At 39.4% G+C, this 130,995-nt stretch overlaps 1 protein-coding gene and 1 long non-coding RNA gene across 2 annotated transcripts; one reads left to right on the top strand and one right to left on the bottom strand.

Annotated features, from left to right (window-relative positions):
* Positions 1 to 37,438: 37,438 nt before the first annotated feature.
* On the bottom strand, positions 37,439 to 95,224 carry LOC106828354 (uncharacterized). The gene is made up of 3 exons (XR_011504264.1): positions 94,549 to 95,224; positions 74,408 to 74,475; positions 37,439 to 40,111 (listed from the first exon to the last, which is right to left on the bottom strand). It is a non-coding gene; the product is annotated as an uncharacterized lncRNA (long non-coding RNA).
* A 104-nt stretch (positions 95,225 to 95,328) lies between these two features.
* On the top strand, positions 95,329 to 128,176 carry ACTR2 (actin related protein 2). Its single transcript, XM_014836772.3, has 9 exons — positions 95,329 to 95,546; positions 102,345 to 102,455; positions 108,002 to 108,217; positions 111,712 to 111,784; positions 113,683 to 113,819; positions 115,413 to 115,562; positions 118,178 to 118,323; positions 121,831 to 121,963; positions 125,468 to 128,176. The coding sequence occupies exons 1-9, from the start codon at positions 95,499 to 95,501 to the stop codon at positions 125,636 to 125,638; spliced, it is 1,185 nt and encodes a 394-aa protein (XP_014692258.1). The 5' UTR covers positions 95,329 to 95,498; the 3' UTR covers positions 125,639 to 128,176.
* Positions 128,177 to 130,995: the final 2,819 nt, after the last annotated feature.

Here is a 130,995-nt window from a genome sequence, read left to right as displayed (position 1 = left end):
CAAGCCATGCTGAGGTGGCATCCCACATGCCACAACTAGAAGGACCCATAACTAAAAATACACAACTATGTACCTGGGGGCTTTGGGGAGAAAAAGGAAAAATAAAATCTTGAAAAAAAAGTAACTGCTTTTATAGTTCAGATTAATTAATAACTCAGAATAATTCATTAAACCAACATGAGCCCTGTTGGCTGCCCTGTTGTTGAATCAAAACTCTCCTGGGGCTGTTTGTCCGTTTGCTTTTCGGCTTATTCTTTTCTTTCTTCCTTTCTTTTTCCCTTCCTTCCTTCTTTCCTTTTGCTTTTATTCCCTTTTTTAAAATCAAATATTTGTGACCTGGCACTTAATAAATGTGTTGGAACTTGTTCTTGGAACATGAGGAAGACAAAGGCGAGTAATTACAACTTTCTGTCTGCAAGGAGGGTACAACCCAGTGAGAGAAAGACGCGTACACAAACAAGGCCTACAGAGGAAAATGCAAGATAAGTTAAAATGGCATGAGGTGTAGAGGGACAGTAATGAGATCAGTGATTGCCAAGAACTAGGCATGGGAGGAGGAAGCTGTCTACAAAGAGACACAAGGGAACTTTTTTGGTTTGATGGAGATACTCTATATCTTCATTGTGGTGGTGGTCAGTTACTCAACTGTATATGCTTGTCAAAACTCAGGACTGTTCTCCTAAAATGAGTGAATTTAACCGTATATAAATTATACCTCAATTATGAACCTGACATTAAAAAATGATGTGAGATGGAAGTACAGAGGAGGGAAACAATTCCAACTCAAATTGTTGAGAATGCTTTCATGAAGGAGTTGCTATTTGAATTAGGCCTTGAAAAAGAATAAACGTTTGATCTTTGGCAGAAATGGGGGAGAGGGAGCCATTTATCCTACAATGACCTACAAAGGAACGTGAGCATAACCCTAGAAGTGTGAAGATACACGTGTGTTTGAGGAACAGTGAACACAGGTTCCATAGGGCATGAGCTGGGAGATGTTTAGGTTCAGGTGAGATCTTGGGGAGCCCCCGGTGCCTACGAAGGAGTTCCAACTTTATTCAGTAGCAGGAGAGAGTCAAGAAAAGTTCTGAGAATGAAAGCAAGGTGTTCTGCTCAGTGTTTTAAAAGGAGCACTTTGGGGTTCTATGGAGACTGGAGGAAGGGAGATGAGCTAAAAGGTAGTTACATTCATTTAGGCAAGACACGATGTGCCCTGACCTCGGGCAGCTGCATCATGAATGGAAAAGAGGGGAGAGTCCAGAGAGGAGGAGATAGAATGTGAAGGTACGAGGGAAGGAGGACCTAAAAGTGACCCAAAGATATCCAGTTTACCTGCCAGCATGGGAACCAAGGCCCCAACCAAGTCAGAGAACAGAGGACCAGGGGCTTGGAGTCGGGTAGAGAAGGAGCAAGATGGACAATGCCATGCAGTTCGAGATCAGGGTTAAAGCCGCCTTGGCATGGAAGTACTAGGACTACCAGAAATTGTCCTTCTGTCCTTCTGAATCAGCACAAAAAACAGAAGCCTGTCAAAGACAAAGCTATACACTAGTTGAATCTCTAAGCATAGACTTCATTCAGTAACAACTGTTGCAATAGGGAAGAGGGCCCAGTGGGAACTGAACTCAATGTCGCTGAAACAAAAGATAGACCTTTTTAAAAGCTGGGATGAGCTAAGGGAAAGGCATTGAGGGATGTTGAGGAGGTTGGTCCACGTGACTAGGTCATCTGGGTTTGTTAACTGGCACTATCTGGAAGACCAACTTTCTGCATCTTTATGACAAGAGGCAGTGGTGCAAGTTAGCGCAAGGGGCCCACTGGGCTGGGAGTGAGAGTTCTCTCCTTGAATGTTTGCATTTCAAAGAGACTGGAAGCAGGAAAGGATTTCTAACTGCAAGCTTTCTAGAGTCACTGCTCTGAGAAGGGGTCCTGGAGCCTGTCTGCCTATCACCAGGTTTTGGCTGGAACAAACAGTAAACTCTCCAGGCAGAGTTGAGCTTTCTCATGGAAGCATCTTAAGGGGGGCTGGGGTCATCCTAAGGATGTGGCCTTGAGCTGTTAGAAACTGTCCCCATGGTAGTTCAAATCTCTTAGTGTATGGGGTTGGGGGTAGACCAAATCCTTTGTGCTGAGAGTCTGTAGTTTTAGAGGCCACAGTTGAGACCTCGTTGAGAATAGGGCTCCAAGGAGCCTGACCAGAGTTTGGCCAAGGAGAGGGTCTTGTGAGGACAGAACTCTGGATTTAAGATGTCCAGCGATTGTGTGAGAAACACCCCTTTATTTCAATGTCTCCAGAGTGCCACATTCAATCTACAGATAGGAGGCAGCAGTGGTGAAAAATCTTAGGGGAAATTGTAAAGTTCAAAAATGTTTCCAGAACTCAAACTTCCCGGTCAGCACTACCTGCTCCATACCCAACCTGACCCCAAGCATATGCTCTCAACACACACTCACCTCATCCCCACTTCACTGTAAGGTGTTTTCCGCTCCTGCTCTAGCTCTCCCCGCCTCTTCCAACAGACAGAAGATCCCCTATTGCCTTAGGGGTGAGAGGTCCTTTCGAGGTGAGCTCACCACTCCTTCACCTCTGCTTTCTCCCTCCGAAACAGGAAGGTGGAGAAGATGTAGACTCTTGCCTCCCTACACCCCCCATCCAGTCCCCTTCTGCAAGACTTTCAGCTCAGCGGCATTGGGCTGCACCTCCTGTTGCACCGAAATGGGATGGGAATCAGAGAACACTGGTGCAGTAAACCTGGAGAACATTTACTAAAGAACCCTTGATTCTTTTTAAACAAGAAAGCTAAGCCCTGTGGGTGAGTTAATGACACAGCAGGAGTAGAACCCATGTTTCCTGACTCCCATTCTAGTGCTCTTCCCATTGCCCTTAAGATTATTCGGTCAGGCCCCTGGGAAAGAAGTGTCAGAGAGTATTAAAGAGAGATAATTGCCTTACCAAGCTGACCATGTTTTTAACACAATAGAAGAAATGAAAACCAGAAGAGCACTGTACTCTGTTCAATATTTGCTCTCTGGTACCCCCAACAGTGCTCCAAAAATTCCCAGAAGCTAGTACCATCTTCTATGTATTCTCCTCTCAGAATCCTACATATTCCTAAGGACCCAATGCTAACCACAGCCTTCCTTGTCCACATCAACCTGAAGTGAATGATCTTTGTCCTCTTACTTACCTCATCTGTTTTTTTAGTGCTCATTTAATGCCTCATACAAAGCTGTCCAATTCAGAAGCCACGATCCACATATGACTATTTAAATTAATTTAAATTAAGTTAAAAATTCAGTTCCGTTCCTCAGTTGCACTATCCACATTTCAAGTGCTCAACAGCCACATATGGCTAGTGGCTACTATTAGATAACGCACATTATGGAACATTTCCCTCATCACAAAAAGGTCTATTGGACAGCACTACATACAATTAGTTATAATTTTTTATGTACATGTTTTATTTTCCAGTGAGACTGTGAGCCCTTTAGGGACCACACCTTATCAAACTCTATATCCCTTTCCTACCAGCAATCTTAGCACAGCGCTTTACACTTAATAAATATCCAACATATTCATTGATTGGGTCTTCAGGAAAGAATTCCCTTATTAGTCAGCTCTCATATTACTTAAAACTTTTTGCTTTTCCTCAGCCACAAATAAAGCTCAGTCCATCTTCCCAGAAAGAGGAACGGTGCATTGAAGCCTAACAGATAAGAAATGCCTGTCCATCCAGGCGTGGTCTGCAGGAAAAAGGGCAAAGGAAGGGATTGGCTGCCATGTACTACGCCTGCCATACATTCCAGACTCCAGGCCTTTGATCCTCTGAAAAGAACTTCTGTCTGAATGCCTAGTTCCCTGACTTCTACCTCCCAGGGAGTTGTTCCCAATTTGAAATATTCCTATGAGGTCAGGGTGCTGCCAAGGCCACGTGATGTTTAGCAATTGGCAAGGGGTAGGGGGTCGGAGGTATGTTGAATAAAATCAGCCTGAAAATTCCCTAAGTAGGTCTCAGAACCATTCTAGATAGCCTGGGCTCTGGGTGACAAAGGACTCAGCTAGCCAATCTGGACCTGTTTCACGGTGTACCCCCAACAGCCTGGCCTTCCTCAGCTCTCACCTGCCGACCTCATCTCCATCTGGAGGGCTTTTGGATTTAGTTACTGAAGCCTAATCTCTCCTGGAAATCCACCAAGAACTGAACCACCCTTGGATATGTTCAGTCCAGTATTTTCTTCCCTAACATCTTCTATTGTTTTCTAGTTGTTTTAAGTATAATACTTATACCCTTGGGAGCAGAGACCTCATGCCATCATTGTACTCCACCTTTTTTGAGATGATTAAAGGAAGACGATGTTTGTGAAAGTGCCTGCCTGGAGGAGGCCTCAAAAATGTCAACTCCCGGGGCTGGCCCAGTGGCGCAGCAGTTAAGTTCGCATGTTCTGCTTCTTGGCGGCCCGGGGTTCACCACTTCAGATCCCGGGTGTAGACCTGGTACCGCGTGGCAAGCCATGCTGTGGTAGGCATCCCACATATAAATTAGAGGAAGATGGGCATGGAGGTTAGCTCAGGGCCAGTCTTCCTCAGAAAAACGAGGAGGATTGGCAGATGTTAGCTCAGGGCTAATCTTCCTGGGGGAGGGGCAATGTCAACTCCCTCTGCCCCTGTCTCCCTCCCCGGCATCTAGCCTGGAGCCATGCCTCCTTTTTTGTTCCTCCAAGTCTTGCCCATTCTAAAGATGCAGTTTAAAGTCCCTTTACTCTCCATGAAGTCTCTTCTGACCACCTGGTGGGAAGTGATTCCTCTCTCGTTTGAAATTCCACCACCACACTAGGAGACCCTCACCACTCAATTGGCATAAGTATTGTTAGTTACCCTTCCGTGTATGCTTCTTGAGGATTTTATACTTCTTTGTGTCTCTAGGGCATAGCCCATAGCAGATCTTCTATAAATATGTAGGGTTTGATTTGTTTGTAATATTGACAAGTATATATATATATATATATATTTTTTTTAAGATTAGCACCTGAGTTAACATCTGTTGCCAATCTCCTTCCATTTTTTTTTTTCCTTCGTCTTCTTCTCCCCAAAGCCCCCCAGTACATAGTTGTATATTCTAGTTGCAGGTCCCTCTGGTTGTGCTGTGTGGGATGCCACCTCAGCATGGCCTGATGAAGCAGTGCCTTGTCTGCACCCAGGATCCAGATCCAGTGAAACCCTGGGCCTCCAAAGCGGAGCACACGAACTTAACCCCTTGGCCACAGGGCCAGCCCCAGGACAAAGGCTTTTAAAGTGGCTTTTAGAAAATATTCACATATCTTAAAGCACTTTACACAGTACCTAACATGTTTTAAGTGCTGAGTAAATGTTGAGTGAGTGAAGTTTCCAGATAAGCCCTTTAGAAAAGCAAATCACAGTCATCTGGTCACTTATATTCTAGTATGTATATAACAGTGATGAGCCTATATCAACCACACCATTGATTGATAAATCTCAGTGATGACTCTTCTTATGGAACATGTCCTAGTGCTGCTGCCATGGCACCACTTGTGGGCGTAGCACCATAACCTTCTTCACAACATCACTCAAGTTTCAGCTGATGCTCTTGTACGGGAGGAAAAAAATCTTTTCCTCTACCAGTCATACGTTCATTTGCTAGTGCCCTATAAATTAAACTGATAAAAGACAGATTAACAAGAGAAAAACAAGTTTATGAACACATGCATCACGCATACCCATGGGAGCACTCAGAGATGAGTAACTCAAAGAGGTGGTTAGAACTTCGGCTTATATAGCATTTTAAAAGAAGACTAGTAAGTCTTTAGAGATGTGACAAGACAAAGGCAAAGGACTTTGAGTTTCTAGCGGTGGCAAATTGTGGGAAGGTATATATATATGAGGGAACTAACAGAAGATCAGGGCTACTTAGTAAAGTTTGTTATACAGATTCCTCTGCTGCCATCTCTGGGCTGATAAAGGGCTAGAGTTGTCTCTGACGATTAATATTTGTCCTTCCAGGTAGAGAGGAGAGAGGGGTCCATCTTTACAAATTTATGTCCTGCTTTCAGGCAAATAAGGGGAGAGCGGAGAGTTTTTCTTACATCTGATCAGCTCTAAATAATCCTTGTGTCAAAGTGGCATATTTTGGGGTGGCATACTCTGTGACCCTTCATACCTCAACCAGCCAAGCCACACTGACACATTATGTGCTGCAAGGAACTCATTTTCACTCACTTCTCAAACAATGGCAACCCTTGTGGACTCCTATTTCACCTAATGGCGATATTACACAACTAGGCCAGGCAAATCAAAATCATGAACTAGCAGATAAGCAGCTATATGACAATCTGAGGTCATCATCAGAGCTCCATGTAAAATCCTGTATGGTTGCATGATAGTCTCTGGAATTGGGTTAAAGCGGAAGGGTGAGGAGCTGTTTCCGTGGCCAAGTGGCTAAGTTCATGTGCTCTGTTTCAGTGGCCTGGGGTTCACCTGTTGGGATCCTGGGTACAGACCTAGCACCAGTAGTCAAGCCATGCTGTGGGGGCATCCCACATAGAAGAACTAGAATGACCTACAACTAGGATTCACAACTTTGTAATGGGGCTTTGGGGAGAGAAAAAAAAAAAAAGAGGAAGTTTGGCAACAGATGTTAGCTCAGAGCCAATCAAAAAAAAAAAAAAAGTGGAAGGGCGAGAAAGTGGAATTCACTTTACCACAAGTCTCAGCTAGGAAGTCTCATCAGTAAGAGTTGCCCTTGTACTCCATGAAATCCATCTTGGTCTGTCATCTACTCATTGATCCACTCATTCATTTAATAATTATGTATTAAGTACCTAATCTGCCCGGACATGGAGATAAACCAATGAACAAAACTGACCATGTCTAGGCTCTTATGGAGAATGTAAATTCTCACAAGAGATTTATCAATCAACTACTCTATTTCCTCAAATCTAAGTCATCACTGATTTACATCATGGATTTAATAACAGCTTTTCAGGAAAAAAAAAAAAGAAGAAGAAAAAGAGCTACCACATTAAATATACACATTGATTAGATATTAGCATCAAAATTTACTCCCCTAAAATATCACAAAACAATGTGTGGATATGACAAAACTCAGTTTATTACTTACAAGTTATCTTGACAATCTTTGTAGCATCTCAAAGGAGGGTAAGAGCAAAACTGGGCTATTTATTAAACTTTGAAAGTCTGGTTGAAGGTGGGTCTTTCAATAGGGGGAGAGGGAAGTCTTAGCATCAGATAATGATCATGATAGTTTAGAACCAGTAGCACAGCAATTGAGACGAGGGGCTCAGAGAGTCTTGGGGTATAAATTGTGATTTGGTGCTTTATTTTGAAGAGTTGGTAGGTCTTTCAAGAAGGTCCTGGAATCAGCAATAAAGTCATTCGTTTGCAACTTTTATCTTCCTTGTCAAGAGCTTGCTGGAACAGTAAAGTTATGCTGATGACAGCTGTAGAACAGTAAAGTCATGCTCATGTGTAGAGTAAGCTATGGAGATGGTCTCATAAACATGTGAAAACATGCATCTTAGGAGAAAGAAAGTAATTACACAATTAAGGATATGTGATTAGAATTGCAAAATACACTGTGATGGATGAATATAGGGTGCTGTGGGAGCATATAACTGGGGCACCTCACCTAGTCTGCAGAGGTCAGAAAAAGCATCTTTGAGGAACTTGTATTTGAACTGACGCAAAAGGATGAGTTTGGCTAGATTAAGAAATGGAGAGGTGGGGATGGGAGGATGAGATAGCTTGTGCAAAGGTCCCACGGCAGGAAGTAACATGGTATATCTCAGGACTTGTTGCAAGATCAGCAAGGCTAGAGCACAAGGAGTGAGAGGAAAGAGGCACACAGTGGGGCTGGGGAGGAGATTGCTGTCCACTGCTATGCTTCAGAGAGATCTCTTTTTCTGAGATGAAAAACATTTTATGCTCTGAGATCGGAAGACTGCATCCCCAGAATCATGATCTAACATTCTCAAAGCTTTAAAAAGGGTGACAAGTGAGCCTCCATGTTAGACTACCATAACAACATCAGATTCAAATTGTTGCCCAACAGTAGCAAAACCAGTTCTAGACTCTCCTCCTACCTGAGCTCAAACTTGTCATCAAACAGGTTGTCCTGATTCTCATCTAGAGATCTGGCCATGACCAAGAGGCCAGGTCAATTTAAATTAAGAAAGAAGAGTTATTTCCAAGTGTTTGATTTGTAAGTGAGCAAATCAACTTTTTTTTTAATCTGGGATTAAGACTTCTGCTTTATAGTGATTTTTGTTTTATATACAATCATTCATTAATTTATTAAAATACTTCAATAATGTCTACTAGGTACCAGCTGCCATGCTTGTTCTTGAGTAAAACTTGCTCTGAAGGATTCCAAGCAGTTGAGGATGGGTTTAGAACTATGTGGTCAAGTGAAATTCTTTATGCAGGGGCTTCTTTGTTCTGGTTCTCTATCCCCCAAACGACAACGTATTATTATTTCCTGTGGTTTTGTGGGTTCACTGGGTCCAGCTCAGCAGCTCTTGCTTGGTGTCTCTCATGTAATTGCAGTTGTAAGTCAACAGGGACTGTAGTCAGTGGAAGACTCCCCTAGGTGAGACATCCCACATGGCTCACATACCTGGCTGGCAGTTGATGCTGAATGTTAGTCAGGAGCACAGCTGAGGCTGTCACCCAGAGCACCTACATGTGGCTTCTCTATGTGGCCTGGGCTTCTCACAGCATAAAGCCTGAGTTATGAGAGAAAGCAGCCCAAGAGCAAATGTTCCAAGAGGCAGGAGCAGAAGCTGCTGGGCCAGTAAAGGATTATGCCTGGAACTTCCCCAGTGTTACTTCTGCCATATTCTGTTGACGAGAGCAGTCACAGGTCCTTCCCAGATTCAGGGGAATGAAGAAATAAACTCCACCTCTTGATGAGGGAGTGACAAGGTCACATTGCACAGGAGCAATGGCACGGGGTGGGAGACATGACTGCAGTAATCTTTGGAAAGTACAATCTACCATATTGGAATAGTGGTAATGTTTGGACAGAAACTTGGTCCAAAGTTTGGTAAGGCTTGTTACCAAGCCTTATAAAAAGAAGGAGAGGGATGCAAAAGAATACCGTGCATGGCTCTTGCCTTTGAGGTAGTTGTTGCTTATGCTATGTTTACAACTGAGAGAATGAGCTAAGGTACTTCCAAAACCACATACCAGTAAGTACGGACAAATGCACAGGCCTCTTCCACTCAGTGTCAGAAAAGATCTGAAAAGTAGAAACTCTGTGTGAAAACTCAAAGTGGGAGCCTCTTTTGTATTATTTAAAGGGAAAAAAAGTATAATCAGTTACACATCAACCCCAAACTCCCAATCAATTTTCTAAGTCACAACTAAAACATTAAAACATTGTAAAGCACCTACATATATGTGAAAATCAATTATATTGGGATGCAAAATGCTTAAAACATTTGCTTCCTCATCACCAAATGATTAATATGAATGTTTATAAATAGCTGCTTTGTGTCAAGTACTGTGAAGAATTTGAGATTTTTATCCTACTTGCAAGCTAAGTTAGTCTGCTACAGTTTTGTGGTTGCTGACCAAAGACAAACCCCCTGCGTTAGGGACAAAGGACGATGTATTACTCACGGCAATAGCAATAGCCAGAGAACCATCATTGTCTTGCAGTTCCCTGACTCCAGTTCCTACAGATGACACAAGAGCCAGGTGATGCCTGCACATGTGATGGGTTGCATTCCAGGAGAGGAACACTAAACTTAGGAATCTCCAATTTTGTATGATGGGCTGCAAGCAAGCCCGTTGCCCAACCTTTGCCCCAGAGGGAGACATTATCTTTATTATACTGCACAGCAAACAGACCTACCTTCTGCTCTGGAGGGAGACACTATCTCCATCTTCCCAGGCTATACTCTCCTTGAAAAAAAAGCACAAAACTTTCTTGTTGGTGCCTCTGCTCACAAGACATGAAGAACATGAGAGTGCCATGGAGAACTGTCTCTCAACACTTTTTGGGCAGTGAAATGCTATTTCCTAGATCAAGCAATAGCTGAATTGTGTGCCCCTTTTCTTGACATTTGGCATTTTCAAAATATTTACACCGAATTTTGATGTTTTAGTACTTGTGTTTGTAAAATAGCAAAAGAATTTCCCTGACTATCATTTTATTATTAGTTTCAAAAGAGAAAGAGAACTGACAATATACATTTTTCCAGTCACCAATACATTGATGAAAACTGAGGCCATGGAAGGAAATGATGAGGTCACCATCTAACCATCTGTTATTTCTCCATTCGTGCACTCACTCATTCATTTATTCAACAAATAATTATTTAGGCTCTTAGGATTATGGAAGTGAAAAAGACAGCTATGTTCCCTGCTGTCATGGAGTTTATGGTCTAGTGGAAGAGACAGACATTAAACAACTAACTACACAATGAATTGTTTATTAGAATTGGGATAAGTCCTCTGAAAGAGGGGAAGCTGATCTTGCCCGGGGAGTCAGGGAAGGCTTATCTGAACGAGGCAGATTAAAGGACAAGTACTAGTTAACTAGGCAGTGAAGGGGCAAGACTGAGAGGAGTGAAGAGAGCGAGCATAAGACAGACCCTGAAGATAAAACCTTGAAGATCACCAGTATTTAAGGGAGGGGAGAGGAAAAGAAGCCCACAAAGAAGACTGAAAAGGAAGAGCTAGAGAGGTTGAAGGAAAATTAAGAAAAATTATCCAAAACTTGGAAATGAGGTGAAGAGGGTGACTACGTCCTTTCAATGTCATGGTGAAGCCCATGTTTAACAGGCCCACTCAAGGATGATTTCATTTTCAAGGAGAATGTACCATTGTTTGTCTTTGTCTTTTATTATTAAGAATTGAGACTCTGTAAAACTACTTAATAACATGTTAATATCAGTGGTGTGCTGGTAAACTGGCTGAAGGGAGAGGGGCTAGCTTACAAAGTTCCTGAATATTTAATAATCAGCTGGTATGAGCTGGCTCTAGCACACCACCTGGTAACCTCAAAGGTTATGGTTTGTTAGGACATTAACCAATTTTGTCTCCAACCCAGCAATCTTATTCTAAGATTCTTCTTTTTTTAAGGATTACATAAACTCTGGTTTCTCAAAATAGTCTTTGAGCCAGCGTTACCATCTTACTGGTTTCCTCATTAATTAATGAATTAATTAAATTTTGACACATTTTCATTTTAGTTTGGGAAAGAGTCATGTTTTTAAACTTTTTTGAAAATTATATTTCGATCCTAAGAGTATAGCTTCATGGAAAGCAAGGGAATCTTTCATATTCAAGAAGAATGGTGTGTCACAATGAGAAACCACTTGACACCCACTAGGATGGCTGCATCAAAAAGTCAGATACTAACAAGTGTTGACAAGGATATGGAGAAACCAGAACCCTCATACAGTGCTGGTGAGAATGTAAAATGGTGCAGCTGCTTTGGAAAACAGTGTGGCAATTCTTCAAATGATTAAACATAGAGTTACTATATGACCCAGCTATTCCACTAGGTATATACCCAAAAGAAATGAAAACATATGTCTACACAAAAACTAGCACACAAATGTTTATAGCAGCATTATTCATAATAGCTAAAAGGTGGACACAACCCAAATGCCTATCAACTAATGAGAGGATAAACAAAATGTGGTATATCTATACAATGGGATATTATTTATCCATAAAAAGGAATGAAGTACTGATACATGCTGTAACTTGGATGACCCTTGAAAACAATACGTTAAGTGAAGGAAGCTAGTCATCGAAGTCCACATAGTATATGATTCCATTCATATGAAAGTCCAGCATAGGCAAACCTACACAGACAGAAAGTAGATTAATAGCTGCTGAGGGGTGGGTGTGCGGGAGAACAGGGAGAGAGGGGAGTGACAGCTAAAAGATATTGGGTTTCTTTGTGAGGTGATGAAAATGTTCTAAAATTGACTATGGTGATTGCTGCACATATCTGTGAATATACAGAAAACCACTGAACTGTACACTTTAAATGGGTGAATTATATATCAATTAACAAAAAAGGAATGGTGTGGTTCATAGTGTTAAATACTCAGGGAAATCTAATAGGAATAGAATAGTAAAGTGGGAGGTGAGGGAAGAGATGAGTTGGAGGAGTTTTTCAGGAAGTTCGGCTGTGAAGGGCAAGGTAAATGTCTAAAGTGGATGTAGTATTAAGGAAATTTTGTTTTAAAGATTGAAGATGAGGAAATATGTCTAAAGATGTCAGTAGAGAAGGAAAAGTTGGAGAGACAGGAGAGAGGTTCATTGATGGGGTCCCCGAGGCGGCAGCAGTAGGAAAACCCAGGCCAGGTGAAGCGCACCATCTGAGACTGCATGAGGAACACCACTTCGGGTGAAACGGTGGGGGATGGAGAAAGGCAGCTGGGTGTGGAAGCAGGTAGGTTTGTAGGTTGGGTTATAGGAAGTTGAGGAAGTTCTCTGATGCCCTTTCTTCTTGCTGTGAATAAATTTGGCCATCTGAGGGAGTGAAGAGGAAGGTGACAGGGTTGGAAAACTGAAGAGTGGAGAAAGTTTGAAATGGTTGCTTCTGAGAATGGGAGAGTCAGTTTGCAGTGTTGCAGCAAAGACTACAGTAGGAATAATCTTATTTAGTTCCTACCCAGCAAGTCCAGACAAAGTTTAATTCATAAATATGTCTACCAAGATGAACAGGAGAATGATGGATCCCAGGGTCAGGGTGGCCTGCTGGAGACTCCTTTTAGGAGACATAACTTTGGGTTTGGGTCTAGAGACCTGGGTTCTAATTTCAGATAAAACACTTACCTGTTGTGTGGTCCTGAGCAATCAATTAACCTCTCTACGCTTCATTCCTTTTTCCATTGACATTGTATTTTTCAACTTTTATCTTGAAATAATTTTAAGTATATAGAAAAGTTCCAACGGTAGTACAGAGAGTTCCCATGTACCTTTCACTGAGCTTCCTCTCCTGTTAACATTGCACATAATTATGGCATATTTATCAAAACTAAAATTAACATTGGTGCAATACTAAACTACAGATTTTATTTGGATTTTACCAGTTCTTTCACTAAGATCTATTTTCTATTCCAGGATCTAATTCAGGATACCACATTACACTTACCCGTCACGTTGCTTCCAATCTATGACAGCTTCTTAGTCTCTTCCTGTTTTTTATGAACTTGACAATTTTGAAGAGTACTGGTGAAGTATTTTGTAGAGTTTCTCTCCATTTGGGGTTTATCTGATGTTTTCTCATGATTAGGCTGGGGTTATGAACTTTTGGGAAAAGACTCACAGAGGTGATGTGCCCTTTTCATCAACATGACCTATTACTGATGATGTTATTCTTGATCATTGGTTAAGATCGTGTCTCCCAGATTTCTCCATTATAAAACTGTTACTTTCTTTTTTCCATACCCTGTTTATTAGAAGTCAGTTCCTAATTTGAGCGTATACTCATGGGGAGGGAAATTCTGTGTTTCCATTTTTAATCTTTTTAATGAAGAAGTTTAGCCCCCACATTCTATGATTCTAGGGTCTTTTCCATAGTGGTACAATTTAAGGGGAACCAAGAAGTTCCCTAACATTAGTCATCTACCTATCCTAGCCTGTGCTTGAAATTCCAGGAGTAATGAGGTGTTCCTTGGGGTTTTGTATCACGTACTTTCTGCAGGTCTTCTTTCAAAATGCAATTATTTCTGGGTGAATCAGCACCATCTTGTTGGTATCTTGTTGGGGTTTTGGATTTAAAAGGATCCTTGGAGGCCAAATAGTGCAACCTCCCATACCAAGTGAAAACTTTCTTCCTTTGTTTACGCATGTGTAACCTGAAATACCTATTGGGTAGTCCTTGCTCTGGCCCTTTGCCCCACTGAGACCAGGGAAATGATTTATTTCCTTACACATATACCCAAAAAATTACTCCCAAAGCATTGTTGAGTAGTCTAGATTTCATGGATATTTTCATGGGGAGACTAAGCCAAACAAGACAAAGTTCCCATTAGACATCTCTGTTCTCTCTCTCAAACCACCCTCCTCAACTGATCAGTTCCTTATCTCCTTCCACAACCTGTCCCCTACCCCACTTCCCAACCCCTGTATTATCCCCATCAATAAGCACTCAGCATCTCTCACGAGTAAAACAAAAACCCAAAGCTGATTAGATGGCCCCTAGGGAGGGTCTAGCCCAGCCTGTCATATCTGGGTCATACCTTTTTGAGACAAAAAACTAAGAATTCTCTTCCCAAAGAAATGCACATATGCACTTTCACCAACAGCTTGCCAACATCTCTGGGGGCATCACTGGACTCTCAAAGCCCATCCTTGAACCCCCCAGGTTCCCACTGCTCCACTGCATTCCTGAAAGCTGGCCATCCACCTCCTGTCTGGGAAATGGAGTCACTAAGTAAGTCTGTTCTCTGGAGTGACAAATAATAAATCAAATCCCCTTCCATATGACAGATTTTCCTATATTTGAGGACTGTCATCATAACTCTTTTTGGTCCTCCTATTTTTCTAACCAAGTAGCCTCATTTTCTTTAGTTATTTCTTCATGTGATATGTTTGCATAACTGTCACCAGCCTGGGCACTCCTCACTGGATATAAGACCAGTTCTCAGAAGCTTTTTAAAATGAAATATCCCAATGAGATGCTACTTCACACCCATCAGATTGGCAAATCTGACAGTACTGATTGTGGCAAATAGCTATTGGGTAAATAAATTGAAGGGTATGTCCATCCAATGGAATACCATACACCAGTGAAAACGAATGGACTAGGGTTACATGTGTCAATACAGATAAATCTCACAGAAATAATGTTGAGCAAAGTTGTAGAAGGATACACATAGTATGATTTCATTTATATAAATACACGGAAACCATCTATGTATACGTAGTTTGACTTTTTAATATAAATATAAAAATACATGGGAATAATAAATACCAAATTTGGGATAGTGGGGCCCTCTGGAAAGTGGGAGGGAGATGAAATGGGAAAGGCAAACAGGGGGCTTGAACTACTGGCATTGTTTTGCTTCTTAAGTTGGGTCGGGATACCCAGGTATTTCTGGTATTGATCAAAATGTAAAACTAAATAAAAGTGGATCCAAGATTGGCAATATATATTAAAAGCTTTAAAATTGTTTATATTCTTTCATTTGCTCGTTCCTTTTGTAAGAAATTTTCCTAAGGAAATAATAAAAAACATATACACATACTTATATATACAGACAGTTGTGATGGTTTTCTTTATAAAAGCAAAAAAAAAACAACCAAAAACCTAAAGGCTCATCTCTAAGGGTTTAGTCAAAGATTATGTTCCATTCAGAGGCTGAATGAATACAACGTAGCCACCAAACATTTTGTGTTGGGAGAATATTTGGTGGCATGGGAAAGTGCTGACTACTTACTATAGTTTTTTAAAGGATGTCACAGAGTAATATTTACTGCATGATTTCAGTTAAAAAATGAAAATATATGGACATGGAAAATGGACAAATTGTGACATATTCCTGAAATGCAATATGAAGTGGCAATTAAAAGAAATTAATTAACCTTCATGTATCAGCTACTGTCAAAATTATAAAGCTGAGTGAAAAGTGTTAGAAAATGATACATACCATAAGCTACCATTTATAAAAAGATTTAAAACACACAAAATTGATTATGGACATGTACTATTTATAAAATACTTAGAATAGTACCTGGCACCTAATAAGAATTTGTGACAGGTTATATTTTCCGAGATGGCCACAATAAGATTTCCCATGCTACATGATCTTCCTACAATGTGACATTTATATTCCTCCCATCAAGAGGTGGGGGGAGGGTGTCTATGTCCTCTCTTCTTGAAGCCGGGTGGGACCATTACAGCAGAAATAACACCATGTGACTTCCAAAGGTAGGTCATAAAAGACGATCCAGCTTCTACCTGGTCCTCTTGGAACATTCTCTCCTGGAATCCAGCCACCATGTTAAGAAGCCCAGGCCATGTGAAGAGGCCACATGTAGATGTCCCAGCTGATGGCCCTAGATGAGATCTTAGCCAACAGCCAGCATCAGCCACCAGATCTGTGAGTGAGGAAGCCTTCAAGACGACTCCAGCTCCAGTCTCCATCTGACTGAAGCCTTGTGAGAGAACCGCCCATCAGCCTCATCAACCCACAGGACCGTGAGAGATAATAATACAATTATTGTTGTCACTTTGAGCCAGTAAGTTTTGGGGTGATTTGTAATGCAGCAATAACTGACTGATATAGTGTTACATGAGTATTTGTTAAGATAAATAACTAAAATAGTGAGAGTATAAAAACAGAGCCAGGACGTGTACCTGCCAACTTCGTGATAGTAAATGCATCTGGGAAGGGAGGAAAGAGGATTGAGACTGGAGAAGATATGTTAGTTCTTTAAATACAAACAAAAAAATCTGGAAAAAAGATAAAATTAGGATTTGTTAGTTCTGGGGTTGAAAGCTTTTAATAAAAAAATTATTTGTCTAGCCACCACTCCCCTCCCCCAATACACACATACTCCTCCAAAAAGCAGATATGGGTGTATAAAAGGGACTCTAAACCTATTGGGTTTAATCAGATGCTGTGCTGCCTGCCAGAGGAGCCTGGAGCCTTGAGAGGCTCCCGGCTGTGCTTGTCGGGGTGGGGGAAGGGCACTGGAGCCAGGAAAATAAACAAAGGCCCGGAGGGTGCCTAGTCAGCGCTGCTTCCTTCACAGTCTAGGGCCACCTAGGAAGAAAGAAGGTCACCTCATGGCCTGTTGCGGGTTACCTCACATCTCAGCTAACCTAACTCGTGTCTGACACAAGAATGTTAGTAACACACCAACTCCTCCTGCACTGGGAGAGAGGAACGTGAAGGCACCAGAGAGAGGAGATAATCCTTAGCACTCCTCTAAACATAGTGGACTGGCCACAGTGTCACAGGCACCTTACAAACGGCGCCCTTTCAATATTGACTAAGATCTGGAAGGAAACTGAGCCCTATTTGGAAGGGATTAAGGAGACTAGAAGGGCAGGAGGAACAGAAACTGATTCTCTGTCATGGTGCTGAAATCTGCAGCTGAAAACATCAGATGTCATGTGTCTTCACACTTGGAAGCAGAGCAGCTAAGAAGGACAGAACAGTATTATTCTGTTGCCTAAGAAAATTTATGAGGTCAGTCATCCTTGGAGAAGATCGTATACTGCTGAGAGAATTCCCTACAATAGGACTTTTCAAACTGTCCGTGTTGAAGGACCAGAGTTTTTCATTTTCAATCCAACATAAACTGACACTTTTGCCAAATGAAATGAAAATAAAGTACCACAAAAATAATCACACGCGTAGATTGCTATAAAACTTCTTAGATGCTTACTCTCTATTTCTGAGCTTATGTCGTCATGGACGAGTAACAAACAGTTTGCCAGCTGGCACCAGTGAGTGGATGCCACCTTAAGTAGCACTGCCGTACAAGGCTGTCTCAGGAAGGCAAACCTCACACTGTCCAATTTCATGATAAATAAGTGACCCGCTAGAGAAAGGTGGGAATTCCTCATTACATCCTTTATCATTAAAAGAAAATTCGTTCAACTTCTATGGTTTATTTTTCATTGCTGCATCAAAGGAAGTTGGTTCATTGTAAGTAAACTTATTTTAAATGGTTTTGGTGGAAGAAATTAGGACAGGCTGGCATTTTGTAAAACTCCATCTGAAGCCGTAGCTATAGAATAAGACAGATTGTCCAGAGTCTCAGGAAGGCAAGCTACTTTCCCTATCTGGCAATTTTTATTAATTGATCCACCAGTTAAGAAAAAATAAATAAGAAAGAAGAAAGAGGAGAGAAGCCCTGATAGTCAATCTGGAGCATAGGCTGTCAAAATCGATGAGCATAAAACTCCACTGCTCTTGAGACATCTCACACCTGCATGACTCTGAGCCAGGTCACCTATTTCCCAGGACAACTCCAGAGATAATGCATCTAGTCAGGCTGGCAAGAAAGGAGTGAGCTGCACGCAAGGACATGCATCTGGGGTTTAATGAGGCACACAGGATTATTATTTATAACACAATCAACATACACAATGTATGAAGTGATTAAATCTTGTCCCAGAAGAGCTCACATGCATTTATGCTATGATGACCCAATTATTTAGAAGATTTTTCTCTTTTCTGTCCTAATTTGCTCTCTGTGACAAAAAAAGGATTTGAACGACTGTGAGATGAAATTCAAAGCCATAATGGCCTTTGTTTGCTCCAAATTAAATGGTAGCAGAAACAAAGACTTAGGTTAAAAAGCAAAACAAATTAAAAATAAGCTCACCCTGAAACCCCAGAAGGGGCCATGTACATTTCGATCTTTGGGTTGTCATCCCTGGTATTTTTATATCCTTTCACTCCTCAGGATCTGACATTTATATGGTTGTTATTCTTTGAAAGTGTTTTCAGTTACCGTACAAGATCCTTTCAAACACTTTGGGGTAGGCAGTTTAGTTATTATATCCACTTTCTGTGGTGATATTAAAAATATTTGGCTTGGACGCCAACCAGTCCAAATGAGGCATGAGCCTATCAGAAGTGACACCAGCAGTGAACTCCCAGGACAGCTGGAGCAGAGCCCACGAGGAAAAATGGCCCTGCCCATTTGTGAGAGAAGGAAATGGATGGTCAGGAAAACTATGCCTGCGGCCACATAGTATTTTCTACTTCTGGATAGTAGGACTGGTTCCAGGCTGCGTGACTTCCAATCTGAGTCCCCTCCCCCAGAACATAGTTCTCACCATTTTACAATAACACTAAAACTCCAAAATGAGTAGAGAAGATGTTGGATAAATTTCTTTCATGTCACTACAAAAAAGTAGGAAGGAAGAAAGGAAGAAAGGAAAAGACAAAGGAAGGGTAAAAGGGGAGACAGAGAAAAAGAAAAGGAAATATGGGAGCCCCATAATCAGCACTGTTTATGAGAACTGGGAATATAACTTCATTGTGATCAACTGTTTTGTTTTCGCTTTTTTTTTTTTTTTTGAGGAAGATTAGCCCTGAGCTAACATCTGCTGCCAATTCTCCTCTTTTTGCTGAGGAAGACTGGCCCTGAGCTAACATCCATGCCCATCTCCCTCTACTTTATATATGGGACGCCTGCCACAGCATGGCGTGCCCAGCAGTGCCATGTACGCACCCAGGATCCGAACTGGTGAACCCTGGGCCACCGAAGTGGAATGTGCAAACTTAACTGCTGCGCCACCAGGCCAGCCCCTGATGAACTGTTTTCAAATATCAAGTCTGTTCTGGTTGATTGTAATTGTTCAATATACTTTGTTTAGTGCTGGGTTTTTCAACATTAGACATTTGACATTTTGGGCCACATCATTCTTCCTTGTGGGGCTGTCCTGTGCATTGTAGGATGCTTAGCAGCATCCTGGCCTCTACCTAGTTCATGCCAGTACCATGTTGTGACAATCAAAACTGTCTTCAGACCTTGCCAATGTCTCAGATAGTTCTCCACTTGAGAACCACTGGTTTAGTGTGTTTGTTCTAAATATATTTTCAAAGTCAATTCAGTTTATATCTGAAGGTCAAACATTGCAGCTGAGAATTGCAATTCATATAGAAAAGAAAATACAAGATTCTTTCACTATAATTTGATCAAAATGTCCCCCCATGCCCATACTCTGGCTGAATTTTGAAAGCAAATGGAATTTTAAATCAGACAGGCAGCCATGAGCAGATACCTACCTTTGAACTGTACAGGTCATAGGTCAAACAACAGGTTTGCATTCTTCTACCTGTTATGATATATAGACTGCTATTTCTTTTTTTTTTTTTTGAGGAAGATTAGCCCTGAACTAACATCTGCTGCCAATCCTCCTCTTTTTGCTGAGGAAGACTGGCCCTGAGCTAACATCCGTGCCCATCTTCCTCTACTTTATATGTGGGACGCCTACCACAGCATGGCGTGCCAAGCGGTACCATGTCCGCACCGGGATCCGAACTGGCGAAACCTGCGCCACCAAAGTGGAACGTGTGAACTTAACCGCTGTGCCACCACACTGGCCCCTAGATTGCCATTTCTTGATATTTTTCTAACATTTCCAATAATTTCTCATGTTTGTTTTAGATTTATAACACATTTTCTTTCATCCTTTTCTTTCTTATTTTATTTTATTTTTAAAGATTTTATTTTTTTTCCTTTTTCTCCTCAAAGCCCCCCGGTACATAGTTGTATATTCTTCGTTGTGGGTCCTTCTAGTTGTGGCATGTGGGATGCTGCCTCAGCGTGGTTTGATGAGCAGTGCCATGTCCGCGCCCAGGATTCGAACCAACGAAACACTGGGCCGCCTGCAGCGGAGTGCGCGAACTTAACCACTCGGCCACGGGGCCAGTCCCTCATTCTTTTCTTAAGTATAATAACTCTATATTATCTTGGGAATTTACTTAAATTTTTAAGTAATTTTTACTTAAAAATTCTCTCAGGCAAAAGTTAGTTTCAAAGTACTTTCAGATAACTGAAAAGTGCTCCGTGAGTAAGAAATGTACCTTTCAGCTCAGTCTACATCAATGTTCCTGGCTGCATTAGGCACAATAGCTAAAAGGTGGGGTCAACTTGAATGCCCATCAACAGATGGACAAAATGCATAAACAAAATGTGGTACAAACATACAATGGAAGATTGTTCAACCTTAAAAAGGAAGGAAATTTTGACACATGCTACAACATGGAGGAACTTGAGGAAGTTATGCTGAGTGAAATAAGCCAGTCACAAAATGACAAATATTGTACAATTCCACTTCAGGTATATGAGGCACCTGGAATCACCACAATCATAGACACATCAAGTAGAATGGTGATCACCAGGGGGCTGGAGAGAGAGGGAGATTGGGAGTTTTTGTTTAATGGGTACAGAGTTACTGTTTGGGACAATAAAAAGATCTGGAGATGGATAGTGGTGACGGTTTGCACAACAATGCGAGTACACGTGAGTGTACTTAATGCCACTCAACTGTACACTTAAAATGATAAAAATGGTAACTTTTATGCTATGTGCATTTTACCATAATAAAAAAATCAAATTGGAACATTCAGCAATATAAAAATACCGCATGTACGTAAAGTAGGCAACCATAATACCTTCTTCACAGAAAGGCCTCCTCTCTGGAGGAAAGGGCGTGACATCACTGTGATGTCCACGGATACGTCTATCGTTCCTTGGAATTTGGTCGAATGCGTCTCCAGATGTTCTGCTGGACTGCACTTTGGCCAAGCCAACCATTTAAGTCATCCCTGAAATCCAGCCGCTGAGGTCAGCCAATCCCATAGGAACTCACTGAGTTCATTTGGATGATTCAAAAGAAGAAAACGGCCCTCTCTAATCTTTTTTCTCAGAGTCCCAACCTTGGATTCAGTTCATTAGCCTCAAAAATCACTCAGATCATTAAGAGTTGAGAATTAATATTGTTTCTCTCATCCACTAGGAAAGCAAGGTGGAAGGAGCACCCCATTTCTTTTCACGGCACAAAACCCTATTAAATATTTGACGCTATGTCTGTGGAATTGATTTGCTCTGTTGGTCACAGAAAATATTGAGTGTCTCTAGTAGAGGATATGGTGTACGGAATTATACTCTATACTACTTGATTAAATTAAAAGTTGGAGAAGAGAGTGGCCATATGTGGGATGAAGTGCAATCAACATCCAAAGACTGGGGCCAGCCTGGTGGCACAGCAGTTAAGATCGCACGTTCCGCTTTGGCGGCCCGGGTTTCGCAGGTTCGGATCCTGGGTGCGGACATGGCACCGCTTGGCAAGCCATGCTGTGGTAGGCGTCCCACGTATAAAGTAGAGGAAGATGGGCACGGATGTTAGCTCAGGGCCAGCCTTCCTCAGCAAAAAAGAGGATTGGCAGCAGATGTTAGTTCAGGGCTAATCTTCCTCAAAAAAAAAAAAAAATCCAAGAGGAGGCCCCTTTCTCCCACTTCTGTTTGCCCAGCATTGTTCTCGGGCTCTGAGAACTGGAAATGTTGGGAGCACCCAGAGACCACAGCTTGTGGGAACCAGGAGATGCCACCAGGAGGCTAAAGACAACAGCAGTGGACAAAGCGGTCCATCTCTGGAGAAGAAGATGAAGGGGGTGTCATGATGGGCACTATTGACGCACCCCTTTGTTGTTCCCAATAATGATGTGGGGTCGCTACGGGGGGAAGGGATGAGTCTCTTTTTATGAGTACAGCGATTCATAAAAGTCAGTAGATATTGAATTATACATAGATTGTTTTATTTAGCCCCTATAATAATCCCGTGAGAGTGGTATTATTATTATTCTCATTTTACAGATGCGGAAACTGAGGCTCAGAGACGTTAAGTAACTTTCCCGAGGCAACACAGCTCCCAAGAGGGAGAGCTGAGTCAGAACCCAAGTATGTTTGACTCTAAAACCTATCTTCTTAACTGCTGTAAATGGGGACATCACAATTCCAAATGTTGCTAGTTGCTCCATTTTATGCATTAATTATTACTTTATAAAACACAGGTAAGAACGCAGTACGTTTTATATACGCATGGTTTTGTCATTTTGCCAGTAAATGCTATAAAAAAAGACTCATAGTCTTTCTTACAAGTTCACACATTCAACGTAAGTGATTGTTTTCTTTTGTATCCCACTATAGTCCTTAAAAAATGCTCAGCATAAAAGTGGAGGCACGGCCCGCCCCATGGCCGAGAGGTTGGGCTCCTGCACTCTGCTTTGGTGGCCCCAGGTTTCACCGGTTGGGATCCTGGGTGCGGACACAGTGCTGCTCATGGGGCCATGCTGAGGCAGTGTCCCACACGCCACAACTAGAAGGACCCACAACTAAAATACACAGCTGTGTGCTGGGGGGCTTTGGCGAGAAGAAGGAAAAAAACAAAATTAAATTAAAAAATTTTAAAAAAAAGTGGAGGCCAATAGCCTATCCCAAACTATTTTCAGATAAGGTTGTTTAAAGACAAATGCCCTCTAAAGCACAATTCTGAAAAACTAAAGAGTACCTCCATACACCTCCCACTTTCTTCGTAACCTGAACGCATATGTAATCCATACATGCGTGACACTTGTGAGTCCATCGCACATTATTTTGTCTGACCCCTTCTGAAATGTGTTTATACTTCTGGCTTACTCAGTCTCTTCCATAACAAGCTCCCTTAACTTAGTTACATATTCCAAGTGTTTAACAGAATAACCCCGGAGGCCCTCCAGTGGGATCCCTTTTGCATTTAGCTCCTCTATTTGGTTGCAAGAAGTCTTCCACTAGAGTGCAAACTCCCTGAGAAGAGGGGCCTTCTTTTGCTCTCTGCTGTATCTCTGGAGCCCAGAACCATGCTTGGGGTAGGGGAGGAGCTCAGGACATATTTGTTGAATGAATGAATGAGGGAGGGAATGTATCCAGCCTCTGTGAAGGACAGGGGAAGGGATGTTTCAGATCCACGTGGGATGGAACTGTAGAGTCTATCTGGCCCTTGGGAGCCACAGGTACTGCCTTTGGGGCCTGGCCTGTGTTTTGCGGCAAATTCCTAGTCTGAGTGGCCCAGCTAAGGACCATGGCCCCCTTAAGCTCCGCCATGTTGTATTTTGAAGCCCAGTCTGTGGATGAGCTCTCCTTGGGTCAGAGGCCTGGCATGGGTCCAATCAGTACCCTTCTCTCTCCACTTCTCAGAAAATCCTGAATGGAAGACTATGGAGGAGGACGGTCAGTTTTAGCAGACACCATGGCAGACATGTTTTCTACTTTGGTCTTCAAAGTGTGGTCCCTGGACCAGCAGCATTGGCATCACCTGGAGCTTGTTAGAAATGCACCCTTTCAGGCCCACTCCAGACCTACTGAATTCAAATCTGCATCCTCATACAATCCCCAGGTGATTCAGAGGAACATTAAAGCTTGCAAAGCACTGTTATGCAACACCATTCTTGCAACTTTCCTGCCATACACGTTATGCCCAGCACAGCTTTTCAGTATCACCTTTTACCTCAGTAGTACCATTTTTAAGAGCTTATTTTGCCTCTTATTTTAATTTTATTATTTAAACAATAGAAGAGCTACTGTTTATTGAGCACTATGAGATTTTTATCCTTTTCTTTATTCATGAGGAAACTGAGGCTAAGAGATATTACACCACCTGCTCAAGAGTGTAAGCATGAAGCCAGTACTGCTGTATAAGCATTCCTTGCCATACCCAAGGGATGAGTTCTTAAAAAAGCATGCATATGTCAAACAATTTCCTCAGAAGGAAAAATATCAAAAGATTTTATTGCTTCATTCCTAGGCTCTCAGAGTTGCAGTGAGGCAGCCTGGTTTCTTAGCTATGACACCAAAAACATAAGCCACAAAAGAAAAAATAGATAAATTGGACTTTGTTAGAATTTAAAACTTTTGTGTGTTAAAGAACACTATCAGGAAAGTGAAAAGGCAACCTATGGAACAGGAAAAAATATTTGCAAATCATATATCTCATAAGAGTCTAGTATCCAGAATGATTTTGAAAGGCTTTCAACTCAACAACGGAAAGACAACAGCCCAATCAAATAAGAGCAGACACCTGAGGATTAACAGATATCAGAAAGCAGCTTCTAATATCAAAGATGTGGACCAGGACAAGCAAATAGAAGAAAGGAACTTGTAGGAAACAGGGATAATGCAAGGAGAAGGCAATCAGTAGCTATGAAACAAGAAGAGGATGCTGCTGAGAAATAAAGAAAACAGCATTCAAGGGCCAGCCTGGTGGCGCAGGGGTTAAATTCGCACATTCTGCTTCAGCAGCCTGGGGTTTGCCAGTTGGGATCCCGGGTGTGCACCTTCACACTGCTTGTCAAGCCATGCTGGGGCAGTGTCCCACATATAAAGTAGAGGAAGATGGGCACGGATGTTAGCTCAAGGCCAGTCTTCCCCAGGAAAAAAAAAAAGAGGAGGATTGGCAGCAGATGTTCAGCTCAGGGCTGATCTTCCTCAAAAAAAAAAGGAAATTTCGGGCTGGCCTGGTGGTACAGTGGTTAAGTGCCCACATTCCACTTCCACAGCCTGGGGTTTGCTGGTTCAGATCCCGGGTGCTGACATGGCACCGCTTGGCAAGCCACGCTGTGGTAGGCGTCCCACGTATAAAGTAGAGGAAGATGGGCATGGATGTTAGCTCAGGGCCAGGCTTCCTCAGCAAAAAGAGGAGGATTGGCAGATGTTAGCTCAGGGCTAATCTTCCTTGGGAAAAAAAAAAAGAAATTTAAAAAAAATCTTTAAGAAAAAAAAAGAAAACAGCATTCAGAGAATGGTCCCGGACATTAAAAATAAAAAAGTAAGGGGCCGGCCCCACGGCCGAGTGGTTGAGTTTGCACGCTCCACTTCAGCGGCCCAGGGTTTCACCAGTTCGGATCCTGGGCGCAGACATGACACTGCTCATCAAGCCATGCTGAGGTGGTGTCCCACAAGCCACAACTAGAAGGACCCACAACTAAAAATATACAACTATGTCCCGGGGGACTTTGGGGAGAAAAAGGAAAAACAAAATCTAATAAAAACAATAAAAAAGTAAAAATGAAAAACTCAATAGAATTTTTGGAAAATGAAGCAGAAAGTGTCCAAACTGTCATTTGAACCCAAGTTAGTCTGACTCCAAAGCCCACGAAAATAAAACAAAGATATCTTACATCTGTTAACACTATCTAACCCAAATTACGAAACTGTACTTCTTTATGATGGATAACAGGGCATCTTATATTGCCAACTTAATCAGAGTCAGCTTGAGCCTGTAGTTGTTTTGGAATCTACTAGATCATCAGTAGAACTAGAGGCAACCTCTTGCTTTTATTTGTTCTGGAAATATAAAAAATAGCAATAATTTCTGGTTTCAACCTCTTTATGAATCATGTGCAAATTATGGGATGCCACTCATACAAAGTGCTCCTGGCTAAAGGCTTACAATAAATATATATGGGTTTTTGTTGTTTGTTTTGACTTGGAGAGCTGCATTTTGGAAAAAATATTAAAAAAGCAATATTTTAGGATTATGGAATTTTGGACCTAGGAGGAACCCTAGATGTCATCTACTCCTCATTTTCATCTCAAATATGTGAAAAACTAAGCTAGTTAACTGAACCGGGAGTGGAATTCAAGTGTGCTAGCTCCAAGTTCACTGCTGTTTCTGCCCCACAGAGCCATGAGAAGTAGAAATAGCTATAGCACCAATGTCCGTATATAATTACTTTAAAATCAGGAAACAGTAACTGGGTCATCTGCTTCAACCACAGAATAAAATGAAAAGGAGGACAGAAACACAAGACTTTGTCTCCAAACTGTAGTGCTGATGGAAAAGAAAGATAAAATCTTCTAACTTAACTTTTCCTGCATAGAATCATCAATTAGCATTTTTTGAATAGTCACAAAATACATAACAAGGAATAAAGCTACTAGAATATAGAGTAATGCACAAACGGAATTGCTGTGCATAAGCTGACTACACACTATTAAACATCATTTGGTGCAACATTCATTAATTTCAATGAACAACTAACTTAGGAATATTATATATGAAGCAGAATTCCTCTCACAATTAAACTAATTAGACATTGTCTTTTTGTGTGGCAGTATTATTTTTTATAGTGAATAAACTGTGAGAAATCATAGGGAGATGAAATGGTGCTGAGTCCAACCTATTGAAGTCAAAAAGTATTTTCTAACATTTTAAAAATGATCTCTTATACTACAGATGTGTTATGTATGCAGTGAAAAATTGAAATGCAGATAAGCAAAAATAAAAATCTGAGATTATCACACTGATGCATATTCTTCTAAATCTTTTCTTTCTAATTTTTGACTAAAATTAGATTATATTGTACACACTACTTGTAACTGGCTTTTTTTTTTTTTAAGTCAGTGTTATCTATCTTCCCATTTTAGTAAATTTTATCTCACTTAATACCCAGATCCCAAACTGCTTTACCATTTGGTTTGTTCGGGAAGATTCAGTCCAGGATTTCCTTTACATCTGGTTCTTCTGTTCCTTAAATCTCTTTTAATCTAGCCCAGACTGTTGCTGCACGACATTGACTTAGCGAAGAGACTCAGCCAGCTGTCCCACCTCCTTGTTTTTCCGATTGCTTGTGTGTATTAGCTTGATCCTCTATCCCCGTATTTCCTACAAACTGTAAATTAGATTCAAATGCTTAAAAGGTCCAATCAAATATCTTGGCTAGAATTTGTCATAGGTGATATTGGTAACTCCTTGCCTTACATCAGAAGACATCATGGTAGCTGGCTGCCCGAAAGAGTAGTTATTAATTGCCTGCTGTGTGCCTAGTCCCTAGTAGTCCATTAGCAAGTGCCCTGGCGGAAAACCAGAGAGGAGTCCAACGCACAGTGTACCCAGTCTTCTTCCTCCCCGTTTTCTCCTTTAAGCTTCTGGATTTTCTCTGTTCTGCTCTTGTTGTTGTTAAGTGGCCTGAGAGTTTAGCGGATGTGAGGCATGATTGGGATGTTTGTGAAAGTCAGGGAGAAAGGGTAATTATTTAGAAGATAGGGCAAAATAATGCCACGGGCTCTGATAAGACTCCATTTGGCTCCATTATCCCTTTTCCTGTGTGCATGGCAGCAATGACCTCCCTGTTGGCTCCCTGTCACCAGCCTCAACTGCTCAGTAGGACATTCTTCATTCTCTCTGTCATTAGAGCTCTCTTTCTAACACATAATCCAATTGAATCATGAAACTCTCTCGTTTGAAAGTTTCTGCAGGCTCTTTCTGTCTGCTACAAGATGCAGTGCAAGCTCTCCCATACAATGCAAGCTACAAGGCTTCTCAAATTCTGCCCCATCCTTTCCAGGCCAGTCATTCCTCATCCTGCAGCCACATGCCCTTCACTCTGGCCGTACCGGGCTTGCCACCATCCCCTGAACACACCATGTCCCTTCACAATCCTGTCTTAGACACGAAGACTGCTTCCATCTGCAATGTCATCCCCCACTTTTGGTCTAGCAACTCCTAGTTTACTTTCTAGATCCAAAACAAATAGCCCTTTTATGGGGCTGGCCCAGTGGCTGAGTGGTTAAGTTCACACGCTCTGCTTTGGTGGCCCAGGATTTCACTGGTTCAGATCCTGGGCACAGACCTAGCACCGCTCATCAGGCCATGCTGAGGCGGTGTCCCACATGCCACAACTAGAAGGACCCAGAACTAAAATATACAACTATGTACTAGGGGGCTTTGGAGAGATGAAGGAAAAATTTTTTAAAAATCTAAAAAAACCCCACAAATAGCCCTTTTGTGTAAAGCCTCCTTGAGTCTCCTGCATTAGGTGTTCTGTTTTGAGATGATATCACCCTTTGTTGCTACCTTATAGCCCTTAGGACCACGTATTTAATTTACCTGTTGAACCAGTAGGTTGAGCAAGCATCACATATAGATTGTGATCAAAATCCGACTTTCTTTCTTCCACTGTCCTTTTTCTTTAACTCCTAATGTAAATTTTCAACATATGTAAAAATAGAGAGCATAGTATAATAATCCTTGCGTCCCCATAAGCCAGCTTCAACAACCAAATTGTTGAATTGGCCAAAATTGTTCATCTATGCCTGACCATTTCCTCCCCTCAACAGTTTTATTCAGAAGCAAATACCAGACTTCATATCATTTCATCTATAAATACCTCAGGCTGTCTCTCTAAATGATAAGAAATCTTTTAAAAAACATAATAAGGATACTACTGTCATTCTTTAAGAAATTAACATAATTCCTTGATAGTATCAATATCCATAAAAATGCTGTCATTTTTTATTCAGTTCAGTTGCTCTTTCCTGGCACTAGTTGAAATTTCCAGTTGGCCTAGGATGTCTCTGTTCAGTCTTACAAAACAGATAGTCTTATGCTGGCTTTTCCTACAGTCAATTTAACTAGCAAATACAGTCTCAATTCAGAAATCAGAATGTCCAATTTCCCATAATAATCAAAACTCAGAGCCTGACCTGAGGTATATCTTAGATCTTAGATAGAGTAGGATGGAGAACTTACATCTTTCTGCCCTCTCCTTGCTCACTTCCTTGCCTGCTACCGCTGGGGTTGAGGTCTGTGGGGATGTGAATGGGCCCCTTCCTCGCCATTTCCCTGCCCAGAAGGATGTGCTCCTCCTCCGAAGAGTCACGAGTGCCCCTGTCACCCAGGGAAGTCCCTAAAACATTTTCCATGTCTAATGCTTTGTTTTTAATTTGCGCTTGCTTATAGGAACCAAGACAGAACAATGCCAGGTGCCCAAATGGCAGAATCTGTCCAAACCAGAAAGGTCCAAGATGGTGATGGAGTGCCGTGCACAAAAGGAAACGTGCAGAAGGTGCCGTGTACAAGAAGGGAAGATCTGCGCATGCCCAAATGCCCCCGCACCCCAGCGATGATGTGGAGACCCCTCCCCCTTCACGTCCCATAAGAACCCTGCTTACTTACCCTTTAGGGAGAAGGTGTTTTAGAGCAGGAGCTCTGCCTCCTCCATTCATTGATCAGTGAACCACGTTTTTGCTCTGCTGTTCTGAACCCAGTCTCGTTCTATTGGCAAGAGCAGCCCTGGGCAAAAGGACCCACTTGAGGGTCACTAGTCCCTTAGGACTCCGTTAACACCTCCATCCTCAGCCCTTTGGCCTCTGGGACCCCCTCCGGCCTCTTTCTAGTCTAGGTAGTCAGTCGTACTGAACAGAATACAGGGAGTGCAGGGCAGTTCCAACGCACGGCGTCTCCTAGCTCATCACCAAAGCAGCGCCCCCTCTCTCTCGCTGGATTTTGCAACATGGGCATCAAACCGCCTTCCAGGGTATATCTGAAATTTCTCAGGCCTGAGCTCTGCGTCTCTCAGCTGGAAGAAGCACATTTTAACCCATCTAAATGGTTATATTTGAAGTGAGTTCCTCGTAGACAGCATAGAGTTGGGTCATGTATTTTATCCTCTCCTCCAAGTCCTGTGTTTCAACTGGTGCGTTTAGACCACTTCTATGTAACGATATGTGAGGGCTTAAGTGTCCCATTTGATTTTTTGTTTTCTGTTTGTTCTCTCTGAAGAAACACATTTGAAAGCTCTCAAAAGCTTTCCCTTGGAGGACCCCAGGATGGGATTAAGAAGGTCGAATTCCAGCTCTCTTCTCTCAGGGGTGGGGCCCTCTCCCATTTCTATGGGCTGGATCTAACTAAGAATCTAAGCATTGTAAAGCAGGTTATTTTTCGTTTGCTGGGTAAATTCTGCATGGGGGAGGGGACTGTGATCTTTAACTTACTTTATTAACGCTATCTATTCACTGGTGCCTCCTTGAAGCTGAGACGGAGAAGCCCTGCTTGATTATCCCTGAGACATTTATTTACATCTCTTTCCCCTTCTAGATTGTAAACAAGATGTGGACAAGATCCACATGTTATTCTGCTCATCTTTATGTACCCCAACGACTATTAGATGCTTAATCTATGTTGATGCCTTGTTTACTAATACTTAGCCCAAAAAGGTCAAACTTTTTTTAACTCTTTATTTTGAAATAATTTCAAACTTGGAGAAAAGCTGTAAGAATTGTGCAAAGAACTCCCAGATACCCTTTGCCGAGATACACCAACTGTTAAGATTTTGTCACATTAGCTTTATCCTTCTCTCTTTCAGGGATCAGACCTCTTTTTAAACCTCTGTTCAACTTACTTTGGTACAATTCATTTCCATTTAGTGTCTTATATTAGCTGTCTTTTTTCTCAGAATTCACCAATTTTCATGTCCTAATAGAAATGGAAGAGAGGGAGTAGAAAGGATAAGATCAACTTATTTTACTTGGTAACCAGTGGGTTTTCATCCATTTAAAACTATGAGATTTAGTTTGAGAAAGTAAGAAAGGTGTTTAACATGTCTATGAATATGGTTATGCTAGAAAAAAATGGAGCTACCTTCTAGAATAGGCTATTTTTAGTACAGAATTACTATAGAAAAGAATGGTGCGGCATTACATAAATAGCTCTTCCTGGGAGTATAATGATAACTCTGCTTCTGCTATTTGAGGAATCAGCCAAGAAAGGTTGGGAGAAATCTATTATGTTATCAAAAAGAAATTTTCCAGTCTGTTCCAAGGGACTGATAACATTTAGGAAGAACCTGGCTTGTCATTGAGTATAAAGAATGTGGGGGTGAGTTTTAGGGAGAATGGATATAAGGGTTCATATCCCATGGGACACATTTCAATTCTGCCAGTTCAAATGGAGATTCTTCTTCTTCTTCTTTTTTTTTTTTTAGGAAGATTAGCCCTGAGCTAACATCTGCTGCCAATCCTCTTTTTTTTTTTTTTGCTGTGGAAGACTGGCCCTGAGCTAACATCCATGCCCACCTTTCTCTACTTTATATGTGGGACACCTACCACAGCATGGCCTGACAAGGGGTGCCATATCCGTGCCCAGGATCAGAACTGGCGAATCCCGGGCTGCTGAAGCGGAACATTTGCACTTAACCGCTGCTCCACCGGGCCAGCCCCATGGAGATTATTCTTATTCTGACTTTAATTCACACTGATTCTCACATATTTAGTAGTGTCATTTCACTTTAAGGAAGTACTAAGTGAAATCACTGAAATAGCTGAATTGATACAAGTTCCAAGAATTGCAACATACAGAGTAAAAAGAACAATGAAATCATTCACAGAAGAGGCCATTCACAGACATCTAAGTACCATGGTAGTAAGCAAATAAGGAACAAACTGGAATGAAAGGAAAGTGTAGCTCAGGGTTCTGGATTTAGAAGAGTTTTGATTTAAGTTTAATTTACGGCCTATTAAAGTTCATATTCTAGATTCTTTACTCAAGAAATACAACCAAAGTGTGACCATTCAATTCATTCATTCCACAAACATTTACTGCATGCCAGGCCCCATATTGGGCCAGGCACTGTTCTAGGCACAGGGTATATAATAGTAAGCAAAATATCCCTATCCTCACAGAGCTGACATTCAGCTGATCAATACAATCTGTAAGTAAATTAGGTCGTGTGTTAGAAGGTGGTGTGCGCTATAGGGAAAGAAGAGCAGGGTTAGATGGATGTAGCATGTGTGGGGCGGCGAGTTGCAACCATAAGGGTAGGCTTTGTTGAGAAGTAACTGTAAGCAAAGACTTGAAAAAGGTGCAAATGTTTGGGCAAGAAGTCTTCCAGGAAGAGGTAATAGGCAGGGTGGATTCCCAAACAGGCAGGAGCATCTTGGCTTATTCCAGGAACAGCAAGGAGGCCAGAGTGGCTGGAATCTAGAGGGCCAGGAGGGAAGTGGAAGGAGAGCACGTGGGGCCTGGGGCTGTTGAAGGAGTTCAGCTTCCACTCTTTCCTTGTTTACTCTGGGGAAGACTGCTTTTGAGCAGAGAAAGAACACAATTTGACTTCATTTTAAAAGGGTTTCGTTGGCTTCTCTGTTGTGAGTAGACTGAGATGGACAAGGTGGAAACAAGGAGACCCATTGGGAGCCTACTGCAATGATCAGAGGAAGGGCTGGGAGTGGTTCAAACCAGACCAGGGTGTAGAGTGGCCGTGGTGAAAAGTGATCACACTCTAGATAAGTTCTGCGGACAGAACCCACAGGGTTTCTTGGAGGATTGGATGTGGGCTGGTAAGAAAGAGAAGAGTCAAAGTGCCTTCAAGTTTTCTGGCCTGAACAACTACAAAAAAATGGACTTGTCAACAACTGAGGTGGGGAAGCTGCTGATGGAGCAGGCTTGCAGGAGGAGGCAGATGAGGAACTCAGTTTCAGGTATATTACTTTGACATCCAAATGGGGAAGTCCGTGAGCAGTTGGATGTGTGAGTCTGGCGTTCAGGAGAGAGGTCTGGGTTGGAAACATAATTTAGGAGTTGTCAGTATATAGATGACGTTTATTTACTTATTTCCATTCTTTTAACATGCACACATACAAACATACAGAAATGTACACATATGTAGTACATATACCTTCTACCTCCATTCAGTAATTCACATTTTGCCATATTTGCTCTATATATTTCTATTTGTATATGCTTTTATTTTGTTTGTTTAAGGGAACCATTTGAGAGTTGGAGGCATCTTGTTGCTTCACTCTCAAACATGCCTGCATTCTTGAATGGAACGTAAAGTCACAAGACTGAATGAGATAACTGGGGAATGAATGCAGATAGTGACCAGGGACAAGGAAAGAGCCCTAGGGCACCCCAAGCATAAGAGGTCTGGGAGAAGAGAAAGAACCCAGAAGGAACAACTGTTATGGAAAGAAAAAACCAAGAGAGTAGGTATAATGTCAAGCTGGTGGACATTCTCTTCTGATTGCTTAAATTTACCAAAATGTAAAGAGGCAGATAGAAAAGCTATTCATGGGAATCGTCCTTCTAACTTCAGAGTTTCTCCTTCACACTGTGAAACTGACAATTCATGTTCTCCTCGGTCTACTTAAAACTGGAGTAACTATGAAAGGAATCTAATAACTCCCTTGGATTGTTTTAAGTGAGCAACCCAATAAACCCCGGGTCATAGATGACACAGAGGATTGTAGGGTGGCAGACTATGCCACCCCAAAATATCCTGCTTTGGCATATTGATTATTTTGAGTTTTAGCTGCTTAAAAAACAGCAAATGTAGAGAGAGGCTTTCTCTGAACTCCCCTTATCTGCCCAGTGACAGATCCTCCACAAGGAACTGGATTGTCAGAAATCCTCTTATCAGGGAGTCTCATCAACCAGGAAAGATCAAATCTTATCACAAGAGAGGAGACTAGAAGTTGACGCCACACCCAGACAAACTTTGTCACAGACCATCATACCTCCCATCAATTCTTCCAAGGGCCCATTCATCTTTCCTAAAAATCATTTACTCTCCCCTCAGAGACCTACATTCTCTCCACTACCCCTCTGAAGATGGTATTTAATCCAGAATTCCAATCTGCTTTGGGGAGTTACTCATTTCCCCTGGGCCTCTCCCGTGTATACATGAGGTATACATGTTAATCAACTTCTGTTTTTCTCTTACAAATCTATCTTTTACTACAGAGCTCTCAGCCAAGAACTCAGAAGCGTAGACAAAATTATTTTTCCTTCTCTACAGGACAAAGAGGCCAAGTCTCAACACTGCCATCTGAATTGGTAAAAAATCAGTTCAGTTTTCACAACTAACTTAAAACAAACCAATCAATCAAATTGAGACTGATAGAAAATAAAGAAGTTGAACGACAACTTGATTTTTTGTTTTAATCACACAGCTAACCCTTTCTTAAAAGGTGCTATTCACATCTACCTATACAAAATAAACCATGGTTAAAAACTAAAAATATTGGGGCCAGCCCGGTGGCGCAGGTGCACACATTCTGCTTTGGCGGCCCAGGGCTTGCTGGTTCAGATCCTGGGTGTGGACATCACACTGCTTGGCATGCCATGCTCTGGTAGGCTTCCCAGGTATAAAGTCAAGGAAGATAGGCACGGATGTTAGCTCAGGGCCAGCCTTCCTCAGCGAAAAGAGGAGGAGTGGCAGCAGTTAGCTCAGGGCTAATCTTCCTCAAAAAAAAAAAAAACTAAAAATATTTCCTTTCCCTTGAAATACTGTTCATAGTCTAACCACAACGGAGAGAAATGAGAGTACCTGTGGGTTAAGAGCAAACTCACACCCTGTATCCAGTCCTTGTGTGTAATGCTAAAAAGATTCATTTTCAGAGAGAGGTTGATAAGCGGTCAAGAAAATCTCATCCATTCTTGGGCTTCCTGAGCACAGGAACCCCTCCCTTCATGACTCAGGAAGTAACGACAAACAAAATAAACCATATGTGGATCCAAGATCAGACAGGCACTTTGCAATAAATAATAAAAATAGTCGGTGTCATCTACAACCCAAAGCCCAGAGATAAAAGACACTGGATTGAAGACAGAGGAATGCTTGGGTCCAGCATCATGCATTTATTCCGAGTCTAAGAGAAATGAAGTCTGGCTCCTTCTGGGAAGCTAGAGAGTGACTGCTCCAGTAAAGAGCTAGTCAGCTCAGGAATGTCTCTTCCCTGGACTCTGTTGCTTCTCTCTACAGCTCTGGTTCTTCACACAACAACCTCTCCTCTTTCCTTTTTTCAGTTAAGCACCAAGTTCAGAAAAGCAACTACTATTTCCTAGACTTGCATCTACCTGGTTCTGAACAATACCAAGTCCAGGACAATATCAGTTCCATTCTGAGCTATTGGGAGGGATTCCAGGAAACAAAGAACAAAGAGAATTAAAAGGGGAAGAAAAGAGACCCACGAGAAACAGGAGGGGCAGAGAAAAGGGAAGAAAATGAGAAGGAAGGACTATGCCGCCTGTTTTTCCACTGAGCGCTGTAAACTAACTGTAGAAGGACCAAAGGAAAAAAGGGTTCTATTTTAAAATGAGCCGCTTGCACATTCTAGGAGGGTTGCCAAAGGATGTGTCTTGTTGGAACGGCACTGAAATGGGCTTTGTTAGGCAGAGAGAGGTCCCTGGGCCAAGTCTAGAAGCAGGAAGTTGAGAAAAGAGGAATACAATGACTGTGGTAAGAACCTCAGAGGTGAGCTACAAGGGGCCATGGAAACCTTTGCAGATTTGTACCTTTGATGCAAACTTCCTCTTTCCGCTTGATGTGAATTTAGACTGTCTTCTCTAGAGTTGTTGTTAGTCTTAGGACACTGGGTCTGTTGAGTTTTGTCTAAGAGCTGCGGATGGACCATCAGGAATAGAGTTGCGGAGAGAACTGAGAGAACCAAGCAGGCCTCTCTTGATGTCACAGCGGCACAGGGTTCTCCAAACCAGGCTCACAGGTAACACAGAGCATTTATTATGTGCAAGGTGCTGCTCTTGGTGCTTTATCCATATTATGAGTACAACCTTATGAAACAAAACCTTATGAAATAACTCTTCCTCCAACGTCACAGATGCAGAAACAGGTGCAGAGAGGTTAAAGGATGTGTCAAGGTGGCAAGCGGAAAAGCCAGGGCTTGAACTTGGGTAATCTGGACCTTCAGACACCAGGATTTTAACCACTTCACTACACTGCCCTTTTAAGAGGACAAAAACTGGAGTGTTCTTGCTCCTCCTTCCCACCGTGCCCTGTCACATGCTCTCCTTGCTTCTTCCGACTCTGTGTACCACACCTGCCTCACCCCTATATGCTTATTTGAAAAACTCAGCCTGGGAAATGGACTGTTCAGGATTACTATGGTTCGAGGACCATCCTGGTAATTGGGGGAGGGGAAAGATGAGGGGAGGATGGGAGAAGCCAGGCCCTGTGGGTAGAAGGTGGGGGGTGGAGATGCTCAGAGGACTGAACACGGCAGGTTTGTTTCTGCTGGTGGGGCCGCGGAGGGGTAGGAGGCAGGCTTGGAGGCCAGCAGCCTTCTCAGCCCACCCTCTCTCTGAGTGGCAGTACCCAATCAGGAGGTGCCTTGCATTAGGGATCCCATGCTTCCTTCAGAGCCGTGCTCTTGACCCCCAGCACAATGCGTGGAGTTTATGCTGGCTGAATGATTGAATAAACGAATGAACTAACCTTGTAATACATGCCCTTCTACAAGTTGTTGTTCTTTCCTTGTTTTGGCCACATGTTGATTTTCCCTCGCTGCTGTTGCACGGATACATTTCTCTTTTTCTCAAGCTCTTCCCCAGTATCAAAACATTAAGAGTAACTGTGAAAGCATCTGTTTTTTATAAAAGCCCACACGTCCACTTTGTGAGCATCGCCGCAAGGACCGGATCTAACAGTGCCTGCATCCCACCTCCCTGGTTCCTTTCCTACCCGCCTCACTAGCGTTTCCCGCCTTAGCCTCCCAGTCCTTGTCTTTGAATTACTTTAACTTCACTTGATTAATAAGCTTTGTACTGTCAGCTCTTCATAAATAATCGGCCATCCTTAAATTTTCTTTTAAAATTATTTAAAAATTTAAAATTTTGGAGATCTTGAACTCAAAACCCAACAGGCTGGTTAAGTCTAAAATGCCTTTATGAAGCAGCATAACGTTGTATGCCACATCATCTAACTGCTCAATAAATATTTCTTGAACGGAAAATGAAGGAAGTGAATCACCACACAGGGAATGAAAACACCTCTCCCGAGCCCTGTCACTTATTTGCTGTGTGATCTTAAAGCAACTCATTTAACCAACATCAATGTAAACTATTAAAAAATATTTGTTTTCTGAGGGGTGGAGGGAATGGGGAGAGGTTTGTAAAAGGGTACAAACTTTCAGCTATGAGATGAATAAGGTCCAAGGATGTAACGGATAACATGATGACTGTAGTTGATGACGCTGTATTATATAATTAAAATTTGCTGAGAGAGTAGAACTTAAATGTTCTCACTTAAAAAAAAGATAAGTATATGAGGTGATGGATGTGTTAATTAACCAGATGGGAGGAACCTTTTCACAATGTGTATGGATACCAAATCACCACGATGTACACTTCAAATGTCTTACAATTTTATTTGTCAATTATACCTCAATAAAGCTGAAACAAAAATTTGTGTCAGACTTATAACCTACAGACATGTAAGATAATAAGTTCGTTTTGTGTTAAGCCACTAAGTTTGTGATAACTTTTTACAGCAGTAATGGAAAACTAATACAGGGATTAATAAAGCTTAAAACTCAATCAAATCTATTTTAAAAATTCAGTTTTTTAAAACTACCTAGATAGTAGTCAAGACACATGGTGCTGGCATAAGGATAAACATATAGATCAATGGAATAGAACTGAGAGTCCAGGAAAAAATCCATACATTTATGGTCAATTAATTTTCATCAAGGGTGCCAAGACAACTCAATGGGGGAAAGAATAGACTTTTCAACACCTGTAGCTAGGAAAGCCAGATATCCACCAGAAAAAGAATGAAGGTGAAGCCCTACTTCACACCATATACAGAAATTAACTCAAAATGGATCAAAGACCTAAATTTAAGGGCTAAAACTATAAAACTCATAAGACAACGTAGGTGTATATTTTTGTGACCTTGGGTTAGGCAATGATTTCTTAAAGACGACACCAAAAGTGCAAGGAATCAAAATAAATAAAATAAATTGGACTTCATCAAAATTAAAATCTTTTATGTTTCCAGGGACACTATCAACAAAGTGAAAAGAAAACCCACAAAATGAGATAAAATATTTGCAAATCATATATCTCACAAGGGATTTCCATACAGAACATATAAAGAACACTTACAACTCAACAATAAAAAGACAACCTAAATAAAAAATGGGCAAAGGATTTGAATAGACATTTATCTAAAGAAGATATAGGGCCAGCCCAGTGGTGTAGTGGTTAAGTGCACACACTCTGCTTTGGCGGCCTGGGAGTTTATGGGTTCAGACCCCAAGCATGGACTTTTACACTGTTCATCAAGCCATGCTATGGTGGCATCCCACATACAAAGTAAAGGAAGATTGGCACAAATGTTAGCTCAGAGCCAATCTTCCCCAAGCAAAAAGAGGAAGACCAGCAATGGATGTTCGTTCAGGGCCAATCTTCTTCACCAAAAAAAATAAAAATAAAGAAGATATACACAGGGCCAATAAGTCCATGAGAAGATGTTCAACATTGTTAGCCATCAGGGACATTCAAATAAAAACAAACGTGATATTCTTCATACCCTCTAGTACAGTATGGCTATAATAAAAAAGACAGACAATAATAAGTGTTGTGAAGATGTGGAGAAATTGGAACCCTCATACATTGCCAGTGGGAAAGCAAAATGGTACAGCAGCTTTAAAAAGTAGTCTGGCAGTTCCTCAAAAGTTTAAACATAGAGTTGCGGCATGACACAGTGATTCCACTCCTAGATATATGCCTAAGAGAAAAAAAACATATGTCCACATAAAAACTTGTTCACTAATGTTCATAGAAGCACTATTTACAATAGCCAAAACGTGGAAACAATGCAAATGATAAGCACCTGGTGAATGGATAAATAAAATATGCTGTATCCATGCAATGGAATATTAGTCAGGCATAAAAGGGAATGAACTATTGATGCATGCTACAACATGGTTGAGTCTCAGAAACATTATGCTAAGTGAAAGAGGTCAGACACAAAAAATCACATACCTATTACATGATTCCATTTATATGAAATGTGCAGAATAGACAAACCGTAGACACAGAAAGTAGATTAGTGGCTGCCAGGGGCTGGGAGGCACGAAGTATAGAGAATGATTGCTTATGGCTACAGGGTGGTTTGGGGCAGGGGGTGTGAGGGAGAACAGGTGATTAAAATGTTCTGGAATCAGGTAGTCGCAATGCTTGCACAACTTCATGAATACACTAAAAATTACCGAATTATATACTTTACAGTGGTGCATTTATCATAGGTGAATTATAGCTCAATCAAAAATAACTACCTAGAAACACACAAAAAAAGCTAATCATCTCTCTCTTCATTCTTCATTTAATCTCGCCTCTCATATTAAAATTTGGATCTTTTTATTTGCAATCTTTTCTTCTTGTTCTTACATATGTACATGCACATAAAAGGGGTTTTGTCTTTGTTTTCTATCCTTATAAAAATGAAGTCAGTATATATACAACTTGCTTTCTTCACTTAACTTCTCAGGGATGTCCCACCAAGTCAATACATATATAGATTTAATTTGCATAAAATTCATCTCTTTGATGTACCATAATTTATTCTTTCCCCCCCAATCTGATGGTTTTAAAATGGTATCACAATATTTCACATCATCAAGTTGTACCCATTAAATTTATACAATTTATATGTCAAAGACATCTCAATAAAGTTGTTAAAAAAGATATTGAAAAAAACGGTGTCACATAAGTCTTATACATACATGTCTTTTGGTATCATATAAACACATTTCTGCCTGGTATGTCTACCTAGGAAGAGAACTGTCAGATTGGGGCCAGCCCGGTGGCGCAGCAGTTAAGCGCCAACGTTCTGCTTTGGCGGCTCGGGTTTCGCAGGCTCGGATCCCGGGTGCGGACATGGCACTGCTTGGCACGCCATGCTGTGGTAGGTGTCCCACATATAAAGTAGAGGAAGATGGGCACAGATGTTAGCTCAGGGCCAGTCTTCCTCAGCAAAAAGAGGAGGATTGGCAGCAGTTAGCTCAGGGGTAATCTTCCTGAAAAAAAAAAACAAAAGAACTGTCAGATCCTGGGATGGTACCCATCTTTTCAGTGTTAGTAGATGATGCCAGTTTGCCAAAGGGATTGCATCAAGGTCAATTTCCACCAGTAATATATGAGCAACCCAGTTGCTGTACATCCTCACCAAAACTTGGTATTTTCTGCTGTTTCATTTTTAGCCATTCTGATGAATGTGTAGTGGTATTGCATTGTAGCTTTTATTTTGCTGTTGTTGAACTTTTTATTGAAATGCACGTATCATAAGTATATATCTCAGTCGATTTCCAAAACCTGAGTATACCTCCGTAACCAACACCTAGATTAAGAAACAGAGCCTTACTAGAACATACGCATATCCCATGACCTAGCAATTCTACTCCTAGGCATATATCCAACAGAAAGGCAAGTTTACGTTCACCAAAAGACACAACTCAAGTTTGATAACTGTTACCATTTTGTCACATTCCCCTCAAATCTTAATATATCTTAATAAAAGAAACAATGAGTTGCAGTTAAAGTTGAAGCCCCTTTTGACTTCCAATCCCAGGCCTATTACCCTCCCCTAGGTCCCTGGGCCCCAAGCCAACCGCTCATAAATTGTGTGTTTTTATACCATTGCATGCATGTATTTATATCCTTGAATTCATTGCCTTTTCCTGACTCCCAGTGATACCGAGCACCTTCTCCTATTCTTTCTTCTGTGAACTGCCTGTTCACATCACTGGCTCATTTTTCTCTTGTGTTGTCTTTTGTTTATTAATTTGTAGGAGTCTTTGTTTATTAGGATATTTACCATTTTCTGTCATTTTTATCACAAACATTTTTCCTCACTTTTTCTTTTCGCTTTCTGGTATCTTTTGCTTTGCAAAAAATATTAATTTTTACATAGTCGAACATGTCTATTTTTTTCTTTAATTTCTCTGGGTTTCCTGTCTTGCTTAAGAAGACCTCTCCATCCCCAAGGTTATACAAATATTCCCTCATATTTATTTCTAATGTTTTATTGTTTATATTTAGATTTGTTTGCAAAGCACCATATCAGACACTACACGGGACACACATGGACACCCTGGGGTGGGCCGGGAGAGAATTGCCTACATGGGAAAGATGAGGTTGAAACCACTTTTGTCTTCTTTTGCTATATAGTTGATGAAAAAGAAAAATATATACCACTAAAAATTACTCCAGCAGCTAGGCTACCATTAGCAGGAAGTAGAAAAATATTAACCGTTTGATAAAATGAAATCAGATGAGGATTTTTAATCTGCAACTTTTTTCTGGTGGTATTCAAAAAATGTGGTAGTCCTAGAAGAAAAAAAAAAGGTGGTGGGGGGGGGGCTGGCCCAGTGGCCAAATGGTTAAGTTTGCCTGCTCTACTTTGGCGGCAGAGGGTTTCACTGGTTCAGACCCTGGGCACAGACCTAGTACCACTCATCAGGTCATGCTGAGGCAGCGTCCCACATAGTAGCACCAGAAGGACCTACAACTAGAATATACCACTATGTACTAGGGGTTTTGGGGAGAAGAAGAAGAAAAAAAGATTGGCAACAGATGTTAGCTCAGGGCCAATCTTTAAAAACAAAAAAAATGTGGTAGTCCTGAAACTATTCTAGTTCCTTTCTGGGTAACGACAAGGCCTAGGGATGAGCATTGACAACAGCTGAAAATAGCTGCTTAACTTTAAATACCAGACAAAGCCATTTTTGGCGTTTGGTATTTCTTTACCAACGCTGGCTCTCATTGCTTTGTTCTCATCGGGCGCTCCCCCGCAAGAGCAATGGACTTTTTAACAACGGAGGGGCATGGAGGAAGTGAGGTCTCTAAACAAATATTGTCGTTGCTCCCACTACCCAGACTCCTAAATATACTATATCTGATTTCAGACTTTCCCAGCAAGGATCAGAACATACCATCACTCATAACTGAAGCAGTCACCTTGAGCTAAACTTGAAGAATAGAGTTGGCGCTTACTTTGTTAAGCGGCGGAGAGCTGCCCAAACTTTTGGAGGCTGCTTCACCCCAGCTCGCTTCAGGTAGTAGTGGAATCTGGAAGCCACAAATGGGACATATCTGATTTACATAACATAAACTATCTGACTTAATCGAAATCCTCGGGAACTGTTTCCGCTCGCCCCCTTCTGGCCGAGTAAGCTCACGTCGCTAAATGAGCCATTTTATTCCTCGCAGCTGCCCGCAAACGCAGACCTGGACGCAGAAATGCTGCCGGCCGTGCGAGGGCGAGGTTCCATTTGGAAAGGATACAAGGTTTAAACTTTACTTAGCTCATTTTTCAACATTTGATCGTAGATAAACCAACGGCCCATTCAACTCCCCTGAAAGTTTCCCATAGGTTAATTGAGGGGAAAAAGTGTTATTTTGTTTGGGCTTTTCCTTAAAGCCAATTAAAACCCTTTCTTGCGGATGTGTTTTGCCTTAGCGATGAGAAGGAAGACATGTTTAGGGAGAGAACCAACAGCTGGACTGGGACACGTGGCGCTCGGAACTCCTCACCAAATTATTTCTCTTCCGTTGTTCCTCCAGAGAGGAAGGCAGGCACAGCCTCTTTACTTTTGCTCCCTGAGTTGGTTTACAAGGTTAGTCAAATACCCCGTACCACGGAGGGCCCGGGTTAATGATTTATCCAACTGTGGTAAAAGCCATATGCCACTGCAACGCTGCATTTTATTCTATGTTCCCAAACTAGTCAGCTATCTACACTGATGATGTAGCTTAATGCTGTGTCACCAGACTGTTCTAGAACACATGTATATATTATGTTCACAGTGCTGCAAGGAGCAACAAAGATCTCCCCTTTTTGATAGTATTATGATTTTTCTGATAACCCTGAAAGGAAAGAAGAAAAAGTGACCCAAAGAGACAAGACTGCACGTGGGTAATGTTTCAATCAGATAGGATCTCAGATCTGAGGGCATTAGTAAAGTAGATTTTCACTTTATATTGAAGTTTAATATACGTACAGAAAAGCACACAGCACAGATCATCATCCTGTGTAATGCTCAGAAATCACAAGACAGACATCACATCATACCAGTCACAAGATTACAGTCCTAAGATTAATCTTGTCCTCTCTTCTGACATCATAGATTAGTTTTGCTTATTTTTGAACTTTATATAGATAGAACCATATGTTTTGATATCTGGGTTCTCACCTTTAAGTTTGTGAAGTTCATCTATGTTGGTTCATACAGCTGTAGTTTGTTCCTTCTCATTGATATATAGCATTCCCTGTGTGCATACACCACAGTTTATTTATCCATTCTACCATTAATAGGTATTTGGGCAGTTTCTAACTTTTGGTTATTATGGATAATGCTGCTATGAATATTTTTAAACCATATGTATATGTTCTATTGGGTATGTATACCTAGAAAGTGAATTGCTGAGTAATATACATAAAATTACCAATAAGCATATGTACACATATTTGTTAGTGTTAGTAGATACTGCCGGTTTTCCAAAGGAATTATACATATGAGCATTCTTGTTACTGTATATCTTCATCAACACTTAATATTTTCTATCTTTTTTATTTTAGCCGTTTTGGTGGATGTGTATTGGTGGTGCATTATAGTCTGTTGGGTTTTTTAACTTTTTTGAAGTATGTTGTACATGCAGAAAATGAGTTGTCCGTGAATGTTAATAGCCACTTTATTCATCATAGTTGAACACTGGAAGCCACCTATATGTCCATTAAGAAGAGAATGGATAGGGGCCAGCCTGTGGCCAAGTAGTTAAAGTTCCATGCGATCCACTTCAACGGCCTGGGTTTGTAGGTTCAGATCCTGGGCATGGACCTACTCCACTCATCAGCCATGCTGTGGAGTTAACCCACACACAAAGTAGAGAAGACTGGTGCAGATGTTAGCTCAGGGCTGATCTTCCTCAAGCAAAAAAAGCAAAAAAAGAGGAGGGTTGGCAATGGATGTTAGCTCAGGGCGAATCTTCTTTACCAAAAAAGAGAAGAGAATAGATAGATGTACACCTGAAATTTATATAACGTTATAAACCAGTCTTACTGCAATAAAAAAATAGCAAGTAAATAAGAGGAGAATGAATGAATAAATAAAGTATGGGATACTTATAAAGCAAAATACTACTCAGCCATGAAAAGGAATGAACTACTGATAACATGCAACAATATGAATGAATTTCAAAAAGATGCTGAGGTAAAGAGGCAATTGCAAGTGCCTACTACATGACTCCACTTAGATAAAGTTCCAGAACAGACAAAGTTCATCCATGGTGAAAGGAATCAGAACACTGACTGCTTCTGGGGAGTGTAGGGGAAAGGAAAGGATTGACTAGAAGGGGGCACGAGTTGCTTTCTGGGGTTTTGAGATGTGGTTTATGTGTTTTTCAAAATTAATCAAAGTATACACGTCATATCTGTGCCTTTTATTATGTGATAATTATACCTCAATTAAAAAGTAGTATAAAACATTTCTTATATATAATGAATCTTATTTACATAACCCCAAAAGGTGAAGGGATGAATTAAATCAATTAGGATACAAAAACTAGTTCTCCTAGCAGAAAAATAAGTCAAGAATACTATCCCACTTACAATTGATAGAAAAAGAATAAAATACCTAGGAATAAACTTAACCAAAGAGCTGGAAGACCTGTACACTGAAAACTATGATATTATTGAAAGAAATTGAGCAAGACATCAAGAAAGGGAAAGATATTCTGGGTTCATGAGTCAGAAGAATAAACATAGTTAAAATGTCCATACTACCTAAAGCAATATACACATTCAATGCAATCCCAATCAAAATCCCAATGACATTCTTCATACAAATAGAATAAAGGATCCAAAAATTTATAGGGATCAACAAAAGACCCCAAATAGCCAAAGCAATCCTGAGAAAAAAGAACAAAGCTGGAGGCATCACAGTCCTTGATGTCAAAACATACTACAAAACTATAGTAATCAAAATAGCATGGTACTGGCACAAAAACAGACAAAAAGATCAATGGATCAGAATTGAAAGCCCAGAAATAAAACCACACATCTATGGACAGTTAATCTTTGCCAAAGGAGCTAAGAACATACAATGGAGAAAGGAAAGCCTCTTCAATAAATGATGGTGGGAAAACTGGACAGCCACATGCAAAAGAATGAAAGTAGACCATTATCTTGCACCATACACAAAAATTACCTCTAAATGGATTAAAGAATTGAATGTAAGAACTAAAACCATAAAACTCCTAGAAGAAAATATAGGCAGCACACTCTTTGACATTGGTCTTAGCCACATATTTTTGAATACTTTGTTTACTCAGGTAAGGGAAACAAAAGAAAAAGTTAACAAATGGGGCTACATCAGATTAAAAAGCTTCTGCAAAGTGAAGGAAACCATGAACAAAATGGAAAGACTCATCAACTGAAAGAAAATATGTGCAAATCATTTATCAGACAAGGGGTTGATCTCCAAAGTATATAAAGAACTCATACAACTCAACCACAAAAAAACCCAAACAACCTCATCAAAAAGTGGACAAAGGATATGAACAGACATTTTTCCAAGGAAGATATACAGATGGCCAACAGACACTTGAAAAGATGCTCAGCATCACTAATTATTAGGGAAATGCAAATTAAAACTACAATTAGATATCACCTTACACCAATCAGAATGGCTATAATTACCAAGACAAAAAACAAAAAATGTTGGAGAGGTTGTGAAGAAAAGGGAGCCCTCATACACTGCTGGTGGGAATGCAAACTGATGCAGCCACTATGGAAAACAGTATGGAGATTCCTCAAAAAACTAAAAATAGAAATACCATATGACCCAGCCATCCCACTACTGGGTATCTACCCAAACAACTTGAAATCAACAATCCCAAGTAACACATGTACCCCTATGTTCATTGCAGCACTATTCACAACAGCTAAGACATGGAAAAAATCCAGGTGCCCATCGACTGATGATTGGATAAAGAAGATGTGGTATATATATACAATGGAATACTACTCAGCTGGAAAAAAAGACAAAATAGTACCATTTGTGACAACATGGATGGACCTGGAGGGTATTACGCTAAGCAAAATAAGCCAGTCTGAGAAAGACAAACACCATATGATTTCACTCATATGTGGAATATGAACAAACACATGGACAAAGAAAACAGTTCAGTGGGTACCAGGGGAAGAGGGGTAGGGGGTGGGTGCAGTGGGTGGTGAAGGGGAGCACCTATGTGGTGACAGACAAGAAATAATGTACAACTGAAATTTCACAATGATGTAAACTATTATGAACTCAATAAAAAAAGATAACAATTATAACAATACACTGTAATAAAGATTACCTTAGATTTTAGCAACCTCAAAAAACAAAACCTGGTTCTCTGGAAAAAAGGAATTCTAAGATTTTTACAACATGAAGCTAGCTCTGCAGGCTGTTAAAGTGAACTATTCGGTAACTGATTTAACTTCTCCCCCAAATTAATGTTTTTATTTCTAAAGAGATCCTTTTTACCAAATTGGGATAATATCCATTTTGTAAATTGTTCTCTCCCTTTCATGCTGCCTGCATGCTGCCTCTGTCAGTGACTTTTAACAATTTTTATAGCAAAAGGTTCAAAGAAAGAAGAAAGTTTACAATTAATCAATACATCACTTAATTACATCCTAAAGTTACTTTTTAACACTTAGGCAAATGAGAAGAATTCCTGTTCATTGATACTTTTATATTCTGCTTTTCAAAGGTTGATTTTCAGATATATAAATATGAACAGTGTTTTTAAAAGAGTTGAGATAGGCATTTTGAAATAGACTAGGAATTGTTACCTGAATTATATATCGTATCAGATATATGCACAATACAACCCTTTTAGAAACAGACCATTAAAGCAAAAATGGAAGCTCATACTATTTTCTTGTAATTTCACTTCTAAAAATTTATCCCAAAGAAAATATATTTAAGCAAAGCAAAAACAAACATTAATACAGCTTTTCCTTATAGCAGTGACTATGATATATTTTAAAAAGTGAAAATAACCTAAGTACCCAACATTAGAATAGCTTAGTAAATTATGCTACATCAACAGAATAAAATATAGGTAGTAAAATGATAATTAGGAAGACTTGCAAACCTGAAAAAGCTGAACATAAAATAGAAAAATATTATAATTCTTTAAGAATTATCTATGTAAAAAGCAACATACAAAATTACAAAATAATTGTGTTAGAATGGTAGTTTTATGGATATTTTAAAATGTTTTTAATTATATGTTGTTAATTGTCTTATAAATACTGGTTAAAAGTTTTGAGTTTTTCTTATTCCCAAGTTTGCACATGATATACATTATCAGAGGTTGCACTTTTTTTTTTTGAGGGAGATCAGCCCTGAGCTAACATCTGCTGCCAATCCTCCTCTGTTTGCTGAGGAAGACTGGCCCTGAGCTAACATCCGTGCCCATCTTCCTCCACCTTATATGTGGGACGCCTGCCACAGCATGACTTGCCAAGTGGTGCCAAGTCTGCACCCGGGATCTGAACTGGCGAACCCCGGATGCTGAAGCGGAACGTGCGCATTTAACTGCTGTGCCAATGGACCAGCCCAGAGATTCACATTTTAAATTTCCTACTAATAATCTCATTAACCTGAAATATCTTGCTTAGATACATTGTGATTTTCAGAAGAAACAATGTTTATTTAAAACGATGCTTTGTTTTTAAATTGGACAGACCTTATTGATAATCATAGTTATATCTTTAATAAGCTTGCGTTCAGGGCCATAAACTTGTCCTACAACTAAGAATCCAGTTTAAGCTGGTTCAATCCCAACTTTTCAAAGCTTATTTGTCCATGAAACAGTTAAATCATTGTGCTGGTGAGCACGGTGGTGTCTCCCACAACCCTATACCGCTACCTCCTGCTCCCTATCTCCCCCTAACCCATCTCAGCCCCATAGGGCACTGGGAAAATCCTGAGGAACCCACTTCTGAAGATCACACCCTGTACAGCACCTTCTGAATTGCTGGTGTGGATTTAGAAACAAGAAGCAGAAACATAAGGCCACTGCTCTACTGACGCCAAATGCTAAAATAATACTGTCAAGCGCTCCTGCTTTATCTCAAACCCATAACTCTGAAAAATTTTTTCTAAACATAACCACAATATCTTCTTCATATCTTAATATCATCTCCAAAATCAGGCACCCATTGGTGACACCCATTACAGTCCCACTCTGGCTCCACATGTGCTCAATCCAAGAGATGCAGATAAAATGCACAGCTGCTTAGCAGGCTAATTGGCAGGCTACCGCTTTTGGCCAATAGTGCTTGTCCCTGCTTCTCTCCCAAAGAGTGAGAGTGTGTTTGCCTCAGGCACCTGCCTGCTAAGCACCCTTGTCAATCTCTGCTTTGGTTCTTGTCATCACACCATCAGCAGGGGAGACTGATGTGGCAGAAAAAGAAAGAACATCCTTCTGAACATTGCATAACACAGGATTCACGTAGCATGGTCCTCCACCCATTCCTAAACGTCTCAGTTCACCCCAGCTCTTACTTCATTGCTTCTAGCTGTATGTTTTAAGGTGATTCAACAAACTGTGTGATTTGAGTATCTTCATGTGATCTGTGAGCCTTTGTGCACCATGACCTCGTCTCAGATAGCTTGCCTGGTAGGATGTGTGGAAAACACCATTGCATCAAGTTAATTTCCCACGTTATGGATTAAAATCCAGGCAATCTGATTCCAAAGCCTGCCCCCTTAAGAATTATGCTGTACTGCCTCTCTGAAGAAATCATATGCTCAAAATCTATTGGTCTCCAACAATTAAGACATTTTATTCAGAGGAGGAAAGCGTACTTTCTAACAAACCAGGTAGGAAGATGTTGAAGTCCATAAAAGGAGTCACAAGGAACTTGGCTAAAACAAGACGTTCTAAAGTGAGGCGACAGAATGAGATAGAACATGCATCAAATGGAGCAATTAGAATTTTGATTAAAAGTAGCTTTCTGAAAAAGCCTACAAATAACGACTAACTCAGTAACAATGAACACCTTTAGCAACTGGATTGTAGTTTCTAAATACAGTTTTCTACTAAGAAGAGCCACGCTTCTTGAAGAAATGGCTAATTCCAAGTCTGAAGCAGGAAATACACGCAAGGAGCCCTGGACCATCTTATCCTATCAGAAAGCAAAGAAGTTGTCCATGATTAATAGGATCATATGAAAATGACTCAGGAGCAAAGGTCAAGATGCTTCCGCTGGCCAAAGAAGGGCAGTTTAAGTCTCAGTAAGAATAATAGCTGTAATGAGTTAAAACACAACACATTAAGGTGTGTAAACAGTAAGTTTAAAATTATGCTTTAAAAAAATCTCATTGGTCATCTTAGGAGAATGCTAGAGAACCAATTCATTATTTTGAAAACTCATAAACAAAAGGAAAGAATCAAACATTTCTGAAAAATGGACTGTGGGTTCAACAGAACCTATTGAAGTGAATTAATTTGTAGTTTTTCAACTAACACTAGAAGGCGGGACCTCATTACTCTAGATCCGTGAATATTAAGATGGAGACTGTTCTGTTCCACGCTGTTAATAGTTCACTGAATTCTGTGAAAGAAACAGAATAGGGAAGAATGCTTTTGCTGTACTTTTAATAAATTTTTACTGTGGATTTGTAACCTCAAGTAGCCATGTAATAAATGTTAATGAGTGATGACAGAGATAGAGCAAGAGGTGTCATCAAACCTAGTTAAACAAAGCATTTTAGTCTGTTTTAACAGATTGCAACCCATTAGTCATTTGTGATCGTTTTCCAAGGAAACCTCCATTTAAATTGGCACTCATATGTTTCACAAGTTTCATTATGGGCCGTTATTCCTATATATTTATATCAATAACTACAGGAGACAAAAATATTATAGCATAATGTGTTTTAAGAGGACCAAGCAAATGAAATAAAATGTCATGACCTTTACTTCTCTCTTGTAGGTTTATTTTAAATTATCATTTTATCCTGCATAAAAGGATTTTTCAAGTGGCATGTGATTTTTCCATTCTAATAAACCTCTTTAGAATACACAGAGAAGTGACCCACCTACTTTGCATCCTACTCTATAATTTTCTACCCTACTCGATGGGTGTGGAGGTTACCCCATTAGCTCAATGCCTTATTAGGCCAATTCACAGTAACTGCCATGGCTGTCGTACGTAACCCATTCCAGAATGAAGGGGGTTTGAGGACGCAGGTTATATCAATTACACTCTTCCACAGAAGGACAGGAAAATGGACTCTAAAATGAGAGAACTAATAGAGAACAGGCGTCTAGAAGTCTGCTCCTAATTATCAGGTCTTAAAGGGTATGCACATGGGAATGGTCAGACCAAGGGTACATATTACACTTTTTTTTTCACTCCTCAAAGGCAACAGTATTCATAGATAAGGATAAATTCAAGAAAATAGAAACCCCAATGTTGCCAGAAGGCCACGTCAAACAGTTGTGTTAGAATCACTGTGAAAGACATTGTGCTAATTGCTAGAGTTACCAAGGAGTACGAAACATAATCATTATTCTCAAAAGACTTCCACAAATAACTAACTTCGATGGAGTGATTTTTGTGTACCATGCTCAGCACTGTGTGTGTGTATCTTATACATATAAAGATATATATATATCTTCAGAGCCTCACTACAACCTTCTCAGATAGGTATTGTTATTTGCACTTTAGAGATGGAAAAAGTGAAGCTCGGGGATGTCAACTAACTTGCCTAAGATCACACAGCAAATTAAGTATATTGGATCTGGTTTTGGACACTTAACAGCCTGTCCCTAGAGTCTGAGCATTTAGCTATTAAGCTATCCTCTCCACTGCAAGTTTGATCAAGAGACAAAATATTTACATATACTAGCTAAGATGCACAGATTGCGGGCTGGCCCTGTGGCCAAGTGGTTAAGTTCGCATGCTCCACTTCGGCACCCCAAGGTTTGCGGGTTCAGATCCTGGGCACAGACCTATGTACCGCTCATTAAGCCATGCTGTGGCGGCATCCCATACAGAAGAGCTAGAATGACTCACAGCTAGCATATACAACTATGTGCAGGGGCTTTGGGGAGAAAAAAAAAAGAGGAAAGATTGGTAACAGATGTTAGCTCAAGGCCAAGCTTCCTCACAAAAAAAAGAAAAAGGAAAAAACAAATGATGTGCCGATGGGTAGGTTAGAGATTTTGGCTTTAGTCTTTAGTCTATTTTAGTCCTCTTTCTTTGTGCCTTATTTTCCTCATCTATCAAATAGGAATTATAACAGTTGTCTGTCTTCTGTAACCTACCTAATGCATTTATGATGATAATAGATGTCAAAGTGCTTTGAAAGGACAAATATACAAACATAAAGTGCAATTTTTTCTGAAGCAACCGAGGGCCCCTCATCTGTGCCCTGTCTTTGTGGGGCCAAGGTCTAGATTGATATTCTCATTCAACAAATCATTATTGAGCATCTGCTGTGGACCCAACAAGCACTTGGCACCACTTGTATAAAAGATGAGCAAAGCAGATATGGCCGCTGCCTTTGTGGGGTGCACAGTCTCAAGTCAAAGACAAACAGTCAACAAGCAAGTACACGAATACGGGTATGATTTTAAATTGTGTCTTGAAGGCAGAGGGTGCGGTCAGTGAGTCAGGGTGAGAGAGGTCCCAGCCCAGGGCTGGGGCATGCAGGGCCTCGGGTGCCCTCTGCTGAGTTTTGTATCCTATCCCAAGTGCAATGAGAAATCATTAATGAGTTAAAAGCTGAGTTTGGCATAGTGGAAGAATTGAAGGTGTTTGCAAAAGTGATTACGCTGATGACCGATGACGTCAGGACTGGATGAGGGGTCAGTGAAGAGAGGAGGGCACTGCAGGATGGAGAGAAAACAGCAGGTCTCGGGACTGAAGGGCTTGCCACGGTGAAAGGAGTGCTGCCGGAGGGTTGCTTGAGAAAGTAGAAGGATAGGAGAGTGTGTTTGAACGAGTGAGGAGGGCAGGGAAGTTTCTGGTCCACGTTATGATCTTGTGAGTGGGTGGTGGGGACAGACTAGAGGAGTGTGTAGCTGGAGATGTGAAGTGAGAGAACTGAAAGGCCGGGACGACTTGACTGAACTGGGAAGAAAGCTCCGACGCACGGAAGGCTCAAGCTGTGGGTTTTGCGCAGGGCTGACCCCTGCTGGCACATTCTGGTAGAAGCCGTGGAAGCCCAGCTTCGGGCTTAGTGGAACCCGGAGCGGGCAGTGAAAACGGCAGCCACAGGGAGCCAAGAGAGAGGGCTGTTTCTACTCAGACATAACACTTTCACTTTGCGAAAGGTCTCTGCCACGGGTTTTTGCCTCAGAATGTCCTCAGAACTAAAGCACCCTTTATAAATAATCCCGGGCTCGTGTTATCAAATGATGAAAATATGATGCATGAATAGTTGGGAGAACACAAATTTCTCCATAAATTTTTTTTATTTCTTAGTGAAATGTTATAAAATACACAAATCTTAACTGTATGGCTAGGTGAAATTTTGGGAATGTATAAACATATTGCATTATAAAACTTGACCATCATTCAGATTAAGAAATAGAATATTCCAGCAACCCAGAAATCTTCCTCTTGACCACCCCCTAGTCACTACTTACTGCACTATCCTGAATTCTAATGGCACTAGTTTTGTCTGTTCTTGAACATCATGTGAATGGAATCAAACAGTATCTACTCTTTTGTATTTTGCTTCTTCGACTTATGTCTGTTTGTGAAATTTACCTGTATTGCATGTAACAGTAGTTCATTGCTTTTTTTTAATTCCATCTTTAAAATATACAACCACTGTTTATCCATTCTTTTGCTGATGGGCTTTTGGGTTGTTTTCAGTTTATGACTTGTACACTGCTATGACCCTCCCTCTGTATGTCTTCTGTTGATTGTGTGTATGTGGCGGATATCTAACTAACATGGAATTGCCAGGTCACTTTACGTAGAAACTGTCTAAGGTTTTCTAAAGAGTCCCTCCCACCAGCAGTATATGATAATTCCAATTATTCCACCGTTTTTGCTAACACTTGGTATTGTCAGGTTTTTGTTTTGTTTTGCTTTCTGGTGTGTGTGTCCTCTCCTATTAGCCAAACAACAGAGGGGACTTCAAGAGAACACCTAGAACATTTTGACCTGGGCTCCTTGGAGTTTGTGTGGAACAGAGGTGAGTGCCAAATCTAGTTCTGAAAAAAATCCTCTGGGCCAAGGCAGCAGGTGGTGGCAGAGCACAGAGGGCTGTGCTGGATGTGGACTACACTCTCTCTGGGGCCAGGGCAAAGCATAGGTGCTTCTTATAGACCAAATTTGAGTCCTGAAGAGGCCATGAGAACCCTACAGAGAAATGGCCTGAAAGATGAAAGAGAGTGGCCAAAAATGGTAGTCAGAGGAGGGGCATTTCAAGGGTCCAGGGAGCTGTCATCAAAAGGCCCGGCTCAGGAATCTTTGAGGGACTGAAGGAAGGACCCCATGATAGGAAGGGCTAGCCCTGGGGATCCGCCTCCCCCAGAGGTCACCTTCATCAGGTGCCTGTCAGTGAGATCTTTCTGTCCCTTCCTATCCCAGAAGAAGAGCTGGAGACAACCTGTGAGATCTGGGGAAGAGGAGGAGAACCACAGTGGGAAAGAGATCCAGAAGCTGACCATGCCCTCTCCCCCACTGTTGTCCTCCCAGCCTAAAGCGGGCCAGAGCTTAGAGAAGGGGAGAAGGCTCCAATTAGGTGTGAGTGTGAAGTTGTGATTAAGACACTAGCCTGAACATTTGAATTACTAATATATGCCTGAGAAACTCCCACACTCCAAAACTTGCTCTCCCTGTAGAATTGCATGCTTCATTTAATGGCACCTGCATCCCTCCAGTTGCTCAGGCCCAAAGCCATTGAGTCATCCTTCTGTCTTCTCTCACATCCCACATTCTGTCCATCAATAAATCCTGCCATCCCTACTTTAACATGTTGTATGTTTTGAATAGGGGGAGGGGTCAAGTATGTTTTGGTGTTTTCCCATATTTAGGATGTCCTGAATTATTATTGCAGGCCAACTTTCAAGAAGATAAGAATTAGTACAGTCTGAGGTTTTCTAAGTTTACAAAGAAATGCTCTGTCCCTTCTTTTGCACATGCTTGTGTTACTAAAAGCTAAATCATCAAAATAAAGACCAAAACCTAAGAAAAGAAGTAATAATGCTTTAAAGCAAAATGATTGTTGTTGCTACTATTTCATATAACCCAATGCAAAAGAATTGTTGGTACAGGATAAATAACATAGATCCTGGGCAGATGAACTGAATCTGGTAGATGAAGGTTTTATTTGGACACAACTACCTATGAATATGGGTTTTAAAACAAATATAAAGCCTTAACTTAGAGTTTAATTGTATTTTATAATCATCACTGCCTTTACGTTTAAATATCTAAGTCCACTTAAAAAAGGAGAAATATGTGTTTATGTGTGGGGTTTGTGAATATAAATGTAGTGAACCATGGCTTTTAAAAGAATACATTGTTTAGTTGATATGCTTGTTAATCTAGCCAATAGAATTTTTTGTTGAAGAATTGAGCAGGTAATAGAGAGTTATTCATTTACAAATAAGAACTATTTCTCCAAATAACTTCAGTTACTTTAATTATCCTAAGATTATTTGTAAAAACTAAAATTTAAGGGATTCTACTTTCAGAATGGCAGCATGAGGTGCTCCACGAATCCGGTCCCCAGTGAAATAATCATCACTGGTGAAAATTACTAAAAACACCCACTTAAAGGCTCTGAAAATTGTCCTAAGTTTATACAGCAAATGAAGAAATAGTTATTCAAGGAAATCTACTCAATTTCAGTATGAACAGCAAGAGTCTAAGGCACTTAAGCCACAACCTGCTCCCTCTCTCTCTTCTCCAGCTCAGCTTGATCAAAGCTCTACTCCAGGCAGATTTGCCCAAGAAGGCAGGGCTTTCTTTCTCCTTATTGCCTAGTCAAAGGATAAAGTATCTCAAAAGGAAGTGCCACCAGCATCTCTCATCTCCATCTCTGAGTTGCTGAGGCTAAATTCTTGATGAATGTAGCCAAGAAATTGAAGAGTCCCTTCCTCTACTCGTCTCTTACTCATTTGTTGGAGGCTCTACCCCTGGCACAGCTGACTGAGAATACTGGGGTCCCAGTTGCCCTTGCCCCAGCTCACTTGTAGGATGGAGGTTACATATCAGAAGTAGCAAGACAAGAATACCAGAGGCTACCATCCCTATCCAGCATCCTGTTTGTAAAGCAGTTAAACGTCATTTCCATCCCCATCTCCAGAGCAATGGCTCAGAGATATCGCCTGGGAGGAAGCAACCTATAAGAGCAGAGAGTTCAAAGTTCTCTCCAAAGGAACTGATTTTATTTCAACTGGCATAAGAAAGAATCAACAAACTTGAAAATAGATTAATAGAGATTTTATAATCCAAACGACAGAGAGAGAAAAATGAAGGCAAGTGAAAAGAGCCACAGAAAAATGTGAGACATCAGTAAGCACACTGACATATGTGTAATGGGAGTAGCAGGAAAAGAGGAGACAGAAAGGACCAGAATAAATATTCAAAGAAATAATGATTGAAAACTTCCCAAATTTGATGAAAAACAGTAATCCACACATTCAGAAAACTCAATAAACTCTAAGTATGATAAACTCAAAGAGATCCACATATAGACACATCATAGTAAAAATGTTGAAAAACAAAGAAAAAAAGAAAATCTTGAAAGCAGCAAAAGAAAAACAACTAGTCATGAACAAAGGAAGCAAAATAAGACTAACAACTGACTTCGTATCTGAAACAATGGAGGTCAAAGGCAGTAGAATGACATATTCAAAGTTCTGGAAGTGTCGATCAAGAATCTAAGATCCAGCAAAACTGTCTTTCAAAAATGAAGGCAAAATAAAGCCATTCTCTCATAAACAAACCTGACAGAATTCATTGTTAGTGGACTTGCCTTACAAGACATACTAAAGGAAGTTCCCTAGGCTGAAAGCAAGTGACTCCAGAGAGTAATTGAAATCCACATGAAAAAATAATGAGTAAAGGTAATTATCTAATTATGTAACTTTTTTAAAAAGTATACTTTTTAAAAAATAGTTAAGCAGAGTATACCTCTCCTCTTAAATTATTTTAAAGCCATTCTATAAAATAAGGTGTCTATAATTGTATTGTTCAGCCTATAACATGTAGAAATGTATTATATTTGATGATAGTGGCACAAAGGAGATAGTGGGAGCAAACCTTTATGGAGTAAGGAAAGTACACCAGACGGTAATTCTCATCCACAGGAACTAGTGAAGAGATCAGGAATGGTAAATAAGAAGGTTAATATAACAAATTCTATAAAATATGTACTTGCTCTCCTTTCTTCACTTGGCTTCCTTACTAGACATAAAATTATATAAAGTAATAGTTATGACAATGTATTCTTGTAACCATGTGCCCTCTAGGACCAGATCAACTGACCCCATCTTATCAACAGAGTAATTGAGAGTGGTTTTTCAGGAACTTGGACCCCTTGTCCAGTTCAGGTCAGTTGAGACCACCAACCCATCAACTGGGCCTGTTCAAATGCCCAATAAGTGACCTTTTTGACATCAAAGGGCTGAAAACTCCACCCTTGGATCATGCTAACACCACCATTTTGTGAACATGCATTCTATGAAGAGCCATGAAGCTTGACTACACTTGCACAGATAATCAGTTACCTCACTTCTCCTTTCCTCCAATCATCTTTCTCCACACTTTAGACCACTCTGTCCTTCATCCCATAAATTTTGCCCCAAGCTCTGGATCAGGGAGACAGATCTGAGAGTATATGCTTCCTGTCTCCTTGCAGATCAATCTCAGAAATAAAGCTACTTTTCCTTCCCCAAAGGCTGATGCTGTAATAATTGGCTCTTTATGTGCATTGAGTGGTGAGCCCTTGCTTGGTAACATTCTGAGTTTGTATCTTATATAGACATAATATATATAACAATGATAATACAAAAATGAGAGGAGAGAATGGAAATATATAAGAGTAATGTTTCTTTATCTCACTGGAATTGCGTTAGTATAAGTCTGAAGTCAATTCTGGTAAGGTAAGATGTGTATGGTGAGCCCTAGAGCAATCATTAAGAAAATAACTCAAAAAAATATTTAAAAATAATTAAAAGAATTAAAATATTACACTCGAAAATATTCACTAATGCAAAAGAAATCAGTAAAAGAGCAGTAGAGGAACAAAAAGACATAAGATATTTAGAAAACAAAAGGTAAAATGGGGGCCAGCTCCAAGGCTGAGTGGTTAAGTTCACACACTCCACTTTGACAGCCTGGGGTTTGCCAGTTTGGATCCTGGGCTCAGACCTACACACAGCTCATCAAGCTGTGCTGTGGCAGCATCCCACATAGAAGAACCAGAATGACTTACAGCTAGGATATACAACTCTGTACTGGGGCTTTGGCAAGAAAAACAAAAAAAGGTAAAATGGCAGATGTAAATCCAAATATGTCAATTATAACATTAGGAGTGAATGAATTAAATAATTTAATCAAATGTCAGACATTGTCAGACCAGATTTTTTTTTTAAAAAAAAACTATATGCTAATACAACTTTAGATTTAAAGATACAAATGAGAAGCTGGAGTGTATACTAATATCAGATAAAATAGACTTTAAAACAAAAAAGGTTACTAGAGATAAACAGAAATATTTTATAATGATAAGAGGGATAATTCACCAGGAATTTATGACAATTATTATAAACGTATGTGCACGCAATGACAGAACCTCAAAATACATGAAGCAAAACTGACAGAAATGAAAGGAGAAATAGCTCAAAAATAATGATTGGCTACTTCAAAGCCCCACTTTCAATAATGAAAAGAACAATTAAGCAGAAGACCAACAAGGAAATAGAAAACTTGAAAACACTAAAAACCAACTAGATCTAAGACCCTACCTAAAACAGCAGAATATAATTCTTCTCAAGTTCATATGGAGAATTCTCCGCAATAGACCATATGCTGGACCATAAAACAAATCTCAGTACATTTAAAAGGATATAAATAATACAAAATAAATTCTCTAGCCACAAGGGAATGAAACTGGAAATCAACAACAGAAAGAAATTTGGGAAGCTCACAAATATGCAGAAATTAAACTACATATTCCTAAATAACCAATACGTCAAAGAAGAAATCACAAAGGAAATTAGAAAATACTTTGAGATAAATGAAAATGAAGATACAACATACCAAAATGTGTGTGATTCAGTTGAAGTAGTGATTAGAGGGAAATTTATGCCTCTAAATACTCTATATTAAAAAAGAAGAGGGGCCAGCCCAGTGGTGCAACGGTTAAGTGTGCACATTCTGCTTTGGCAGCCTGGGGTTCGCCGGTTCGGATCCTGGGTGTGGACATGACCACTTGGGATGCCATGCAGTGGTAGGCGTCCCACGTATAAAGTAGAGGAAGATGGGCATGGATGTTAGCTCAGGGCCAGTCTTCCTCAGCAAAAAGAGGAGGATTGGCAGTAGTTAGCTCAGGGCTAATCTTCCTCAAAAAAAATAAATAAATAAAAATAAAAAAGAAGAAAGGTCTCAAATCAATAACCTAAACCATTATCTTAAGACACTGGAAAAAGGAGAGCAAACTAAACCAAAAGCAAAAAGAAAGAAGGAAATAATAAAGATTAAAATGGAAATTAGTGAAATAGAAATTAGAAAAACAATAGAAAAAATCAACAAAACCAAAAGTTGCTTTTTTTGCAAAATATTAACAAAATTAACAAAGTTTTAGCTGGATTGACCAAGAAAACAGAGAGAAGACTTATTGGTTAAAAACTAGACTGTTGATGGTGAACATGGTGCAGTCTATATAGAAGCTGAAATGTTAATACTGTGCACCTGAAATTTACACAATGTTGTATGTAAGCCAATCTTACCTCAATAAAATATTTTTTTAAAAAGAGAGAGAAGACTTAAATTACTAAAATTAGAGATGAAAAAAGACACCACTATTCTTACAGAAATAAAAAGGATTATAAGGGAATACTATGAACTGAATGCTGATAAATTAAATAGATGAAATCAACAAATTCCTAGAAAAGACACGAATGACCGAAACTGACTCCAGAAGAAATAAAAAACGGCAATAGACTTATAAATAATAAAGAGATTAAATTAGTAGCCAAAAAACTACCCACAAAGAAAATCCCAAGCCCTGAGGGCTTCATGAGTGAATTCTACCAAACATTTAAAGAATTAGCACAAATTCTTAAAAACTCTTCCAAAAAGTGGAAGAGAAGGAAACACTTCCCAATTCATCCTGTGAGGCCAATATTACCTTGATATGGAAACCAAAGACATCACAAGAAAGAAAGCTACAGATCAATATCTCTTATGAACATATCTGCAAAAATCCTCAACAAAATACTAGCAAATCAAATTCAGCAATATATAGAAAGGATTATACACCAGGACTAAAGGGGGTTTATCCCAGGAATGCAAGATTGAATTAACATCCAAAAATCAATTAATATAATACACCATATCAATAGAATAAGGAACAAAAACCACATGATCATCTTAATAGATGCAGGAAGTAGCATTTCACAAAATTGAACACATTCATTATAAAAACACTCAACAAACTAGGAATAGAATGGAAATTCCTGAACTTGATAAAGGATATCTACAAAAATTCCACAACTAACATCACACTTAATGGTGAAAAACTGAATGCTTTCCCCTAAGATCAGGAACAAGACAATGATGTCTTCTCTCACCACTTCTATTCAGCATTGTACTGGAGGTTGTAGTCAGGGCAATTAGACAATAAAATAAAATAAAATGCATCTAAGTTGGAAAGGAAGAAGTAAAACCATCTCTATTTGTAGATAATATACTCTTGTCTATAGAAAATCCTAAGAAATCCACTAAAAAATTATTAGGAGCAGTAAACAAGTTCAGCAAGGTTGTATGATACAAGATCAACATACAAAAATCAAATATATTCCTATACTTTAACAATGAGAAAACCAAAATGAAATTAAGAAAACAATTTCATCTACAATAGCATCAAAAAATAAAATACAGTCAATTCTTGTTATTCACAGCAGTTTTGTTCCATAAGTCACCATGAACACTGAATTAGCATATACTGAACCATTGCTCCTAGAGGAAATCCAGGGTTAAGTTTCTGTGAGTCTCTGGTTATAGCATTTTCATCAGCTGGTCAATACATGACCTTGTCTATGTGTGTTTCTGTGTAAAGACACCTGATTTAATAAATATTGTTGATTCATTAGCATTGAACTCAGAACCAATAGCACTATAACTCGTGCCTGAATGAAGCTTATCTAACACATGTAGTTTTCCAAAAAGTCACGTACAGCTTTCTGTGCTCAGGAACACCAAACAGCACTTCAGCACTATGCTTGGGGGCCATTTTAAACAGTGAAATCAGAAGCAAAAAGCACAAAAAAGTGTGGAAAATGTGGCACTAAATAGACCATGAAAAAGACACTTGTTTACAGTATAAGAGCTGAAAAAGGAAGGCAGAACATAGGCTTGTTTGACTTCAGCTGGGAAGGTGTGCATCAAGCAATTCAAACTTTATGCCACTCTGTGCATGTCCATAAATGACTGCAAAAGTCCTACGGGTATTGATTTTGGAGTCACAAATAAATGTTAGAGAATAGAAGAATTCGCAAATACAGAATCTATGCAAAGTGCAAAAGCTATGCTCTGGAAACTACAAAACATTGTTAAAAGAAGTTAAAGAACACTTAATAAATGGAAAGGCATCCCATAGCCATGGATCAGAAGGCTTAATATTGTTAAGAGGTCAATCTTCTTCAAATTGATCTACAGACTTAACACAATCGCTATTGAAACCCTAGCTTGATTCTTTGCAGAAATTGACAAACTGATCCTGAAATTCATATGGAAGTTCAAGGGACCCAGACTAGCTAAAACAGTCTTGAAAAAGCAAAGCAGTGTTGGAGGAGGACCCACACTTTCCAACTTCAAGACTTACTACAAAGCCACAATAATCAAGACAGTGTGGTACTGGAATAAGATAGATATGTAGATCAACGGAATATAATTGAGAGTCCAGAAATAAAGCCTCACATTTATGGTCAATTGATTTTCCACACAGGTGCTAACATAATTCAATGGAGAAAGAATAATCTTTTCAGCAAATGATGCTGGGACTATTGGATATCCACACACAAAAGAATAAAGTTCATTCCTTACCACAAATCATATAAAAAAATTAACTCAAATGGATCAAAGATCTAAGTGTAAGAGCTAAAACTATAAAACTCTCAGAAGAAAACGTGGGCTTAACTCTTCATGACCTTGTATGAGGCAATAGTTTCTTAAATGTGACATCTAAAGCACAAGCAACAAAAGATAAAATTGAGAAAGGGACTTGTATCTAGAATACATAAAGAACTGTTGCAACTTAATGAAACACATCACCCAGTTAAAAACGAGCAAGGGATCTGAATAGATGGTTCTCTAGAGAAAATACACAAATGGCTAATAAACACATGAAAAGATGCTCAACATCACAGGATGGCTGTAATCAAGAAGACAGATAACAACAAATGTTAGCAAGGATGTGGAGCAACTGGAATTGTGGGAAAGTAAAAGGGTACAGCTGCTTTGGAAAACAGTCTTTAAACTGTTCTTTAAAAGGTTCTACTGGAGTTACTATGGATCCAGCAATTCTACTCCTAGGTATTTGCCTAATAAAAATGAGAATAAAAATACATTTGCACAACTTATACATACGTACAAAAACTTGTACATGAATGCTCATAGCAACATTATTCCTAATAGTCAAAAAGTCAAAATGGCTCAAATTTTCATTAACTGATGAATGGATAAACAAAATGTGATATACCCATACAGTGGAATATTATTCAGCAATAAAAAGAAATGAAGTACTGATACATGCTACAACATGGATGAACCCTGAAAATATGCTAAGCGAAAGAAGCCATTCACAAAGGGCCATATAATGTATGATTCTGTTTATACGAAATGTCCAGAAGAAGCAAATCTATAGAGACAAAAAGTATATTAGTAGTCGCCTAGACCTGGGGGAATGGGGGAATTGGGGGTGATAGCTAGGGGATATAGAATTTCTTTAAGGAATTATATTCTAAAATTAATGTGATGAAGGTTGCACAACTCTGTGAATATACTGAAAAGCCATTGAAGTGTACATTTTGCAAGGGTGAATTGTACACTATGCAAATTATATATCTTAAAAACGCTGTTTTAAAAAAAGAATTGAGTTACAAATTTCTAAAAGGATATTGATGAAATTATAATTCAAAATAACAAAGATAATAGTGCTTGCAGGTAGCCTTATCTACAAGACTATGAGAAGATCTGAAAAATTATTTAATCCTGTAAGATATTTGAACAATGAGAATGTTGAAAATATTAATTATGGTATTTTTCTCCTTGATCATTTTCTCTCCTCCCTTTTTCTTTTTCTCACCAAATCATGTTTTTATGTCTTTTTAAGTCTTATACTGTATTGATTTCAAAGTCTTTTTCAATTCAGGTAGAACTCTGTGAACAAAGAGCATAGAAACCAATGAAAAGAGAATTGTTTTATTAGATATACGTATATAAATTTAAATTATTACAAATTGATATAATATGAAAATGATTCTAGTTAAAGGAACATAGTAGATTTCCATCATTTGAATCCATCCTTTGAAAAACCTATCATGTATAAAAAAGTCTAATGTTTCTCACTTGTTTTACCTTCAAATTGGTTTCTTAATGGGAATAAGAACCTCAGACAGTCAAGTAAAGTTAAGGAAATTATTATTACTATTATTATTATTTGAGGAAGATTAGCCCTGAGCTAACTACTGCCAATCCTCCTCTTTTTGTTGAGGAAGACTGGCTCTGAGCTAACACCCATGCCCATCTTCCTCTACTTTATATGTGGGATGCCTACCACAGCATGGCTTGACAAGTGGTGCCATGTCCGCACCCGGGATCTGAATCAGCGAACCCCGGGCTGCTGAAGTGGAACATGAGCACTTAACCACTATGCCACAGGTCTGACCCCCAAGGAAATCATTTTTAAAACCCATTTGTCTATGCTGTCTGAGAATTATGTATTTGTCTCCTTTAATTGGACCTAAATTCTAAAGCCAAATTATGTCTTTTTATTTCTAAATCTCCCTTTACCATTAGCAATTACTGCAATTCCAGAGTTGTGAACAATTTGGCTGTGCTTTATGTAAGCCTTTTTCTTTTAAGCTTATTCAAATCAGTTAGCCCTGGGTCTAATAACACTCAAGAATTTCTGTATGCTTTCTTTGATAATGTGTTCTAGAAACCAAAGCTGAGACTGAAAATATCTTATGAAGCAAGTAATGTTTTTTCTCTCTTTAAAACTTTTGCACATAGTTAATTTATGTCATCTGCTCAGTTCACCTTGTTGGATGAGAACTCTGTCACTGAGGTTTGAGTCTGTTAGTCTGAGGCCAGGGCATTCAAGCATCAGAGACAGCTGTAGAGTCCATAAGGAAGGAGCAAGAAGGAAGGAAAGCAATAACGAAAAGAGCCTAGAAGGATGGAAAAGCATGGTCTGCTTTGATGGGCTCTGAGAAGACAATTATTGAAAATGACAGAAAGCATGCTCTCGGCACAGTGAAGGCCTGTCTCTTCACGCAGGAACTCAGAGGGCTCCACCTAAGAGATGGGAAACATAATGAAAGAAGAAAAGCAGACCAAAAAAAGAGAGAGAATGGTAAAAGCAGAAACAGGGGCGATTAGAAACGCCCAGCAAAAGGCAGAACCCAGAGATGGAGAGCTACAGAGGGAGGGCAGAGGAGCAATGAGTCTGGTGGAGATGGAAGTGAACAAGTGAGGTCTGCTTCGACAAGGAGGCTGAGCCCAGCCATTGACCTGAGAGAGGAAGAGAGGTGGGAACACCAGGCGGCAGGTGGAACAGCCCTCAGCTCTGAGGAGGCGGAGGGCTGAACGGGAAGGGATGGGGGAGGGCTCAGCACATACACTTGGGTATTTTTAGCACCAAAGCCAGGACAACTCAACAGTTTGGGTGGAATGGAGAAAAGTAGGTGGGAGAAAGGTTTATGGAGGGTTGTGGCAAACTGAATTACTCATTCCTGATTCTGACATTTCCTTTATTACACAGTTCCCACCTGCTTTCTTACAGGAGGTGGGAACAGCATGAACACAAGTGCAAAGACAGGAAATTACAGGCATAATGGGGGGCAGGGAGTAGATGAATTTAATTAAAATGGAAGATTTTTTATACAGGGGAATGGTAGCAGAAAAGACTAGAAATCTGGGGCAGAGTCAGACTGTGAAAGTCCTCACATGGCAAGTTAAGGAACCGGGCCCCAGCAAGGAAGCAAAATGATGAGCACGGTGTTTTAGAGAGAGAAGTTTACCAACACAAGACAGAAAGGAGGGAGAGAGAAACCAGAGGCAAGAAAATGAATTAGAAGGCTCAGGCGCTTGTAGTCCGGAGCAAAGGCCTTAAAGATGTGCATATAATGCAATTCTGCTTCTGAAAATTTACATCTTAAGGAAATAATTATGTACAAAAAGATTTAACTACTAAAGATGCTTTTTGCAACGTTGTTAGAAATCATTTATAAAATGTTTCTGAAAACAATTTAAAGAGCATCTTTAGCTGCTAAATCTTTGCACGCATTCTTCATTATTTCCTAAAGTTCTATCTATAGAGTCAAAACCTCCAACATTGCTAATGAAAATAAATTATTATGATTTTTCTTAGATCCACAATACTAAAATGACTAACAAAGATATAGCTATATAGCTACACACACACATACTGCTGTATGAGCTCCTGAAGACAGACGCATCAATGCATTGCTCAAATATATTGGTATTGGAATTGAGAAAAAATTAGTCTCCCATAGTTATTGGAGGTTTCCTCCATGAGCACCATCTAAACTGACATGGGAGCGGGGCAGGCAGCCCCAGGGGTGGGCGAGAACCCTTCAGAGGGCATGTCAGGGGCAATTACTTAACCTTTCATATCTTTTATCTCATCTCTAAACTACACTGTAAATTCAATGAAAGTAGAGACAAAACACCAACCAGAGGAAGAAAGAAATAGGATTTTTTAAATCATCAAACAAAATTTTTTTCTCTCACTGGGCCATTCCTGACCCAATTCCAGTAGTTAGCCAGTCCCATGCAACTGGCTTGTGTTTAGGTTACCTCAACCAATGACTGTTGTAAGGGTGATGGAATTACCCTGATTGGGTTAAACCCATCAGAACATTCCCTGGGAGCTGGAGATGGGGATCCATCTGTATGCCCCTCAAGTCTTGTAGCTGCTACATTATTTGCAATGAATGGATGGTTGTTGGTAAAATAAATACCTTAAAGATGAAATTGAAGCCTATGATAGCAGAATTCAAATGTCAAGAGAAACTGCATTGTAATGCAATAAAGGATTTTGCAGACATGATCACAGAACTGCTGACAGTGATTTGAGAAATCTTGAAGAACAAACGAAATACCAAAAGACTAGACATATGTAGACAGTATTAAAAGATGTATGTGGGCAGGATGGTGAGGGGTAGTTGGGAGATCAACTCTACCAATTAATCAACTTTAACTATAGGAGAGTGGTTCTCAAGTTTTGAGTATTTGAGACATTTTTAAATACTACAATTCTTGATAGCAAATGTCACTGGATGAAATTATATAGAAGTTAACAAAAGTTATATAAAACAAGTCAGCAATAATGACAAGGTACTAGCTACCCCGAGATAAACATATCTGACATCCATTGTGTAGTGGACGGCTGCTGCTTAGGTTTCCCAGCATCCATTCCCATTCTTCTGGGAAAACAGCACGCCAGAGTGCCCGTGGAGAGCCACCTCTCCTCTTTCTCTATCTATGTGGTTAGAGCACTAGGGGCTCTTCCTAAGTCAACAAGCGATTCCCATCCCCTTGGCCACAGTGATTGGTCCAAATCTGGCCAATAAGAATGAGGACCAGGATCTTTGTTTGGCTTTTGGAGGAAAGAAGCTCCTTCTTTTCTTCAGGACTTGAAGCAGAAAGGATGTAGAAGAGAGCTGCTGCTGTCCTTTAGGCATCACGGGCTGGGAGGTGGAGGAGGGAACGATGGAGTCTGGAACTGCCAGGAGCCACCAGGTGGAGCCTGAGCTCAATGCTGAGATAACCTCATATGGGTCATATCTAGCTATGCTGGAAAATTTATTTCCCTGGGCTTTTCAGTTATGGGAGCTGTGTTGACTATACCTTCTTATTTTCTGTATTCTTGATGCTCTGGCATTTGGGGCTTTGATCCTGGAGAGACTGCTTCTCCCAGGGCTAGCTAATTACTAGAGATAGCAAATGACTTCCCTCTGCTCCTCCTGGAACACGCACACCCAGAGCATGCCTTTGATATACAACTAACCAATCCAGAGCCCACATCCCAAATCATCTCCTTTATCAAACTCTCACCCACCAAGCCAACAGTCCCCCCTGCCCTAAATCACACGAGGACCAAGTACCAGGCAACTAGAGACCACCCCCATAGACCAGAGCCTACTGAAATTAATCAAACTATCTGATCCTACACTTACTCAGCATCCTTACCCTGCCTTGCCCACTCCTTCCTATGAAAACTTTAATAAAGCCTCTGGGCCATCCTCTCCCCTCTTGCCCCTTCCTGCCTCCTGACCAGCCTTGGTCCTTCCCCATGTGGCCCTGCATGGCATGCCGTGCCCCCTGTTTCTAGGGATCTGAGAGCATAAACTTCCTTCTTGACAATCATTTCCGTGTCTATGTGTCTTACTATACCTAATTAAAACAAATCCTGGGTAAGTTTTTGAATAGGAGCCAATAAATTCCTTTCTTATTTTTTTAAAGACAATTAGAGTTAGGTTTTTTTGTTGTTTGTGTTAGAACAAGTCCTAACTGATACATGTAACTGTTGCACTAGGGTTGCCTCCTGGGGCTGTTTGGTTGTCCAGTAAGCATCCGTTTCCACTTCTTTTGGTAGCTGCATTCTGGTTTCCTGTTACAGATGCTTCCTGTTCTCAGTCCTCGAGCGGCAAGTGGGTATCTTCCTTCCATCAGGGGTTGAGAGTGTGACCAGGACCAGCCAAGTATTGGAATACCGTTCCCCTGGTCACAGTGATTGGTTCAGGGGATGTCATTTGACCAAATTTGCCTAATTATAATGAGCCATGAGAAAAGACTTCTTTTCTACTTTTGAACCCAGAATGATATAGGATGGAGAACTTCTGACATCATCTTATCACCTCAAGGTAAAAGCCTGTCTGAGACAAAGCCAACCCGGTGGACATAACCCAGAGATGGAGAAAGAGAAATTGAGTGCTGATGCCGTTATTTGAGTCTCTGATCACACCATGTTGAAGTTTACCCCTTACACTTTTCCATTGTAACAGTCAACTAATTCCATATTCTGATTAAGCCAGCTTAATTTAATTTTATTAAGCCAATTACTTGTTAGAGAAAAGCCTCTTATAAAATTTTAACTTGGTCACTCTTCAGTGCTATGTCCTATTTGAATAGAACCGTTTATACTTCTGACCTGTAAGCCCTGGAGAAATTTTGATGGGCAGACCAGGCCTAACTAAGATGAACAGAAGGTGCTAACAAGGGACATAGGCAGACATCACACTGAGACAGCCCATCACGAATATTCCACAGCTAACCTCTCAAGGTTTTCTAGAGAATCCATAAACAACTCAGGTTGTTGCTAGCTGCCTCTAATCAGCACTGACCTAAGAAAAGGAAAACAAAGCTCATTTGTCCTAAACCGTATTTTTTTCTTGACTTTTTCTCATTTTCCTTAAATAAATCCTGTTCTTGTTTTTCTTAGAATCAACCTGTCTGTTTATCCTCCTTGTACACAAATAAAATAGCATGCTAAGGGGCTGGCCCGGTGACACAGCGGTTAAGTGCGCACGTTCTGCTTCAGCGGCCTGGGGTTCGCTGGTTCAGATCCCAGGTGCGGACATGGCACCGCTTGGCAAGCCATGCTGTGGCAGGCATCCCACATATAAGGTAGAGGAGGATGGGCATGGATGTTAGCTCAGGGCCAGTCTTCCTCAGCAGAAAGAGGAGGATTGGCGGCAGATGTTAGCTCAGGGCTGGTCTGCCTCAAAAAAGAAAAAACAAAGCATGCTAATAATTAATTCTTTGAATTGTTCTTTGATTTTGCTTTGACAATTTTATTCTCCCATAGCTAATTTATTCTTGTTCTGGGATACAAGCAATCTTTCTTTGGTGTCTGCTTTTTGTCACATTATAAATCCTTTACCTCAAAGCAAATTAGATGCTGCTTTGTGCCTAGCCCCTACCTGGCTCCAGGTCACGGCAGACAGGCATCCTGTAACCATGTGTATACTCAGTTATGGGAAAGATTAATGTTTCACATTAGTTAAAATGTTGTGGCACTCTTGAGGAAGATTCACGGAAGACCAGTTTGCTGCCAGACAAGCAAGTTTGGTGTTGATCCCCAGTACAATTTTAGGATAGATTTCTACATGAATGCTTGGTGAGTTCTTCTGAGAGGAGGTGGTGGGCAATAAGAACCAGTAGAAGAGTATTAAGAAAAGTCAATTTAATTTTTGATTGGATTAATAGACTGAAAGACCAGAGAAATGCCAATTCAAAGAAGGAATCCAACATGGTCTTTCATGATATTTTGATTGGCAAAATAAAGTAACATGGGCCATTGCGCACAGCTAATTGAACAATCCAAAAAACTATCAATTTTTTCATTTAATTTGCATAAATATTTATTAAGTATCTACTATGTACCAAGTAGATAATATAGAATAAATGCCTTATTAGACTTCTTAATAGAATGATCCAGGAGCACAGAGAGGCATCAAATGCAGGCTGAGTATAGCTACTCGAGGAACTATTATGCCAATGGTAAATATCATGCTTAAGAAGATTCACAATAATATTAAAAAATGCTGATATATATAAAGTGGAAAAGTGTAACACAATATTATATAGAGATTTTAATCTTAATTATGAAAATCAAATCAAAGGATACATAGAAAAATACTAGAAGAAAACGCACCTAAATTTTGACAGTTGTCGTCTCTGGGTAGTGAGTTATCAGCTCTATTTTTTCTCTTTTCTAAACTTCTACCTTTCCCCATCATGGTTTGTCTTACTTTTATAATAAAAACACTTTAAAGTTTATTATAAAATTTGTTAAACATATTAAAAATTAGATATAAAAGTACAATGAACTTCTATATATTTATCTCCCAGATTCAGTTATCAAGATTTTACCCCATTTGCTGAATCTATCACTTTTTTTCCCCAGAGTCTTCTAAAGCAAATTCCACACATCATATCATTTCACTTGCAGACACTTTGTTAAGAATCTCTTTTAAAAAAATCTATTTTGAAATATACATATTTATTTATATATGTAATATTTTAAAATATTTTTTAAATGTACTTTTTTTGCATAATCACAATGCCTTTTTAGCACTTAACAAAATTAGCAATAATTCCTTGGTATCCTTGGTATACCATTTAGTCCCCATAATCCTATTTCCCCAATCATCTCAAAAATGTCCTTTTTTTAGTTGATTTATTCAAATTTGGGTACAAATAAGGTTTACACATTATAATTGGTTGTTGTATCTCTTAAGTTTCTCGTAGAGAAATTTAGAGAATTCCCCCCCACACAGCACTCACACACTTTTCTCATGACATTGATTTGTTGCAAAAACTGTTAATTGTCCTATAGACTAGTCTACATTATGGATGTGTCAGTTTGCTTCCCTGCGGTGTCATTTAACTATTCCTCTATCTTTTGTATTTCCTCTAAGTGGAGGTTACCTCTGGAAGCCCAATTAGATTCAGGTTCAACATTTTGGGCAGAAACACTTTATATGGAATGCTCTAAAAGTTCTTGTACTTAAAATAAATCTTAATCTCAACATGCTGGAATTACGGTCCCGATTCAAGAAGATTTAATTAACCAGAATAAGTTTAAAAACACCGTTTTAGGTTGCAAGATTAACTCTCGAAGCACAGATTGAGGACAGCTGGATAAACACGCGGGGAAAAAGACCAGAAGGTTTTAACTGAACGCTGCAGGCGGCAGCAGCCACTGCAGAGGATGAGAATACAGTGTCGGAGCTAGACAGATAGGTCTGAACTCTGGCTCTGCCTCTTACTGGCTGTGTGACTTTTGGCAAGTTAGTTAACTTCTCAGTTTCCAGTGCTCAACAAATATTGACGGCTAGTATTTTTATTATCTCTAAGTATGGGAAATACCATGCTAGAAAAACTCTTGCAACGTGCACAAGTCAGGTACAAAGACATTCATCACAGCAAACTTTGCAATACAAAAAAATAGGACAAAAATTTAAATGTTCATAAATTGAGGAGGGGATAAATATAATGTGACATATTCATATAATAGAATCCTATGCAGTAGTTACAAGAACTAGGTCTCTATGTGTTAATTTGGATGAATTTCAAAAACAGAATGTTGAGTGAGCAATCAAGCTTACAGAATGACACCTTCAGGATGATACTATTTATGGAAAAGACACATATGTACAAAAATCAACACTAGAAATTTTACACAGGAGCATGTGTGTATGTAACGGATATTTTTTGTACTTGACTTTTGAAGTATTAAATAATTGTGGATAAACAGGAAGTTGCAAAAAGAATAGTATAAAGAGGTCCTATGGATCCTCGATCCAGTTTCCACCAGTGATAATATGTAAGTAGAGTTCAATATCAGAACCAGGAAAGTGACTGATGCAGTCTGCAACCTTATTCAGATAGCACCAGTTTGGGGGTTTTTTTGGTGAGGAACATTCGCCCTCAGCTAACATCTGCGCCAGTCTTCCTCTATTTTATCTCTGGACGGCTGCCACAGCATGGCTTGATGAGTACGTAGGTCCATGCCCAGGATGTGAACCCATGAACCTGGGCCACTGAAGCGGAGCATGCCAAACTTAACCAGCACACCACCAGGCTGGCCCCCTAGATCTCACCGGTTTTGGGTGTTTTTTTTTTAAAATGTTTTTTGGTAGGAAGATTGGCCCTGAGCTAACATCTGTTGCCAATCAACCTCTTTTTTTTTTTTTTTCTCTCCAAAGCCCCAGTTCATAGTTGTATATCCTAGTTGTAAGTCATTCTAGTTCTATGTGGGATGCCACCACAGCATGGCTTGACGAGCAGTGTGTAGGTCCATGCCCAGGACCAAAACAGACGAACTCTGGGCTGCTGAAGCAGAGTGTGCAGACTTAACCACTTGGTCACTGGGCCGGCCTCCTCACCAGATTTATGTGTACTCATTTCTGTGTGTGTGTGTGTGTACTTCTATGCAGTTTCATCACATATGCAGATTTATGTAACCACCACCACAATCCAGATACGGAACTGATTGATCACCACAAACTCTCACGCTAGAATCATACCCATCCTGCTCCCCTACCCCATCCCTGACACCTGGCAACCTCTGATCCATTCTCTACCTCTATAATTTTGTCATTTCTAGAATGTTATATAAATGAAATTAAACAGTATATAACCCTTTAAAAAATGTTTTTCACTCAGCATAATTCTCTTGAGATCCATTCAAGTTGTTGTTGAGTATATGGAAAGTTTGTTTCTTTTTGTTGCTGTGTAGTGTTCTATTGTATGGATATACCACACTTTGTTCAGCCATTCACTCACTGAAGGACTTTTGGGTTGTTTCTAGTTTTTAGCCCAAAATAAAACTGCTGTGAACATTCCTGTGTAGGTTTCTGTGTGAATGTATATTTTCATTGCCCTGGAGTAAATGCTCAAGTGTATGACTGCTGGATTGTATGGTAAGTGTATATTTAGTTTTATAGGAAATTGGCAGACCATTTTCCAGACCGAGTGCATCATTTTATGTTCTGACCATCAGTGTATGAGAGATCCAGTTTCAGCATCCTTCCCAGCATTTGGTGCTATCACTATTTTTTATTTTAGTCATTCTAATATTCTAATTGGTGTGTAGCCATATCTAATTGTGGTTTTAATTTGCATTTCCATAATGACTAATGATGTGGAATATCTTTTCTTGTGTATCTAATGGATATTTTTTTAAGATTGGCACCTGAGCTAACAACTGCTGTCAATTTTTTTTTTTATTCTTCTCCCCAAAGGCCCCCAGTCTATAGTTGTATATTCTAGTTGTGGGTCCTTCTGCTTGTGCTATGTGGGATGCCGCCTCAGCATGGCTTAGATGAGCGGTGCCATGTCCGCACCCAGGATCCAAACTGGTGAAACCCTGGGCCTCTGGAGCAGAGTGCGCGAACTTAACCGCTCGGCCACGGGGCTGGCCCCTCTAATGGATATTTCTGAAATGATCTTTAAGGATCCACCAAAATGTAAAGTAATATTACTTCTGGGGAAGGTGAGAGGGAACTGGGAAGAATTATGAGCATAAAAAGGGACTTGAAGTACATCTGCAATGCTCTGTATTTTAAAATAAGAATGAATTCGTGTATTATTTATGTAATTAACTATTAATTAAAACCAAAAAGAAACACATAATTAAAAAACAGAGTATTTTATCATAGAAAAAACTCAGACTTCGAATCAGACAGACTTGGTTTGAAGTCTGACGTTCCTACCAGCTGTGGGACTTTAGGTAGGTGACTTTAACCTCTCTTAGTCTCAGTTCTCTTACCTGTAAAACAGTGATACTAGCACTCACCCCATAGGATTATTGTCAGAAGGTAGTTAAATTAGATAATACATTGAAAGGGCTTAGTATAGTGTGGTAGAACAGAGTTGCTCAATGAATAGTAGCTCCTGTCCCTACTAAGAATGAGACTTTATTATTTTCTTTAGTGTTTAATTTATTTAGACCATTGACTCATCTTAATCTCCAGTAAATGGACTAGTATTCATTTGCAGGAATAGTGTCGTGCTGTAACATGCTTCGTGATCTCATTCCATGCTTGCTAAATGAGTAATAGATTACACTTTCAAGTTGTACAAAGTTGACACTAGCAAGTCTCTAGTAAACTCTTTTCCTTGAGGTCCTCAAAATTTATTAAAATATCTGTAATGCTGGGGCCGGCCCCGTGGCCGGGTAGTTAAGTTCGCGCACTCCACCTCGGCAGCCCAGGGTTTTGCTGGTTCGAACCTGGGCACGGACACGGCATCGCTCATCTGGCCAGGCTAAGGCAGCGTCCCACATGCCACAACTAGAACCCACAACTAAAAATACACAACTATGTACTGGGGAGCTTTGGGGAGAAAAAGGAAAAACAAAACATCTTAAAATATCTGTAATGCTTAACAAAGCCTTTTTCTACATCAATATGATCGTCAGACCAAATTAACAATGGAAAGTGTTCCTGTCCCATAATCCAAGCAATAAAGAGCAATCATTTATCCTTAAGAATGCCAAAACAGGTTGGAACAGAACTCTGCTTCTCTGTGACGACTTCACATTCCAAGATAAAATCTCATCCAGATATTCAAAAGGAAATCCAAGTTCTCTGCACTGTGTGGTCAGTGAGGGTATCACGTTACCAAAATTATATGTCTGGCCTCCAACGTGAGTTAGGCCACCTTAATGTACTCAGGTTTCTCCACCATTGGAGATGACCAGTCTATGGTCAATGACAACATTCTTTTAGGCACCAACACATTGCTTTTATAATATACAGTGGGAATTCAACTCAAGTATAATGTATCAATAATCCATGTTTACCTGAACAAATATAAAGAAATGAGCACATTTCTAGAAATGTTAACGCAGGTCATGGGGGTGAAAGTGGTGAATCTTCTTCTGATAATTAAGGAGAAAAAGGAAACAAGGGAAGGGGAAAAAGGGAGGAACAAGTATTTGAAGTGAGAATATCTGATCATCTTAACGCTCACCCTAGTTAGAACATCCCCAGGGGAAAAACAAAAGGGAACACGAAGTTCAAGGTCGTAACTGTGATTTGTAAAATAATAATAACACCTTTTTAAAGTTAAAAGAGTAATGCATTTATTAGGGGCAAAAACCAAACAGAATAGTATAAAATGAGAAAAATTTTTAAAGTCTGGCCAGGATCACAAAACTAAGTCTTCCTAAAGTGAAGACTAGAACCCAGGTCTTGTAATTCATGGTTCAGTGCTCTTTCTGCTAGATTTGTTATTCCATGATATAACTATATTCATTATTCCATCGTCTAACTTCTCTGCACCTCAGGCTACTTACCTTTAAAATAAGGGGGTTATAACAAATCTGAAGGTAGTCATGGGCATCAGAGGGCTATCTTCCATATTCTGCAAAAGAACAGTGATACTGTTATTTCATAATAGTGATACTGATTATCTCAGGGTGTGCCATGACGGCTACTGGAGCACACCTTAGACAGTCACTCACGTGCTGAGCACGTAGAGTATGTGCTCTGCCTCGCAACAGTTCAGAGCAACAGCCGTAATTCGCATCAACGTGTCCTCAATGGGATCCTCGTGCTGAAAAGATTGGAAACCAGTGGACTAGATGGCTGTGTTGTTTTAGCAGTGGCAGAAAGAGAGTTAAGTCCCCACTCACTCCTCTTGCTATCTGTAACTTATCTGAACAGCCATAACCAGGAGATGAGTCAGAGTTGGAAGAGGGTTCATGGCTTCATCTAGGAGTTACAGGTAAAGATCTCAGCTGGACTCATAAAGACCACAACGCAGATAAGAAGTAATCCCGGGAAGGCAGGAGAAACAGACCTTAGGCCTCCAGGCCAATGGAAGAGGCAGGGCCTGTGCCTAATCTTAGATCCACCTCTATTTTCTTAAACTCACATACTTTTATTTTAGACTTGTTTGTTAAGCTTCCAGGCCTGAAACAGCTTGTGACAAAAGCTCATGCTGTTCCACCCGCTGCCGTTGGGAGATTTGGCCATGAACATATCCCTTTTTAATCTTTCTTTAGAGATTTAAATTTGCCACTGCCCCCGCAAGCCTTGTGTTTCTTCTCTTCAATAGCAAATTATTAATATCAGGTTTTGATCACAAAGTTGAGATGACAGAATCTTATTTAGGTTACAGATATATAAATCCTGAATTTAATGAAATGTTTATTTTATCTAGGTAATCTGAATGATTCTTAAATTGAAACTTTTTCTGTTCTGATCATTTACTTTTCTTTCAGTGATGACAGATCACTTGGAAGTCAGAAGCTTATATTTTCGTATCAGGCACACTTTTTCCACCTAAATCATGTGAAAAGCGAAACTCAAACCTACTTGGTTAAAAAAACTATTTAGGGGAGCTGGACCCTTATTAAAAAGTCATCTATTAATAGTCAAATTCTGAGAGCAATGACAGCCTCAGGCAACAACATGAATGAATGACTCTTGCAAACATGTTGAGTAAAAGAAATGAAACAAAAGAATATATACTGTAATGATTCCATTTCTATAAAGTCAAAAATAGGCAAAATTAATCTATGTTGTTAGAAGCTGGGTAATATTTTCCTCTGGAGTGGAGAGGTCGGGCAGCGACTGAGAGGAGGTGTGGGGATCCTCTGGGGTGCTTGTAATAGTCTAATTCTTGACCTGGGTGTGGTTACATAGCTGTATTCACTTAGTGATGATGTCTTGAGCTATAAAAGTATCATTTGTGCACTCTTCTTCATGTGTATTATACCTCAATAAAATTTATTTTGAATTCTATGCACTTTTTAAACATTAATTTTTAACATCATGGGAAATATATCAAAACATTCCTCCTATTAAAAAAAAAGGAATATTTTAGTTGAAGTAAGTCCTTTTTGATCCCCTTCAAATCTTGTATTCTCCCAAAACGGTATCAGTTTATCCTTTTTACATATATTTACATACCTAAGTAAAGACATATAGAAAATATAGTATCATTCTGAGTGTATATTTTAATTTTAAGCTCTGTGCTTTTTAAAAAACTATCTGGATTAATAGACTTTGTGTTGTTTCTTTCAATAATACAGGATATCGGCAAGATCTATCACCAAGAAACCTCTAATAATCTTCACTAAAATGATATATCATTATATAATAGGCCCTATAGATCTAAGCTTTATCATATATATTATGTTGGATATATGTTTACTTTTATATATGTTATATATGTGATATACATTTTATTATAGTGCAGATCTATTATGAAACTTACAATAAAAAACAAAATAAAACAGTTATTATGTACCTGTTGATTAGCAAGCCTCAAAGACAGAAAATTAAACTTGTAAATGGAAACCTATAAAAATCAACGGTATGTTGTTGATGTCAGTATCATGGTGGAGTGACTTGTTCCCTTTGTCTCTCCCCTCTAAGTTACAAGCAGCAAGACATCCATGAACCAACAAAGGACTCCCTGCACAGCACACCAGAGCACCCGAGAGATCCAGACATCTATACATCTGAAAGTGGGTAGATTGAAACTCTGGGAGGCAGTGAAATTAGGGGATAAGCCCCATCCCCCTCCCTCAGTGGCGGTGATCCAAATAGTGGATACCCTAGGCAGTGGTGGTGGTACCCTGACCTAAGGCTTCAAAAAGTTGTGCTAGGGGTCGGCCCCGTGGCTGAGTAGTCAAGTTTGCACGCTCTGCTTCAGCGGCCCAGGGTTTCACTGGTTCAAATCCTGGGCATGGACACGGCACCGCTCATCAAGCCACGATGAGGCGGCATCCCACATGCCACAACTAGAAGGACCCACAAGTAAAAATTCACAACTATGTACCAGGGGGCTTAGGGGAGAAAAAGAAAAAATAAAATCTTAAAAAAAAAATTTCACTAGTGTTAGAGACAAGAGGATGCAGGAGCAGAGGCATTCATGGCTTAGCCTCTGCCCCTCCCCCAGCAGTGATGGGAGGCACCTGCAACCTGATGCTTCAGGAAACACAGCAGTACCCATGACCCAGCCCCTAATGGTGGCATTCCCGACACCAGCCCTACCAGCAAAGGGGGTTGCATACAAGATGCCAGGCCCCTGGCAGTGGCAGCAACACTTGTGAACCCAGTGCCCCCAGCAGTGGTGTTGCCAGCACCCCCAGATAACCCAGGAGCAGCAGTGCTGGTGGTACACATGGCAGCAGCACCTGAGTCTGTGGAGACCCAGTGGGGGAACATGAGTCCAAGCAAACCCAGAAGCAGCAGAGTGTTTGCAGCCTGGTGACCCCAGTGGTGACACTCATGACTGCAGCAACATTGTAAGCAGCAAGGCACCAGCAACCTGAGAGACACACTGCAGCACAAGGAGGGCACTAACAATGCTTCTGGCAGAGGCAGTGGAGGGCAGAAAGTGCAGCTCTCAAATACAACCAGAAGAAGCTCAGAATCAAAGTAACCAAAGCCTTACCCAAATATGAAAGATGTTTACTACCACAAATGTCCTGGCAAAAGATCAACTCCTCCAGCACCATGAAGAATGGCACTAACACAGTAGAGCAGAAAGAAAATGACAACTCTCCAGAAACCAAACTTGAAGTCACAGAAGATTGTGATTTAGCTGACAGAGAATTCAAAATGCCTGTCATGAAGAAACTCAGTGAGGGTCTGATCCCATGGCCTAGTAATTAAGTTTGGTGCACTCTGCTTCAGCAGCCCAGGTTCAGTACCTGGGTGTGGACCTACACCGCTCATCAGCAGCCATGCTGTGGTGGCGACTCACATACAAAATGAAAGATTGGCACAGATGTTAGCCCGGTGGGGGGGGGGGGGTCCTCCTCAGGGGGAAAAAAAGAAAAGAAACTCAGTGAGTTACAAGAAAATTCAGAAAGACAGTTCAATGAGCTCAGGAATAAAATGAATACACAGAAGGAATATTTTACCAAAGACATTGAAACTCTAAAAAAGAAAAAAAACAAACAGAAATTCTGGAGATGAAGAACATAATTAATGAGATGAAAAATAAAGTAGAAAGCATTGGAAATAGACCAGACTATATGGAAAAGAGAATTAGCAAACTTGAAGATCAACATCTAGAAATGATTCAGATGGAAGAGGAGAGAGAAATAAGATTTTTTAAAAATGAAGAAATTCTACAAGAAATATCTGAATCATTTAGGAAAAGCAACATAAAGATAATGGGTATCCAAGAAGGAGAAGCGAGGGAGAAAGGAGCAGAGAGCTTATTTAAAGAAATACTAGCTGAAAACTTCCCAAACCTGGGGAAGGAACTGGATATACAAGTATATGAAACTAATACAACTCCTAATTCTCTCAACGCAAAAAGACCTTGTCCAAGACACGTTATACTAAAACTGTCAAAACTCAATGACAAAGAAAGACTATTAAGGGCAATCAGAGAGAAAACAACTTACAAAGAAACCCCCATCAGGCTATCAGTGGATTTCTCAGCAGAATCTCAACAGGCTAAGAGAGAATGGAATGATATATTCAAAATATTGAAAGACAAATAGTATCAACTAAGAATACTTTATCCAGCAAAGTTATCCTTCAGATATGAAGGAGAAATAAAGGCTTTCCCAGACAAACAAAAGCTGAGGGAGTTCATTGCCACTAGACCTTCCTTACAAGAAATGTTGAAGGGTGCTCTCCTTCAACAAAAAAGCAAAGGTATACAAAGCTTTGAGCAAGGCGATAACGAGACAGACAGAATCAGAAAATTGCAACTCTATATTAGAATACATTAGTAAACACTTAATGGTAACACAAAGCTTAAACAGAAAGAAAGAATAAAAAATAACTGTAACCACTTCAATTTGATAACAAGCTCACAATACAAAAAAGGATAATTTGTGACAACAAAAGCATAGAAAGACAAGAGGAAAAGGATGGAACCTGCATAGCCTAATAAGATAAGATGCTATCAGCATAAAAAGAGCTATCTCACTTATAAGATCTTTTATACAAACCTCATGGTAAGCACAAAACAAAAAAATCAGAGCAGAGTCACAAAACAAAACACAAAAGAGGAGACTAGAGTAACATCAGCATCGTGGCAGAGTGAGCTCTTCCCTTAATCTCTCCCCCTGAAGATACAACAAAAAGGACATTCATAAACCAACAGAGGACATTCACACAAAACAATAGACATCTGAGAGATCCACACAGCCATACATCTGAAGGTGGGGGTGCTCAACCCCCCCAGGAGGCAGTGGAAGGAGGTAAGGGGATTTCCTCTCCCTCCTGTGCAGCAGTGACCCAAGGGTGAGACCTTGCAGCAGCTGGTGCACAGCCCTGAAAGGAGAAGGAAGAGAAGGCAGCCCTCCGCAGGAATGCTTGTGCTCTCAGAGTTACCTCCCAGCCTGTGGGAACACCCCACACTGAGGCAGCTAAGCAGTCATGGGGGTGTCTGCACCAAGGTGGGCAGAGAGTGAGTGCAGAGCTGGAGCATGCAGGATCACGCACATGAAAGAAAGCGCCCCCTTCCCCTTGCCTGGCACACCAGCTTTTCCTGATGGACTGAGCAGAATACCCCCGCCAGAGTGACTGTGCATATGCTTGTAAAGCAGTGGTGGCAAGTGGGCAAATGCAGATGGGCCTTGTCAGCATAGCTTCCAAAGCACTGGCACAGCTTCCAGAGACTACAGGGGGGCTCAGAATACACAGCTCCAGCCCCCTCCCCCTACCCCAGTGGCAGCAGGTGAAATCTGCAACTGGATACTACCACTATGGGAGGCACAAATTCACTCCATCAAATGGTATGAAGAGGTATATTAATACTCCAGACCAGAAGGAAAATGACAAGCACCCAGATCAATCCTGAAGGCACAGAAATTTATGCTCTAAATGACAGAGAATTCAAAACAGCTATCATAAAAAAAACTCAATGAGCTACAAGAAAACTCAGAAACACAGTTCAGTGAAATCAGGAGTAAAATTAATGAACAGAGGGAATTCTTCACAAAAGAGATCGAAACTGCAAAGAAAAACCAATCAGAAATGTTGGAGATGAAAAACACAATGAATGAGATAAAGAAAAATCTGGAATCCCTGAATAACAGAGTTGATAGTATAGACGGCAAAATTAGCAATTTAGAGGATAGAAATATAGAAATGCTTCAGATGGAAGAGAGAGAACTAAAACTGAAAAGAAATGAATAAATTCTCCAAGAAGTATCTGACTCAATTAGGAATTGGAACATAAGGATTATAGATGTTCCAGAGGGAGAAAGGAGCAGAGAGCTTGTTCAAAGAAATAATAGCTGAGAACTTCCCAATCCTGGGGAAGGAGCTGGAATTACAAGTAAAAGAAGCTAACAGAACTCCTAATCACATTGATGTAAAAAGACCTTCTCCAGGGCATACAATAGTAAAACTCACAAAAATCAATGACAAATAATATTAAGGTCAGCAAGACAGAAGAAAATAACCTACAAAAGAATGCCTATTAGGATTTCAGCAGATTTCTCAGAAGAAACACTACAGGCTAGGAGAGAGTAGAATGATATATTCAAACTTTTTTTTTCCTGCTTTTTCTCCCCAAATACCCCCCAGTACATAGTTGTATATTTTAGTTGTGGGTCCCTCTAGTTGTGCTATGTGGGATGCTGCCTCAATGTGGCCTGACAAGTGGTGCCATGTCCGCATCCAGGATCCAGACTGGCGAAACCCTGGGCTGCTGAAGCAGAGTGAGTGAACTTAAACACTCGGCCATGGGGCTGGCCCCTCAAACTTTTGAAAGACAAAATCTTTCTGCCAAGAATACTCAATCCAGCTAAAATATCCTTCAGATATGAAGGAGAAATAAAATCATTCCCAGATAAGCAAAAGCTGAGAGAGTTCATCATGACAAGATCCCCTCCCTACAAGAAACGTTCAAGAAGCCCCTCATGCATGAAAAAAAAAACCCAAAAAACAAAAGAAAGAAAGGAGGTCCGGCCCGGTGGTGCAGCAGTTAAGTGCACACATACTGCTTCAGCGGCCTAGGGTTTTCCAGTTCAGATCCTAGGTGTGGACAGAGCACTGCTTGGCAAACCATGCTGTGGTAGGCATCCCACACATAAAGTAGAGAAAGATGGGCACAGATGTTAGCTCAGGGCTAATCTTCCTCAAAAAAAAAAAAAAGTTTACAAAGCCTTGAGCAAGGAGATAAATAAGCAGACAAAATGAGAAAACTGCAGCTCTCTATCAGAACAGATTAGCAAACACTTAATTATAACAATAAAGATAAAGGGAAGGAAAGCATCAAAAATAAATAAAATTACTTAATTTTAACCACAAACTCATAAAACAAAACAGAATAAATAGTGACAACAATAACTTAGTTGGGGAAGAGGAGAGGGATGGAAACTGCTTAGACTAAAGAGATAAGAGGCTATCAGAAAATGGACTATCTCATCTATGAGATCTTTTATACAAACCTCAGTAATCACTAAAAAAAATCTGAACAGAGAAACAAATGATAAATAAATAGAAAACTGAGAAAACCATCATGGAGAACCACCAAACTGAACTGGCAGTCTGAAATACACTGGATGAGAAACAAGGGAAATACAGAACAACTGGAAAACAAGTAATAAAATAGCAGCACTAAGCTCTCATATGTAAATAACCACTCTAAATGTAAATGGATTGAATTCTCTAATCAGAAGACACAGAGTGGCTGGATGGATTAAAAAATAAGACCCAACAATAAGCTGCCTCCAGGAAATATATCTTAGCTCTTAACACCAACACAGGCTCAGAGTGAAGGGATGGAAGAGAATACTCCAGGCTAATGGCAAACAAAAGAAAGCAGGTGTTGCCATACTTAGATCAGACAAAGTAGACTTCAAGATAAAAAAGGCAATGAGAGACAAAGAGGGGCAGTATATAATGATAAAGGGATACTCCACCTAGAGGACATAACACATAAATATATATTCACCTAACACAGGAGCACCAAAGTACATAAAGCAATTATTAACAGACCTAAAGGGAGATATTAATAGCAACACAGTAGTAGTAGCAGACCTTAACACCCACTTACATCAATGGATAGATCATCCAGACAGAAAATCAGTCATGAAATAGTGGAATTAAATGAAAACCTATACCAGATGGACTTAATAGATATATATATATATGGAATACTCCATCCAAAAACAGCAGAATACACATTCTTCTCAAGTGCATCTTTTCTGACCATAATGCTATGAAACTAGAAATCAACTAAAAGAAAAAAGCTGGGAAGGTCACGAATATGTGGAGACTAAACAACATGCTGCTGAACAACTAATGGATCATTGAAGAAATTAAAAGAGAAATAAAAAAAAAATCTGGAGACAAATGAAAATGAAAATACACCATACCAACTCATATGGGATGCAGCAAAAGCAGTCCTAAGAGGAAAATTTATAGCAATACAGGCCTACCTTAACAAACAAGAAAAATCTCAAACAAGCAATCTTAAACTACACCTAACAGAATTAGAAAAAGAAGAACAAACAAAGCCCAAAGTCAGCAGAAGGAGGGAAACTATAAAAATTAGAGCAGAAATAAATGAAATTGAAACAACAACAACAACAAAACAGTAGAAAGGATCAACGAAACTAAGAGCTGGTTCTTTGAGAAGATAAACAAAATTGACAAACCCTTAGCCAGACTCACTAAGAAAAAAACAGAGAAGCTTCGAATTAATAAAATTAGAAATGAAAGAGAAGAAATTACAATGGATGTCACAGAAATACAAAGGATTATAAGAGAATACTATGAAAAACTATATGCCAACAAATTGGACAATTTAGAATAAATGGATAAATTCTTAGACTCATACAACCTCCCAAAACTGAATCAAGAAGAAACAGAGAATCTGAATAGATCAATCACACGTAAAGAGATTGAAACAGTAATCAAAAGCCTCCCAAAAAATAAAAGTCCAGGACCCGATGACTTCTCTGGAGAATTCTACCAAACATTCAAAGAAGATTTAGTACCTATCCTTCTCAAACTATTCCAAAAAATTGAAGAAGACAGAACACTTCCTAACACATTTTACAAGGCCAACATCACCCTGATCCCAAAGCCAGACAAGGATAAAACAAAGAAGGAAAATTACAGGCCAATATCACTGATGAACATAGATGCAAAAATCCTCAACAAAATATTGGCAAACCAAATACAACAATACGTTAAAAGGATCATACACCATGATCAAGTGGGGTTTATACCAGGGATGCAGGAATGGGTCAATGTCTACAAATTAATCAATGTGATACACCACATTAACAAAATGAGGAATAAAAACCACATGATCATCTCAAAAGACACAGAGAAGGCATTTGACAAGATCCATCATCCATTTATAATAAAATCTCTGATAAAATGGGTATAAAAGGAAAGTACCTCAATATAATAAAGGCCATATATGACAAACCCACAGCCAACATTGTACTCAATGGGGAAAAACTGAAAGCCATCTCTCTGATAACAGGAGCAAGACAAAGATACCCACTCTTGCTGCTCTTATTCAACATAGTACTAGAGGTTTTAGCCAGAGCAATTAGGCAAGAAAAAGAAATAAATGTATCCAAATTGGCAAAGAAGAAGTGAAACTCTTGCTGTTTGCAGATGACATGATTCTATATACAGAAAATCCTAAAGGATCCATTAGAAAACTATTAGAAATAATCAACAACTATAGCAACGTTGCAGGGTACAAAATCAACTTATGAAGATCAGTTGCATTTCTATACTCTAATAACGAACTAACAGAACAAGAACTCAAGAATACAATCCTATTTACAATTGCATCAAAAAGAATAAAATGTCTAGGAATAAATTTAGTCAAGGAGGTGAAAGACCCATACAATGAAAACTATAAGACATTACTGAAAGAAATTGATGATGACATAAAGAAATGGAAAGATATTTCATGCACATGGATTGGAAGAATAAACATAGTTAAAATGTCCATACTACCTAAAGCAATCTACAGATTCAATGTAATCCCAATTGGAATCCCAAAGACATTCTTCATGGAAAAGAACAAAGAATCCTAAAATTCATATGGGGCAGCAAAAGACCCCGAATAGCTAAGCAATCCTGAGAAAAAAGAACAAAGATGCCTGGAGGCATCACAATCTCTGACTTCAAAACATACTACAAAGCTATAGTAACCAAAACAGCATGGTACTGGTACAAAACCAGACACACAGATCAATGAAACAGAATTGAAAGCCCAGAAATAAAACCATGCCGGGGCTGGCCCCGTGGCCGAGTGGTTAAGTTCGCGCGCTCCGCTTCAGGCGGCCCAGTGTTTCGTTGGTTCGAATCCTGGGCACCGACATGGCACTGCTCATCAGACCACGCTGAGCCAGCGTCCCACATGCCACAACTAGAAGGACCCACAACAAAGAATATACAACTATGTACCGGGGGGCTTTGGGGAGAAAAAGGGAAAAAATAAAATCTTTAAAAAAAAAAAAAAAACCATGCCTTTGTGGACAGCTAATCTTTGACAAAGGAGCTAATAACATACAATGGAGAAAGGAAAGTCTCTTCAATACATGGTGTTGGGAAAACTGGACAGCCACATGCAAAAGAATGAAAGTAGACCACTATCTTTCACCATGCACAAAAACTAACTCAAAATGGATTAAAGACTTGAAGGTAAGATGTGAAACCATAAAACTCCTAGAAGAAACTATAGGCAGTACACTCTTTAACATTGGTCCTAGCAGCATCTTTTCCAATACCATGTCTACTCAGGCAAGGGAAACAAAAGAAAAAGTAAACAAATGGGACTTCATCAGACTAAAGAGCTTCTGCATTCCAGAGGAAATCACTAACAAAATGAAAAGACGACTTATCCATTGGGAGAAAATATTTGCAAATCATATATCCAACAAGCAGTTAATATCCAAAATATATAAAGAACTCATACAACTCAACAACAAAAAAACAGAACACTCGATGAAAAAATGGGCACAGGATATGAACATTTTTCTAAAGAAGATATACAGATAGCCAAGAGGCACATGAAACAAGGTTCAACGTCACTAATCATTAGGGAAATGCAAATCAAAACTACAGTGAGATATCACCTCACACCCATCAAAATGGCTATTATTAAAAACACAATAAAGAACAAGTGTTGGAGAGGATGTGGGGGACAGGGAACCCTCATACACTGCTGGTGTGAATGTAAATTGGTGCAATCACTATGGAAAACGGTATGGAGGTTTCTCAAAAAATTAAAAATAGAAATCCCATATAATCTAGCTATTCCACTTCTGGGTATTTATCCAAAGAACATGAAAACACTAATTCTAGAAGATATACGCACTCCTATGCTCACTGCAGCATTATTCACAATAGCCAAGTCTTGGAAGCAACCTAAGTGTCCATCAATGGATAAATGGATAAAGATGTGGTATATATATACAATGGAATACTACTCAGCCATAAAAAAGACAAAATAGTACCATATGTGACAACATGGATGGAACTTAAGAATATGTTGCTGAATGAAATAAGTCAGACAGAGAAAGACAATTACTGTATACCTTCACTCATATGTGGCAAATAAACAAACAAACACATAAATACAGAGAACAGACTGGTGGTTACCGGGGGGAAGCAGGCAGGAAGAGGACAAAGGGATAAAGGGGCATATATGTATGGTGATGAACAGAAGCTAGACTTTTGGTGATGAACATGACGTAGTCTATATAGAAGTTGAAATATAGTGACGTACACTTGAAATTTATATAATGTCATAAAGCAATACGACCTTAATAAAATTTTAAAAACCACAAAGTAAAATAAAAAGAATCAACAGTCAGTGGCTGAGTTTAGATAACAAGATATATAATAAAGTTGCAAAAGTTTGTGACAGTGCTGCTGATGAGGTTATGCTAGGATGTCTTCCATATTTTGTCTAGAAGCCTAAGGGAGCTCCCAAATCCTGGATTAAAATTTAATTTAAGCAGGATATACTATGGCTTTGCGATTGATATTGCATAGGGTGATGAAGCCTTGATAAAAAGAAAGAGCAAAACATCAGCCATTGCTGATTTAACCTGAGTGTTCCAGCTGCACTCTAAACACACACACACACACGCACACACACACAGGTTAAAAAGTCAAATGGTTTAACAAAGCTTATAATAATGAACATCTGACCCCTGTCCCACCCTCTTTACTCTCAATTTCTGCTTCCCCAAGGCAACTACCTTCAGCTCTTTCTGTAGTTTCTTCTGATATTTAACTCCATATTTCTGAACATGTTTTTTCAGCTATTTATTGATCTTTTTCAGTTTAGACATCTACTATTAACCATCTACTATGAAAGATCATTTAACTCTCTTACAACTCCTTCCCCACCCACATATACTTTCCTCCCCCTCATCCTCCTAACATCAACATATCAGGATATTTGAATAGATCGTTATTTAATATTTACATTCATACTGAGCCATGTAGTATATATAATGACATTTCCTTTGCATTACAATTTTTTAAACTTTTTATTAAGATTATGATAGTTTACAACCTTGTGAAAATTCAGTTGTACCTTATTGTTAGTCCTGTTGTAGGTGCACCACTTCACCCTTTGTGCCCTCCCCTCACCCCTCCTTTGCCCTGGTAACCACCAATCAGTTCTCTTTGTCCATATGTTTAACTTCCACCTATGAGTGGAGTCATACAGAGATTGTCTTTCTCCATCTGGCTTATTTCACTTAACATAATATACTCAAGGTCCATCCATGTTGCTGTGAATGGGACTATTTTATCTGTTTTTATGACTGAGTAGTATTCCATTGCATATATATATATATATATATACACCATATCTTCTTTACCCAGTCATCACTTGATGGGCACTTAGGTTGCTTCCACGTCTTGGCTATTGTAAATAATGCTGCGATGAACATAGGGGTGCATGGGACTTTTGGAATTGCTGATTTCAAGTTCTTTGGATAGATACCCAGTAGTGAGATGGCTGGGTCATAAGGTATTTCTATTTTTAATTTTTTGAGAAATCTCCATACTGTTTCCATAGTGGCTGCACCAGTTTGCATTCCCACCAACAGGGTATGAGGGTTCCTTTTTCTCCACAACCTCTCCAACATTTGTCACTTTTGTTTTGTTTATTTTTGCCATTCTAACAGGTGTAAGGTTATATCTTAGAGTAGTTTGGATTTGCATTTCCCTAATGATTAGTGATGATGAGCATCTTTTCATGTGTCTATTGGCCATCTGTATATCTTCTTTGGAGAAATGTCTGTTCATGTCCCCTGCCCATTTTTTGATCGGGTTGTTTGATTTTTTGTTGTTGAGCTGTGTGAATTCTCTATATATTATGGAGATTAACCCTTTGTCAGATATATGACTTGTAAATATTTTTTCCCAACTAGTGAGTTGTTTTTTTGTTTCAATCCTGTTTTCCTTTGCCTTGAAGAAGGTCTTTAGTCTGATGAAGTCCCGTTTGTTTATTCTTTCTGGTGTCCAAAAAGATCCTTTTGATACTGATGTCAAAGAGTGTACTGCCTATATTCTCTTCTAGGAGACTTATTCTTTCAGGTCTAATCTTTCGGTCTTTGATCCATTTTGAGTTTATTTTTGTGAATGGTGAAAAAGAATGGTCAATTTTCATTCTTTTACATGTGGCTGTCCAGTTTTCCCAGCACCATTTGTTGAAGAGACTTTCTTTTCTCCATTGTAGGCCCTCAGCTCCTTTGTCGAAGATTAGCTGTCCATAGATATGTGGTTTTATTTTTGGGCTTTCAGTTCTGTTCCATTGATCTGTGCACCTGTTTTTGTACCAGTACAATGCTGTTTTGATTACCGTAGCTTTGTAGTATTTGCATTACAATTTTAAAATTTTCCTGGAATTAATCATTGCCTCATTTTTCCTATAAGAAGTTATTACTAATTCACCACCAAATTTTCCACTAGAAATATATATCTTTCAGTCTTAAAATACATCAGAAAATCTATTGTGCTTATGTGTGGGTGTGCATGCATGTGTGTGTATACGTGTGACAGAGCGAGGGAGAAAAAGAGATTGATTTCCTTCCTACAGTACTCTGCCCTGCTTTGGACCCTAGACTGATGCATAGCTGATCCTTGGGATTTTTGTCCCACCATCATTCATGCAATTCTTACCTCTCTCTTTCTTGAATCCCTGGTCTCCTAGTTCCCATGATTTCATATTTATTGAATAAGTCTCTCACTTTCCAGGAGTACATTCTTCAGTAACTTTCTGAGAAATGGAGCATGTCTAGAAAACTGTTTCTCAATTCTCGGAAATAATCTTGTATTATTTCTCAAATAATTTTTTCCCTCCATATTCTGTCCTTTCTTTCTGGAAATTCTATTATTCTGATATTGAACTTCCTGACCTGATCCTCTAATTTTTAAATCTTTTCTCTCTTTTTCCATTTTGTTTTTTTTTCACTCTACTTTCTGGAAAACTTCTTGAACTTTGTATTCTAACTGTGAACGAAACTGGGACCCTCTCTCTGGTCCAAAAGGCAGATCTAGCAAGTGAACTGCATAAACTTACAGTCAGTACAATAAAAATCCATGCTGTTCTGTGAAGCAGCCATGCGGCCCTCATAGCCTGTGTCTAAATGACCGTGCAACGCCAACAGGATGAATCAGCAACAGAAAGAGATAATGGGTATGTTACGCTCACATTTCCCAGATGCATTTCTTAGAGATTAAGGAAAAAAGTGATGACCCTGGTCCTTGCCTCCCTCCACACATAGATAACACCTTCACTCCAAGCCTTGTTTGATGTATGACCACAAAGTTCTTGTTACCCTTGAAGCAGATGACTATTAGACGTGTAAGCTCTTTCCTGCACATACACTGCGTTGTTAAAAAGTATATAAACTACACTCAGATCTGTAGATGTCGAAGCAGTTTCTCAGAATACTCTGTTGCGCTGTTTCCTGGGATTTGATTTCCTCACTTTGATTATCAAAGAAACTCCTTTAATTAACCTTTACTCACTCTTTATTTCAATGGAAACAAAACTTGATACCTTTCTATTGAATTTTTTCTTCTATCATATTTAAAATTTTCTTATCCCTCTGAGGATATGAAGATATTAATGACTCTTTTTAAAAAGTTTTCTTCTGTTTCTATCATTGTCACTGTTTTGATCTTTGTCTCACATGTTAGAGATTTTCCTCGAGTATCTGATGATCCTAGGCTGTCCAATGATATTTAAGAGTGAACACTAAAAACCTGATTGGAAAATGTGTGTGTTGAGTGTTGTTGACTAGTGGTTGTTATTGTAGTGTGATCTAGCAAAGATTTGACTATTTTTGTTAGGGGAACCCCAGCTGTCAGTATCTGTAAGTCTTGTCTCTAGATAGGTTTTGTTTGTTTTCCCCAAGAGAGGAAAGAGAGTGGGGGAAGGGGGAGCAGTGAGTAGATGGAGGTGGAAAAGTCGTTACCAGCTTATTGGCTACCCCGTAGGAAAGAGGCTGGGTGTCTCACCCTTTTGGATATAGACTTCCCATTAATCTCCCTGTTTTCCTCAGCTGTGCCAGTCCCTGAGAACAGAGACTCTTTGCCTTTAACTCATGCTAAAGTAAAGCCACTCCATTCCATGACAGAAGGGGGCCGGCAGGCCAGGGTGTCATCTGGCTACAAGGGCTGAAGGAGGGTATTTAGGAGTGCAACTTATTTCTAACATATTTTCAATCAATTCCTTTTCAGGTTTCTGCCTCATGAATAGGTTTATTTCATTTTTCCCATGCCAACCTCAGGCATTAAGTTTTTAGCTTTCTAAGCTTTGCTTAGTAACTCATTCCTCCACCTGCTCTCTAGTGTACAAATATTTGTTGATATCATTCTTTTATCTCTTTTCCACATCTCTTTAGCTTGTTGGTTTTATGGTTAATAGACAAACAAACAAAAGATTTTGAGTCATTTTATTGGAATTAGGGAGAGAGTGGAGAAAAACTGTCATGCTTAACTGATGTCCTTACCATGTCTCCAAGTCTAGTTTTAAAACAAAACCCTCTACAACTGCTCAAAACCTTCCAAAGGTGTGCCACTGTGACTGGAATAAAATCTAATCTTTTTACTGTGGTCCTGGAAGCCCTACATGTATGATTCGTCCCTTTATTCACTATGCTCCAGTCACATCGGCCTTCTGTTCCTTCAGTCAACACACCAAGCTCATTTTCCTTCTTTCCTTCCTTTCCTCCTTCCTTCTTTCCCTCCTTCCTTCCTTCCTTCCTCTCTTTCTTTCTGCCATACGGTCTTTGTACCTTCAGTTCCCTTCACCTGTAAAGATCTTCTCCCAGGTTATTCACATAGGTGGGACCCTCTCATAATTTAAGGCAAAGATTGCTAGGTATTCCCCAATATCTCTTCTCTTTTCTTCCCTGGAAATAGAACTTCCAATTTTTAGCTTGGAATGTGGCCATCCAGACTGCATTTTCCAGCTTCTCTGATAGCTAGATATGGCTAGCCAAGTTCTGGCCAGTGAGGTGGAACTGGAAATAGTATATGCAACTCTCAAGAAGAGTCCTTAAAAGGAAGACGCTTCCCCTTCTTCACATCTCCATACCCCTACCCCACTCCCTCCTTCCTGGCATGTGGAAATGATAGCCGTAGCACAAACCATCAGATACCGTGAACGAGCTCATTAGGAGAAGCAAACAGTATTTTTAAAAAATTCCTCCTTCCATGGGGGAGCAACAAGACACAAGAGGCTAGATCCCTGTTGCTGTGGAGCGTTATTCAGCTCTAGAACGCTCATTCATGTAGCAGAGAAATAAACACGAATTTTTAAAGCCATTTTTATTCTAGGTTCTGTCACAGCAATGTCTAATCCTAATGGACACGAATGCTCTGGTTACATGCTGTCTCCTCAGAGGGGTATCCCCCATCCCAAGTCATTATCCATTAATTTCCTTATAACACTTCTTGTTAGCTAAATTTATCATGTTTTTAAGTTCACTTGCTTAGCGTTCATCCCTCCCAGTAGAATGTAAGCTTCATGGAGGCCCCAGGATGGGACATGGCATATGGTGGGTTCCAAACATATTTGTTGAGTGAATAATGACGCGGGTCGGGTCTGAGCCCTACTGGTACAAGGGAAGCAGGGAGCAATCTCTAGGCTCTCTCTGCATGGGATAGTTCCTCAGTTCTCTCTGCTCACAGCCTACACTCATGTGTCCATTTTCTGATCACTCATTCAGTTTCCCAAGTGTTGGAAACTAGAAAATGAGGCCTCTGAAGAGAAGACTCAAACTACTCCTAGGTACATACCCAAGAGAAATGAAAACATATATCCACAGGCTTGTATATGAAAGTTCATAGCAGCATTACTCATAATAGGCGGAAAAGTGAAAACAATCCAAATGTCCGTCAATTTGTGAAGGAGTAAACTATGTGGTATATCCATACAATGGAATAGTATTTGGCAAAATACATTTCTCTTGGGTATGTACCTAGGAGTGGTATTGGTGGGTATGGTAGCTTTATGTTTTACTTTTTGAAAAACTGCCAAACTGTTTCCCAAAGTGGCTGCCTCATTGTACATTCCCACCAGCAATGTATGAGTTCCAGTTTCTCCACATCTTCACCAAAATGTGTTATTTCCTGTCTTTTTTGATTATAGCCATTCTAATGAGTATGAAGTGTCTCATTATGGTTTTAATTTGCATTTCCCTAGTGATTAGTGATGTTGAGCATCTTTTCATGTGCTTATTAGCCATTCATAAATCTTCTTTGGTAAAATGTCTATTCAGATATTTTGCCTACATTTAAATTAGGTAATTTGTCTCATTATTATTCTGTGTTCTTAATTTATTCTGGGTACAAGTCCTTTGTTGGATACATGATTTGCAAATATTTTCTTCAAGTCTGTGGCTTATCTTTTTGTTTTCTTAATACATAAATTAAGTTTTAAATTTCTATTAAGTCCAATTTATCAATTTTTTTAATGGATCATGATTAAATGATTTGTGTCATAACTAAGCATGCTTTGCTTAACATCAAAAGATTTTTCTGGGGCCGGCCTGGTGGCGCTGCGGTTAAGTTCACACATTCCGCTTCTCGGCGGCCCGGGGTTTGCCGGTTCAGATCCTGGGTGTGGACATGGCACTGCTTGGCACGCCATGCTGTGGTAGGTGTCCCACATATAAAGTAGAGGAAGATGGGCACGATGTTAGCTCAGGGACAGGCTTCCTCAGCAAAAAGAGGAGGACTGGCAGTAGTTAGGTCAGGGCTAATCTTCCTTGGGGAAAAAAAAAAAAGATTTTTCTGTTTTCTTCCAGAATTTATAGAGTTTTAGCTCTTTTACATTTAGGCCTATGATCCATTTGAATTAATCTTTGTGTATGGTGTGAAGTAAGGGTCAAAGTTCTTCTTTTTCCCCACACACATGGATATCTAATTGTCCCAGCACTGTTTGTTAAAAGGATTACCCTTTTCCCATTGAATTGTTTTAGCCTATTTGTTGAAAATCAATTGACCATAAATGTAAGGGTGTATTTTTAGGTTATCTTTTCCATTCCATTGATCTACATGTCTATCCTTATACCAATACCACACTGTCTTCATTACTGTAGCTTTACAGTAAGTTCTGAAACCAGGTAGTAGAAGCCCACCACCTTTGCTTTTCTTTTTCAAAATTGTTTTGGCTATTCTGGTTCCTTTGCATTTCCATATAATTTTAGGATCAAACTTGTCACTTTCTAAAAAGAAGAAAGCCTGCTGGAATTTTGATAGAGATTACACTGAATGTATAGGTAAATTTGGAAGGAACTATATCATCTTAACAATAAGTGTTAAATCCATGAACATGGTATGCTTATTTACCTACATCTTCTTTGATTTCTCTCAGCAATGTTTTATAGTTTTCAGTGTATAGGTCTTATATTACTTTCACTAAATTTATTCAGATTTTTCTGATGTTCTTGTGAAGGGAATTGTTTTCCTAATTTCATTTTGAGATTGTTCACTGATGGCATATATAAATATATTGATTTCTCTATGTAGATCTTATACCCCACGACCTTGCTAGACTCAATTTTTTTTTTTAAAGCCCCCATTTCTTATGCATAAAATGGGGGATATCTACCTGGCAAGACTTTTTGTGGAGTAATAGACATAAAATCTCAACCAAAGGCTGGAAATGAAACCCCCCCCCCCGAGAAAAATTCAATCGTCTAAAATGGGGGGGGGGTCTAAATATTTTGAGGAAAGTGAAATGACCAGGATTCACGTGGTGTAAAGGCAGGAACCAGTCATCAATGGTATTATACGTGAAATGCATAATCCAAGGGATTTGCTGCATTTTCATTAGTATAGTGAATAGATGTTCATTGATATTTTCTGTCATCTGCATGTATGGTTTTTATAATCAGAAGAAAATAACAAATGTGGGCTGGCCCTGTGGCCTAGTGGTTAAGTTCGCACACTCCTGCTTCGGTGGCCCAGGGTTTCACCAGTTTGGATCCTGGGCGTGGACATGGCACCGCTCACCAGGCCATGTTGAGGTGGCATCTCACATGCCACAGCTAGAAGGACCCGCAAATAAAAATACACAACTATGTACTGGGTGGGGGGGTTTGGGGAGAAAAAGCAGAAGAAAAAAAAAGATTGGCAACAGTTGTTAGCTCAGATGCCAGTCTTTAAAAAAAATTTTAAAAATAAAAATAAGAAAATAACAAATGCTATTTCTTAAAAAAGTAAAAATTAGTAATCCATTTAATTTCACAAAGAGGAAAAGTAAAAGGACATGGAAATGCTTGAGTTCAATTGCTGAGACCAGTTAAATGTGCTTCCGGGAAAACTGCACAGAGCTAGGCACTGGGGCCACAAAAGTAAGATATGGAATTTACGAACTAATGCACTGTCCAGCAGGCTTCTGAAGTACCCCAACCACTAGTGAAGCAGTCCCGAGCCTCCTTCCCATCCTAACTTCTCAAACTTCCAACTACCGTGATGGCAGCTTTACTTTCATCTATTTTATCTGTTGGGGCTCCAAATAAGATTAAATTTGAATATGGCATTCTATGCCTTTATAAAGATTTGAAAACCACTGGTTTAATACAAAAACAAAGTGAAAACTGAGAGGCAGCCTAGTATTCTAACACTGAAATGGGGGGTTCATGATCCAAGTTTTATTCTAGTCATTGTACATGTACAGCCATGTGGAAGGCACAATTCTAGTTCTCACTTCTCAAAAATGATGGCATTTTTTTTCTAGATGAATTTTAATGTAACTCATCCGATAAATATTTGTTGAGTATAATAAGTACATGGTAAAGTAACAGCAAGGAAAGAGTAAAGAGCATCTTGAGGGTTATCAGCAAAGTCTTCATAGCTCTGACAACTGGGTCTTAGAGGATGAGTAGAAGTCTCCCAAAGGATTAAAAAGGAAAAAGCAGGGGCGTTACAGATGGAACTGCACATTTAAAAGTATGGAATAATAAATAGCTACCACTGAATGGATGCTTACCTTAGGCACAGAATTTTATCCTCACAATCACCCACGGAAGTAGAGGTTATTATCCCCATGCACAGACAAGGGTATGCCCGAATCACGAGACTCTTGAGTAGCAGGGCCAGATTTGAAACTGTGGTTGTCTGATTTCAAAGCTCAGGCTCTGGGTTCAAAGAGGTACATATACTTAAGTATGAAGCAACATGGTGCTGCTGGAAGAGGGAAGAGGTGAGCCATGAGGCTGGAAATGTAGGCACCCACTCTCATTCACTGGACTGAGGGCAATTTGGGCAAAGAACGGTTGGGCTGGAATTGGAGGTATCGGCATAAACATGATTTCAAATATGTGTGTGTGGGTGTATCCATTCCAGCTCTGTCCACTGAAAAGGCCTAGAAGCAAAGGCACACCAAGCCATGTTGAATGGTGGGACCTCCATTCAAGGACCTCCAGGTTTGCTTCCTCTCCCGGCTGGCTTCTCCGCCACATTCCACTGCCATCTCGCGACAGACCCAGTGTCCTTCACCTGCCTGCGCCTTCTGCGGCCGAGTGAGCGGCGCCCTCAACTCCAGAGACGCCTCGGGGAGAAGGAGAACCGTCCAGGTCGGCTGCCATAAACGCCCAGCGACAACCGGGAAACTAGGAGCCGAAAAGGTAAACCCGGGTGGCGGCTCGGGCGACCACGGGGCGGCAACCGGAACCGGGGATATGGGCGGGGCCCCGGCGCTCCTCCGTTTCTTATTGGAGCTCACCGCTGCCAGTCTCGGCCTCCTCCCGCCCGTCCCCACTTCTTCCGCACAGGCTTTCAGTTAAATGGCGGGCGGGGCCAGGCGGCGACTTCCGGTTGGGGGAAGAAAGTTGGGACGAAGGAGGGGCCGCGAGGAGGGAGGAGGAGGAAGAGGAAAGGGCCGGGCGGCGGTGGCTGTAGGTTGTTGGGCGGCAGCGGCGGCTCTCTTCCCGGCGGACGATGGACAGCCAGGGCAGGAAGGTGGTGGTGTGCGACAACGGCACTGGGGTAAGCGCCCAGCGGGGAGGCCGCGGCGGCCGCTGGCCCGGCCGGGGATGTGCGGGGATGTGCCGGGGCCGCGCGGGCCCTCGGCGCCCGGGGCTGCACCCCTTGGCCTCGGACCGGCGGGACGAAGGGGCGCGGGGCAGCGCTTCCCGCCTCCCTGGGCGTGGGCAGCCAGCGGGCCGGGGCCGGCCCCGGTCTCTCGGAGCCTGCCCCTCCGCCGCCTTCCGGGTCAGGGCGGCGGGCGAGGCCGGCGGCGGATGGGCATCTCACCTGCGTCCGGCGGGGCCGGCTCCGCGCTCCAGGGGGGCAATTAGGCTAAAGGGCTGCAGGGGTAACAGGCTGGGTGTGTGTCTTCGGAGAAGGGCTCCGTTCCCCGGGGTCTCCGGGGTGTAGAAAGGAGAAAGACCTAGAGGCCTTCCTCTTCCTGTATCGCTGAAGATAGCGAACGGGAGGCAGGAAACGGGTTTAGAGAAAAAAAAGGGAAGTGCTGTCATGCAACGAGCCTCGGCCTTTTCTCAGTGTTTGAGGTTTTCCTTTTTTTGAGGGAAGGGGAGGCCAGATCGGCAGCACATCATTTAATTTTTCTTCTGCACGCTGGGAATTTGGCCCAGGTGCAGCCCTGCAGAGACCAACATGTTCCGTTGAATGATCTTGGGAGATCCAGGACCCCTCAAGGCCCAAGGGTTAATTCCGCTGACTTTGGGGGAAGGTAATCAGTTTTGGTTCCCTCTCCCTTCCTTTTTCTCCCTTAGGTGCAGATAATGTTAGTCTTTAAGGTTCTAAAATGCAAATAATTGTAAAAATCTGAGTAAAACACTCTTTTGGAAATGATTTGAAAGTTATTTCAAACGCCCACTCCTTTTTAAAAAAATCTATTTTGGGCAGCAAAGTCAGCAAGTTAGAAGACAGAAATGTTACTTATTTTGGATGAGTCCTGTAATGAGCATTTCCCCTATGTTACAGTGATGTGCAGCCATTCTGGAGTTGCATATTTTGTGACTATTTTCCTCTTCCTTCCGTGAATGTGACATAGGAGTTAAAATATATTTTACTTGAACTTTAAAACACTTTGGAAACTGGATTGTTGAGGGGAAAAAAAGAGCAAATATTCACTACCATAGTACTTCCCTTGATTGAATTTGTTACAGACTTTTACAATCAATAATTATACTAGCTTTATCTGATCTGAGTTAAAAATGGATGAGAGTAAGAAGAAAAGAGTGTTATCGCATATTGGGACATCCCTACAAAATAGAATACTTTGGGGGGGAAAAAAAAGAGGCAGATCCACTGCTATTGAAACATGTATTAAGATTTATTAAGTTAAAAAAGTTTTAGAATGATCCCATTTATGTGTGTGTTCTTTATTAAAGATATTTATATGTCCACGCACTTGTATCTGTATGTGAAAGTTTTGGAGGAACAGGTAAGAAATGTTCATTGTGGTTACCTGTGAGACCAGGGATAGGAAGTGAGGGAAGATAGGAAGGACTTGGTGACTCTTCTGAATTATTGGAAAACGGTTTTTTGTTTTGTTTTTTAACAAAACATGTATTGTTAAACTGTCTTTAAACTAAAGAAACGATAAACATGTATTACTTTTGCAGTTAAAACTCAGTTAAAGGTGCTTTTAAAAAAATATTAGTCTCAAATTGACCTCTAAATAAATTTAAAGCTTTAAAAATTCAATTTAGGGGCTGGCCCCGTGGCCGAGTGGTTGGGTTCGCGCGCTCCGCTGCAGGCGGTCCAGTGTTTCGTTGGTTCGGGTCCTGGGCGCGGACATGGCAGTGCTCATTGGGCCGCGCTGGGGCAGCGTCCCACATGCCACAACTGGATGGACCCACAGCGGAGAATGTACAACTATGTGCCGGGGGGCTTTGGGGAGAAAAAGGAAAAAAATAAAAATCTTTAAAAAAAAAAAATTCAATTTAAAATCTTCTGTTTTGCGAGTATTTTTTGTTTGTTAGATATTCTCTTTAGAAATATGAACCAGTTAGGTTTTATAGGATTCTTCCTTTTTAAAGGGTCGTGAACCCTGTACTTGTAAAATATGTGAGTTTTTTGATAATCAGTTAGAATAGGAATGTTAACTATGAGCTCCCTTTTTTTTTGGTGAGGAAGATTGACCCTGAGCTAACATCTGTTGCCAATCTTCCTCTTTTTGCTTGAGGAAGATGGTCACTGAGCTAACATCCAGACTGATCTTCCTCTATTTTATGTGGGATGCCGCCATAGCATTGCTTGACCAGTGGTGCTAGGTGCGTGCCTGGGATCGGAACCTGCAAACCTGGGCCACTGAAGCAGAACTAGAGTTCCCACTATGCCACCAGACTGGCCCCAACCACGAGCTCATTTTTATGGTACTATTTCATTAGTTTAGCTATGTTAGAGAGCTGATAGTTTATTATTGATTAGTCTTATGTCTAATCCATAATTTAAGAATCTTGTTCCTTAAGACAAAACATCAGTTACTATGAAATAAACAGAAAAAGTTTAGGTAATTCAAACAAAAATTTATTTATTTGGTGTTATATTTCTAGTTATTTTTCAATTTATTTTACCCAGCTTTTCTATAAACATGATTGACTTCAAATGAAGAAAGAGCTCTGCTACAATACGTAATCAGGGAGGCTGTGATATTTCTGAAAATTTAGAGGATTAGGAACTGCTTAGAGTCTATATCCTATTTCTTACTACTTACACTTCATAGTCATCTTGATTTTATTTAGGTACTCAAAGGTATAGCGAGCGATTCCTCTACAATTAAATATTAAAGAAGGTGTTCAAATTTAATTTCTAAGAACTTGTGGGAGTAGTTGTTACCCTAAAGCAATTTGCCTCTTCAATGTTTTAAAATTTGCGTGCGGTTTGAGAAGTTGCTATGTGCTTCATCCTCAGAACCGTTCGAACCTACTGCCTAAAGTAGAGCCAAATAGGTGAAAATCTGGAGATCGCAGAAGTTGAGGTGCCTTTCAAGAGTTGGACCCAGGACCCTGGTGTTGTATACTCTTAGACCAAACTTGGGTGATTTCATCAGCAGGGAGTGAGTTCAGCAACAATGAAGACACGTGCCTCCTGTGTGACTGGTACAGTTTTTAGGGTCTAGTGATGCAAAGTAGCTTATAGTGCTAGGATAAATATATTTTCATTTATAATTCACACCTGTAGTGGATTGTGGCCTGCTTTGTCAGGCTTATGCTAATTTATATGTTGAATTTAGGAGTGTTTGAAATAGAAATAAACCAAAAACAAGTTTGGTTTTACCCTGTAAGATGCTTTGGAATAAATAGAATAATTATTTTGGTGGTGTAAGATCAGAATAATCACCATGCGATTAAATTAATATATTGATACCATCAGATAAAATTAGTAAATGAAACATACAAATTAAGCCTAAATGAGGCTTTATAAATCTTTTATTTTCTGAGGGGAGAAAGGTCCTTTTAGAGCAAATGTAGATGGAAGTTTTCTTCATTTTTCCCTGAGAGAACGTTAGACTGTTCATGTTCTCACCATTCGATGACTCAGTAGGAAGTAAGAGCCGGTTTACACCACAGTGCTGTAAAGAGGAAACTATATATGGTCAAATCTATTTCTTAAATGCAGCCTCGTTGCATACAGGGAGAGAACTAAGTCGTCACCACTCTTCAAAGGATGGCAGTGGGGGAGGATTTCAAGGATTAAAATGATACCACATGAGTAGTTTAGAAAAGAATTTTTTTTTAAAGTATTTCATCACATCATGGTTTAGATTTTTAAAAATACTTTTTTTTTGCAAGAAAGGAAATGCCAGGTTATCTTTTAGTTTTATATTACTGAGAAATAGATTATTTTAATTATGTCCTTGTTATTATAGCTGTTAATGCTTTCACATTTGAAAGAATGTGAAATACTGGGTTTCCTGCCACTTTGACCATATATCTAATACCCTGTAGGCATGCCAGCAGTGGATTACTGTGGCAGCATCTGCTTCCAGTAAGCTGCTACATGAGCAGAATAAATAATTTCATTAGTAAGTGATTGATATCTTTAATTTGAATTAAAAGCCAAATTTCCTTTTTTTGTAAAGCACAGGAATAGTAGGTTTAAAACTGTCTTGTAGTCTCGGAGGGCATCTCAATTTTTGTCTTCCTACTTTAGGCACTTGGCAAGTGTTTTATCCCTTCAAATAGACTAACAATTTTAAGATTCGAACCACCCATCTGAACAGTTATAATCAGAAAACATTGAGTGATGTGATTATTTCCGGATTTGCCTTGTTGCATGTTTCCTAGTGTGTGTGGCTCAGAATGAGAGGGAGGCGTGTCCATCCCAGGCTCGGCCTCCCACCTTCAACTTCTGTTATGATTTCTCACTAAGTCATTAGTTTCTGTTTAATCTACTGAAAATGGCCCTTCCAAACTTGTAGATCCTTATCTTTTCTTTTTTCAAACAACAGTATTGTAGACTTTTTCAGTGATTCTTTCTATAATTTTCTTTAAGAACATTTATACTCACATAAATGAGCATTTTCAGCCTGGTGAATGGACACTTTTGACCCCCCCCCCCCAGTGTCCATATCTGTTCACTACTTTGAGATAAACATAAGAATTTAATATCCACATAGTATTTACTTTCTGTATTTGGAATATATGTGTGAAGTATGACTAATGCTGATATTAGGCTGGTGATCATGACAAATTCTATCTATGTAGAAATATGGGTATGGTTGGGATAAAAATTAGATTCTCTACTCTTCCGTATCATTTCAGTTCCTATCAAGTGAGCTGGATTTTGACTTAAGGACAAAAGAGAGTTTATGATTTAGAAGAGAAGCGTGTGAGTAGTTTTGTGTTTTTTTAGTTTGAATCTATTAGAAAATACTAGGTATTTTTCTTTTCCTCTGTGGTAATTGTTTCTCCAACTCTGGGCTCACATTGATAAATTCAGAAGACATTGTGAAAAAAAGGACTAGTGCTTCTGAAATTCTGTTTATTTTCACACTCTTAGGGTGGGAAGTATATTGTAGTTCTTATAAACCACCATTGAGATGGAGAGGTAGGTATGAACAAGCAGGTTATCTACTGCATATGCCATTGTGTCACACTGACGTCTGCCTTGAAAGGTAATCCAATAAAAATTGTATTATAGTTTTAGAAATGGGTAGCTATACCTGAAAAATGGCCTAGCCTTGGTGGCCCAATGATAAACTGACCAAGACTGGGTTTTGTGGGTTTGGAAGAAAACATACCTGAATAGTATGTTTTATGTAAGTTCTAAAATATAAACATGAACTGAGAGGATAGGAGTTCATTTGGTATTGGGAATATGAAACTGCCTAATTTCAGACAGATTTTTTTGTAAAAGTAGCTTTAATCTGCTTAAGTCATGACTAACATTTTAAAAGCTCTATTTATAAGACGAAATTCTGGATAGCAGAATGTTCTAGGCTATTTATAATTAAATGTGGTTCATCAATGTCATTTCCAACAAAGTTGTTGTAGATATCTTTGAAATATAAAAATTTTATATTTTGGAGGTTTAGTCAAAAGTCAGTGAGTTTAAGATTGGTGCTAAGTTTTACCATCATCAAGCAAAACAGTTCTTTGTACGTAGTAGCATCTGTCAAGGGTTAGTTTAATAGTCTGTCCATCTTTGTGTTATTACTGTCATGCATCACAGTCAGATACTGTTGTTCTCCTTAATTCTTCTAAGAGAATGTAGGGTGCCTGGAGCCATGGAACAATAGACTTTTTCTCAATATTAAACATTCTTTATATCAAAATAGTCATAGTATCATGCTCTCAAGTCAACAGCAAAACTTTTGATATTTATTGATCAGTTATTTAATATGCACTTACTTCGTGTCAGACACTGTCTAGGCACTTGAGACTCATCAGTAGACACAAAAATCCTTGCACAGTGTGGCTCGCATTGAATAAAGACTTGTTAAGGGGGAGGGCAGAGACCATGATTACATTTCCTTTCTTACATAGGTTCCTCCTCCCACCCTGACGTTTTTGATTGCCTTTTCCTTGGAATGTCTGCTCTTCAAAATAAGACTAAACAGTCTGTATTATTGGTATAAGAATTAAAAAACCCTTGGTTCTATTTTCAGTTTTACTGTGGTTGTTCAATCTCCTAGTACATTAGTTTCTTATGCATAAAATGCAAGTGTTGTTGGAATTAGTGACATGCCCTCGTTGGAGAGGTGCACTATCTGAATAGGAAATTATGTTACCTGGTTTTACTAAATACATTTATCTAAATATAAAAATGTAAATAGCCAAAAAAGCCTAATAAATGTTTATTTTAACATAATGTTAGTCCACATACCATTTTGGAAATGAGATTGCTTAAGTGAATTGCCAGGGATGAGTGAAAGCCTGCTTTAGAATTGAAGCTTTAGTTTTGTTCATTTTCTAACATTTCTCTTTTAAAAATACTTAGCATTTGTTGAGTGAATTTGTCCATTCCTAAATACTTCTTGTGTGACTGCTGTGTGCCAAGACCTCTTGGAGGCATTGGCTCCAGCATGAGCTGCTCAGCTTTAGCTCCCTGCCCTCTGGAGGCTTTCTCTGGGTGGGGGGACTTAGGCACTAAATAAGCGGTTAACCCGTAAATAAACATGAACTCCAGTAGTAGTCAATGCCATAAAGGAAATAGAAGGAGATATGATAGATTGGGTGACTACTTTGGGTAATTTGAGAGCACCAAAAGTTTAAAATATTTATAAGGGCAAAGTGGTATTTTTCAGGTACTGTTTTTAAATGGATATAGTAAATACCTTGACACTAACCCACTTTTACTATTCTCTTCCAGTTTGTGAAGTGTGGATATGCAGGCTCTAACTTTCCAGAACACATCTTCCCAGCTTTGGTTGGAAGACCTATTATCAGATCAACCACCAAAGTGGGAAACATTGAAATCAAGGTAATATTTTATTTATTGATAAATGAGGATCAAAATCTGTGAGGTCTTCTCTAAATGAAGTAGTTTTAAAAATGATGCCATGCAAAGCAAAGGGGGAGGGCAGAATTGCTTGTATTTTTAATTTGTATCAACACCTGAAGAAAGGCACAAAAACTGAAGTTAATTTCATCTGACTTTAAGTATCGCTTGATGCTATTACTCTCTGAATGGAGTAAAATACTTAAGATTTTTATATTGATGTGAATACTGTATTAGTGACTTAAAGTCCTATTACATAATATAGTTTTTAAAAGAAGTCAGCCTGGTATTTTTATGTTTTTCAATTCCATATATTTGTCTTTAAATGTTAGTGTCTCTTTGGGACCTTAGACTTCTGCTTTCCATGTTCTCGTGGCCTGATCCCCCTACTTTTTTATATAGCTAGTCAGGAAAACACAGGATGTAAATCTTATTGTTTCCTCCTTTCACTAATGTAATAACTGATTTCCATACTGTGCAGGACAAAAGCTGCAAGTCGTTATTTGGCCTTGCATTATTTAATATCTTGCCGCAAGGAGAGCAGAGGGAAGGTTGTCAGTGCCTACTCACTGTGCTTAACATGAGAGACTCAGCATGAAGAAAGATAGGTTTTTCTCCCATATTAAAGGGATTGGAAATCAAGTGGGCATTATGATATTTTAGAAGAAAAAAGAAATAGAATCAAAAGGACTGTGGTCACCAGTTGACTTACATTCTTCAGGTGGCCTGGGGATCAGGTTTTACAAAATGCAGTAGAATGTAGGGGCTCTTTAACTGAATTATTTGTGAACAAGCTAGCATTGTTGGTCTTATCTGGACAGTCTTTGGCAGGATTTCAGTGAACTGTTAGATTATGAGTCATTTGGAATAAATGAGTTGGAGTGTACCCCTTTGGGACATTTGTTTGAGATATTTTAGGAAGGTGGTAATAGGTGGTAGAGATTTGCTACTTGGTAGCTCTCTGCTCCTGGGACTAGAAAATTGAGTTACACAGTGAATGAAAATATGAACTAAAACTTAGGTTCTGTGATAATTTTTTAAAGACTTAAAATAGCGAATTATTCTGGCCTCTGTTATGTTATAAACAGTCAAATGGGACACTCAATATGAGAGTGTTTCTTTTTAGGGTCTTTTCTTTGTGGAAATTTGTGAGATTCTTTACTCTCTTTTTGTGAACTCCTTTCATTCTGATTGAATTCAATCTTAAATGAACTTTGACTTAAAATTTAGCTAATAGTAGTGATAAGGATAAACTTTTAAAATTTTAAGTTGAAAGTCAAACTTTTTATTCAGTATCACACTTTTAAAGAAGAATGGCGTTTTTATATACTTTATCGATAACATTTTTGAGGTATTAAGATACATCACATACAGCCATTTTTGTTCACCAGCATAGGCACAAATAATTACATATCTTTTCACTTCCACTTTCTTGTTTTTTAAGGCCAAGTGATAGAAATGAAACTAGTCGATATTCTAATAAGATGATTTGCTTAAGGACTGCCCAATAGCATTTGCCTGTATGGTTTGTCATTCTGTGTTCTGTTGGCTCAGTTCTCTTCAATCTGCTCAATCTTTCAAGTCTTTCAAGTTAAGTTGCTTTTCTAGTAGAAAACAGTAAAAGAGACCTGTGTCAAATTTAACTTGACTACGAAAGCTTATAAAAACAACCCGAAACTTACCCTCTACCTATTCAGCTAGACCTTTTCTGTTATCATTTATTTTCCTTAATTAAGGTTCTTAAATTCAGTAATGAATTAAAGAAATTTAACTTTTTGGAATTCCTATGCCTAGTGGATTGACTTATACTTTTTTGTGTCTTGTTAGCTAAAATGTGATGGTAGACTAAAAAGACTGGAAATTTAAATTGTTTAATGACTTAATTTTCATTCAGGAGTAATAACTGTCCGTGTTAATTTGGCCCTAATTATTAACTCCGTAAAATATAGTAGTACTGCCTCTGACCTCGACCTAATTTGTCTCTATTGCTTGTATGTTTAAAAATTTCAGTGAGGATTTTATTTAGGCCTTTTCTGACTCTTACTTCTACCTTCTCTCTCTTCACCTTTCTTGACCTGTTGAAGTAGAATAACAAAAAGATGGTAAGTGAGGTTACACACATGCTCTCTGTGTGTTTTCCACTTTTGCTTGGTGGGACAGTAGTTGTTGTTTTGTGTCCCTTTAGTATTGGGGAGGGGGGTGATTCCATATTTTAATTTTAAATACTTTGATTTTTAACCTTTTTCATTGCTTCAATTTGGTAGCAACTAATTAAGTCCTATACTTTTCTGATTGTATAGAATGGACCAAACCAGAACTAATTACTAACATAGTTTTGAATTGTTTTCCTTGTGTTTCTTGTAGATGAATGTTGTGATTAAAATGGAGTGTGGTGTGTATAATATTAGAAACCAAGTGGCTTTATTTAGGATGTGTGTGATCCGGGAAATTGGGGTGAAGGTGTTATTTTTGGATAAATCCGTTGTATTGACCAATGTTAAACTGAACATTTCCTATCATAGCTGTATGTATATTTGCATCCAGTACGGTATCATATGTGTTTTTAATGAACTGAGTAAAATTTTAATATGTGATGAACTATAGATAGTAAAAGGGGAGGAAAAGAGGAGGACTTGTTTCCTATAACATCCTTATTCATGAGCAGCTTTTACAACATTATCTGAGGACAAATAAGAAAAAGCTGAAAGTCTTGTAAGACTTTCCCATAAATAATAGATTTTCCCCCAGAATAAGGACTATTGTGTGGTACCTTTTTCTTTTGAACTAGAAGCTTACGGGGTGCATCCCACACCACTGAGTCTTTTATTATATTTTTCTGCAATAATCTGAGTGCTTCTATAATAGGTATTTTCAAGTCTGTTTTTAATATTTATTTGTGAGCAGCTTTGACAAAGATGAATATCAGGCATTTCTAGTGCTACATATCTTAACTAATAACAGTAACTTTGTGGAGTTTTGAATAAGCAGAAAGATTTAAAAGTGGAAATTCCTATATTTATCGTAATAAAAGATTGTGCCTTTGTCTTAAAATCCTGAGGAGATTAAGAGAAGTGTTCTTGTAGAGAACAGTGTAGGCTTAATTTAACAAATGTTTTTTATGGAATTTCCTTCTAGGGATTTCATTTTGGTTTTAAAGTGTGTTTGTTCTATTTTCCAATTTGGGGTGACATTGTTCAAAATGATTCTTAGCAAATATAGTCTACACTGCCTGCTTTTCATAAAATATAAACGCCTTTGAAACAGCGTCTCAGACAGTTACTGTAATTTTTCATTTTTTCATATAATAGATGATGGCTTAGGCTTGAGGTCCAGTGATGAGGCGGCTGGTAAAAATCTAAGGCCTGATCTCATTGCTTATAACTTGGTTCTGAGGTACGAGGGCTAGTTAGGAAAGCTCTCAGCGTTTTTGGTTTTGGGAAGGTGAAATGTTCTGGGGAAGATATGGTTTTAGGATTTTTTAATTAAAATTTTAGATATGGGTAAATTTAGGTAACGAGCTACTCAAGAGATTTTGCACTAATCTAATAAGTTAATGCTCGTTTTCCTCCATTTTAAATGTCCTCTTTGTTCAGAGGGATGGTAAGATACTCAATGCCAGATGTTTCTTTCAGTTGATCCTTTGTAGCGTGTATGTCCTAGAAGTAGATTTGTGAGCTTTTATTTTTAGTTGGCATTGGGTCATACATATGTAAGCCCCTATTCTTGCGTGGAATAAAAAGTAAATATTCTGATGAAATCAGATCAGACTTATTCTAAATTTGTTGAAATATAGTTGTGAATGCATATTGATTGTATAAACCATCTAATTATCTAATCTGTTACATTGTACAACACAAAGAAAATATACTCTAGAGGAAAATAAGTAACAATTGTGTGTTATGTTATATTTGTTAATGGCCAAAAGTAATATATGTCCTTACCAGTATAGATTCCCCCCTAACATTATATTGAGAAGTGTTTAGAATATACAACAAAATTGAAGGAATTTTACATTGAAACCCATATACCCATCACCTAGATTCTGACATTAATATTTGTATCACATATCCATCTATCCATCCATCTATCTTGTTTTTTGATGTGTTTCAAAGTATCATTGTACCTCTCCCTAAATAATTCAACATATGCATGTTATTAGAGTTCACCGACATAGACTTTGTTTTGCATTTTTCTATCAGATGATTTAAACAGTTAATATTTGAGAAATTTGAGTATGAAGTTATGGTAAATTAACTATATAAGAAATTAGTTGCAACAGAAAACTTTCAGTGAACATTTCTATCATCTCCTTTAACTTTGTTTTCCCTTTTTATTGTTGCTTTCAGTGGATTTTCCAGAAATCTGTTTTTTTGTTTTTTGGTTTTTTTTGCTTTTGTTTTTTTAGTAGAGTCTTCGCCCTGGTTTTACCTCTGATCTTTTTAAAATTATTTTTAAACGTTTTAAACTTACATATATTTAAACCTCTATTTTAAGACGTCTTATGTTAATTTTGCTGTTTCTTTTCATTTCCCTATGTTTTAAATTTAAGGTATTGTAGCAAATACTAGCTGTTTCTGATCCTAGTTGTTTTTTTTTTAATTCATCAGTTCAAGTAGAAATCAAGATTATTTAATATCTTAACTAGCTGATTTCTAAAATAAGTTTAAGTTCTTGGACATCGGTAGCCTTATTATACATATAAAACTTCACTTTTCAAATGTGGGTCATCTTAAGTATGCTGTCATTGGAGACAAGACTTGTGAGTATTTTGCTTCATGTGTGATAGTGTGATTTTCTAGTATTACACTTCAAGGTTGAAAATGTTGCTCATGAGATAACTTTAAAGAGTTGTTTCCCTGTGTTTTAATTTTTTGTATCTCTACAAATGCTCATTCACCTTGGTGAAGCATAAGTAGAAACTTAATTTTTAATTCTAATTCAGGCATACGTAGGTAGAAGTTTGTAAAATTTACAAATTATGTGGTGCATATATGCGTTATCATAGTGTAATAAGGAATCAATTTTTGCTTCTTTCATTATGCTTTATAGAACTTACACTTATCATTTTGATGTTTAGGACAAAGATGTGCTGCATGCATTGAGCATTTTTCTACACGTTTTTTTTTTCCCCTGATGTGCTATTTCACATATCACAGGCCTTATTTTTTGAACATTTGAGCAAAAGAAACAGATGAAATCTCATACAAAACCCTCCAAAATATGAAAATGTGGGGTTTATTTGTGCTAATGCTCTTCTTTTGGAAACATATGTATTAAAGGTAAGGTCAATTTATTGATTTAAACCATGTTGTACATAAAAATTTATTATCCATGATTAAATTTTGAATGGCATTGTTCTTGAAAGAAAAGACTTTTTTAACTTGTGGAATGAAGAACTTTATCTGAAAGTGCCAGAAAGATTAAGATTAATTACTCCCAAGTTTCCCGAAATATAGGAGTTTGATTTTCTGAAGGTATTTTATGCAAAAATGTGACTGGTCTAAAGCTTTGATATTATGATTTTCTAGGATCTTATGGTTGGTGATGAGGCAAGTGAATTACGCTCAATGTTAGAAGTTAACTACCCTATGGAAAATGGCATAGTACGAAATTGGGATGACATGAAACACCTGTGGGACTATACATTTGGACCAGAAAAACTTAACATAGATACCAGAAATTGTAAAATCTTACTCACAGAACCTCCTATGAACCCAACCAAAAACAGAGAGAAGATTGTAGAGGTAAGTTTTCCGATAGAATGTGTATACATGTGTTCTGGGATGTGATGTTGAAGCAAATATTCTTTCTTTTACTGTTGTTGTTAAGGATAAAAGGCATAAAAGTAATTGTTGTTTTCCCCCAGATCCTATTTATTGAACACCTAACTATATGCTAGTTATTATTTCTAAGTACGATGTATCAGTAAACAGAACAAAATCCTGCTGCCGTGGAGCTTACATTCTAGCAGAGGAAACCAGGCCAGAAAAGAGAAAAAGTGAGTTAGTTGAATGGTTTGTTAGAAGATGATAGATGATAAAGGAAAAAAGAAAAAAGCAGGTTAAGGGGGAATGGGGTGTGGAGGAGCTTGCATTTGTACATAGGGTGTAGCAGAAGGTCTCTGTGAGAAGGCCATGTTTAAACAAAGACAGAGTAAGGGAGTAAGCTGGGATATATGGGGCAAGAGCATTCCAGGCAAAGGGAGTAGCCAGTGTGAAGGTCCTAACATAAGAAGCCTGGCATATTAGAGAGTCAGCAAGGAAGCCAGTGTGGGAGAGCAACAGGTGATGAGGTCGGAAGAGTAATGGGCCAGGTCATCTCGGGCCTTGTCGTCTCTTAGAGGGAATTAGACTCTTACTCTGAGGGAAATGAAGGGCTCTTATGGGGATGGGACATAGTCAGGTTTAGGTTTCTGTAGCTGCTGTGCTAGACCTTATAAGGAGGCAAGGGTGGAAGAGAGACCAGTTTGGAGATTTTTTTCAATTGTCTAAGTAAAAGATTAGGATTGGGGTAATAGCAGTGGAAGTAATGAGAAGTGGCCAACTCTGGATCTATTTTGAAGGTAGGGCCAAAGAATTTTCTGATGCATTAGATGTGGATAATAGAGGGGGCATCAGGGATGACTCCAAAGGTTTTGACCTGAGCAACTGGAGGATGGGGTTACTGAGGTGAGGAAAGACCAAGATAAGTAGAACGAGATTTGGGGGGACTGCATGAGCAGTTCAGTCAAGTTTGAGGTCCTCATTAGACATCCAAACAGAAATGTCAAGTAGATAGTTATGTACACCTAAGATCAAGTTCAGGAGAAAAGTTTGGGGCTGCAGATATAAAATTGGGAGTCATCAGAATATAGATACTATGGTTCACCAAAGAAGTGAGAGTAGACAGTGGTGAGAAGGCTAAGGACCAGGGAGATAGGAGGAGCTAGTGAAAGGAGACTGAAAGGGCTAATGAGGTAAGCAGTTACAGAGAGCAAGAAATCTCCATTCTTAATGGTTTAGATGAGTACTTTTTCAAGGTTGTCTTTCATTATCTTATATATGAGATAGAAACTTTTAATTACTTTTTGTCTGTATCAGCTTTCCAGTTACTACTTAATATAAATATTTTGTTTTACTCTGTGACCATGTTTAGATGTTGTGGAAATTTTGGAAGGGTTAGAAGAGATCGTTAGACAATATTTTAAAAGTCTGGATTAAAACTCAATTTTTGGGGGCTGGCCCTGTGGCCGAGTGGTTAAGTTCGCGCGCTCCGTTCCAGGCGGCCCAGTGTTTCATTGGTTGGAATCCTGCGTTCGGACATGGCACTGCTCATCAAACCACGCTGCGGCAGCGTCCCACATGACACAACTAGAAAGACCCACAAGGAAGAATATGCAACTATGTACCGGGGGGCTTTGGGGAGAAAAAGGAAAAAAAATAAAATCTTTAAAAAAAAAAAAAAACAAACTCAATTTTTGTATTGTGTTTTAAAAATTTGAGATCATCGTTTTAGTTACAGAAGCCATATCATTCTTTATGGTTCTCATTTTAATACATTCTTTTCCTCCCAGCCACCCCTAAAACTGTGAAAGATGGGCTTTATTGTATTAGTTATTTTTTTTTTTTGGTGAGAAAGATTGGCCCTAAGTAACATCTGTTGCCAATCTTCCTCTTTTTGCTTGAGGAAGATTGTCCCTGAGCTAACACCTGTGCCAGTCTTCCTCTATTTTGTATATGGGATGCTGCTGCAGTGTGGCTTAGCGGTGTCTGGGTCCATGCCTGGGATCCGAACCTGTGAACCCCAGGCTGCTGAAGCGGAGTGCGCGAACTTAACCACTATGCCACCAGGCCGGCCCCTGTATTAGTTCATATTTTAATTGCATTTTATACTTTATAAATTATTTACAACCACTAATACTTTGTGGTTAATTAGTAGTCATTTGTAATTGCTATTTATTTTTAGCAACGCATTACAAAATCAGAGTGCAGAGAGATTTTTTGTGTTAAACCAAAAGGTTCCTACTCATGGAAACCTTTAGGAGAGAAACATGTGAGACTGAAAAACATGTTTTCTTTCAGCTAAAAAGCTAGGGAAATGACATTATACCTGGATGCCTCGTCCACTGAGTATTAAAACTAGGACAGGTATTTTTTTTCAATCTGCAAAAATGACAAGAGTTGGTCTCACTGCGCAGTGACGTCTCATGTTATTTTAAATACTCTTCTGAGTGCAAGTTTGGCTATGACTGATAATGCCCTTCTTTAATCTCATCCAGAAGGTGGTTTTAGCACTACAAATACTTTTTAATGGTCTTATAAATGAAAACCATTCTAACAGACCTTCAAGTTGACAAATGCAAATATAGCATCACTCTTCCATTTTCATCCCTGTGGAGGGGGAATAAAGGATGATGGAATACAATGCTAGTCAGAATATCTAGTTGCTTAATTAATGAGTATTTGTTTCAGAGTTTTAAAATTTGAATTCTGTGCAATTTTCATTGTGGTCAGTTGTAAATTTCTGGGTATCTAGATATTCAGAGTGGTAGTCAGCCCTGCTGGTCAAGGAGTCTTCACTATAGATGACAGGAGAAGTCCTGCAGGATGTTCCCAGCCACCCTGGACTGCCAAGAATGAGCATGATTGTGACCAGGCAGGGCACAAGGAAAGGACGCCTCCCTCCAGTGTGGTTCAGCCAGGAGTGGGGCGACCTCCTGGGCTCAAGTCGGGAGGCGGGCTCAGCAGCTAGGCAGTTGCTGTATCTGCGAACAATCAGGATTTAACTGCGTTTATTTTTGTCTTCCTGCCCTACCATTTTACTACTACTTTTTTCTTTTTGTTTAACTGCTGGAGGTAGAGCCACAGTCGTGGCCCAGGTTGAGGGAGAGGCATGGGGGGTCAGCAGTGAAGCAATTTCTATACTTTGTCTTAATAGAAAGGCTCGTTCAAACGCAGAAAGCTGTCTTTCGCTCTAATTAGCCATTAACTAAAACACGCAGAAATAAATTGCTTTATAGCACTTATGAAATGCGTAGGGACTCAGTAGTTATGCAAAACTCGGTCCCCCAGATTGGAGGTCTGTGACAGCAGGACTGTAATAGAGGCAAGAAGAGCTGAAGAGAATGGAGGACTCTTTTAGGTCCCTTTGCTTCTATTTTGGGCAACTAATCCACTCTGTAACCATCAAGAAAGCATATAAATATGTATTATATACCTTGTAAACACCAATATATTTTTCTTTCCTTTTGCATTTCCAGGTCATGTTTGAAACGTACCAGTTCTCTGGTGTGTATGTAGCCATCCAGGCAGTTCTGACGCTGTATGCTCAAGGTAGGTGAAGCTTAACTTGCAGAAGAGTCAGTTCAGCAAATGTTTATTCAGTACATTTTATGTCACAGGAATTTGATTTTTCCTTAAGTTTTAAGTCCCAGAAAAGCATAGTATTTATATATTTATTCAAATATTTTCACCACTTCTAAAATGTTTCAAATAAAATATCATATATGTTTTTATTTCCTTTATTAAACAATGAAGGATTTAAGGTAAAAAAGAGACTTCTCAATTTTTTTTAAAGTAGGAAGTTCCCTCTTTTAGGCTATTTTAATAGCTGTGGAGAATGAACATGGCATTTGTCCTCAGAATTGACAGAGCTAAAAAAAAAATACACAGAGATCCAGAAAGCTTAGTTTAAAATTCTACTTGTCAAATACATAACAGAGTAAAAACAAAGGAGAGTAGAGATTTGGGAGTGCACCCTAGTTTGGGGAGTGTGTTTAATGGAGGGGACTACTATATTTTCTTGATACTGCCATTGCTAGCTGCCTCCCTGTCTATTGAGAATAAAATATTGACCATGTGGGGAGTGCTCTTCTTTTTTTTCTTTTTGAGGAAGATTAGCCCTGAGCTAACTACTGCCAATCCTCCTCTTTTTGCTGAGGAAGACTGGCCCTGAGCTAACATCTGTGCCCATCTTCCTCTACTTTATATGTGGGACGCCTACCACAGCATGGCTTACCAAGCGGTGCCATGTCCGCACCCAGGATCCGAACCAGCGAACCCCGGGCCACCGGAGTGGAACGTGCGCACTTAACCGCTGCACCATCCAGCCGGCCCTGAGAGAGCTCTTTATATTCTGGTGGTCTGATTGAGAACTTATGGGGCTGTCAGATATGTGCACGGGGTCTGTTAGGCACTTGAAATCTAAAGATGCCCTCAAGGAACTTGGAGTCTAATGGGAAATGATACGGAACCAGACCGTTTTGATTCGGCATGTCAGAGGTTTGTGAAAGAGGTGACACTAGCACCAAGTCTCAAGCCTTAGTACTTAAGCAGCGTGTATGATGTAGTACTTAGGAAACAAACTTTAATATGGGGATCCATCTGATTCTACACATGGATTAGTAAAAATCACCTTGTAAAAATACACATTGGTTAAAAACATTCTATTAGAAAACATGAGTTGGAAAAAGGTTATGTCCTGTCCCCCCAAATGTCATCCCCTATTCCCCCCCACCCCTGCATTAACCCTGGTGCAAAAGGTGGAAAACTAATGTCCACAGCCATTTATAGCTTTAAATAGCACGTCTGGGAAACAAGGTGGCTTCTTTGCTGTTTGCTTATTATAAGGTTTAATTGACATTGTCTTTCTGGTTTCTAGTGAATAATTGAGGTGATCCTTTGGCTAGCCAAAACTAATTGTTCTCAGATTTCTAGCTATCTAGTATCAACAGGAATTTTTCCAACACAAAACAGTTTTGAAAATATATGGCAAAAATAATATTAAAAAACTAGATTATTTCAGCAAATTCATTATCAGCTTGTGTACTATTTACTTTTTGCAATGGTTTTCATAGAAGTTATCCATGATGCTTTAGAAAATTTTGCTTCAAGGGAATTCAGGGGTCAAGATTAAGTTGGAAAGAGAAATAAAGAATTGTACGAGCTTTAAGAACATGTGCTTTTCAGGCCTAGGTCTTGGGGTCTGTTTCTCCCATCTCCTGGGATGGCACGTGATTAGACTAAGAATCTCACAAGAGATGTGAGAAAACGCTGATTTTAGTGTCTGTATATCAGAAACAAATGTCAAAATAAGCAAATAATAAATGCTGGCTTCTAGACCAATTCTGATTGGTGAGGTTTCTAGTTTGGCTTCTGTAGTATTTGAAATTTGCTGGCTTTGAGTTTTCTGATTTGGCTTTTTATTTAAAACCTCATGATTCTGTCCACAGGTTTGTTGACTGGAGTAGTGGTGGATTCCGGAGACGGTGTAACTCACATTTGCCCGGTGTATGAAGGCTTTTCTCTCCCTCACCTTACCAGGAGACTAGATATTGCTGGGAGGGATATTACTAGATACCTTATCAAGGTAAGCAAGAGCAGCTCACAGAAATTAGATTTTGTAGTTTGTGTTTACCAGCTTAACACAAAACTGAACGTATCATCGCAGGATTCTAGCAAATCTTCTGCACCACTAGAGAAATGGCCCAGTTACTCGATTATTCATATAAAAATCCATATAAGATTTACACACGTGATCTCTGGAATACTAACGAAGATACATTATTTCATTACATAATTGTATTTGCTATTCCTGAGGAATGGGTAGAGAGGTAAGATGGAAGAGACCCGAAAACGTCCTTGAACAACTTAAGTAGCCTTTCCTGCCATATAGCCTTTCTTTGAACAGGTATACGTCAAAGCCATCATCTTGGTTGGGTCACCATTTCGTGTCCTTTGCCACCAAATACAGTGATACCAAATTATTGATATTTGATTAAATACAGAGCCCAGATGTGCCAGACTTTAATATTTAGTAGTTTTCATGGAATATATCCAATTTTTACTATTTTAAAGTATACTTCTGAATATAGTTAGTTAGAATTTTCTTTGAAAACATTGCTGGGGAAAGTCTATAAAGCTACTATTTGGAGACGTGTATTTTTTTAATGTCAAAAAAAAGGTTTAGAGTATTGTCTGTACTAGAATTCTCTAGTGTATCCTCTCCAGGTCACTGGCTCTCAACCAGGGACGATGCTGCCCCCTAGGGACCTTTCGCAATGTCTGGAGACATTTTTTGGTTGTTAAAACTGCAGGAATGCTACTAACCATCCTATAATGAACAGGGCAGCGCCCACAGCAAAGAATTATAAGGTCCAAAATGATTGGCGCTGCTGTTGGGACACTGTCCTAGGGGACATCTCTGTGACAAAGTGGGTTGCATTAAGTCCTGTTGACATGGGGTTCCTCTAGTCTCATTTAGGGTAACAGTGAGATTAAGTCAATGAGAATTTTAATATTCTCATTCTAGGCTACAATTCTGTCTGAGGTTAACTACCAAAGGAGTTTCCCAGGGTTTTCTTTTGAACATACACACAAAAATTAGGGGATTTATTTTTTAACGTTTTTATGTGAGAAGTCCGATTGTGTTTATGATGCATATTATGGTTTTAGTTTTTTTTCCTGTCAGCAAGTTGAATTCTCTTGTCATTCATTTGTTTAACAAGTGCTGTTGTCCATATAGTGTGTGTCAGACATAATGCTGGAAGCTAGGGATAAAACTTTCTAAGACCCAGGGGTATTTCATGAATATGGCATTGATTGAGGAAAGTGCAGATTGTAGCAGTCTAGTACTAAGATATTATTTATTAACAGACTTTTGATTGTTTATCAAAACTGTGTAAACATTAGCACTCAAACAGTACTCTTTTTAAAAATTAGCTCTCTACCTCATTTTCCAGATTTATTGTTCATGAACTGTTAATTCTGTTACTCTGTGAAACTGAAATAGAAATCCTTCTGTGGCGAGTAGTATTTCCCTTTCTGAAGTATTCAGTAAGAGCTAAGGATCCAGTCTATTGCATTTGTTATTGATATGACGTATTTAGTGAAAAATAATAGCTTTTGCAGAGTCGAACTCATTCAGATTAATTGTGAATTTACTGCTATTTTTTGGTACCAGCTGCTTCTGTTGCGAGGATATGCCTTCAACCATTCTGCTGATTTTGAAACGGTTCGCATGATTAAAGAAAAATTGTGTTATGTGGGGTATAATATTGAGCAAGAGCAGAAACTGGCCTTAGAAACCACAGTATTAGTTGAATCTTACACAGTAAGTATTTCCTGTATGTAATATATATGTGGTTTTAAAATGGACAACCATGATTATTGGTGTGTGTTTAAGGAGGTTTTCTTGGAATCCAGTATTTTTGTTTTGGGTTGTTGAAATATGTATATGTGTGACCTTTAATGTCTTTCTACATTAAGATTCTATGACTTAATTATTTTAGGACACCATATAATGTAAAATAAAGCACATAAATTGTTTTTCTACCTTTAGGATATAATCAGATGTGAAATGTTACTTTGAGATTCTGGTATCTGAAATAGCATATTTCAGCATGTGTTTTACAGAATGGCATTTCCCTGAGATGTTAATAGGTATTTCACAAAAATTAAAATGGGGGTTGCATTGTCAAATAAGTTTGGGGGAGAGTTGGATTTACTTTACTACAGGCCATCTCAGAGCCTTTGATAGGCTAACATGTGCCTGACTGTGAGAATGTAGCACGTGTGTTTCTCGGCCGTATTAGACTACAGGACTCTTCAGCATTTCATGGGACCAGTGTTCTAAGAACTGTGCTTTGGGAGGTGGTCAGCCCAGAATATTGCTTTAATAATTCAGTAGGTGGCAGTCTTTTCCTGGAGTAGTATTTTTTTAATGGACTGTTTAGAACAAATGTTAACTTGAAATTGTAACTAACGAGACTTAGAATCTAGTTATAGCTTACACCAGGGGAGTTGATCCTATCTGAATTTTTAATGTATTGCTATCGTAAGTCTATTATATTCATCTGAGTATAAAGTACTTCCATATCTCATCTTCAATCTAGTTATGGCTAAAATGAAATTGAGTAATGGGCAGTAAAAGCAAGTATTCTTAAACCATTTGATTCGTGTAAGCTCTACATATCACAAGTATGTACAAAATAGTCATTTAAAAAAATTTTATAAATTATATTGTTTTAGTTTTAAAAGATACTGACCCAAATAGTCAGTAAGCCAATATGTTGCAACTTAATGATCTCCAGCTTTGCCCTGGAGATTCTTTCCTGAAGCCTTCTTGACAGTTCCTCTAGATTTATAATTTTTCATCTACCTGACTCATTTGGAAGAAAGTGGCTTGAAGCAAAGGATGAGGGAACTAGAAATGTAAGGCACATTTTATTTATTTCTTCCCTCCTTTCTCAAAGAGTTTGAGTATATTACAAAAATATATACAACAAATAAGAAACAGTAAACTGATGAGTAAGTGAAGAGGGATAAGGACGGAGAAATAAAGGACAGGTTAAGATTTGGTGCAAAGAAATGAGAACCATACCGTCTCAACAGTTCCTAGAGGTAGGTGGTTCCTAGGCTGGGTGGCCCATGCTGGGCAGGAGCCAGAGCACTGAGAGAAGCCGCGCCATCCGCAAGGCTGGCAGTGCGAGGGGAAGAGGCTTTGCTGGTAATGGTCTGCCCTGGGAGGTTTATCTGGATATTTAGGTGATTTCATGTGGTTTTTTAACTCACCTAATGGTTTTATATTTTAAGGGTAAATGTTTGGATCAGTGTCTTTTTTTTTAGAAATTTGATAGAATTTATAAAAAGATAATTCTGGCATTTTTGAAAAATGTGATTGCTTTGCAGGTATATCTAAGCAATCACGGCACACACACAGAGTAAATGTTTTAAACTTGCTTTGTGGCCACTTGTTATGTTGGAAAGTCAATTTTGGAGTCTTGGTATAATTATTGTAATTCTATTATTACAAATAAATACACTGTTAGAAATGTTAATGTCAAACTAACTGTGGTATCTCGGATGGAAAGCGTCAGATGCAGCGTCTGCAAACGCGCTCGTTTCTTAGTCCAGTCGGTCCAGTGAATGGTGAGGTCGGTTAAGAGAGGGAGTTTTTAATCTATCGTTTCTCATTTAATTAAGTATGAACATGATGTGACTTAAGAGTGTTCTCTGCAAGGTCATGTCATAACGACATCTGACCCGTTGTTTCAATTGTATTTGCTCAAGTTAAAATTCTATTCATCTGTTATCATTTAGAATTTAATAGGAGCTAGTAGAGGCTAAGCAGAATTGCCTGATGAAGTACTCTAGATCGACGTTCCTTAAACAGTCTTGATCGTAAAACAGTTTTCAGATTAAATGATTTGACGGAAGTTTCACACGATATAAAGTATTTTGATGGCAAAATAACAAAGTTTCACAGAGTAATTGGTGAAAGAAATTATTTAGACTTTTTCATTGATTGTCTGTGCTACATGGTAAAAATATCCATAAAGTCACAAATGTATTAAAATGATAAGAGGAGCAGCACTGATACCATTAATCATCCAAATGCAGTGGTTGATCAGTGCTGCCTGTTTACGTTTGTTGCGCACACCAGTGGACCATCGCGCACTCGTGCACTGGTGATTTCTGCAAGAAATTTCTGATGTTTGGGGGATGGCATACCATTTTTAAAAAAAAAGCCTAATAATAAAATCAATTATCTAAATGTATTTTATTTTACCTTGTTTTTTCAAAAATGTATTTTAGGAGAAATGTGTTGCTGATAATGATTTTGGTTATAGAACAGATGTGTTTAAAAGTACTATCTAGTGTTCTAGAGAACACTGGGAAGATTGTTAATCTTTTGCTGACTAATACCTGGTTATTTTTGGTTTCTAGCTCCCAGATGGCCGCATTATCAAAGTCGGTGGGGAGAGATTTGAAGCACCGGAAGCTTTATTTCAGCCTCACTTGATCAATGTCGAGGGAGTGGGTGTTGCTGAATTGCTTTTTAACACAATCCAGGCAGCTGACATTGATACCAGGTACGTTAGAAATGGTGGTTTCAAAGTTATTTATCAGAAATAGATGGACTATAAACAGTTAGAATGACCAAGTTGTCTGTTTTCTCACTTATGTCTTTAAATAGATAAGGCAAAATAATTTTTTGATAGGGTGGCACTGGATGTTGGACAACATATCATTGTGTCTCAGAAGCCATTTCAAACTTTTTATTTTCAAATAATTTAAAACTTGAAAGTTGCAAGAATATCTATACTCCTGTATACATATACTCACGTATACTCTTTATCCAGTTTCCCATTTTACTGATTTTAACGTTCTGCATGCTTGTTTTGTCATCCTCTCTCCTTTTCTTGAGCCATTTGAGAGTAGGTTGAATGGATAAATGCTCTTTACTCCTTAATACTCAGTCTGTATTTCCTAATGAAGGTATTCTCTTATATAGCCACAGTACTGTTAGCGAGTTCAGGTTATTGCTGTAGTTTTTATCTACCATATTTCAGTCTCGTCCATTGTCCCAGGAATGTCCTTTATCCAGTTTTTCTTTTCTCTGGTAAAGGATCAAATCTAGGATCACACATTGTATTTAGTTGTCATGTTTCCTGGTCACCTTTATCTGTTACAGTTCTTCAGTCTTTCATGACATTGATGTCTTTGCAGAGTACAGGCCAATTATTTTAGAGAATTTTTCTCAATTTGGGTTTGAATGTTTTCTTGTGATTAGGTTCAGGTTGTGAATTTTGGGCTATAATACTATATAAGTGATGTGTTCTTCTCAAGGTATCACATCAGAGGTGATGTTTGCTCCTTATTGGTGATGTTAGTGTTAAGCTATTAATGACATTTCCTGTTTTCTCCACTGTTTGTTTTTCTATTTTTATTTCTTAGTTTATAAGTAATTTGTAAGAAAGTACTTTGGGACTGTGTAAATCTCCTGTTCTTCATCATATCTGCCCCCTACCCCTTTTAGCATCTATTGGTGATTCTTGCCTAAATCCATTTTCATTGTGATGGTTGTCAAAAAGTGATCTTCTAATTCCATCATTCCTTCTATATTTATTAGTTGGCATTCCAGCATAAGGAGGTGCTTTTCCTTCTCCCTTTTTTTATCTGTTTGTTTATTATCAGACTCATGATTCCATTCAGTGGATTATAATTTATTACTGTGTTTATTTATTTTGATGCTGAAATTGTTCCTGATTTGGCCAGTGAGAGCCCTTTCTAGCAGGCTCCTGTGTCCTTTGACATGCCCCCATCTTTTTTTAAGCACTTTCTATTTTGTGGCACATGATATTTCCAGCTCATCTTTAATTTTGTTTTTTGAATAGGTAGAACATTAACAGTATAGTCAAAACTGTACACGAAAGTATACTTAGAAGTATTACTCTCCCCACCCCTTGTCTTCCACCCGAGTCCTCCTCCCTCAGGTAAATAGTCTCATTATCTCATTAGTTTGAGATTTATCCTTTCTGTGTTTCTTACTTCCTTTTATTCAAAAGGTAACATACTGTAAATACTCTTTTGCACTTTGGTTTTTTTTCACTTACTATATCCTAAACAGTCCTATACCATTTTCTGGGGATTGTCCTCATTCTTCTTTCCAGTTGCATAGTATTCCACTGTGTGTACATATCATAGTTTATTCAGTGAATCTTGGTTATTTAGGTAGATTCCAATATTTGCGCTGATAAATAATATTGCAATTAATAACCTTGTGCAGACTGTATTTTTGCATTATTGGGCATGTATATTCTGAAAAAATTTCTAGAGGGGGAATTGTTGGGTCAAAGGGTAAATACATGTAGTTTTATTATTGCTCAATTCCCCTCTATGGATGTTGTACCATTTCTCATTCCCGCTAGTCATATACGAGGGCACCTGTGTCCCCACAGCTTGTTCACAGTTTGTCAGCTTTTTTACTTTTATGCTAGTCTAATGAGTGAGAAATGATATCTCAATATGCATTTCTCTTAAGAGTGAAATTGAACATATTTTTCTCTGTTTATGGTCACTTTTATGTCTTTTTCTGGTGAATTATCTGTTCATGGCTTTTGTCTGTTCTTCTGTAGAATTTTTGTATTTTTTCCCCTCAATTTTTAAAGGTTTTTTTTTTATATTAACTCTGATGTCTCTTGCAGATATTTTCTCCTACTTAGCCCTTTATCTCTTGCTTATGGTGTTTTTGGCTATACAAAAATTTGTTTTTATTTAACCATATAAAAACGTTTATAATCTTTCTTTTATTGCATCTAGAATTTGAGTCATAGTTAGAAACCCTCCCTTTACACCCAGGTAATTGAGGAATTCACTCAGAAGCATTTTGTAAAACAAGCATTTGTTTAACTCTGAATTAAATAACCACTTAACTCCTTCTGGTGGGATGGCTGGGAGCAGGAGAATAAATGGAAATTACTAAAAATAGCAATGACTCATAACAAGCTGCAGGTCTAGTGGAAGAAGATCAAAAATCTAATCTAGACTTTGTAATTATGGTGACTTTTCAGAGTTGGGTTAGTTAGATGCTTTTGTCCCTTGATTTAATGATCAGCAAAGTCGTATTTAAAAGAGCATGCCTCCTGGTAGGGATTAACGTTTTGGCATTCCTCAAGCACTGGAGTCAGGGTCAGGACCCTCTCCACAGAGCTAGCTTAGGAAGGTAGCACAACTCCAGTTTTGTTTTATGTGTTCCGCATGTTGAGACCTACATGTAAATGCTCGTGGGTACGTATCGCATGTAGCCATAACTCAGCTGCTTGGCCTGTGCTACACTCACGTGCACACTTCTGCAATTAAATACAAAGCATTGCTCTTCCAGAGGCTAGAATTAAAGTAGCCTGAGCCATTGAGAACCTGGGAGTAAGTAAAAACCTGGAAGCCAGTTTGAATGAGGTCAAAATGGATGTGACTCAGTTCCTGAACTTTACTGTGAGAAGAGTTCCTCAGAGCCTTACTCAGATTATAGTACTTTTACTACATGTGCGGTTATTTCAGATGTGATTATCTGGTGTCATAACCAACAGCATATTTAAGGAAGAAAGAGAGGACTGCTATACGAAGCGAACATATCAGTCTAACAAAAAATAACACGGGACAGCCTCAAGGCAGAGGAACAAAAGGGAGAGCTGCACGAGGCAAATGGAGGAATTGAAAAGCAAGAACGGGAATCACAGTAGAACGTGGTTAATTAACACCCACATCTCAGTGCCTCCAGGGGAGCACTGTGACAACACGGGCCAAATACTGGAAGTTGACCGATGGCAACTGTGGTCATTATTAAGACAGTTACATTTGCAAGAAAGTGTGTCATGTACTTCAGAAGTATTTTCATCAAGATTATAATAAATATTTTATATGTAAAGAGGATTTGTTATCTAATAACAGTAGTGGTAGCAGACATTCAGCCCTGTGACTTATATGTTGGATTTCATTCTCCCAGCAGCCCTCTGAGGCTGACATAAGTAGCAGGAACTCTGAGATATATTGTTTTCCTAATCTGAAACGCCAAATGAATACCTATTGTGTCTTTCTAGATCTGAATTCTATAAGCATATTGTACTATCTGGAGGATCTACTATGTACCCTGGACTCCCATCACGGTTGGAACGAGAACTTAAACAGCTTTACTTAGAACGAGTTTTAAAGGGAGATGTGGAAAAACTTTCTGTAAGTATTAATAATCTGTTAACATGCTTTTAAAACCTTGTAAAGTAGCTTGTGAATCTTGACAACCACTAGAGGGAGCAAGAAGTCTTCCTAAACACATTCCTAATGCAGTCAAGTGCAGCCTTGAAGAGAAAAGAAGTAAATGGTTCAAGGTAAGCTCTGTCCCAGAATACTCGGAAGACTGCCTGGTCGCCTCGGTACGCAGTGGAGGGAGGTGACGAGGTGCAGGGCCAAATGTTCTGGTTCCCCTGTAAGGAACAGCCTGAGATCCAGGTGCCTCTAAGTGCGTGGGAAGAACCTGGTACACTACAGAGAGACAAAGGCCCCACTTGAGTTTTTGTGGGGTTTTTTTTTTTTTTTAAAGATTTTATTTTTTCCTTTTTCTCCCCAAAGCCCCCCGGTACATAGTTGTGTATTCTTTGTTGTGGGTTCTTCTAGTTGTGGCATGTGGGACGCTGCCTCAGCGTGGTCTGATGAGCAGTGCCATGTCCGCGCCCAGGATTCGAACCAACGAAACACTGGGCCGCCTGCAGCGGAGCGCGCGAACTTAACCACTTGGCCACGGGGCCAGCCCCTTTGTGGGGTTTTTTAAACTTACTTTTTGGATATGAAATCAGCCTTCAGTGCTACTCTTGGACTATCTTATATTTCTGCTTCTAGGTTATTTTCTGGCTATTGCTTGCATGTTTCTTACCTCCCCAAACAGATTGTAAAATATCATTTCTTCACTTCTTTAACATCCCCATCAGCTATCAGAGTTTTTGAAACAGACTTAAATTGGTAGTTGATGTGTAGAGTAGAAGGAAATTTTTAAACTAGTATGTAATAGTTGATGGTTATTTGGCATTGGTTTTTTTCTTTCTACAAACTCTGGACTGTGTAAAGTTTGCTATATATACTATGCACTCAACGAAGAGTTGAGTAATTCTGAGTTAATCTCTGAGCTTTGTCTCGACTTTGATCGACTGTTTTAGATAATGAGATTACATATTACAGAGGAGTGTATGTATTGGAGACTTAATGTTACATCTTTCATATGTGACTCAGATTGTTGAAATTAAATTGAGAATGGACTCACATACATTAAACAAATTAAAAGACTCAAAAGGAGCCATGTTGTCTAAGTACTTCACTCATTTGTCTGATTTTATTGGGTTATATCTCTAATTTAAAATCAGTCTCAGGTGATCATTTATTTATTCAGCAAATAGTTCTGGAACTCCTTCTGGGTGCCAAACACTGATCTGGGTGCTGGGACAAACAAAACAGTGGTGAACAAAAACGAATCCCTGCTTTTAGTCTATGAATAATAAATCAGTATTAATAAGCACTATGAAGAGAAGTGAAGTGAGTTAGGGGCTAGGAAGGGAAGTGGTTGGGGAGATGGTGTGCTCCTTCATGCAGCGTGATCGGGCAAGGCATCTCAGATGAGAGAACTTTTGAGCAGAGACCTGAATGGAGTGAGGGAATGAGCAAGTGAGCTACATGACTATCTGGGGGAGAATCTTCCAGGCAGGAACAGCAAGTGCCAAAGCCCCAAGTTGGTGGGATTGTACGGGTGTGGCTGGAGCAGAGTAAGCAAGGGAGAGGGTTGGAGGTGAGGTCAGAAAGGAGTCGGGACGAGGGTCTTGTTCAGCCACAGTAGAGTTTGGCTTACTCCTAGAGAGATGGAAAGTCTTGGGAGGATTTTGAGCAGAGAAATGATAGGATCTGACTTGTTTTTAAAGAGTCATTAAGTCTAGTGTGGTGAATAGGCTGTTGAGGGAGGGAGGAAGAAAAGCAGATGTAGAAAGACCAATTAGGAAGCTCTGACAGGAGGGAGGGGTGGGGTGGTGGAGGTTTAAGATAGAAGAGGAGGTGTGAAATGGTTCTCTTGGACAGTGGAAGAGAGAGAAGAGAAATGTAATGGGATTGCCAGCACCACTAAGGGGCTTGATGGAGGTAAGTGATATATTGAAAGCAGGATGTCGAGTTTCTCTCCGATAGTCTTTAGTTCCTGGAGGGCAGGTGCAAAGTATAGAGTTGATCACTGGAGTTGGTGTTTGGAGTGTGAGAGGGAGAGAAGGACAAAGTCAGGATAATGTCAGGAAATGATGGAGTGAGCACGCACACTCATGCAATAAAAGCAGATATGAGAAGAAATAACCTGGGGGTCTATAGATGACTTAGGCAAGGAGGCAGATGGAGTAGTCTGATGAAATGAGTTTCGGAGGGGCCATGAAGTTGTGTGGAGGAGGGAGAGAGAAGCAGCAATGAAGAAGAAGAAAATCCCTGTTCCCAGACCTCCAGGGTCAGGAAGGGAGAGCGCGAGAGAATCAGCAGACAGTTGAGAAAGCTGCAGGGGCCCCAGTGTCTTCAGGGGCTTGCCATGTTTCCCCTAGAGCAGGGGTGGCCAGACTACAGCCCTGTGCGAGACCAGCTGCTTTTATAAATAAAGCTTTATTGGAACATGGCCAGGCTCATTCTTTTACGTAGTGTTACCTATTTTCACATATCATCTATGGCTGCCTTCTTTAGGTAGCTGCCAGAGAGACCCACAAAGCCTCAAGGATTACTATCTGGCCCTTTACAGAAGTTTGCTGACCCCTGCCTAAGAGCTGGAAAGTAATTAGAACAGTTAAAACAGTAGGTTAGTCTCAGAATTGATTAATAAGTTAGCTGTTCTTCTTTCTGGTGTATTGTCAGTCTACCATTCGTTTATGTGACATAAAGACAATTTAGAATGACATAGTTACTTTGAGTCATTTTGCAGGATTTGTGACTGTAAATAAAACTGCTACATCATTTTAAGGTTTCTCTTCCAGGTGTTGGCTAACCAAACAGATTGAGGTGTGTCTTTGCTAGACAACTAATACTGGCTACAGAGTATAAAACTTTTCCCACTTGTCTTTAATTTTGGTTACTGTGTTCATTTTTTCCAACATCCCCATGATTTATTTTGACCGTATTTGGCTTTGTTTAGTTTGAGAACATTTCATTTGCATTTGAGACAATAGTCAGTGAGCTTTGCTTGTAAGAAAAGAACTTCAGTCTTACCCTATTGCATAGGACTAGAATCATAACAGCGTTAGACCTTGAAGAAAGCATCCAAGTCCTCATATCCAAACTCTTGGTCTGACAGCTCACTGGGTGATTTGCCCCTGTGGTCATCCACCAGCTGATGGGGAAGCCTGCTGCATCAGGACTCTGGTACTCAGTAGGGTGATCCTGGAATTTCTCGTTAGGATCAGAACACTTGAGAGTGACAAGAGGTGCTGTTAATGATTGGGCAACAGGTGTAAATCAGGACTGTTCTGAGCACACTGGGATGGCTGTATGATCTCCTAGCTGTGAGCTTTGGGCAAATTACAGAAAGTGTCTGTACCTCAGATACCACACCCTGCTGTCCTACTTACATCACAGGACTCTTCTGAGAATTCAACACGAGAATATATGGAAAAGTCATTTTCCTAAAGCAGAAAGCACTATGTATGTGTGACATTTTATCATCTCCTCTTTCCCTAGAAATTTAAGATCCGCATCGAAGACCCACCCCGCAGAAAGCACATGGTATTCCTGGGTGGTGCAGTCCTAGCAGACATCATGAAAGACAAAGACAACTTCTGGATGACCCGACAGGAATACCAAGAAAAGGGTGTCCGTGTGCTGGAGAAACTTGGTGTGACTGTTCGATAAACTGCAAAGCTTGCTCCATCACACCCCTAATGCTTTCTTTTTCCTTTACTGCCAATCTTTGAACTCATTCGACTCCAGGACATGGAAGAGGCCTCTCTGTGCCCTTTGACTGGAAAGGTCAGGTTTTATTCTGATGTCTTGGGGAAGCTTTGTTAAATTTTGTTAATGTGGGTAAATCTGACTGTTTAGTTCAACCACTTCCCTACAAACACAGGGAGAGGGCAAAGGGTCCTGTCTGCTGCTTTGTTTCTTCTAAGTAGGCATTTAGACCGCACCTGTCGGCTTCCTGTTTCACTTTACTGCTCTAATGCTGCTAGTTTTCGTCTTTAGCACACTAGGTGGTATGCCTTTATTAGCATAAGAAAAAGGACCTGTGCGGGAGCTTTTGCATTCTGTTGGGGTGGGGGTGGTAAGGGATGGGTGGGCGCTGCTGAACCCCTCCTGGCATTGCCTCTCTAGCCTGGGCCTTCTAGTGACTCTACAGCTTTAAGTATGGCAAAGCTTCGAGTGATAACATTTTAGGGACACGTTAGGCGCAGAACTAAAGTGTTTTGGGTGGGTTGTTGAGTGGGGAGGGGGGTCTTTTGATTCTGATTTTTTGATTTTTGAGCTTTTCTGCTCTGGGGTACGTAAGATGAGCTTTACGTACAGTACTTTGATTTGGCAGGTTTTCTTCTCCTTTTGGTCTGCCTGTAATTGTTTCCATCTGATATAAACACCAAGTGTAGTATTCCAGGACCATGTAGTTTAGGGATTTAGTGGTTTTTTAAAATGAACCTTGTTGGCTGAGACTGGACTCCCTAGAATCTATCAATGGAAAAGTAACATTTAAACATGCTTTTGGAAATTCAAATTACAGATAAAAAAGTGCTTAAGAGCTGGTATTTTCTAAGTGCTTCTGTTTATACCAGAAGCATTAAGGTAGCCCAGTACCAAGGTACCATTCTCGCAAATTATTCTTCTATATGACTGACCAGAGCTTACTTAATAAAAACAAGTAGATACATATAAGTAGTTACTGGCAGTGGGTTATAATTGTTGGGTTAAAAATAATATTGAAATATGGGATTTGTTGCCAGTTGGGTAGTTGTCATTAGTTTTGTTTGTTTGTTTCAGCTTGCAACCTGGAAGTGGAATAAAATTTGACTATTTAAAATGATGCAAAAAAAAAATCAAGATTTAAGTTTGTATTGTACTGAAAAACTAATCGTAACTACTAAGATCTCAGCCATTTTACCTTTGAAAGAAGGGTTGTTAGTATTTGTAAATGTTAGCAGACTTGCCTGCCTGTATCAGAAAATCATATTGATGAATCCTGTTGGTATTACTTGGTGTCTGAACAAATATCAGATAGTACTCAGACTTGAATTCTTTCTAAATTTGAAAAGTATAGTAGCAAGAAATTGTATCACGCTAAGTGCAGAATTCACATTCTGAAGAAAAATGTTTTCCTTCATTTCGAAACATTCTTTACTAATAATGGCTTTGAAAGATAAAGGTTTTTTTGGGGGGGGTGACTGAAATTGGAGAAATTATTGGCATTAGAGTCTCTTTTGTGAGAAAACTTAAAAATCAGTCTATATGAAATAAGCAACAAAAAAAGGTTAGTTTAAATTATGCAGCTTCTGTTAATATTAACTATTTTTTTGTCTGTTTTACCTCAATTTGAACAAATAAAACAAGTTGGCCTGCATGCTGGACATGCTTCAGTACACATGAATAGCCTACAAATGCCGTCTACTAGATGTTAGGGATGTGGACGTCAGAGTCCCTGTGGTATTCTGAAGTGTTCCTAAATCATGTTCTTGTAAATTCCCTCTGCCTTTTGAGTACTGGACTTGTTAAAGGACACAAATGTAGGACCAGGACCTACTAGCCGTTCATTTCAGGTAAATGGATTGACTCTTGGCCTTCGGTTATGATTTTAAAATATGGGGCTAGAAAACAACCAAGAACGGGATGGACTCTTAAAATAAAGAAAGCATTTTATCATTTGTCCCTTGAATGTAGAATTTGGTTTCAATTTCATAATTCTGCTTGCAAACATGACAGTTTAAATGGTGTATTAATATATATATATATAGTATAATTTAAAATTTTCATTTTATAATTTTCCTGTTCCAAGGTGAAATAATGCATTTAGTAATTTTGGGAGTGGGGGAAGTATTATGTTTAACTGGAGTTGTCAGGTGTGAGACCCTCAGAAATTACAATTTTTTCTGTTTTAAAAGAGATCTCATTTTTAGCTCTTGAAAACCATTGTCGTTTGAATTTCCAATAATGATTAAAAATCTTTTCTTTTTAAATTAAAACTGCCAATCCCTTGATCTTTGAGAAGGATTTCTTAGAAATCAATCTGATAGTTAAACTTTTTTCTCTGAAGCTTGGTATTGGATGTTAACTTTTACACAGTTCTGAGCACTGTTAACAATACGTGGAAAGTATTTTAAGAGATCAGTGGAAAGTTAAGCATTTGAAATTTAACATGGATATTCTTCTTTTTGATTCAGAAAATAAAGCCAGATTTCTCAAACTCAATTTGAATTTTGTCTTTGTTTTTCCTCTTAATAGTTTTTCTCTTTAGTTTCATTTCCTTAACTTTATTTGTATTTTCAGTTTTGCTAATGCAGGATAGATTGACAACTTTATGCTAGTTGTTAGGCCAACTTTAGTTCAGTGTTCTATTTTGTGAACAGAAAACCTCTTTATTTCTGGTATGATTTTAAATACATAAGGAAAAAACAAACTGGAAATAAGAGCAAATTACAGCAACCTTGGAGATTTTTTCCTTGAGCAGACCTTCTTGTTCCTGGAAGATGTAAAGTGGCTATGCAGTATCAGGAATGCTTGGCAGGCCTGTATGTAACATGCTCTTTTCAAGGACATTTTAGCTCATCTTCAGACTCTTATGCGTATTATTTTTAACAAAACAACTAAAGAAGGATGAAATTTATTGAACTGACCCTTTCTTGCTTTTATACTAGCCTTTGAGGATGGGGGCTAGGGAGTCAACTGAGTATTTCTGTGTTTCCTTCTTCTTGAACTTTACGCTTGAACCTCATTGCTCCCTTCATGGCCAGGGTCCCCCAGGACTTCCTCAGGTTGCTTCCTGAGGGCTTTTCATCTGGTCTCTTCCTAGTTGCCAGAAGAACACTGTGACAGCGATCTCCCTATGCTAGAGGAAGGAAATACGGGCCCTGCATAAGTTGTCCTTGTCGATAGAATGACTGTCTCAGCGCTCTTTGTTGTTTTTCCCCACCCACGAACTCTGGCCCCTGTACAGTTGAGTGAGTTTATTAAGTGTACTAGTTTTAGAACCATCAAAGAGGATATCCAGCCAGAGTGAACTAGAAACTCGAGGTAAGAGGAGGAGGTAGCAGGAAGGACCTGGGAGGGCATATTTATTTGCAAGTGTGAGGCCAAATTACTGACTTTGATTGCTATCTTGCAAGTAACCTTAGCCATAGAATAGAAATAAACTTCAGTTAGGGGGATGTAAAGAAGGCAGCTATTATATAAAGTCCAGTGATTTTCACATTAAACTTAACATTTTAAAAGCACCCTAGGGGCTGGCTCTGTGGCCAAGTGGTTAAGTTCGCGAGCTCCGCTGCGGCAGCCCAGGGTTCGGATCCTGGGCGCGGACATGGCACCGCTCGTCAGGCCACGTTGAGGTGGTGTCCCACATGCCACAACTAGAAGGACCTGCAACTAGGATATACAACTGTGTACGGCAGGGGTGGGGGTGGGGAGATAAAAGCAGGAAGAAAAAAAAAGATTGGCAACAGTTGTTAGCCCAGGCGCCAATCTTTAAAAAAAAAAAAAACACCCTAATGCATCTTGTTCTGCATTGTTTAAATAACAAACATCTGAAGTTAGGGAGAAAGATGCTATTAAACTATAGGTACATTTGTTTAAATCATCTGCACTGTGGCAGTGACTAAAATAAGTCTCGTACCTACTGTAAGTATCTCAATTTGTGTTATGTGCAGATGTAAAATATCTAACTAGGTAGGGGGAGTCCAAATGATTTCTTGCTTCCCTTTGGCAGAACAGAGTTCTTGTCTCTCTCATATCAGTTCCTTCCACCCTCTAGAGAAAAAAGGAAAGACTGGAAAGGACTCCACAAATAATTTTCTTTGAAAAAGAAGAATTAGAGAGTATTGTAACTATGCTCCTGTGGACCACTTGAAAGGTTTGCGTTTGGGAAGTGCGGGAACCAGTCCCAAGGATAATACTGTCTAGATTTCTAACCCAAGGGACGCTCCAAGAACAGTACCTTCTGCCTGCCGGTAACATCGAGTTGCGCGTTTGCCTGGTGAATGCTTTTGTCCTTAAAGATTAGTAAAAAGAAAACTCCTGTGAGCTTCTTTGTTCTCCTTGAATAGGGGTTTGAAAAAGAGGGCCCCAATTCTCAAGAATAAGAACTCTATGCATAAAAAAAAAGAATGATTATAAATATTTGAATGCAAATGTATTAATATCAAAAGTTGACATTTTAAGCAATTGGTTCCGGAAGTTCTGAAGTTAAGCCGTGCCACAATATTAATTTGATCTTTTTGTTTAATGAGCACCTTGATATTGTGCAGGAGTCAGTACCTTTTTTTAGGCAGATCATAAAATATGCACAAGAAAATTGCCAGGCCTATCTGACTGTAGGAAACGAAATCTAAGGATTTCCTGAGTGGGAAATACTTCGATTAACTGGTCTTACACAGATTTTCATATTTCATGCCAACTTAGTGTTTGAAGAGTAAGAAATTTGGGCCTTAACTGAGGCTCAAATGTCAAAACTAAGTGATAATATACATTTGACCCCATGATTTGAAACCTTCAATCTACCTCCAAATGTGTGTGGGTGTGTTTTCTTTCTCAGATCTACATTTGAAAGCTTCTGACACTAAATTTAAGAACTGTTGAAGAGGAACGCAGTTTTTGGAACCAGAACTATGATGATGAGATAGAATTTGAAGGACCTTGATGACCAATTAGGGAGGCCATTTTGCTCACTTGTTTTGTTTTTACTTGGTGGTTTAGGTGTAATTGAATATGTTAAGTATTCTATAAGAAATGATGTAACTAGAGTCTAATTACCTAAATTTAAAATATAGTCAAATGATTTGCCCCTCGATGTATTTCTCAATACGAAGTCAGAATCACATGGGGTGTTTCAAAGCGCGGTTACCCGAGCTGTACTTTGGACCTACCGAATCCCTCTCTCTGGGGCCTGAGGGTTGGTTTGCCTGTTTTCCAGCTGTGCTGCTGGTCCTGATCCCCCCAGAGCTCCCCCTCCCCTGCTGTAGGATAGTAACAGGACACGCAGGCTCCAAAGTATGAACTGCTCCCCTGGGCCCACGCCT

This window comes from Equus asinus, chromosome 6, assembly GCF_041296235.1.
Source record: "Equus asinus isolate D_3611 breed Donkey chromosome 6, EquAss-T2T_v2, whole genome shotgun sequence".
Lineage (NCBI taxonomy): Eukaryota > Metazoa > Chordata > Mammalia > Perissodactyla > Equidae > Equus > Equus asinus.
The sequence above is the reverse complement of the archived record's forward strand: the minus strand, read 5'-3'. Positions and strand labels throughout refer to the sequence as shown.

Coding starts and splice junctions, on each gene's coding strand:
- ACTR2 (XM_014836772.3), top strand. CDS start 95,499: ATGGACAGCCAGGGCAGGAAGGTGGTGGTGTGCGACAACGGCACTGGG. Junction 108,218..111,711: donor ACAGAGAGAAGATTGTAGAG/GTAAGTTTTCCG, acceptor TTGCATTTCCAG/GTCATGTTTGAAACGTACCA. Junction 118,324..121,830: donor GCAGCTGACATTGATACCAG/GTACGTTAGAAA, acceptor GTGTCTTTCTAG/ATCTGAATTCTATAAGCATA.